Genomic DNA, 144,179 nt, shown 5'->3' with positions numbered 1-144,179 from the left:
GCAACATATGACACTGAATTGTACCCTAGGCGAGAAAAGAAATGACATCGTTGAGACAGTTGGCAAAGTAAATGGAGTCTGTGGGTGAAATGACAGTGTATGAAAGTGACTTGGATGACTACATGATGGTTTTGTAGGAGAATGTTCTCACTTTGGAGAAATACACACTGAAATCATTAAGGGTGGTAGAGCAGGATGTCTGCATCTTGTTCTCAAGTGGTTCAGAAAGACTATATATTAATTATGTATATATAATGTGAATAATCAAACTACATATAAGGAGACAGAGAAGGCAAGAGAAAAAGCCTACACATGTGAAATATTAATAAGAATTGGGGAATATGGGAGAAAGGGATAGAGGGTTTCTCCATACTGTTCTTAACACTTCTGCGAGTTGCAAGTTAATTTAAAAGAAATTATTTAAAAATAAAATAGGATCTAGGCAGGGTTTGAGATGACCGTGAAAGGGATTGGAGTAGGGAGATAGGGATGACAATAAAATGAGAAGTGAAAAAGAGTAACAAGGCAATTTATAATCTTTTCCTCTTGTCCCTTTAAAATAAATGGATTGGGCCCTGGCTGGTGTGGCTCAGTGGATTGAGTACTGGACTGAGAACCAAAGGACTGTGAGCTCGATTCCTGGTCAAGGCACATGCCTCAGTTGCAGGCCACAGTCCCCAGGTGGGAGCACATGAGAAGCAACCACACACTGATGTTTCTCTCCCTCGCTTTGTCTCTCCCTTCCCCTCTCTCTAAAAATAAATAAGTAAAATCTTTTTTAAAAAATAAAATAAATGGATTGGAGAATATCTGAAATAATATTACGACTGGTTCTCTCACATGCCAAATCTGCCTGTATGTATTAATATTGTGCAGCAAGAGAGAGAGAGAGAACTCATGGACACAGACAACAGTGTGGTGACTGCTGGGGGAGGGGGAAGGTAGAGGAGGGCACAGTGGGGATAAACGATGAAGGAAGGAGACTTGACTTGGAGTGGTAAACTCACACACCATACGGTACACAGATGATGTGTCGTGGAATTACACACCTGAAATCCGTATAATTTTGTTAACCAGAGTCATCACAATAAATTCAATAAAAAGGGAAAAGAACATTGTGCAGCAAACAAGCAAGGGCTTTGCTGTCAGATGGACCTGGTTGCGGTTGCTGCCACTGCACTTAGAGCTCTGAGCTCTTGGGCCCATTATCTAGCTTCCGAGCCTCAACTCTCTCATCTGTAAAATGGAGATGACCACAGTATCTCACAGGTTGCTACGAAGATCGGGGGAGATCATTTAAACACAACGTGTAGATCACTCAGGAGCAGACCAGGTGGGGTCAGTTGTTGAAGCACAGTTCCCACCAAGAACTCACTACTATTTTGGGTTTACATTGCACAGCAGGGAGTTTTCATGGTGAAAGCTTAACCTTCCCTACCGATTTTGTCACTTAACAGTTTGTGATCAAAGAAAATAAAGCACCCCCAAAACTTTTGCAAATTAAGAATTGGGATTGTTATACACAGAGAAAGGTATAAAAGGGACCTCAGGTGCATTTATGATTACAATACCCAATGAGACACCCACTGTTTAAACAAGTTCGTAACTTACTGGATGTTATTTATTATTCACCCTGGGCTTGTCGAATATGCACAGCAAAATTACCTCCATCCATTTCTGACACAAGCACTCATCAGTGACAGTCTCGCTATTGCACCCTGAAATTTATGACATTGAAAATAAAATGTCTGTTTCTGACATTTGCTGGCCTTCTTAGAGGGTTTTGGTATTGACCAATATTGACTTCTCAACTTCAAGACCCTCAAATCCCATTGTTATCACACACACAAGGTAGGCAGTGGGTGGGGAGGCAGAATCCTATGCAGGGGAGGATGAGGGGAAAAGGGGAAAACTGGGAAACTTGCCTTGAAGGAATGTTTTTATAGCAAGCACACCTTTGAGACAACTTTAATTAAAAAAAGCAGTGTTTCTTTAGAATTTCACACAGAATTGAAAATAAACAATTGTAATGTTAGAGATTAGTATGAAGCCTTAGTAGGGGCTGATGGAGACAATGGCAATGACAAATCCACATTTTGGCTCAGCCACTGTCCTCAGCGCAGTACCTGGCACAGCGCAGACTCACGCCAGCCTACCCCCTTCTTGCCAGCTGAATGTTGGGGTCTTCTAGACTCTCCATCAATGACAAGGCAGAGTCAACCACTGTGCCTTCACTGTGCTATTAGGTGCTACTCCGTTGATCCTGAGACTCTTACACCAAAAGCAGGAGAAAAGGCAAACACAAGTGAGAAATAAAGGAGATTATAACCCAAAGAAAGCATATAACTGGCCACAGCTGCGTAGTCCTGGGTGCACAGAGGTGCGGGAGTGATTGCAGGGATGGGGCCAGTGGGGATTGGTGTAGAAGAAGTCTGGGGTAGAGGAAAGGTCAGCCGACCCGGCGATCATTGTTGCGTGCTGCTAATCGAAAACAAAAGGAAAGGTAAATGTTATTTCAGATCCTCTTGCCAAAATAGATGATTGAAGTGGTCATGAGAAACCCTCTCAGTTTGTTTTAACTGATGACACCTCTCCAAGGAGTCTAAATAGTTGAGCCACCCCCAGGTTCCCAGGTTTAGCCCTTCATTCTTTCCAGGGACTGCGAATAGCCTCAACTTGCCTGTCTCTTGAAAGATCTTTCCACCCAGGATGGAAGCAGAAAAAGCAGGCTTTTGGAGGTTCTGGCAAGATGACCAGGTGGCGGGGCCACCGCTGATGGCTACTCTGAGTGCATGTGTCTGGTGCGCGGATGCAGGACCTGCTGCTCTGTGGGAATCACCAGCCTTTGGGGTCCAGCCTCTCGCAAGCCATAGTTGGCCCTCAGAGGGCCCTTGAGTCCATGGAGAGAGTTCTTGAAAGAATAAAAATATTTGAAGCTCAGAATATTTTCTCCTATCCACATTAGCCATCCTGTGAATTGGAAACACTTAACTGGTTATTAATCATGAGGAACAGGTTTTGTGGGCAAACACCGTGCAAACACCCAACTGCCATTAACTTGTACCGCAGATGTTGATGGGTAAAAAACACCGGGTTCTGAATACCAGGAATGAGTTTTTCCCAGATTGGAGGATGATGAGGTAAAAGATCTAAGCAATGCAGGCTATCTCTCTCTTTTCTTCCTTCCTTGGATTTCTCTCTGTCTTGAGTAAAGTTCGGATTCTAGAGACCAAACCTGGTTGTAAACAGTCTTTAAAACCTTTGCACTGCTTTGCTGCAGAATTTATGATCTGTTTACATTTGAGGCAAGGAGCAGGCAAGAGGGGTAACCCTGAAGCCGTTGGTAGATGACTCAAAAGGAAAAAGGGGACACGGGACACATGAATAAAAATACCTCTTTGTTCTGTCCATGATTTGTGTGCACAGAATCCTCCCAAAGAGAGGTCACACCTTAAAGAAACTGGGCGAACCAGCCCTGCCTAACTATTAGAATAAGCTGCTGAGATCGTCAGAGAAATTTCAAGAAATCCACAAATTTCAGGATTTGGAAAATGCACTTGAGAATGTCTGAGGCAGTTGCCTCAATGGTGGCTCAGAGTGTTGCTGGGAATGCAAGGACAATGACAGCATGACATGGGATCTTCCCTGAAGGAAACTGAGGTGCAGCTGGGTCCAGGCCACAGTGACCCCGGAACTGTGCTGTCACACAGTGGACACCAGGATGGGGACCTTCCAAACAGGAACTGGGTCATGAACGGTCCTTCTGGTGAGGACTTACTTTGGCAAGTCAGAGGCTGGGCAGAGTGGCTCAGTCAGTAGGAATCCAGTAATTCAAGAATTTCTCGAGAAAAATCGCAGAAGATTTAAAGTTCTCCCTCAGAGTTATAGAACTATTTGTTGTCTCGGTTAACAGGAGTTTTATTGTCATATAAATCATGGAATAAAGGGTAGGAATTTAAAAACCTGGGTCCTAGTAAGAGCTAAAACCTACTGCCTGCTCATACCTACTGGGTGTGTGCCCCCAGCAGGGTACACATCTGGCCCTGAGTTCCTCACAGGAATTCAGGACTAGTACTTGCCACCCAGAGGTACAATAAGGATAAGCTACCACGTGCTCTGCAAAGTTCATCCCATAAAATGTAAAATATTTTATTACTAATAATGGCCATAATGGCTATGATAAATACTTTTGAAGTAAATTCCCAGGCCCTACTCTAGAGTGAATGGGTATTAGAAAGAGAAACCTTCCCCTCCTCTCAATAGGCCCCCAGCTGAGGCACCCAGGGGGACAGCCGCAGCTTCCACCCGCAGCGCCCCCAGCAGAGTCCCTAACTCCAGGTGCCCGTCAGACAGCTTTCTTCAGAAGGAGTGTGCAGGCCACGCCGTGGGTGGGCTTTGCCGTGTTAGTGGAAGAAAATCAATGGGATGAGATCAGGAAAACTGACTCCCACTCGTGGCTTGCTCACTTATTATCTCGGAAATCTGAGGAGTTTTTCTATCCCTTTGGATCTCCAAGTTTTAGGTCTGATGTAAACCAAAGGTTTCCTAAGTCTGTTCTGGTACTAAATTCTCTATGATTTTATCAGGTATGAATCATATCTTCTATGATTCTCTATCAGGTAACAACTGGATAAATTCAAAAATAACAAATAGTTGACATCAGGGTGGTGTTTTATTATAAGCCACATTTTAAGTCACAAAGGGGATTAAACTGAGATCTATTGTGAATTAACATCAAGCAAGACTTAACTTGGGTTTTGTTGAAAGACTTTTTTAGTTATTCTACAACTCATATCTGCCCCGGGCTTGGCAGCCATTCTAGGAGGCTGTTGCCGTTTGAAAGACAAGATTAAAAATTTTTAATCATTGATTTAAGGAATTTAAGTAATACTGTTTGGCTTTTATCAGGCATCTTAAATATGTAAGAGAGAATGCGTCAATATTTGGATTAACAAAAGAAAGACACAGGAACACCCATGCCCTGTTGCTCATTCAGATGCTCCCCATTTCTGAAAACAGGCATTTTTTTTGTTTTTTGTTTTTTGGTTTTTTTGCTGGCCTAAAGCTGCCCTGATGTCAGGAGGGAAAAAACAGTGCAGGAAATGATTTAAATTCATGTTCTATGTTCTATTCTCTTTAAGGCTTCTTTGAATCTGCTAATATATGTGACATAAAATAAACTGAATTAGATCATATTTGGAGGGAACTTGTTCCTTACAGTTTCAGCTTGATGAAATTCCAAAACATAAAGGAGATACGTAGGTGAGAAACCATAAGCACTAAAGCTATATAATAACAGCACTCATTTTTGATCTTCGATCTACTGCAGGCCAAACTTCCGAGAGTTGAAATTTCCAAGCAAACCTGAGGAGGAAGAAATGACTTCTGAAATGTTTTCAGTCTACCAGACTCAGGATGCATTAGCCTAATTTCTGCAAAGCTCCATCATTTATCCGAGAAAGTATTTGTGCATTTGTGCTTAATAAACTGTGCTAGGCTGTGCAAGGCGCCTGCTGGGTGAGAGGGACTGGCCGGTCCGTGAGGCTGACTTCCTCTCAGAGTGTTGTGAATGAAATTTGTTAGGAAAGTAAGTGAATTCTCCTGCTCTTGGCTCAGATTCTCTGACATGATGGGGGAAAATAGGTAAAACGAGGGCAAACCAGATCTGACTCCTGCAAGAATAAGAGGAATCAGCCTTTTAGGGCAAGCAGGAAAAGAATGCTAACAATGGAAAACTCATACTTTCTTGCCCCCCAAAACATTCCTGTGTCTTTCTTTTAGTGAAACCTGTTACCCAGAATGAACTGAGGGGTTTTATCTGCCTTGGGCACTTCTAGAAAAGTGTATGGATCTTAGGAGATGTTCAATTTTTTTTTTGAGTATTGACAGAATGAACTTAACACATAAACCATGGCTATTAAAAAAGTAAGATTTCATCTCAGTCTCGGACCATGATTTAGTAACACAAAACCCCAAGCTCACCCACATCATAGATTTATCAGATGTTATGGCTTCAGTTCCCTTATCTTACAGATGAGGCATCCGAGGCCCAAGCTCACTATAGAGACTGCAGCATGAGCACTGGACTGTGAGTCTGGAAACAGATTCCAGGCCTCCCGTCTCCACTGTTTATCTGGAAGGTCACCTGTAAATCCCTCCAGCCATGCAGCAAGAAGTAAGGACTCTGGGAACTGCCATCAGAAGCCACTGGGTTAGCCTACGAGATATCAGAGCCCATCTCCGCTAGTAGAAGGGACCCCTCTGCTGGGCATCCCCCCACCCACTACCTGTTCCTTTGAGAAGAGGAACCAAGAGGCTGAGGTCTGGGGAGGGCAGACAGTGCCTCAGACTCTGTAGGCCTCTCTGCAGTAGAAGCCAGTCAGGAAGAAGTGACCCCAAAAAGTGACAGAAAGACAAATTGGAGAGTAAAAGCATAACTGCAGGATATTCCTAACCCCAACACTAAAGTGAAAGGATTATCAAATAATATTAACTTGACACAGCATTTTGGAGAAGGGCTCACAGAGTTTCATAGGAGGAAGAGTTTCCATTGCACTTGCCCACAAAAACTTTAAAAGTCTTCGTTAGATATTTCTCTGCAACCTTCTCATCTGCTGCTCCCCCTCCCCCTCACAAGCATTTATGTTTCTGCCCCTCCTCCAGGGAATGCCTGGTCCTGCTGACTCCTGTCTTGTTGAATTTTTTTCCTCTTCCAGCTCCACAACTTCAGATTACTTTTGCTTCCACTCTATAGAGCTGGTCAACTCTAACTACCTTGTAATCCAAACCTGATATATTTCTAAAGAGGGCAACACAAGAAGCTGTCCTAATAACACTCACCATCGTTAGAAGGCAGCTGTTATTGTAGAACAGCCAAATGGTCCTTAGCCCAGCATCCACTGGACCCCTTTTCAACTAAACCCATACCCTCATCCTGACATCTACCCTCCTCCATTCAGCCCTGTGCTTTGGTGGATGCTGACCTTTATCCCAGCTCCAGTGGCGAACGCCTTTGCCAAAGGATGGGTAGAGGACTAATCAGGGACAAAGAAAAATGATGGCAGACTTTCGGAGAGTTTCTGGGAACGGAATTTCCTTGCTTTTCTGAGAGAGCTACAGGATGCCAGCTCTTAATCCAGACTGCTAACTGCTATCAGCTGCTGCCGTGCTGCAGCCCGAGGTGAAGCAGCCATGGGCTTGGCAGAGGGAAATGACTGGAAGCATCTGTGTCTTAGACAATGTTTTTGAGCCACTGGACCTCTAGCCTAAACCAGCCCTACCTCTGATAACTAATTACTTGACCAACTACTTGTTTATGCCAGTTTCAACAGACATTTTTGTTCCTCGCAGTCAAAAGCATTCTGAGATAGGACTCATTGTTTCCTATGTGTTGATCTTAATGCTCAACTAGACCACCAATTCTTGGAGGACAGAGATGTAGATTTCTTTTGTACTCCCCACTGCCCTTGGGACAGCACAGCATGGGGCAAGAGGCCCAGCTTTCGACAGTGGGCTGGTTTGTTGGTATAAGGTCCTTGAAATAAGGGTCCTTGGTGTTTGTACATCACCCTGAAGTATCAGTTTGAGCTCAGACACCCATCAATAAACAATTATTAGATATTTAAAATAGTGGCTTTGGATATTCTAGAATTTTAACCATTTGGGAGTCATGAGTATACATTACATCAACATTCTCTGTCTTATTCTCTACGTTCCTAAGAATCAAAATCCACACAGGCGGGATCTGGCCAACCCAAGTTTTTAATAAATGTATTGTTGAATTTGGAAACATGGATTTTAATGAACATATTAATGCACTTTCTAGAAATAACACTTTCAAGGTAAATTCAGCTGAAAATTCTCCAAAGTCTAAGACAGAAATAAAAACTAGCTTAATCAAGCAACCAGTCAGTGAGGGGCACTTGCTGCCCCACAAGATGTAGACTGTACTGTTTCAGGAAGCACACAGTAAACAAAACATTCAGAAGCACCCGGAGGCTGTGACAGAACTGCAGCACACAGCAGCAACGTGCACCAACTCCAGCCAGACTCAGCGGTGTACGTCTTTAGCAGATACATTCCACCTGCACAGAAACCCTGCTCAGAAGCCACACACGTCCTCCCGAGCCTTCAGTAAGATTCTGCATGTACAAAATGACCTAGAGTTTGTGCTGCATTTAGGGAAAGGAAAATGTTAGGATTTCTTACAAGGCATTAAAATTCTCCTGTATTAACCCACGCCAGTGTCTTGGGAATTTATGTAAAAGCTTCTGCATATTTCAGCAATCAACATGCAAATGTCTATTCCCAGCTCTGTGTGCTCGCTAAAGCTTCATCCTGTACCCAGAATCCCCTACCGCTCATCTGGAACTTCCATGCTGTCACTGCAAAGCCCCTAAAGCCCCCATTTGCAGCCACCCTATTTGAAAATAAACTTCACAGTATTTCCCATCACTCACCCCACAGACTGCATTTACCATAATGGAATGCCTAATTTAACATAGGTATTTGTTAACATTTTCAGAGTGTTTATATCTACATTGTACCACTGATCATGAGTTTCTAAATGGTGAGGATCTTGTCAGATTCACTCAAACTGAACAACAGGGAAAAGACATAAAGCAAGCGAGCCTTTCCTTGTGCCTTCTGCTTCATTCTGGCATGCTGCTTCTCTAACATCAGCACCATAGAACACTCCCAGCCTCTGGTCATCTGCTTTCTCTCCCTCCTTCCCCATTTCAAAATGGATCTGTCCTTTGCCCCAGCACCTCAAATTTCTGCTCTCTGCTAAATTTTCAAACAAGCTACATTATAATAAGCATGTGTTTCTATGTTATTCCATCCAGTTGGCATGAAAGCAGGATAAACAATGGGAATTTGAGGAAACAAGACGAGGAGATATTTTGACTCTAGTGGCCTGCAGAGTTCCATGAGGTGAGCATCTATTTCCATTGGTAAGTGTTAAAGCCAGCCTCAGAAAACGCCTGCCATGGAACCCTACAAAAAGCAGAGCTTAACTAGCTGGTGTTAGTAACAGGGCAATAACAGTAAGAGTCACTTTTCTATAAGTACTTCTTTTACTGTTTACAAAGCACTTTCACATATATTATCTTATTTTGATCACAATCATTCACACACATGCATGGAAACAAACCCTTAGAATCCAAGTGGCTCTTTAAGTGCACCAATCAGCATGCTTTCATACAGGACAACAAAGCCATTTGTTATTTTTTAAGGCAATTATTAGAAATCCAGGGAAACTACTATTTTGTTTGCAAGTTCACTCTTCTACTTCCTCTAGAAAGAAACAACCTGAAGCTATTCTCATCTTATTTTCTATTATTATTTTGCTGTGTATTATTTTCTATTATATGATCATCTCCACACCTTGGGAGGGAAGGAGAAGCTATTTCTTCCTGCTAAGAAACCTGATAGCAAGGCAAGCAACATGTCAGGAAGTAGTGTTCTTCCGCAGAGGAAATGCTTATGACTCTTTGACCCTCACAGACTACATAAAGGGAAATATCCTTCCTCATCCCCTCCCCCATGACTCCATTACCCCATTTAGGGTGGGATGAGAGAAGTGACTTCAGAGAGAGGGTAGAAGCTGGGGACCCAGGAAATGGGATTGATTTCACCAGGCATTGCCAGCATGTTAGACCCAACCCAAGAGATCAGTTTCCAGCCAGGACCTCTGCACCTTCACACAAACACAAACATCATAGGGGTGTGCCTGCCGAACCTCCAGGTGGTAGTGCAATTCCTGCCTTCTCCCCAAACACGTCCATTCACAACTCCCTGGATTGCAATTGGGAGTAGGAGGCAGAGAGTGGAAAGGCAGGTCAATCAGATACTTAAAGATGAAACATCCCAGGTGTGAGGCCAGAGGCCAGGTGGCTCTGCATGAAAGAAAGGTGGCAGTTTTTGTTTATCTACAAAATGCAGGAGGGAAGGACTTGCATACTCAAGATACCTGTTTTTCTATTCTTTTCATCCAAACTAAAAGTCCAACTTCTCAAATCATGGGAGAGAGATGGGATTTCACAATACCTCATGGATACAATTTCTAGTTACTGCTCACCAAAATTTTACAGATCTTCACAAAATATCCCAGGAGATAAAGAAGCTAGATAGACCGGTTAGGTTTTATAGGAGGAGGAGTAAAGGGAATTCAAGAGTATTGCACAGTTCACTTTTCAGTGTTCCCAAAATTTTGCTCCACAGAATACATGAGGTACTACAGTCAGACTAAATGGGGCAATGCTGAATATGTTTCTCTTTTCCCCATGAGGGGTGAGGGGACATATTCATTTTGAATGAATGGATGAATGAATGAATGAAAAGATGGGTAAAGTCAAGTCTCCATATCAAAAGACAAGAGATAACAAGTGTTGGTGATGATGTACAGACAAGGAACACTTGCACACTGCTGGTGGGAATGTGAATTGGTACCAGTACAGAAAACAATATGGAGGTTCCTCAAAAAATTAAAAATAGTCCTGGCTGAGTGGCTCAGTTGACTGGAGGAGCATTGACCCAGCGTACCAAAGGGTTGCAGGTCTGATCTCCAGTCAGAGCACATATGGGAGACAACAGATCTCTCTCTCTCTCTCTCTCTTCCCCCCTCTCTGCTCCAAAATCAATAAACATATCATGAGGTGATGATATAAAAAAGAAATTAAAAATAGAACTACGATCCAACAATTCTACATGTGGGTATTTGTCTGCAGGGAATGAAGTCACTATCTCAAGGAGATGTGGGCATCCCTGTGTTCACTGCAGCATGTTGTACAATAGCTATGTCATGAAGACATCTCAAGTGTCCTTCGACAGGGAGTGGGGGAAATGGGTGAAGGTGGTCAAATGGTACAAACTTCCAGTTATAAGATGGATAAATCCTAGTGATGTAATGTGCAGCATGTTGACTAGAGTTAACAATATTGTACTGAACACTTGAAAGTTGCTAAGAGAGTAAATTTTAAAAGTTCTCAAGACAAAAAAAAAAATTAAGTGTATGAGATGATGGCTGTGTAGATTAACATTGATGTGGTAATTGTTTGCAATATATATGTATATCAAGTCACTACATTGGACGCCTTAAATTTTACACAATGTTATATGTAAGTTATATCGCAATAAAGCTAGCCCCTGCATGGTTGCACGTAGGTGTGCTCACCTGGAACCCTTAGGTTGCAAATAGTAGCAAGTGAAGCAGCCACCTTGGAGACAGCTGATGCTCTTTGATGTTTAATAGTCTGTCAACCTAAGATCTCTCACATATATTTAAAAGCTTGTGTCTGTTTGGCACCTGCAAACTAAACAGGCCCAGAAGAGTTAAGTTACTAATTCAGCATTAGGCATAACACACATTTGCCTAAAAAGCTACACATTAGAAACTTGTTACAATAAACCTTCCCCAGGGAAGAATGGGATTCTTTTAAGTAGAATTACAGGGACGACTACAATTTCTAGCACATACTCAATATATGTTTGTTGAACAAACATAGGAAAATAAATGAATTTCAAACTCTCTCCACTGAATTTGCAGACACATGTGGCAGGCTTCAGGTCAGTTACTTTTCCAGCTAGCCCCTTGCTTATGAGATTCATAGAATCACCAACATGAAGAAATAATCTCAGAGAGATAAGGATATAGACTTCCCACTTCTGTTAAAGTCTGTCTGGTTCCACACTTTATGACCTTCAGAAATTGACATTCTAAACCTCTAACCTTGTTCATTTTAAGAAATGCAGTAAAATCATGAAGTTAAGTTTCACGTTAATCTCTAAGTCCTAGAAGACCAGAATCATGAACCTCTAATCATGCTACATAGGACTTCTGAATGGTTCTCTCTGCCACTGATTGGCTGACATCTCAAACAAATGATATCTACAAAATGGATCTGAACCCAGGCCTTTATCTCCCAGGTTCAAAGAACTGATTGAGCAAAAGAAGCCAGTGAAGCAAACGAAAACGAATTGAAGAGATGACAGGACAAAAATGTTTGAGGCCCAGCCTCTCAGTTGCTCACAGAACAGTCCAACCATGGTTTGGCTCTGCTCTGCATGGCCCAGTCACCTGCTGGCTCCTGAGTGGTGCCAGCCCAAGAGAGAGCCAGACATGGAGCTGGGACTCCCTGCAAACACTACACGTGCACCACCCACTCTTCCCTGGTCTGCTCCCCACTTTAAAACATGTGTTCTGCACAATAGGGCGGATGTACTTAATGCCACACATCTATCTGTACCCTTAAAAATGGTTAAAATCTAGGTCGTGGGTTCGATTCCCAGTCAGCAGAGCCTGTGCGGGAGGCAATCGATCCATATTTCTCTCTCACATCCATCTCTCCCTTTCTCTCCCCCTCTGCCTCTCCCTTCCTCTCTCTAAAACTAATGAACATATCTTTGGGAGAGGATTTTTTAATGGTTAAGATAGTAAATTTTATGTTAGGTGTATTTTGCCACAATTTTTTAAATGTAAAAAGAAATGTGTTCACTGCCAGTTGAAGACCAAACCTCACATCTATCCTATATTAGAGACAAGTTAGCCTTTATAATAATAATAATAATAATAATAGCTAACATACATTGAACCCTCGTTAGGGCTCTCATTTAAACACAGTCACTCCATGTGGTAGAAGTTAATATTATCACTATTTCAAAATTAAGGAAACTGAGGCACAAGAGGTGAAGTCACTCACCTAAAGTCACACAGTAGTAATAGTATATAAGTAATAAATATACCAAGAGACTCTAAAGACATAGATAAGCAATATATGTGATTTAATTAAAATGCTATTTAAATAGTATGTTTATCTGTTAGAAATTGACAAAAATATTCATTCCTGGTCAGGCACCAAATGTGTATGAAGGACAGCCTAAATCTACTGGACATTCGAGTCGGCGTTATCACAGCCGCTTTGCAGCATTTCTGGGGCAGTTAGAACAGCCTAGAGATGACTGAGAAGCACCAACTCTTCTTCAACCCACGGGTCAGAACATTTCTGTTAAGTGCCTCACGTGCTTCGCGTGGTGTCTCATACAAGGTCGCTGGTGGCCGACTGGGCTCCCCTTCTCTCCCACCTTCCAGTTCTCTTCCCTAAAAATACCCGAGGCTGCCTGTTCAGAGCCACGTGTACTGACTATTTTACCGATACATAGTCCAATGATTCCCCTGGAATTTTAACAACATAGGAGTTTTAACAATGAGACAGACAGGAAGCCTGTAAGAAGAGACAATGAGAGCGAATCATAGAATACTCATGAAAACAAACAAAAAGAGGGTGAGTTTACACCAGAAACTGCCACCATTTCCCTTGTCAGACAAACAGCATGACACCAGACAATATGTGATGCTCAGTTTCTATTCCGACTCAACAACTTACAGCCGGAATCCACTGCCCTCGTTGGCCCCAGTGTCCACTTCTGTGAAACGGAAGCAGAGCCACAGCTACTTCACACATTGTTATGAGAGTAGGGAAAATCAAAGCAGTTGTTGAGTTATAGAAGAAAATGTGAGTAGTCATAGGTATCTCTCCTATGCAATTTGCATAAAAATATTAGCAAGTTAATAAACATCAACACATTTCAAAAACAAAAACAGATTCTGTATTAGAAAGAACCCATTTGTAGAAATAACCTATTTATCTAAGTTGTTTTAAAACTGATGTGAAAGATCCTTAGCAGGGAGGACTGTGATTTGTATCCTACTTGATGTAATTTCTATTTAACTAATAAAAAGATCTCACTTAAAATTTTCAAGGGAGGTAAGGTATATTTCATCAATATCTTAGGGTAAAGTTAAATAAATAAATAAATACTCTTTGTTGGCATCCACAGAGAGTGGATGATCTTACCTGCTTGACCCAACGAGAGGGTTTTATACTTGAGAAATCCTCCTAAAGTTTTACCCTCCATTGGGAAACTTCAAATATTGAACTGGAGAAATTGTCAGGAAGTCCCAGTCCCATCACCCAGTGCCATGGAAGCCCAGAGGGGTCTGGGTGTGATTCCCTTGTCTCTAGCCTTGAATTCAACTTGGCAGGGCTCCAAATGCTCCACAAGGTGTTGTTCAAGTGGACAGCACCCCATTCCAGCACCTACTCAAATGCCAATATCCCCCAGCAGCAGGAGCCCCAGACCCCTTCCTGGAAACAGGGGTAACCACCCTCTTCTTGGGAAGGCTCTCCCCTTGGTGGTCTCCCCAGAAAGGCCCACTCCCTCCCAGCACAGGTTCCACCTCCCCACAACCTCCACGTACACCTTCCAATTATTAACACCTTACAACACAACCCTCCACGTGTGCCAAGTGCCAGCAGCACTCTCTGTTCTCCACAGCGCATGTAAAGGCAGGGCCCTTGCCTTGTGGGCTAGTGATGTAAAGAGGACAAGAAACAATATTTACATAAGACATCAGATCCAGAGGCTAAGATGCAAACACATGTTGTTCCCTCCCCTCTCCATCCGCTGGAGGGCAGATCAGCTTCAAAAGGGGCCAGGACTGAAAAGGTGGGTCATTCCAGTGAGACCCTTCCAGGGATGGGGGGGTAGGTGTTCTGGAGAAGTCCAGGGAGCAGATGTGGACTAAGGAAAGACAGTGAGAGAGAGACTGGGAGGAAATGCAGGCAGAGCTTAAGTAGGAACCCAGGAGGGATATTTTAAAGGGTCTGAGAAAGCACTTCAAAGAGCAGAACGGTGGCAGATGGCTTGAAAGCACCAAGCGTCCCCCTCCAACCCCATAGAAGCAGAAGAGTGGTACCACCTTCCCAGATCTCTTTTCGGTCATCATTGCTGGTATTTCTTTAAGAAAACAATTTCAAAGATGACAAAGTATCTGCATGCCAAAATGTGCCTGGCCACCCCAATAATAAACAATCTGAAAACCACCAAATGCCCACCAAAAGGATTGGTTAGTATATTGATGGTGTTAATGTGATAAATATTGTGCAAACACTGAAAATGATCATTATGGAGACGATGTATACATTGGAGAAGCATATATGGTATAATATCAGAAGGGGAAAAAGTACACTCGATGGCTGTGTTGCAATGATCTTACCACAATGCCAAATAAATGTGCATGTGGACAAAGTTCAGAAAAATATATAAATATTTGCAGCAAATATAAAAATACTGTAATCGCATTAGGAAGGTAGCATTAAGAGTTTTTATTTTTTCCCTAAGTATTTTAGCATCCTTTTGACATCCATCCTTTCAGTTTAAAAAGTCTTGATGGCCATGGTGATTTCATTAACAGAGACATTCTTCCAGTGTTAATCCAAGCATCTCAGAAGGGAAAAGGGTGGAAGGATGGGGGTAGTTCTCCCCACACCCACCTATAACCTCCACTACTTTAACACAGTAGTGGTAGCAGTAGCAGGGTGCTAATTGGTAATTTCTCACATTTGCTAATGAATAAGCCACCTCCGGATACCTGGGGGAGGTATTGAACGCAGATCACGTGGGCCCTGCCCCTTCCCCTCAAAGTGAGTTACTGGCTTGAAACTGAGGTTGTGAAAACCCAAGATGCTAAACAGCCACTTGGACCATTTGCCTCAAATTCTGATAACCTGTCTTGTCAGCAACTTCCAGGACTCCCTGAGAGTATTGTGGTTTTACCCAATTTCCAGTTCACTGTTCAGATGAAACCTGAGTGGACACTCCCAAGCCAAGCCTAACTGCTTCTCTTGGCCTTGTTTTACCCAGCATTCTGTTTCTTAAAAGTTGGCACCATGGAAAAAAATAAGAAAGTCTATTTAAATGCTTGACCACAAGAGCACAGCCAAACGAGAAAAAAAAAAGTCCTCTTAAAGAATCACTTTGCCATAGTATTCTTCACCCTGATCTTAAATCTCCTGTGAAAGTTCTAACTTTAGGAAATCTCACAAATGCAAACATATATACACAGGGTTAACTCTCATCCTTAAAGGCCAACAAGTAAAGCATCACCTATGTTGCTGAACTAGTTAGTCTTCAAGCAGCCCAAGCCAGAAACTTTGGGATGCACAGGGACAGTCCTGGGAACCATAGCCCACATCACCTATGCCACCCCCCAGAAGTAGCCGAGCAAGTCACTTCACTCACTGAATTTCTGTTTCTCCACTATCCAGAGGATGAGGAACACCCACCCAGGCTCCCTAATACCATCATTCACCCATCCATTTATCAGACACTGTCAGGAAAATCAAATGAGGTACAGGAATAAAAAGTTTTAAAATGCTTTATACATACATTAGTACTATCATTAAACAAACTAAAAGAAAAACCAAGCAAACCACATTAGATGGTACCTTTCAGGCACGCCAACTGCCCCCAGGGGCCTGGAATGTATATTAACCCGGGTCCATGGCAGCTTGGTGCTAGCAGAGCCCTTTATAGAGCCACCACGGGACACAAGCACCTATTGAACCAAGGAGAAAACACAGCTCAGAAAACCAGAGAGAAGCAAAACCCAGTGCCCGGCACTTCTGGGCAGGCAGGAGCCTAGAGCCAGGGCCTTCAGGTTCTCATTACCGGGTAGCACTGCCTGAAAGGGCCCAGCAGGTTCCTGCCCCCTTCCACCAACTCCAAGCCTCAGGCTGCTCACTGTCAGCCATTCGGGGCCCTGAGTCACCCACACGTCAACGCCCTGGGTTTCCCTTGGATCCTCTCCCAAAGGTGCTGCCAAATGATGAGATCATGGCACTTGACAAAACCCTCTCTTTCAAAAGCACCTTCTATCCAAATGGATAAAAAAGGAATTGAACAGGCTTTATCTTACTGGCTGTGCCATCTTTGGCAAAGCCCCTGGCTCACATACTCAATTATTGCTGTTGTTTTAATACATATTTTTAGAGCTGTTTTAGGGTCACAGCAAAAGTGAATGGAAAGTGCAGAAAGTTCCCATATGCCCTTATCCCCACACACACACACACGCATAGCCTCTCCTACTACGGCCACTCCCACCAGAATGGTACATTTGTTACAACTGATGAACCTCCTCATCACCGAAAGTCCATAGTCTACATTGGGGCTCGCCGTTGGGATTGTGTGCTCTATCACATATTTAGTTTTCAAGGAAGGAAACAGGCAAGAGGATTTCAGAAATGCACACACCAATCACTAATCAAGGGCTGCACTCTTCACAACCCGAATGTCTCTCTCTTTCATCCTTAGTGCCAGGCTTTTCTTCAACCATCAAGCCAGGGAACAGTTGATGTGTATCGACACGTGGTACAAGGTTTTTGTTTTATTTTTTTTTGTTTTAAGTCATTTAAACCAGAGCTTCTCAAATTTTCAAATGAGTTATGTATTTCCTGAGAATCAGGTTATATCCAGATTTTTCTGGGTTGGGTCTGAGATGGGCCCCGATCTGATCCAAGAAACTCTTACATGATGCCCATGCTGCTGCCCATTTGAGAAAAGGAGTTCTGCCCTTTGAGTGCCAGCCTGCGAACCGGAAGGTCATGGGTTTGATTCCTGGTCAGGGCACATGCCTGGGTTGTGGGCCAGGTCCCCAGTTGGGGGCATGCTAGAGGCAACTGACTGATGTATCACACATCAGATGTTTCTCTCCCTCTCTTCCTCCCTCCTCCTCCCCCTTCTCCTCCTTCCCCTCTCTCTGAAAAATAAATGAATGAAATAGAAGAAGAAGGAGGAGGAGGAGGGGGAAAAGGGAAAGAGGAAGAAGAGGAAAAGAAGAAGGGGAAGGAGGAGAAGGGGAAGAAGAAGGGGGAGGAGGAGGAAAGGAGGAGAAGAAGGAGGAGGAGGAGGAGGAAGAAGAAGAAGAAGAAGAAGAAGAAGAAGAAGAAGAAGAAGAAGAAGAGGAGGAAGAGGAAGAAGAGGAGGAAGAAGAAGAAATAATAGTAGTTCTGGCTTCCAGGTGTGTTTGCAGGGGTGGAAGCTTTCAAGTTATGCAGATTTGGATTCCAATCATAGTTTTGCTCCTTACTGGCTTTTTAATCAATTAAGCCCAACTTCTCCTGGCTCCCAGAAAAGGTAACTGCCAATGATTGGATCTATAAGATAGGATGATCCAAACTTCCCTTTCAGAATTCAGTGAGATCATGAATGCAAAGTTCAACTCAGAGCTGGCACTCAATGAACTGAATGGTAACTATCATTATTGTTCTTTTTGCTACTGTTGTCCTTATCGTTATACAGGTATAACAGCTTTTTCTCATAAAAGCGAAAATCCTCTTTGGATGTCTTCTGGTTAGTGAAAACAGGTGTACTAATGTAGGACTTTGGTAAAAGCAAAGTGGCAGATTGTGAACTTTCGGAACGCAGGGATACTCTTTGCTTCACATCATTTCAGTTCATGAAGCTTTCAGGGAACAGGAGAAACCTGTATCTGATTTTGACCTGTTTCTCCTTTACCCATCTCTGTATAAAAAGCATATTAACTACTTTTAGACAAAAGCCAGACATTTTTATAAATGTTAAATACATTGCAAAATGTTTTCTCCCACTCTAGATTTTGCTAACAATTAAGAAACAGGGTTCCCTCTCTGCCCTCGATCTTCTCCCTCAAGGCTCTGATCTGTACCCCTGCCCTTCCCCCTTTGGCCTCAGATGTATTCATTTGAAGTATATAATGTTTAATTTAGACAGAACTTGGAGAGGTCTCGACCAAACTGCCTTATTTTTTAAAGAAAATTAAGGTCCAGAAAGATTAAGGGATTTACCCAAAGTGACAGTTACCTTTTCTGGGAACCAGGAGAGGTTGAGCTTAATTGATTAAAAAGCAGGCCTTTACCCTGAGGCCGCCCTACTGCCTTAGCGGCCTACATCAACCAAAACCTAACCTTGCAACTGCCTCAAGGTTAAGAAATTGAAACCTAAGGATAGCCAAACATAAGCAGCCAACTCACCTTTCCCAAATAAGGAAACTTGAAGCTGTAGCCAATCAAATACTTACTTTGCTTCTGCATCTTCTCTGTAAAAGTCTTGCCCTGGGCTCCTGTGGTTGGAGCGCTTCTAACTATTTATTTCCAGTTTGGTGTTGCCTGATTCAAATCAGTTTTTGCTCAAATAAATTCTTAAAAATTTTAACGTGCCTCAGTTTTTTTGTAACACACCACTTTCTTTAAATGGGCTTTGTACACAATAAAAGACAACTCTCATGTATGGGGAACAGTGGGAGGAGAGTGATACATGGCAGCACACTCCAAAATTACAAGCAAATATAAAGACAATCCTCTAGATCTGTTGGTTCCCAGAATATGAGATTTCACAGGCCAAAGGAAGGGGGGAAGAAATTGTAATTGGAGATGCAATCAGCTCTTATTTTTAAAGGAAAAAAAAACTGTTTTCTGTAGTTACTATCAAGTATCACCATTATAAATGAAAAAAAAATTAATACCAAAAATATCAAATAAACATGATCCCAGAATAAAGAACATTCTCATAATTTTAGGCCCTGGCTGGTGTAGCTCAGTGGATTGAGTGTGGGCCTGCGAACCAGAGTATTGCAGTTTGATTCCCAGTCAGGGCACATGTCTGGGTTGCAGGCCAATTCCCAGCAGGGGACTCATGAGAGGCAACCATACATTGATATTTCTCTCCTTCTCTCCTTCCCTTCCTCTCTAAAAATAAATAAATAAAATCTTTTAAAAAAAAGAACATTGTCATAATTTTAACCTTATAAAAAACTCAACTATATCCTTTTTTTTCTCTCATCATATTGCAAACCAGCAATCAGAATTGACCACTGGTTCTTGATCTACTTTGAGTCACAAGTGCCTTTGAAAATCTGATAAAGGTAATGACCCTTTCCCTAGAAAACTGCACATGCCTGCATACGTACAAAATTTCACAAATAAATCCAAACATACTCAGGCCCCAGATCAAGATTACCTGCTCCCGGATGACAATTTAGCCTCCACCTGACTCACTAGTGACTTTACCCTTTGACCCTCATTAATGGCTCTGACTTCCTCTACAAACTGTAGGAGATTCAGGACAAAGTCTCACACTCAGGCAATGAGGCCCTCAGGTCTCTCCTGCAAAGTGGCATGAACTTTTATGAGAGAAATAAGGAGTTTCTTCTCCTTTTGCCTAGACCCTGCCCATCAGTGACACTGCCAAATCCAAAAAGATTTCTCCAACAGCCTTAAGCCCAGAAGATCACCTGGGTCCAGGACCAAAAAGCTCCACCTGGTGGTGTAAGGTCATGGGAACTCTGAGAAATAGACTGAGAGAGCAAGAGCCACTTTGAAACAAAGCCAGTGAACACAGGTCCATCTGGGTCTCACATCCAGATTGTTCTCAGAGCCTTATGAAGGAGGTAGCAAAAGGTAGGACAGCTGACAGCTGGTCCAGGTTCAGCCCAGTGGGCAAAGGTGTAGGAATGAGGTGGAGAGCACCTAAAAATCATAGAAAGTGTCTGGGGACACCCAGAATATATGTTGGCAGGCACACACACAGCATGATGCACGGGGTTGTGGGGGCAGCATCATCACAGTCTGCTTTTCATTGATGAGCAATGATGACATGGTCCCTGGCAGGTAGGCACTCAGTATTACTCAGAATGGCTTCTCAGCTGTGTTTCTCTTAAGATAATGAAACCTACCTGCACCATCCATCCACCTAGTTTGTAGTTCCCGAGGTTGCCCATGCAGAACACGCAAACCCATTCTACGACACTATAGCCCTCTGGAAAAGGGCAGAAAGGAAGATGTATTTTCTGCAGGCCTCAGAGACTGTGTTTCAAAGAGGCAAACTGTACTTACAGCCTGCCCTTTTCACAGCCTCCCTGAAAGGTCTGAAAATACAGGGCACCTTATTTGTGCTGCAGAGGGAAGCATTTGCTGCCTACTTGAGTCTGTAAGGATTCCTGGCTTTAATATCTGCAGGATTTAGGAAGAATCCAGTAACTAAATGGATGTTATTCACAGAAATAGGTCTCCCTGTATGAATTATTAACTCTTTTCTTTTTTTCCAGACAAAAGTTGGGGGAAATTCTTAATGGTGGAGGGGTGGGGGATGGAGGAGAGGCTAATGAGGTGGCTTTGGGAAGGCAGGGAGCCCTTTAAAGAATGAAAAACAAATTCTTATCTGGAGAATGCCAAAAGAGGTGATAATTTGACATATTTAAATGTAAATGCATGGTGGATTCAGACATTTGGCTGTGGATTAAGTAGCCACAGGTAACTGAAAACTGCCCCACAGCCCCACAAGGGGTTCAAAGATACTGGTAATGCTCTGTTCCTTAAATTGGGTGGTGGATGTCTGGGTATTTGCATTATCATTATTCATTAAACTGAGTACAGGTGATATATATGGTCTTTTGTTTATAGATTTCATTAAAGTAAAAATAGTTAATTTAAAAAGTCTCCTCTATTTCTATTGCCTGTTCTCGCTGCAGTTTGCAGAATCAGCTCATTATTAGGTCAGAGTTGTGAGTATACCTTTTCTTGCCTCTGTCTCTTTACGTCTGTTGCTCTGTCCTCCTTTCCTTTGTTTGACTTCCTGTTTCCTGACCTTGCTGGAATGTGAGCAGTAAACCTTCAAGAAGAGAATGTGGGAACTGGACTCCCTTCCACTTTGGAAAAGAAGAGCAAATTGGCCCTGGGTTAAAACCAGCCCTGTCTGAAAACATCTCCGTGTATTCCATGTGAAAGTGGAGTTGAAACAAGTGGCTGTGCTGACCTGGCTGGTTTGCAGTAACCAACCCAAGAAGATAGGAGTTGAAGGGCCCAGGTGACAGCAAGTCCCAACTGCAGCTATTTAGGGAGTTTCAATTAAAATCACATTTAGAATGTAGTAAAGTGACCCCAGTCACAATTAAAGGAAAGAATAATTTAAAACCTATCTTCTTTGAAGAGCAGAACAGTTGAAAGAAACTGGTTTGTGGTAATTAACAGCAATTTAGGTCTTGAATGAAACCAGGTGGAGAGAGAGGGTGAGTACATCCTGGTCCAGCACAAAAGATGCTGTAAAAAGAGTAGTCATATCCTGGTGCTCAGCCCTCCCCAACCCCATCCCCAGTGGAGGGCAGTGCGGGTGTGGGGTGCCCCTCCCTGCTCCCCGTAGCACCTACCTTCCGGGATGTTTTCTGCGGCTGGGCAAGAACTTTTCTCCGGCAACCCACAGAGGCCTGTTTTTATTTGTTATTTAGAACATTATTTACCATTATTTCTATCACTGATGGTATCCTAAGTCTTCTGATATAATGTATTTTAATTATTATTTTTTTAATATACAAGCCTTTTGAGGCCTTGGAGAGATAGTAACAGGAATTAAAACACAGGATTAACTAATTCAAAGCTGTTGACTTCAACCCTGAGATGCCCATCTCTACTCTGACTCCTCCCAAAATTGTTCTCAACTTACAGTTCTATTTTTAATTCCTTTCATTGGTCCTTGAGAAAAAATATTTCCTGTAATGATTCATCACTTCTTCCTTGAATGGAAGAAATGCCAATTCCTAGAGTACAGACTGTCTTAAAAGTAAAACGAAGTACTACATGGCCTAAGCATCGCATTTCATATGTGACAACCTCAGAAGATGGCCCTATCTTAATGTTTTTCTACTTTGTTAGTGGCAGATAGATTCCTTGATTATCTCTGAAAGTAAGCCCCTTGCCTCAAACTTACTAGTGGTCCTGCAAGACTCCAGAATTTCAGGAACAAACCAAGTGGGAGGAGGGGGGAGACACTCATTTTTATTTCAGGTTTACGCTGTCTCTTGGCAGTTCACATACAGCATTTTATTTAATTTCACAGTTCTGTGAGAAGTCCCACCACTTCCATTTTACAGATGAATAAACTGAGGCTCAGGGAAGTTAAATATTATGACCAAGTTTGCACAGCTGGTAAGTGGAAAAGCCAGGATTTAAGTCAAGATGTATTATTCCAAAGCCTCAGTTCTTTCCCATATTCTCTATGCTCCTGAAGTTCCCTAAACTTCAAGAAGGCTGATGCACAGAGTGAGTCTACCTATCATCATCCTGGAGCTTGTGCTGAACATGTCTTTATAATGAGATGAACTTTTAAAAAATATCTTTTTTAATCAAAAGCACCTATTGAGCACTCACTAGATAAATGACATCATCACATCACAGTGACAAAAAGGCATCACTTTTCTGCTCAACAAGCATGTGATATCAATTCTTAATGCTGTCTGAAAACATGGAGCCATTTCCAAAAAAGCTAAGCAATCACAAGCTGTAAATTACTAACAAGTCTCTGCAAATCACATACCAAAACAAGAGAAACAGAGAAACCCAAGCGTGAGAAGAGAACTTAAAGCGCATCAAGTCTAAACGTCACCCTGTCTAGACAAAGTTAACTGACACCCAGAGTAGCCCAGTGGCATGGCCAGGATCACACAACTAGAGTGTGGTGACCCAAGCCCAGGGCTGAGCAGAAGTGAGCGGTTCCTGTACTTCAAGTTAGCACCCTTCTGCAAAACTCCCTCCACTGCCACCACCACCCCTGCCATTAGAACCCTAAGAGTCAACAAGAAATAACCAACAACAGAACACTGGTATTGAGTGCGTTCCAACAGATCCCTTTCACTGAGGCCCAATTGCTAAGGATCAATGGCCAGTCTAATGCAATGTGATGCTTAGTTATATGTCAAATTGGCTAGGCAATGTCACCCAGTGTTTTTGGTCAAATACTAGTCCAGATGTTGCTTCGAAGGTATTTTTTTTGATGTGCTTGACATTTAAACTGTAGACTGAGTAAGGCAGATTTACCTCCGTAATGTATGTGGACCTCATCCAATCAGTGGAAGGCCTCAAGAGCAAAGACTGAAGTTTCCCAAAGAAAAAACTCCTCCTTGAGAATGTAACATGGAAATGATGCCTGAGTTTGCAGATTACTGCCCTGCAGAATTCAGACTTAAGACTCCAACATCAACTCTTAACCTGAGTCACCAGTTTGCCTGCCAGCACTATGGATTTCAGACTTGCCAGCCACCATAGTAATCATGAACCAATTCCTTAAAATAAGTATCTCTCTGCAGATAGATAGGTAGATAAAGATGACAACACACGGAGATATACATATATATACATATACACATACATATACATGGTTCTGTTTCTCTGGAGATCTCTAACAGATGGAGCATGAATGAATGACATTGTTCTAGGCTTCGCATGTAAACTAGAAAGCAACTAAATTAGTGAGTGCCTATCTTGTGAAGGCACTGTGCTAGCACCCTGCCAAGGGTTACAAATGCTGCTCCACCCCTCACACAGCTGAAGTTGAGTAAGGTTTCAAGGCTGATGACAGGGTTATGAGGTGGTAATGTTGCTCTCCTTTGTGAACACCAAACACTGAAGCCCGGAGAGGTTAAGTAACTTAGTCAAGCCACAGAACTGGTGTGCGCAGCCAGGATTCAAACCCACATCTGCATGATTTCAAAGTCCACAGTCTTTCCACTTCACCATACCCCTGATTTATCCACAACATCATGCATGTCAAAAAGGGAGGTTTCAGGGAAAATGGAGTGAACCACAACGTCATATGATTCAAAAAGGTCAAGAAAAGAAGGTTAAACTGAGAGCAGCTCCCTCCACTGCCCCGGCCCAAGATATAACCACCACTCTAAGGCTTCCTGTGGTCAGTCCTAAAATAAAGGACTATCTTGTCCCTTTGTAAAAAAGAGGAGGCAACTTCAGGAATTTCTCCTGGAAGGCCCCAACTAGAAATTCTGACACTAAATCTAGTGGTATCAGAGTCCGAAATGTTTGTTGTAAACTCAACAAAATGCAAATGGAAAAACAGAATAAACAAAAAGAAAGTCCTGGGGAAACTACAAAGAATAGTAAGAGTGTAAGAAAGAGTAAATGGGATAATAAGAGTTATAAAAATGTTAAAAAATTATCTCATTTATGCCAATGTGCTCCACATAGATCAGTTGGTATTTGGCATGGCTGTATAAATGATAGGTTATACACAACAGGTGCTCCCAGTGATTTTTCATGAACAAAGCACCCCATGTTATCAAAATAAAGGGTGCTCTGAATTAAGTATAGTGGGTTTATAAAGTTCATTCCGTTGGAGTCACCACTGTCTCAGCCAGCCCAGCTACTGGTCATTGCCCAGTTGATTGGAGCCAGAGATCTTCCCTCTGCCAGATTCAACAAGAGGGGAGCATGAAGAATGCAGTCTCTCATTTACAAGCTGTGAAGCCTGCAAAAACTTTGCAGAGTATATCTGTCCATTTGGTGATAACTGATCTCCAGGGGCTCAGAAAGGGAAGCTGTTTGGGTTAGCAAGTGTAGGTGTTTGTCCTGATTTCCTGCTCTCACAATGCTTTCATTTATTCCAGCTAATGCAGCCTGATGATTCACTGGAGACCAATAGTCATTTGTGCTACTCCCTGGAGGTAGTAACTCCAAGCTGGTGTGTGGGGACATATGCAATCTTTGAAAAACCATATTGGTGCAAGTCTCAGTAGCTTGTTAATTCCTAAACTGATTAATGAAGCAATGTTCAGAGTAGTAAGAAGTTACCAGTCTCTGCCAAAGGTCAAGCTTTTGCTCACAGTTTGGTTCTCAAGTTTCATGCAGTGACCTCTCAGCCTAGCCCAGAGCCAAGGTCACTGAGCCAGCAGTCTGGAAACCCAGGTTCCATACTAAGCAGCAAGACTTACTCTCTAAGACTCAGTTTCCTCAGCTAGACCTCAGCAAGTTCCCTTCCATCTCTAAAGTTATATGAATCCATGATTTAAGTGAGCAAGTGCATTAGGGGCTATGTGTTTTCCTAATCAGACAACACCAAGAGCAGGGTTTCCCACCAATATCCAAACAAGCAGAAGTGCAGATAGAAACTGCATGCTCCCCCAGAAAATGCAAGAGAATTGGCTGGGGAAAAAGACATGAAAATTCAGAGTGATTCTGGGAAACAAACTTAATACATGCTCTTAGCATAAATGACCAATCAGAAGAGATATACTAACATCAAAAAGTGTGAAATACCTAGGAATAAACTTAACGAGAAACATGCATAAGACCTACAGGAAGGAAAGTTTAAAATGCTAATGAGGAACAGAAAAATAAACAGATGAAAAGACATGCTTCATCTTGGACAGGAACACTTAAGGAGTAGAGGCATTAATTCTACGTAAGTTAATTTAAAATTTTAATATTATTCCAATAAAAATGTCAACACGGTTTTTAAAAAATCGAACAAGCTGATTCTAATGTTTGTATAGAAAAATAAATAAGTGAAAATAATGATCAAGTTCTTATTTTTTTAAACATTAATGAAAAGAAGCTAAACCTCTAAATATATTGCAAAGCATAACAGCCAAAGCAATTTGGTATCAAAGCATGAATAAACAGATCACTGGTATAGAACAGAAAAATCCAGAAATAGACCCAAATATATATAAAAAAATTTATATTAAGTATATATCCACATCAGAATTTATACAAGAATGCATATATGAGAATTGACATATCTTTTAAATTCCCATTTGAGTCAGTGAGAGGTAAATGAATTATTCAGGAAATGATACTGGGACACGTAGGCTGCCATTTAGAAAGACGGAAGGTTAAATATATATTCTACATTTTATAACAACCAAAAACAAAAATTCCAGATGGAAACAAAATGTAAACCTCCAAAGCAAAAACCATAAAAATACTAGAGGAAAACATGGGATTTTAAAGAACAATCTTAACAGTGGAGAAGGCTTTTCTAAATATTATACAAAACTTCCAAAGCCATAAAAGAAAAGGTAGATAAATTGAATTACCTTTAAAAAAATCATCATGATTGTTTTTTGTATAAACAAAGTCAAATAAAAAATCAGGAATAAATATCATTAAAGTATATTTCAGATGCAAGCTAATTTCCTTCATATGCAAAGAATTTCTTAAATCGGTGAAACCAAGAACTCCATAGGAAAAATAGGTAAAGAATATGAACAGAATTGGGCAAAGAGTTCACATAAATGGAACTACACACAGCTCTTAATCATAGGAAAAGACGTTCAACCTTCGTCACAATAAGATGCAAAACAAAGCTCAGAGATGCTAAATGACAAAGATCTGGGTGTTTGATAACAGACATTTGACTAAGGGAACATTGCCTGCGAGAGTGCAAATTGGAACAACCTCCGTAAAAACAACTTGGCAATATCTACCAAAATTGAAAGTAGAAATACTCCTTGCTTGACTCAGTAATGCCACATCTGAAAACTCACCCCATAGGTACATTTGCATACGAGTTAAAAGACACAGATATGGGATAATAATTGCAGTATCACTTAAATAGAAAAAGATTGGAAACAAATATATCCTTCAACAGGACACCAATTAATTAATAAATACTAAGTGAAAAAAGCAAAATGCAAAGCCATGTGTAGTATGCTACCACATATGTAAAAAACATCAAATATATACACTTGTATATGTTTATGTGTCCATTGACAGTCAATGTGTATAATCAATACAAGAAATAAGTTACATCTAGGTGAGAAACTGAGTGGCTGGGGAACAGGGGTGGAAAGGACAATTGTTTTTCACTGTATTCCAACTTATAACTTTTCTAGTGTTGTAGTATTCCAGAAATTTTAACTAATGCAAAGGCCAAACAACCCACAGAGTTTCCAGCCCTGCACAGGGCCTGCGGGATCAGATTCTCTGGGGAAGGAGTCGGGGGCTATGCAACAGGCGCTGTGTGGGATTCTTGTGCACCTAGAAGTTTGAGAACTCCTGACACAGAGCATCGTTAGTAACGCAAACTTATCAAAATAGTAATAGCAACAATGATGTAAACAGTAATGAACACTTATTTAAAAAGAAAAAGCCTAAGACACTACTGCCAAAATCTTGCACAAGTGTTCCTGAAAACAATTCTTTGGCACAACCACAATGTTATTGAAAGATATTACCCGATAATGAAGTATTCCTTGTTCTCTCCGATGTTCAGTCTTAATCAATATTAATAATTTCACCAGCTTTTTAAACTTGCAAAATGCTTTTGAGCTAAGAGCATAATGAGCCTTACTTGGAGTTACAGGTAAATGAAGTGACTTGCCCAAAGACAGCATGACACCTCCAAACTCAATACTTTCCAGCTAACAACTACATGCTAGCTTATGTTTTCTGAAGAAATCTGTAATTCAAAGAATCGTATACTTTTATGAGGTTTCTCAATCTGATGTGATTTGTGTTGCAAATCACAACTGCGTGTTTCTAAGATGCTAGGGGAGACGGAAAGGACATAACCTCAAGCCTCAGACAGTTCTGCTTCTCGCTCTGTGTTTTTCAACTTCTTCCCCTGTAAATTAAGAAGACAATATGGTGGAGTGGTTAAGAGCCTGTGCTTTGGAACCAGACTGTCCCTGTGTAATCTTGGACAAGTTACTAAACCTCTCTGTGCATCTGTAGAAATATCTGTAAAATGGGCTGGCAACACCTCATTCACTTGGTATGAGGATTACATAAATCAATGTATGTGCAGCACTTTGTACAGAAACTAACACGTGGTAAGTAAAAATATTTGCTATTACTATTTCAGACCAGTCTTGGAGCACTAAAGGAACAAAATCCACAAAAATAAGGGTAAACGCTAAGGAGGGGGTGGACAGACAGGGAGGAAAACTCTGTAATGGGTAAAGAGAAGACACAGAAGGCAAACGGCAATGAAAAGCTGGTTGTTTCCAAGAAATAAAAAACCAACTACAAGATATTGAAGCAATGGGCCAAGCAAAGCAAAGCTGTTTTTTCCTTGTTCTGCGGACTGTTTAACTGCCAGACATTTCCATTTTCCGGTCTGGGTCCGTATCACTGTTTAAGTTTTCTACCAGGGGTTTGGTGTTAGGGGGCAGCAGCACCTCCTACCAAGTCCCTCTGTTCATTAATATGACCAGAGTCGCACCCTCTGCAGCCTTTGCCAACAGGAGAGCTTGGCCGACAGTAGATCAAAACCTGAGGAGGTGAGGGAACAAGGAGAAAGCTAGGAGATTCCAATCCTACCAGCTCCCCTAGTCATGGTATGGCCTGCAGAAGCCCCTCAGACTCGGGGGACTCAGACCAGACCACAGACCCACCATCTCCTCATTACCTGTAATCAGCACATGGGCCTATGGGCAGCAAACACAGATGCAAGGGACCATCAGACTGTGCCTCGTGGATTCTCCTTTGTGTGCTTGCTGCAGAGACTGAGGTCCAGAGAGGAAATGACTTGATCAAAAGCTAAGGGATATCTAGACAATTATCTCACCACAGGGAACCACTGATGACTGAAATGTAAGCCCTTCTACTAATTAAACATTATTTCATTTTTAATTGCTGTATTTTAGCCATTTTTAAAATATTCACCTTTTAAAAAATCTCTTTAAAATAGTGGTATCAACGGCGAAACGGTCACATCCCTGTGACAGCTGCTGAGCAGGAAGAACAGTAAGCACCGGCAGTCCTCCTGTGCAGATCTGGGAGATGCCACACTGGAGGTTTGACACCCACCTGCAACAGACTAACTCTTTTAGAAGCTACTTGGAAACTATCAACCAGAATTCACCCAAAGTTCCTATGTACTTACTCAGGCTTCCAGCCTAATAATGTCTTATTGAAACGACTGTAGGCACCATAAGATCCCTCTCCTCTGCACATCCTACCAGGGCTGGCACCCTGTCCCTCCCTCCAAACACCTTAGGAGATGGGCCTGCTTTAGCTGCAGCTAATGTTTCAGCCACATAGAATCCAACTCAAGGCCTCCAGTGGCCAGAGCTTCACAGAATTTTTTATCTGTAAACCCTGTTTTCAAAGATTAGATCTATCAAATTTATTAGTAGTTCTCATTTAAAATTCCTCAACTCATATCTGACTGCCCTTTAGAGCTTCCGAACAACAGGAGACTGCCAAGTTGACTTGCTATTTCAACCCAGAAACAAAACCCATTTTAATTAGCGAGAACTGTCTTATTCTGAATATTTGGTCCCCACTCTCCACTCTCAGCCTCTCCCCACCCATACATACCCCTCTAGTATTTTGCTTCTCAGAGTCACAGGGACCTGTCGACCCCGTGGACAGTGCCAGGGCATAGAGAGAACTTCACACACCAAAACCACCACACTGCCCCAAAATGAAAGCATGTGGGATCTGGCATATAACCGCTGAAGACTTGTATTGCCCTTCCAGCAGTTGACCTATCTATAATCTGAAATTACATCAATTTTCCAAGGACTGGGGAAAACATTTCCCATGAGCAAGAAGTTAATTTATTTGCAGGGGGAAATGAATAGCTCCCTTTGCTTTCCTGACCCTCCCATCAGCACCAGGAAGCAACACAAAGTGACCCTGAAGAGAAACCCCAGACAGAGCCTTCGGTTATGTAAGATGACCTAAAATCAGCGGAGAGCGAGAGAGGAGATAAATTCTGCAGCCCACAGTAATGCGTCTGCCAACTACTGAAGCTGGGGGGAACCTTCCATGTAAATGTACTCCACAGTGAGAAGTGACTCGTTTCTGCGCATCATATTCTGGGGGAGGGGGTGCCGAGATTACACGTTTGGAAGAAATGGTCAAACTTTCACTGTATACAATCACAGGTGAGAAAGTTCCCATTGACAAAGCCTAGATCAGTGGAGTTTGCTGTGTTAGGACAGGCTACAAGCCCTCTCCTTCTGCCCTTAGTCATTTATTTCACAAAAGCTGGAGTTCTTTTTCCCCTTTATGTTCTAAAGAAAGAGGAGCTTTAGCAACCTAATGGCACTTTAGGATTGGAACTAGCAACATCTGAGACCATCCCCAGAAAAAAAAAAAGATCATTTGGAAGCTCCAATAAGAAAAATTCATTTCCCAATCAAAGCACATTAACTCTAACAACTGCCAACCCACCAGAAAGCACTCAAAGTAATGAAAACCGTAAGAGGAAGGAGGGGCAAAAATGAGGGGATAATTTTCTTTTGCTGTCAGACCAGCCCTGTTCTATTAAACAATCAGCTGAACTCCCACTGTTATCTCTCAAGCATCCTCCCCATCCATCTCTGCCACCGCCTGGGCTGGGGGGATCCCCCATATCACTCTCCCCAGCATTGTTGAAGAAGTGCAGGTGAGCCAAGACACATCAGATTCTCAGACCGCAAACCTCTGATTCTGCACAGGGACTAAGACATTCCAAAAACCCATGTGGTAGGAGTTCCTGACACTCTTCTCCAATCAAGTTCACACTCACTGCTTACTATGTGCCAGGTCCTGTGCTAAGCACTTTATATGTACTCTTTCCTATGAGTTGTGAGCTCTGTGTTACTGGCATCATTTTACAGGTGAGGAACATGATTTGGATAACTTGCCCAAGGTCACAAGGCTCATGCAGTGCAGTGCAGGACGTGAAGCCTAGTGATCTGGCTGCAGACCCAGCACTCCTAACCACTGTTATAGCCCACCTTATGGTTACTTTCAGGGCGCGTGGGGGCTCAGTGGCTTCCCCAGACACACACATACCCTAGCCCTGAGTCTGACTTCTAACACCACCCCACCACAAAGGAACACCACAGAATGGCTGTAATCATGGAAAGAAGTCAAAAATGCCCCACACTTTGGAGCCAAAATGAAATTACACCATTGTGTTGTGGAACAGCTTCTTGATTTCCTGAAATCCGCCCAACAGTGAAGAAAAAGCAGAGACTGTTCAGACCATTTCATAGCTTCTGGTGAGTGAAAAAACTTCAACCTCAGAGAAGCTTTCAGACTTAGTGGCACTTTGCAAAATGAAAGTTCCAGAAATGAGACCGTTTCTAGACTATAAAGTATATTTCATTCAGAGGGAAGAAATTCTGGGCTTTTTCAAGGTTTCTAAGGGCTGATCCTAAAGAGAATGCTTACAATCTCAGATAATAAGGTATAATACGGGGTCCCTTTCACTTATAAAAATTGTCCCCAATGCAAATTGAAAGTGACAACTAACTCCATGTGCCAACTTCAAATAAACCATGTTATAAAACAGCTCCAAAAAGATAATTCATTGAAAGGAAGACTGTAAGGCAATTTGCAAACCTCACATGCGCTTGTTTTATATGAAAATCTATAGCCACATACATTATCAAAATGAAACTAAAAGGGAAGGAAATTCACTGTACAGAAGACAAAACAATACCCTTTTTATTTTTAAAACTGGTGAAATAGGTTTCCATATGACATCCCATTTTTAAAAATTTATGTAAACCAACCTGCCTGTGGGTCAATCACACTATAGAGACTTCATCTCGGTGTGTACAGATGCCTATAGAGTATTTACAAATGGTGTCTGTTAGGTAGTAAAGTTTTGTTGCAAATTTTCCAGCATGTATTCCACAGTAAAATAAAGGGGGGAGGGGTATTGGTGTTCTTGTATAAGAATTCTTAACAAATGAGTAGAGGTGATTTTCCTGAGAGAAGATTTGTTCTTGAAATACTTTTCTTTAACAATTGGAAATACAGAAATGGGATGTAGTTGTAAAAGAAGCATAAGAATGTCTAAGTTAACATTTTTCTTTTAAATTATTTAAGTACCATTAAGTTAAAATGTTTACATTCATTATAAAAAATGTTGTTAAATCTTATGCAAATGATTTAACACTGATTGCTGCAACGCAAATTGCACTTTAAAAAAAATTATTGTATACATGGAAGAAAAATATCGTTTGCTACCCTGTTTACAAATTCCAACTGACTGCAGATCAGTCACACAATATGAACTTTGAGAAACGTCAGTCACAGTGTATGTTACAGTTATAATGCAGTCCTGCAAACTGAGTGATACTTTTGACAATGACCTCATGAACCGACTCAGCCTCCAGAGATGTGTACCAAATGGCCTCAAATGGTCTTCTTCGTGAACACATGTAAAATCTGGGTGTGGAAAGGCATTAAAAAATTCTGGAATAACCAAAACCCATCAGAAGAAGCACATGATTTGGGGCAACACACATTAAAACCTTTTTTAAAAATCTCAAAATTCCTTAGCAGACAAGGCCCCAGTCCTGGTCCAGGTTCCTGGAAGTGGCCCAGCGGATGCCCTGGCAGACCCACAGGTAGGCTGGCTGGAAGTGGCCTGTGCTGTGGGGCTGCACTGGCCTTCCCGGGAAGCGCTCCGTCTTCTCCCTGGCTCTTCACTGACAGGGGCTGGCTGGTAAGGCAGAGCGAGCCACTTGGGAAATGCATCTCTTTCAAATAAAGGCACGGAAATCACACATCAGAGGAATGTTCTGTCAGCATACTCGCCCCGGTTTGCACAGTGTGGCATAATCGCTGCAGGTCCCGAGGGCCCTCCCACTCCAGGCAGCGGGCTCAGGCCAGGGCGAGCGCACACCATGAATCCTGTCTCACCGAGGAGGACGTGACTTCAGCTGGTGAGGCCAGGCTGACACCTATGTACAGCCCATCTTGACCTGAGTACTTGAGCTCGCTGTTCTCAGGGTTCGTGCTTTCTCCCGCTCCAGACATCACTGGGGCACCCGCCTGGCAGAAGATGGGGACAGAGAGGAGGAGACAGAGAAGGGGAGAGAGTTATCGATAAATCTGTCAGGCATCAGCTCCTGCTAGGTAAACACGCAGGGACAAATGAGATGGGCAGTGCAGCCTGAGCAAGGGCTGTTCACTGTGCTCCACAGGGCCATCGACCTAACCCTCGAGATTTCAGCTCTCAGACACATTCTCCTGTTATCTGGAGAACTCATGGCAGTAACCACACAGCAACATGTGCAGCTGGACAAAAGTAGAAAAGGAACTGGAAGAAGCCTATTTGTAAAAAGTGCCAAACCCTGAGATCTCTGACAGTGAAACAAGCCACACCACATAGGTAAACAGACCCTAATGATGCCCACACAATCTAATCATTTCAAGAGAAAATGCAGAGCATTGCGTATATACACTCACACACATGGCAGAGCCACAAGGCTTAGCAGTTATGTCAAAGTCTAAGAGAGAAAGCTACACAGCTTAGCAAAGACTGATAAATGAAATTTTCGAGCACTGACTTCATGGAAATTTAACCCATGCATACACAGGTTTAAATATCTACCTCACTTACCTTAATTCTTTCCAAGAAGAATGGGCTATGTTTGAAGCAGATCACATTATAATGAAAATGCTAACATCCTGTATCTGTCGTGATTGTGGCAATTATTTCTCAAAGCAAAAGGTTACCTTTGTATTGTTTCATTCCTTCCTTCCATCCAAATGAGAAAGGCCATATAGAAAAAACATCATTTATTTGACATAATTTCGTAGGATCAAGCCACAATAACTAATCATGTTTAGACTATGGTTTGAGAAAGCAGTTGCATTTGGCTCTTTTAAAAATCTAGCCATAGTCACATATGTTTAAACCCTGCCTTGTGCCTTCTTGAAGCTCAGAAGCCCGTCATTTCCTCTGTGCTTTCAGGGTTCTACCCCATATATTACTGGATACTTGGTTTTTGACACAGGTAGAATATTTTGTACTTCTCAAAGCATACCTTTCTTTTACACACATAATCCCATTAAATCCTTAAAACATGTTTCTGGCTGAATTGATGTTACATTCGCTTCAGAGAAAACACAGGGCACCAGACACAGGCTGAATTGAAAGTAAGGTGCACCAAGCTTCCCTAGCTCCAGAAGCCTGGAAGACAGTGTAGTCCTACTCTTTGCTGGATAAAACCTGGTTTTCTCTCTAATCCTCAAAATAACCACACAAATTAGTCAAAGAATGTGTATGAATGACCCATGGACATGGACAACAGAGTGGGGATTGATGGTGGAGTTAGGGGGGCTAGGCGGAGAAGGGCAAAGAGGGAAAAAATTGAGACAACTGTAATAAAATAAACAATAAAAAAGTTACAAGTTAACCACATGATGCTAGGAGGTGGGGCTTCTGGAGGTCTGACCATGTGACTTCCTGTTTTTTTTACCCCAGTGTTCTACCAGCTGGACAGACCAAATCTAGCCCCTTTACAGGTATCCAATCCTTCCTTTTCCTAGGAAGAATCCAGCAATGATAGTACCCCACTCCCAAACTTCTTTTTAAGTAACACAAACTAAAAGGCTTAAACTGAGGGCACTGGGTACATAAAAAGCAAATTTCAAAGGGTCATTGATGTGCCTAAAATTTTAAATAGATTCTTGCGAAAATTTTGAAATAGCTGAAATAATCCTGTCAAACACACTAAAGCTATGAATTTGGTTACGCATATGAATATGGTGACAGCTCTGACCAGTGTGGCTCAGCTGGTTGGGGGTCATCCCACAAAGCAAAAGGTCACTGGTTCAAGGTCAGGGCACATGACTGGGTTGCACATTTGATCCCAGGTGGGGCACATATAAGAGGCAACCGACTGATATTTCTCTCTTGCACTGATATTTCTCTCCCTCTCTCCCACCCTTCCCATCTCTCTAAAAATAAATATTTTCAAAAATATACAGTGATTAGCTTTAGCTCTTAAATCCAAAATCCCCACACGAGCAAAGCCAACGTGGATCCAGATTTTTAACCCCAAAGAAATAAACAAAAGGATGACATTGAATTACAAAAGGACCCCTCATTTTACAGTCTTCATTAGCTATTATACAGCTAGTGGAAAGAGTGAGTTCTTTTATAAATGATTTATGCCACACTCAACTTTGCATTGATCTATTTATTTCCCCCAAAGCACATCTGCATTTATCTGACTAAATCTGACTTTATCATAGCAAGTACTATTCTCTGAAATGAAGAGGGTGCCTCCATTGGCGCAGGAAGCAGCCCACCTGGCCACAAGTGCTAAGGACAAGAGTGGGCTTTCAAGTAGTGTCCTGGTTCTGCCACCCACAAGTGTGGTCACCTCCCCAAGTCTCCTTCTCCATAACTGGTTCTGTCTTACCTGCCTCAGGTATGGCAGTGACAATTAACTGAGATGTTCATAGAAGCATCAGCATGACACCTTGCCATGTGGAACATTCCACAAAAAGAAGATATTGTTATTGGTGAGGAATGGGTGTTCAGAATGGGAGGCGTGCAGGACATGAGAAACCTGTTCCTGGGGAAACCAGCCAAGACAGAGAGCTAAGTGGAGAAGTCAAAAGAAACAGTGTGGGAGAGGTAAACTAGAAGGCCTGGCCTGGCACTTTCTGTGCCTCAGTTTCCTCACTATAAAATGGAAAGAAACAGAAACATCTTTGTGTAAGGTTGTCATAAGAATTAAACTTGTTCATATATGTAAAGCTCTTACGACAGTGTGTGGTGATGGTAAAGACTACATAAGTATAAGCTACTATCAGTAGCTTGTTATTACTGTTGAGGATAGAGTGTAGGAACCTACCTTAATCTCCCAATTCTGTTCTTCACCAGGTGAGTTACCACCATCACTGGGTGGGAGCAGTGGGAATTCAGAGCTAAGTGAACCCCACCTCAACAATGACCTTATCCTAATTGTTAGAGACAGCTCTTTGCAAGCAAAACAAAAAAGACAAAAAAAAAAAACAAGGTGTTTCCACAGCCCTTCAAAAGGCTCACTGGCCCTTTTTTAAATAAGCCTCATTAAAGAAATCTTAATATCTTCATTATTATTCTTATACCTGAGCAATAATTCCAAAAGCTACCAGTTGAAATATCTGTCTTCAGACAAAAATGTTAAGCTATACAGCAGGCCAAGAGCCCTATTGTCAATGGGCAGGGCAAACCACAAATTACATAAATTAGTGATGAGCTCCTTAAAAAAAAAATCAGCTGTAAGGGGTTAACATACAAAATTTATAAAGAATTTATACAACTCACCACCAAAAACAAAGAAACAAATTTAAAAATGGGCAAAGGACCTGAATAGACATTTCTCCAAAGAGGATATACAGATAACCAATAGACATGACAATATAGTCAACATCACTAAACATCAAGAAATATAAATTAAAACCACAATGAGATATCACCTCACATGCTGGTGAGAGTGTGGGAAAAAAGGAACACCCGTGCACTGTTGGTGGGAATGCAGATGGGTACAGCCACTGTGGAAACAGTGTGGAGTTTCCTCAAAAAAATAAAAAATGGAACAGCCTTACAACCCAGTGATTCCACTTCTGGGAAATGTCTGAAGAAACCCAAAACACTAATTTGAAAGAATATATGCACCCCTATGTTCACTGCAGTGTTATTTACAATCACCAAGATATGGAAGCAACCCAAGTGCCCATCAGTAGATGAGTGGATAAAAAAGCTGTGGTTCATTTACATAGCAATACTACACAGCTGTAAAAAAGAAGGAATCTTACCTTTTGCAACATTATGGATAGACCTGGAGAGTATCATGCTAAGTGAAATAAACCAGTCAGAGAAAGACAAGTACCATATGATTTCACTCATCTGGAATCTAATGAACAAAATAAGCCAACAAATAATATGTATATATGTGTATATATATGTGAATATATGTGTGTGTGTGTGTGTGTGTGTGTGTGTGTATAATCAGCTGATTTGAAATCAAAAGCAACATCTGAGTCTCTGAGAAAAACTAGCCCAAGTACTTGTGCTTAAAGCTTGAAAACCATATTCGAACATGAAGTATGATAATGTAAAACTTTTATGTATCCCAATCATACGTAGCTCAGTAAAAAATAAATTATGATTTTTATGTAATGATATATAGTAAGAGCTGATAAAATCGTGATAAGCCCAGATCAGCTCATCCGTGGCCAGCAAACCTAAATTCTGATACACACCTTAGAAGGCAGTTAGCAGAGACATCCAGAATTTTACACCCTACTTAGCTCTGTAATTTCACTTCTGAAAATGCATTTATAAGGAAAGAATTTTAAGGAAGGGAAAGGCTCTGCACAGGAAGACATCCATTGCAGGTTTACTTATAATAGTGGAAACCATAGAAATAATCTAATGTCTAATAATGAGAATGATTTGGAAAAGCAAAGTACATCCGCTCAATAAACTGTTATGCAATTATTAAAAATAATATCATGCAGCAAAGTGGAAAAACTCCTGTAATGCAATGTTAGCTGAAAAACAGCAGGATATAAAATTTCTGTCATAATTACAACTTATCCATGAACACACAAGAGTATTTTGAGGGAACCCAGGAGGGCATTTAAGAGGGGACCATTTGAGAGAGCCCCACCTATTAGCCATTTATGTTTTTCTTTGAATATTTTAATTAAATGGTATAAGTACTTTGGGGGAAGAATGGAGGACACTGGCACCAGAAACATGAGGCACAAGCACTTGAGGAATGAGCCAGCCTGGAAGGAGTCATAAAGTAGCATGAAATATGGGGAAGAATCGGAGTGGAGGCACTGCCAGAGAGAAGGGTGGGTCGGGAGGTGCCTCATGTGCCCCAGGAGTCCCCTCTGTATCGCCTGGCACAGGCTGGACCTCTGCCATCCATGCCCATGCGAATCACAGAAGCTGAAGCACCAAACGCACTAGGTGGGTTCACCAGTGGAACCTGAGCTCTTGAAACTGGTACTCTTCGTGCAGAAGACTACAGTTGGCACAACTCTCCTTAAGAAACCTGGCTTGTCATGTCATTATTCGTCTAAGTGCCTTTTCCTCATTGGCAATAATCAAGACCTACCTAATGAGAATCAGTACAATTTGGGGGAGAAAATCAGAGAAAACTTACTGTGACCCTGGACCCAGTACGCACACACACACAAATACAAGTAGAAATTTCAACTGGTCACTGTGTCTTCCCACATTTGGTTAAACCCCTGAAGGACTTTAGTTCAGATCACAGATATCTCAACATAGCAAAAGCAGACACCTCACCAGCCCACTCCACCAAATGTTTCTGAACAACAGCACAGAAGAGCACTTGGGAAAGCCTGTAGCTGAATCATCCTTCCTCCTTTCGGGGAGCTCGGACAGGCGGAGGTCCTCACTCTTTCTCTGATCAAAGTGCAGTGAGGGTGGAGCAGAAATCTGTTCTGTGTTTCCATTCACAGCTTATCTGCCCTCCACCCTCCCACAGACAACTGAAAATGGAGGCACTTCCTGTTGAAAAAAACATGTTATCAGCACCAGTCCCAGCCTGGGCTTAGCACTGAGCGCAGGCCAAGTGAGGTGGGAGACGACTGATGGCCCAGCAGCTGGGCTGGAAAACTCCCTCCTATAGGAATAAGTGACTTCAGGGGCAACCCGGCTGCTGCCGACAAGGACGTGGAAAATATCCACTAGCCTGTGAAGTAGGCACAGATCAGGTTTAAATCACCAGATTTTTTGCCTGTAAGAATAAATCTTTGTTGGTTTTCAGACAGATACCCCAAAAGTCAAGGGTTTCTGACTTGATAAACTCGGGTAGTTAATGCCCAGCAGTGCCTGGCTCACCAACATTACCAGTTCTTTCTTTGCCTTTATGGCACATATCCCATAATAGGCAGACAGAGTGACAGCCTCCGGCGGAGATGCCCAGGGAGGCAGCTCTGGAAAGGCAACAACATCTGAGTAAAGAAACCCTTCAAGGACATAGCCTATCTGGGAGAACAACAGCGTAAGTTCTCTGGCTTGGGAATTATAAACATGCATTTCATTTTTTAGAAAGAAAAGCAATAAGCAGTCAACAGGGATGTGCTGGGTCCTCCGTGCTGTAATCTCTCTTAACGCAGCCCCGATCTGAAGAGAGAAAACACTGCACCACAGGCAGGTTGCGGGGGAGCGTGTGATCATAAGACTTTGATGATGGTCACCACTGCCTCCTGAGCTTGCACTCAGACCGTCAGCTTCCATGGCCTCTGATCTGTCCTTCCTACACATCTGAGTAACTGTGGTTACAGCTTTTTCTTGTGTGAGGGGAAGCCAGCCATCCCTCATTGCCAAAGCTCTCTTCTCTGCTTTTATAACCTCTGGGTTAGACTCTCACAGTGCTTTACAGCAGCCTTCCTCAAAAGAAAAAGTAAAAACTACATGTAAGTTCCAACAAAGAAACACTTTCAGATAAATCTAAACTTCCACCCTAAAAACAATGCTCATTTCAGTTTGAATAGAGGTAACCGAAACAGACAAAAAGTGAATTCAAAAATTTCAACACAGGAAGATTCACAAAGTGTTCTGTCCCCATTGGGAGATGTAAAAATTGTCAATCACAACAAAACCCTCTAATTCTCCCACAGTGGCTCAAATCAAGCAAAACAACATGAGCACCTTCCCTCCCGAGAAGAGAGTCACCGTCACTTCCACTGACGACCTGACTCAGTTTTCAGCAGAATGGTAATGTTTTCGTAATCTAACAAAGTCCTTACTGGAGAGCTTTGCTGGCTGCCCCCGTGACCCCTCTCGCTCCTTCTGGGCCTGAGTAAACTAGGTTTTATCCGTACTCTAGGATGCTGCAAGGACAGAAGGAAAAGTCTACACTTACAATGTCCTCTGGACAGAGGAGCAAATGGTTTTTGCACATCTGTACACACTAAAAGAGAAAGCCATGTTGTCGTGAAGAAAGGCATGGCCCAAAATTTATAAGTATATTGGGGTTGTCAGTAAAATACTAATGTAGAAATATAAATTGCAAGGGGGAGGGAGGGTTCGTTCTACAACTTCAAGTCTTTAGCATACTGAAAAAAGTTTTTCTTCTGAAATGAATCAAAACAAAACAGATGACTCTATTCTAGTCTTCAAATTAGCTGGTAAAGAACCCTGAGGCAAAATTTAAAACCTGGTGAATTATGATCTTTTATAACAAAACTGGCTTTTCAGGAGATTGGATGAGTGTCTTTATCTCACCATCTCAATTAGAGAAAGCATATCATAGTCCAAGATCCAAGCAGCATTTACAAGAAAGCAGTATAAATATACTAAGTATCATGAGGAATGAAAAATTGTTGCTATCAAAAATAAAAGCAATATTTAAAATATGGTTACTTTGCTAACACAATAGCTCTCCACCTCTGAATTCCCCTATTAGGAAAGTGAGGATTTATTTCTGATGTCTTGGGATGAAAAACATTGCCAGGCCAATAAAGTACATCTCTATTAATTTCCAAGATTAAATTTAAATAGCGCTATTCTTCTTGAGCTTCAAAGAGGTCCATAGGCATCTCCCACTTAGGCTATACAATACTCCTAAGAACCAGATGGTAGGAATTACTTTTCCTCCGTCAGTAGAGGAAAACAGAGGCTTTACAAAACCTTGGCATCTTACTAGAGTCACACAGTGCCTGGCTGCCCAAAACTGTTTCCTTCCAGCTGCTAATCCGTGAACCCCCAGAATAAACTCCATACCACATTCAGGCTTCAACATCAATCAAGCAACTAAACTTAATAAGAACTTTAAGTTAAAAGTACTTATGCTTAGTAAGATAAAAATGATGCTAGAGGGCGTGCCCAACTCTGGGGAAACCACACCAAGCTACCAACAAACAAAAGAGACACAGCACTAAATAAATATGCACTTAACCATGGGCAGACACGGACTTGGAATCGTTTACTCACATGACTCCAACAGGACCTCGAAATCAATACCTGTTGTTTCTTTGTTCAAATCCTTCTTAGAACCTGAGGTCAATAAAATAATCTCTTGGTGCCCGGTCTCACAAACTCCAACTGCTGGGCCTAGTATGCTAAGTAGCAGCATTATGAGTTATAACATAGGCTAGCTACCACCTGTCTTTGGAGATGCTTTTTTAAATCATTAAAATTTCAGAGAAAATTAACAGGTAGGTCTAAAAATGAACAGAGCTAACACAGTGTATTTAATTCGTATTCATCAGATTTTCATATTGCTAGTAACTCTTTTGGCAGGCACCCATGAAATGCGTAATAAATTACTTTTGTTCCAGGAAAGGAATTCATTTTCTTCAAAGATTCATTTAGCAACAGCATTTCAAAGCATTCTAAGCCAAATTTCTTAAATTTGGCCATGTTTTTCCCATAACATTATTTCAAGCTTTGTGACAATTTTGTATATTCTAACAGAGGCACGGAGATAAAAACTGCAAAGCAACTGTCATCCACAAAGAAACCTGTTCTGAGGCCACAGGAGAAGGCGAATGACATTCTGCCTGCACTTACACTTTACCTCCTAGTCTAATGTTTTCAGACTGTGATAATGAGTCCCTTATTAAATAACTCAGTCCTGGGATAAATTAGGTGAACACATACACTGTAAACTATTTAAGGCACAATACAGTTTTACTGTTTCCTAATATACATAACAAAGCCATCGGATATTAAATGTAGTAGCATGTATTTCTAGCTACTTTTTATCATCCTCCCTGTGACATGCGCACACGCACATGAAAAGAAAACAGGAAAGTCCACAAAAGGCCTTGAGATCAAAAGGAAAGTATGCAAACTCCACATACTTCAAGGTTCCCTGCCAGGGTGACGTGTGACTCTCCCAGTGAAGGCCAATGTGCTCAGACAGGAACGTGAGTTATCAGAAGGGGCTGTGAGAGAAGGAAGGGAGCCTGGCACGTAGGGAGCATGGAGATAAAATGCCAACAAAATATTTATGTTCATGCTTGTAGCAAGTGGGATATTAATAACTATGATGATTGGTCAACTCCTGGGAGTGGTAACAGCCCTGGACTGGGAGCAGGAGACGTCGGTTCCAGTCCCGGCTTCACCGTGGGCTTGTTTTGTGACCTTAAGGAGTCGCTCTGGGCCCTGGTTTATAAATGAGGCAATAATAAGGCCTAACCGCAACTCTCTCTCAGACCCTTGTGGGAGATTAATGACTCTGTAACTTTTTCTATTCATTTAGAAGAGAGTGTCTTGGACTATAAACCCCTGGAGATAAAATTGACACTTGCCTATTTAAAAAAATGCATTTACAATGATTTTGTAGAAATTAACTGAAAGCAATCTGAACATTCTGAAAAGTTCCAATTAACTTAGCGTTCACTGTATATGAATTTAAGTCACAGCATTCAAAGAATTTTAATACTTAATATTTTATGAGAATCTTTCTAATCGCATTACAAACAGTAAATTTTACTATTTTTTCTGGTACCCAAATAGTATATTTGTACTATATATGGTACCCAAATGTCTTATACTATAATACATTTCATTAATAAGTATAATAATAAAAAGAAAAGCTGTACAGTGTGCCTTTTATGTTTGGCCATGAGTAAATCGCTTCTCTGGCACTATTTTTCCAACTGCTTCAGTGGGACAATATTTAATGCTGAAAATTACTAATTGAATTAGTCAGATTTAATTAAGAAAATATAATTCCTTCTCTTTAAACATTTCAGTATCCAGTATACTACATACCATGCATTAATCTAGCCACACCACGGTGATAACAACCGGGGTCCAAATCCAAGCCCTTAATACATAACCTTGGGCCCGTTACTTACCTTCTGAGTCTCACTCCTGACAACAGAAAATGATAATTAAAGAACCTTCATAGTAGAGTTAATAATTAGGAATAGAAGAGGAAATGTCCATAAAACACCTGGAACATAAAAAACTATTGATAGAAGCTAGTTTCCTGCCTTCCTATGTCCACTATCTTATAAATGAGAAAGTGTGAGAAAGGGAGAAAACTTCTCAAAAGCAAGAGGGCAACTGATAAAATGCAAGACTAATCCACCAATGTCTGGTTTTCAAGGACTCTAGAGGCTCTTGTGGAAGAGTTAAGTTAGGGGCTCAGCAGGAATTGTTTTGTCTCTGTTCTAGCAGCCTCTGGAATCGGACCCTCTCTTCACAGCCAAGTTCCTCTAAGTGAAAGCAACTCACACTGTATAAACCACCTTTCAGCTGTTCAATGATTATAGGAACAGTTAATAATAATAGGAACTATTATTTTGTGGCCAACCATAATGCCACAGTAAATTTAATTACCTGGAAAAAAAGACAATGCAGTATAAATTTGCCAATAAAGAAGTAAGCTACAGGACTAATAAGTGTTGCTTTCCAATTTTTTACCACAGGATGCAAATATTTAAAAATCTATATAAAGAATTTTAAATATTAGCCTGCAAAGCACCTAACTTCCCTTCAGAAAGACATCCAGACATCATAACAAGCATCAGTTCCTCAACCACTCTCTGTAGGCTACAAGCACTTATGGGTGTGCATTAACTCTCTCAAACTACTTCCAGCACAAGACTTAGCACCACGCAGCTCAAGAGAAGTATGTCTTTTGCCCTGGCTGATGTGGCTCAGTGGACTGAGTGGACCCCGTAAACCAAAGGGTCACTGGTTTGATTCCCAGTCAGGGTAAATGCCTGGGTTTCGGGCCAGGTCCCCAGTAGGGGGCATGTGAGAGGCAACCACCCACGGACGTTTCTCTCCCTCTCTCCCTCCCTTCCCCTCTCTCCAAAAAAATAATTTTTTTAAAAAAAGAAAAAGTACATTTTCTGACAAGGTCTTTGAATAACATTATTATCAAGGGGTGACTACAATAAGAAAACAGGTCTAGCTAGGAACATAGCATCTCAGAAGAATAAATGAGACAGGAATGAAGAAATCTATTTAGCAAGGAGAAACTGACCAGAATAGGTAACGTCCACACAGAGGCATGGAGTCAGAGGGGGAGGAACATGAGATGAGGTCCTTGTCTCAGATTAAGGTCATCTGCTCTCTTGTGTCAATGTATCACCAACAACAAACCACAAGGTGAAGAAACTTTTTCCTATCACTAACACACCAAGCCTAATATGTTTCCCTTCATGTCACGTGCCTGCCACCCTAACCCATCTTGCCCTGAGGAGCCCTGGGGACGGACAAACTAAACATTATAAGTTGCAAGGTCAGGGCATGTCACCAGCTCTGAGGAAGACTTTTTTTTTCCTTACTATTTGTGAGGGGGAACCCTGCTTGTAAAATGTATGAGTATGAGCACGCTAGCATTTGTTTACAATTATCACAATACTCCCAGCTAAGAATGTTTTCATTGTTGGGCGCTAGCACACAGAAACGCATCTGTGACTGCAGTGGAGGTTACAGAAAGTCCACCATTTAGAAATGAATGTGGTTTGAGCCCTTCTTCAGCAGGACTCTACCTTCCACCTATTTTACCAGCCTAATCTGCCTTTGGCTTCTTACACCCTGCACTGCAGACACATTTAACCCCTAAAACCGTCCCTGAAGTACCACAGACATCCACGCTCCTCTTCTTACTGAACACCTTCATCCCACTGTGTCCCCCACAAAAATCCAACCCATTAACTCGAATTTCCTCTACTCTATGGAGCCATCTCCAGCTCTGCATTCAGAATTCACCACTCCCTGCTTTAGCTTCCTACCCTAATTTGTCCCTTACAGCACTTCCAAATCTAACCACCAGTCAGATCTGCCTATACCTGCCCCCACGACTACCACCACCTCATGAAAAACCTGAAGCCAGGAAAGCTGTTTTACTCACTTCTAAACAGGGCCTCCCATAGTGCAATGCTTTATAAATGGAACAACAACTGTAAAGCAAGGCCTAGTCATACACAGGGTGGGGCAAAAGGTGTACAGTTGTTCTTATGGAAAATAATATAATAACTAATAAGCTGTGTCTCACATATTCACAGCTGTAAACCTATTTTTGCCCCATCCTGTATGTTTAGCGATTTCTTATTCTCAGACATTTTCTTACTGTATTTTCCATCCCCAATTTAATCTTTCCCATCCCAAAGGAAATTAAGAAATACCTTAAAGACTACATAGGGGAAACTTATCTTTAAGTCCAAAAGTCACAAAAAAATGATCAACTACCAAAAAATTAAGTTTAACATTATTTCTTAACAAAGATTCCAAAGCAACCAGATATGGACTTTTTAAATCCTGGGCTGTACAGCAACGGGTCTTCCTGATTTCACACGCAAAACAAACTACCCTCTCTCTACCTCTGCCACACATCCCCCACACACACAGCCTACAACACTGATCCAGTGACCATCAGAAGAAATGTCTTTTTTCTTCCCGGGCAGAGGTCTAGTTAAAACACAAAATGGCAACAAGTATGGAACATAAAGCTAAGACATGCAAAAAAAAAAAAGTCAAAGAAAGGAGGCTTCAGAGCAGTGCAAAAATTATTTTTGTGGCACTTGTCCTGGAGGAATGCCAAATGTTGTACACGAAGAATCCTGCCCACCCCTTCACCCTGCTCAGGAAGGAGCCCTGGAGGCCCCTTCGCAGCGGCAGAAGATTCTGCCAGCACACTCGGCCCCTGCCAGGCTGGCTCAGGAGCCGGGCCGCACCCGAAATCAGTGCCACCACCTGAGCATGCCCACAAGCAAGGCAGTGCAGGAACAACAGGACTGAAAAGAAGGCTGGTGGGAATGCCTACTGGTGATCTTCCAGAGTTGATTTCTCAAGGTGAATGAAAATAAACAGCAAGTTTGGTTAAGACTTCTGCAGTGGTCTGACATCCTTGCAAGTCCAAGATATTAATATTCAAATATTCAAAAATAATATAAAGATACTACGGAAAGGTAGAGCAGTTCCGCTGCCTTTTACACCTCTCAGTGGAAGAACATGTGGCCCCAGTTCCTATCTTCCACTGGATGCGTAAGACCGCCTTTTTGTTTTGTAGCTCAGTTGTCCCTGTCAAGCTAGGGTAACTCTAATTTCCCCCAAAGGGGCCACTGGAGGTCAGCGGGATGTACCCATCATCATAGGAGGCTTATTATACACCAAGCCAGTGGAGGTGCCACGTACTACGTACCAGATACAGCACCCGGATAGTATGTGGATATAACATTTTCCTCACCTACAGGCCTTCACCGAAACCCTGTAAGTGGTCAGCACAAACAGCCAACTGCCCTCCAACATCATAAACCATGACTAAAAAGGGAAAATGACATCTTTGTCAACATCATCCCCCTTCACAAGTGCTTCTGCCCCTCAGCTCACTGATAACTAACTCCCCCAGCACGCTCTTCACGGCTCCTTGGCTGCCGGTGGCCGTGCACACCCAGAAAGCTCTGAAAGGTGCCAAGGAACCAAAAAACACATACCGCACTCCTCCGCATGGTGACCTGGGGAGACACCTAGAATCTACAATTATTCTTAGAGGGGCAGAGTTTCCAAAGGCAGCCAGCAGACTGGCTTCTGCCAAGCAGGCACGGCAGGTGGGGGCTGACAGGCACATCCAGGATGGGTAAACCAACAGGAGAAAACCCACACCCCAGGCGCCAGCTGAGCGCCCGCGGAGCAGGCCACAGGTGGGTCTCTGGGTGAGGGGAGGAGGGTGTGCTGTCCACCCCACAAACGCCCACGCACCAGAAAACTGTCAGGGGGCGTTTCTGTGGCTGTCTGCAGCTCTCACGGCCGGTTCCTCGGTTCCTCAGAGGCTGCAAAGGCCACAGGGAGGATGGGAGCTTAGAGCAAAAGACCTCGAGTAGAACTGTTCACAGATCTCCTAATCTCTAAAATCCTGTTGCTTTGCCTGCTGGCCATAGGGAGGGAATGGAGCATTCTGACTCGCAGGTGAGAGATGCTGGGACACCAAAGCCTAACTCCTGAGGTTCCTCTTCCAGAAAGGCCAGCACCAGACCCATCCCAGCCTTTTCACTGTTCCTTCTCTGGGAGGGCAACTGACTGGACTTGCAAATTGCCAGCTTTGACCTTTTACATCACAGAACCACAAGAACAGAGTGGACCCCACCTGCTAGGGTTGTGAGTCCCCAAAGCCCATCGCTGGGCCAATATCTACTTCTCTGCCCTCTATCATTCAAATCTGCCTTTTGCTATGCTTTAAACTGGACTGTTTCACTAACAAAAGTGACTTAGAGCTGACTGCAGTCATTTCTGTTAAAGAAGGTAGATACTGAGGCTGAAAATCTGGCTGTTCCCTCAAAGCTTTGGAAAAGCAGAACTTAGTTAGGCCTCATTACCTGGATTTAGGGCATAATAAAAATTATTTTTAAATAATTTTGACCTTTTCATTTCCCCACAAGGACCTGTTCCATTTACCACTTTAGATCCTTAAAATTATATGTAACCCTCCTGTAAAAACATCATACACCAGAGTCCAGCTTCATAAAGGCTAGACACATTCTTTAACCCGTCTGTAACAAACAAAAACAAAAGGCTTTTTCCCTTGTGATACTCTGATCAAAATTCTTATTTCATTAAAGGAAAATCTCAGAAAAATCTGGGTCAGAGGACAAAGGAAATAAATATAATTTTAAGCACAGTTTAAAGCAATTTTAATGGTTTAATTTTCCCTTGGTTAGGTCTGTGAAAATATGGCGGAAGAAAAGAAGCCAGCTCTGTGGTTCCCAAGCCCTGACTAGAAGACTCCTCAAGGGCAGGGTTTCAATGTCACCTGGGGGCACTTGTTCAGAAGCACAAATTTCCAAGCCCCACGCCCAGATCTCTGACTTAGAAAATCCAGGGTGGGGCCCAGGAATGTGTAGTATTTCTAAGTACCTCAAATAAAACAAAGCCAAATGTAGAAAACAATTACTAAGTAAATAGGGATGTTTAAGGCTGGCGTTTCATCCTAAACTATTCTCAGTATCTGGGACATTCTGCCCAGGCCCCACCCTGGACTTCAAGGAGACCGAGGGTGAAACCTGGCCATTTTAAAATATCACCCAGATAAATTTAGGAAATACTAGGGTGGAAGAGTGCTCTTCACTTAAGAAAAACTAAATTCCAATCACAACTTTACAGAAACTAACTTTGTGGGTGATCTTCATAAAGACCTTCACTCAAACAAAATTGCTGACAGGTTTGTAGCAAGGCTGAATGAAAGAAGCCTGGGGACAATTAAGGTGCATTTGAAGAAGGCAAGGCCTCCTTGCAAGAGGACAATTGGGCAAAGAAAGATCAGTGATACAGCACCTGACACATTATGATGAGCTGTGTTTTGAGTAGATGATAAGGAGGGAAGGAAGGAAAGAAGGAAGGGTAAGGGAATGATGGAAGGGAAGGGAAAATCAAAAGCATGAGTTGATAGAATAAACAAAAGCAATTTAAATGTCATGGGCTTTGAGGTGTAGGAAACCACTGAACTGATAGTTTTTTTGATCTACATTAGAAATACATACATATATTAGGTATATAATACCAGGGTTATATATTTACACATATATTTATTTTTATATATAAACTATACATATTTCCAGGTATGTGTGCATATATACACACATACAAATATACATACATACACATACCTGGAAATAAAACAATTTAAAGCACTTCAACCAAAAACTTCTAGTTTTTACTTGGGTTAATTTAACCATAAAAACATGATATAGCTCTTAATTAAGAAGTTTGTAAAGTACTTAAGTTACTACTTTGTCCACATTTAAATGTAATTTCCTCTAAAAACTATTCTTAGGTATCAGCTAACTAAACTGAACTGTTGGTTTAGTTATTGTGCTATCCGATAAGGTGAAATTTAAGATAATAAACTAGACAGCTACCCAGTAGTTTAGACTCTACACTGTTTTAACACTTACCCCTGAGGCTGTTGGTTGTGTTGTAGGGGAAGTATTTTTGCTGCAATCATCTGAATTGGAAGAGGTGGAAGATGGAGTCATAGGAACAGAATTATTGCTACTACCTGTAACAGTCAAAATTAACCTCATAAATATACATATACTCTACTGTTAAGGTGGGCAAATACTTTACAATCAAACAGCATTTTATTATATTTACCAGAGCAAGCCTTTGACTTATTTATGTTCTTAGGTTTTCGTTTCCTGGTTTGAATTCCCTCTTTTTTCATAGCAAGCGGTCGAGGCACCTAAAAAAAAATTTCACATAGGCCATATGGTTAATAAATATGTTGAAGAAAACCCAAACTTTAGCTAAAGAACCAACATCAGTACTGAAAGCCCTCATTTAAAAGAACTTGGCGTAAATCTCAATCCAAATTTTATGTACACTCAGTAGATTCCAACTGCACAAATACTACACTTACCCCATCAAATGCAGATTCCTTCAGAGCAAATGAGAGGATTTGCCAGGGAGATATTATTCCTTCAATTAGTGCTTATCATTTTATACAACTTCAATTATAGAGAAAAACCACTGAATGAATACTTTTATTTCAAAGAGCTCATGTGCTCTCTTCTTCCAATTATACGTATACAAGGTTATTTTCCTTTTTAAGATGGATGTTTATAATATTTTGTGCTATCCTTAAAGTGAAATATGGACTCTTTCTAACAATAATTATCAAATACAGGGTGTGGCAAAAGTAGGTTTACAATTGTATATGAAACAGCTTATTCTTATATTATTTATTAATTATTCTATTATTTTTCAGACAACTGTAAACCTACTTTTTCCTCACTCTGTATATTACTCCTTTGTAAAAGTATATTTTAAAAAATATACTGCATTAAAAAATTAAGACATAAAATAGTTATTGTGCCCTCCTAGTTCTTCCCATGCTTTTTTCCCTTTCTGCAAGCTTTTTAAAAGGGTTACTACAATTTTAACAATTCTAAAACATACATTCTTCACATTTTAATATTTCTAATATTGTCTTAGTGTGTGTGTGTACAGTTTAACTGGCAGCATTTTTGTTTCTTACTGCCATCTAAGACAATAGTCTGATATAATATCATCCTAAATTCAATAGCATGCATATTAAAAAATCAGATTTTTAAATTTTCATCCTCTGCTCCTTTGCTGACTTTTTTTAACTGAAATCATGTACACAGCACACGGAACACATATGCACTAGGAGCAGAATATGTGGCGCACCCCATGGAGCTTCATGTAGAGTCCGCAGGCATTGCACACAGGTTCACCCTCAGCGTTTCTGCGCCACAAAGTGGTCGTTGTGGTGTGACAGTTGGCACAAGACAGTCCAAGCCGCCGGGAGGAAGGCTAGAAGGCAGCACAAGAAAGTACGTGCACAGTTATTAGTGATTTTTATGTATATGCTACATATACAAGTACATCATGTCCCAGTCATCAACAAGCATGTACCTGGTTATTATAAATAAGAGGTTCACTGAGAAAAAATTTGAAGTGTAATTAGATTGACCTACCAGGCCAAAGAAACTTAAGTTTGACATTGTGTGCTTGATCCCAAACACACATTTGATTTGCTCAAGCATACTAATGTAGATTATAGGGTAACCAGGAACCAGTCACAATGCTGGCCAGTAACTGCACTCACTATTGTCAGGGGTCAGAGACGTAAGGTGACTGAAATGCTACCCCAACTGCCTGCCAACAAGTAAAGTGGCTCTGGGCAAGTCTGTTTCACCTGAAAACTCACGTTAATCAGGTCTATCTCTCACGTGCAGAGGATCAAACCGGAAACTTCTGAAGAACCTATATATTAACAGAAACTGACTTGGGAAAACGTATAAAATGTTCATAGAGAGATATATTTTTAATATACTCCATAGTTACCATGATCAAATGCTGCCTGAATTTTTATATTACTCATTTTTGTAAAGGATAAGCAAATTTTCTGCCATTATTTTAATGCTGGCATTGTCTTATATATTTTATTTACCCTGCCACTAAAATAATGAACTTTTTTTCACACAAAGGGTTAAATGATATTATCAGAAAGTCAACCCTGTTACAGTCATTGATTTCCATGTTCCCTTATGCCTGTCACATCCCTAAAGGGAATTTATTTCCCCTAAATTATGAGAAAATGATAGAGATCGAGATTTTAACCTAGTATCAGCTTCCTCCCTAGAATGTAAAAAATCTAAATTTGTTTATAAATTGCCTAGACAGGCAACTACAAAAATGGTGCCACGATTCCTCTTTTAAAAGCTATCGGAAAAATCCAGGGACCAAAACAGGTTGAAAGTTACTGAATTTGGGAAGTTAGCCACACTAATTTAAGAGAACAAGTTGTAAAGAACACACAATGAAAACCAAAATTGAGCATGTATTAAAAATTCACAGATTAAAGGACAGATGTCCACATATTTTGGTGGCAATTTTAAAAGGTACTATTGAATTTGTCACTTACGATTCACATCCTGTCGTATTACTTTAGCTTTACTCTTTACAGACAAATCATAAAAACAACGGGACACTGGTAAACTCCTAGAACTACAACATTTTAAGAAGCCGGTGCTAAGAAAAAAAATCAACTTGACTTTTGGTAGTAATGGATATGCTTCAATGACAGGAAAACTATTTGGGAACTGCTTTGCTAAAATGATGAAAACATAAAACCTTACTCATCAGGGTTTCTTTTTCTTCTTCCTTTCTGGTTAAAAAATAATAATTTCCTAGGAGAACACTCCTTTCTCTTTATAAATGTAAAATCAGAAAACAGGGGACAGGAAGGTTCATTTTATAAACAGGCCATTTATGACAGTTTCCAGTGGAATTTGGAGCCAGTGTGAAGCAAAGTTGTTATCAGAATTTGCCATTATATCAAAGAACTTTATGACTGTCAACTGCAGATCATAAGTAAAGCCAGTCCTCATAAACATGTGAAATGAAGGTGAGTGGGTTGTAAAAGCTCCTTGTAACGAGTGATCTCAGTTATATTCATCACTGACAAGGAATTCAAGTTAACCATAAATCTCTTATTTTGCAATGTGATTGGTTCTGTACTGCTGGCTAAACAAACTTGGGTTCAACATTCTACTTCTGATAACTAAGGCAGGTCCATCAAAACCATAAATAAGAAGCCCACAAGGAGAACTAATTGATAGACACACCCTTCAATTGGTATGATTTATAACCCATTTACCAAGCATATTGGCTGACCTTGGTTACTGCCAAGACAGCTGCCACACAGAAGGGAAACTAATTGATTCAGAGATGTTAAAAACTGTTTTTCTGATAAGTTATTTTTACTTGTAAAAGCCCACAACAAATGGCACTATCTAAATATGGATGCTACTAGATTAAATTTTTAATGCAACTGGAACCGAAATGGCTACTGTTCTACCAATTTTTTTACTCAATCTCAAGAAAAATGTTACTTCCGAGCTCAGCTAGTTCTCCGTTCAATGCACCTTTCCAAAATAACAATAATAACCATAATAATCAGTTTCATTGTTAATACACAGCCTAATACATGAAAACAAAGAACTTCTTTGGAACATTTTCCAGCCACTTTTTAAAATATCATGCTTGTAAGAAAAATGAAAACCATAGGGAGTCAGTCAGGCAGGCACTCAAGTTAGGGATGGCCTTTGAAGAAAAAAAATAGGGTGTGGGAGGCTGTAACAACTTTAAGGCACATACACTCATTAAATTAACCTTGGCCGTTTTATTTTAAATGCATTAAAAACAAAACAACCATAAAACTAATTGCTTCTCCTTAAGGTGTCAGACTTACATTGTGATGCAATTTCACGCTAATCTGTTTAACACAAAACAACACGTGCAGCATTTATTCCTGCTAATTAGAGTATAACAAATAAATTACCTGGACACTTAAGATGTCTGGCGTCTAACTGTAAAATATTTTACTTTAAAAGGTATTAGAGTGTGTGTACTTGTCTATACAAATGTTAGCCTTACCATGGGACTCGTGAAAGCTTTATTTTCTCTAAGTACCCTCTCCTTTAAAAACGAGAATAATAAGATAATAAGAGATTGATCCCTGAAAAAAAAAATCAGAATCCCCACACTTTAAAACACAGTAAAATGTGTTCATATTGACGAAAACCCTCAACTTGTGAAGAACACACAGACTGCATTTTTTTCTCAAGTTCTATGTAGTTCTGAACAGCCAGATTTCAAAATAACGAAAGTTGGAGTAAATAAATTTTCACCAGACTCAAGGGCAATCCAAAAGATGGATGGAATTTGCGGCTACAACCTGTTTCACTCCAAGAAGAGGTAGAAGGGACCCAGCGGTGTTACAGAAAGTGTTACAGAATCAAAGAAACCTGCGAGGAGGCTGTAGCGAGAATGGGAGTGTGGGGATGTTGTCCTGTTCTACTGGGAGGTGGAGCAGGGTGCTGTGAACGAGCATCGTTTTTCAAGGCCAAACTCCAAACCAGAGCAGAGTGCACAGTGAAAAAAAAAAATCTCTCCTTCACCTAACCGAGGTCGGTATACTCAGTCTTTCCCTCCGGGGGCTACCAACACTACAAATTTCTTGTGTTTCCTACCAGAATTATTTCAGTGCATTTACAAATACATAAAGAGATATGTAAATATAGATTTTTGTACTTAAAAAAACGTGGTAGTACCCTACACTTTTCCTTTTTTTGCTCTTTCATATAAAAGTCATTCTCTATCTTAAGTATGGGGGAAAGGCTGTTTTCCTTCCACAGAGGTTGATTTCAGGATAACCTCCAATCCGGCACCAACAGATCCGGAATCTTCGTTCCTGCGCTCCAGTCGGGCGGGCGGCTCCCGGCAGCGTGACACCTGTCCCCGCCTGGGCGCCCCAGGCAGACTGGGCCGGGCCAGCCCGCAGGGAAGGAGGGCGGCGGTCTCACTCACCACGCGCTTCTGGGGCTTGATAAGGGGCCGGCTGAGGCCGTTCATCTTGCTGTACAGGCCGCAGGCGTTGCACAAGTAGTGGCCAGTGCCGTCCCGCCGCCAGAGCGGCGTCTGGATGGAGCCGCAGTTCACACACTCGCGGCTCTCGGGCAGGTCCTCCAGCAGGTCTGCAGTGAGAAAGGGGACCAAGGCCGGGTGAGGCCGCGCCCGCCCCTCCCCGGGACCCCAGCACTCCACCTTCCTAGTGCAGCCGACTTGCTGCCTGCGCCCTTCCCCACTGACCTCTCTGCTCAGTGGCCACGCCGGGAGCCGGCTGGTGAGGTCCCTATTGATCGCTGACCATTCTCTGCACCCTGGGGCGCGCCCAGTAAAAACCCAGTCAAGTAGAAGTCAGTGCTGGAAGCTGAGCCCAGGTCATTTGCCTTCTACCAACAAGGACCTCGGGGTTGAGATGAACTGTGGGGAGATCGATTTGGGTTCCCTGACCCCTCTTTTCCGGCTGTTCACAGGCTTTTTAAAACTGAAATCCATCATTATTACAGTATGCCACTCGCCAAGCCCGAGCAAACCACAGCGCGTGAACGCTACTCACTGACCCCTGCTCTCGCCCGCCAAGGACCCCAGGACACCGGGAGGCTGCCTCGGTTCCTTTCCCTTCTTTTTCTTTTAAAAAGTATTTACTATATATCCGCCACCCTTCCTATCCCCCCCTCTAAAAAAGACACGTGAAATTACAAATCCTGTTCTCGAGCATTTATAACCAATTAATTAGAACGTGCCTCGGATCTCCTCAGGGAGGCAATGCACTAATATTAACAAGCAGAGATAAACATTGAGTTTTATTTTCATGTCACAACAGCCAAACACTAAAATATTCTGATTGCAATATTCTGCTTCTGGGTCTAATTGTTCCTATCTGCAAAATTTCTACAAACAGTTCATATTTTATTGATCCAGAAAATTACTAAGACTACCCCAATGCTAAATACAACTGTTTCCTATTCTCCTACACTAAAATTTCAACTTATGCAATCTTTCTAAAAATTGTGTTTGTGTCATTTCTACTTGGTTAGTTTTTAGAGTCCACAACTAATCAAAACCTGTTGCTTAAAAACAATCTTAAGAATAAGTGGTTGTAAAATGTATTCCTTACCCTAAATTAGTTAAATATGAATAAATAAATATTATCTAATGAGATATGTACTTATTAATTAAGTACTTTAAAATAGATTTTTAAAAACTAAATATTTCCTGTTTGGGTTATTAATATTATAAAGGATTTAAGTGTCCCAACTGTCTTCCTTTAAGAATTTATGAATCAATTTTTAAAGTAAACATAACACTTTTTAATTTGAAGATTGTGTACTATTGAGCCTTTCTATTCCTTTTCATTCCTGCACACTTAACTGTTTGTTGTAAAGATATTTAAATGTGTCTTTGGTATAAATACTCTTTAATTTCATTTACTATTTACCCTACAAAACAAGTCTCCTTCCTCAAGAAATAAGTTTAAAAGAAACTAGCATCCTACATAATTTGAGTTCAAAGTTGTCATGGGGATACTGCAACTTACAACATCACAAAGATTTATTCTTCTCCGCCCTAAAAGCCACTATTGACTACGGTAATCAGTAAAATGCTCAGGACTTCAAGGACACTGAAGTTAAACAAGATATTTGTCTTTGTTGTTGACTTTAAAATGTTACCTATCAGAGCCTCTCTCAATAGAGGAGTGGGGCATTCCCTGGAGAAACCAGACCTGGGCCTGGTCCCCTTCTCCCCGCTCCCAGAAGAGAACAATAAGAAGAAAACAGTGTGAACTCTCCAGGTATCTATTCAGTCACCTGAAAACTTAAAGTCCGCTGTGGATAAATAAAATTTAGGAAGTTGGTTTCTTTTTAGTTAAATAAAATCTATAGCTACCATTCCCTCCCTACCTTTCCCCACCCCCTCACTCAGCACCTACAATTCTGTAACTAATTAAAACAAGAAAATTGTTCTTAAACTAAAATGATAAAATCTAACAGTGCTGGAAGCCCCTTCCTTCCTCAGTTTCCCCCTACTCATCATCATCTCTCTCCTAACATGGCTGCTCCGAGTGCCCCTAGGGAATGACAGACTCAGGAGAGAAGGGCTCTGCCAGCAAGGGTCTCCCCAAAACCCAAAGAATAGAACAGAGTTAGTGGGAGCTTAAGAGAGGGCTGGGCTCATGGACTGAAGGGCTGTGAGGACATTGAGCTCCCTCAGGACTCCCCAGCTACCAACTACCAGCAGAAGGGAGAGGTGTATGGAGCTAGTTCCCAGAAGCCTCCGCACTGGGCAGGTTGAGAACGCTGGACACAGCTTTTAGTCCTGCTGCTTGCCCAAATCAATTAAAGAGTGCCTCCAGAAATGGTTTGTTTAAAAGAATAACAATAATGAAGTGGAGAAGCAGGGACTCTAGCTAGGAAGCTGCAAGGGAGAGAGGCTTCAGGGGTCCAGGTCTCTCTGGCAAAAGAACACCTGTGAGGACGAGCAAAGTTAAGAGTTACTCGCCTCCCCTAGCCCCAGATGGATTTGTTCTCAATAGTTTCCTGCCTTCCTGCCTCCATGCAAAAAACCCAGGTGATCCCAAACCCCTTCCCATTTTTGGTTGTTTGGGTTTTTTTCAAATATACTCTGGGTCTACGGAAGATTTTTCTGATTTTGCAGTGTCCTATCCAGAGAGTGAAATCCTTGGTGAAAGGACCGGCTGAGTTTGAAATGAAAAGAAACAGAACTTGCCCGCAGTTGCACCCTGCCTCTAAAAGGATTTTCCACACAGGACCAAGTACTTTATGTCTTTGGGCCTACTTCTCTTTCTCTCTCCTGTGAAATGCTGGAAGACTAGGGGAAAGGAACTTGCAGATCACGCTAAGGTGTGTCAGGGAACAGGCAGAGCCAGCCACGCCTTGCTCCAACTTAAGCTGCCCCCGGCCCAACTCACAAACCCTTTCAGCTTCCCTGCTAGACTCCAGACTGACAAAGGCCTCGCATCCCTAACACCCACCCCCTTCCCATCCTTTGAAGATCCCACATCTCACTTCCCTCTGCCCCTGGTAGCCAGGCATGCGTCCCTATGCAGCAGGAAGGGTGACAGTGCTCTGTTCTCCAGTCTCTATTCAAAAGTTTAGCAAATCCGCAGGGCCCGTCACCCCCTCATTGTGAAAATGGTCTCCAGAGCCAGCTTTGCAAGGGAAAGAAGAGGAAATTTGGAGACCAAGATCTTAAGGGCGGTTGGAGAAAGAGAGAAAGAGCGTGTTGCCCTCTCCACCGTTACCAATGCTTTTCAGATCAGATCCTTCACTTTCAGGCCACTCGAGTTTCCAGCACGTCTTCCGAACACAAGGTTGGCAAAGCCTCGCATATCCTAACTAATCAGGGCCCCTGAAGGACTTCTTGTCCCAAAATGGAAGGCTGAGGCTCTCAGCCCTGTGGCGTAAAAGCACCAGGTGAAGTAATTTAGGCCAATGCTCCTCCTTCATCATTGCCACCCCTGTGACTCCCACAGATCCCCTCAAACAACAGCTAAAGAAGAAAAAGTTTTGTCTTAGGAGTCTGCCAGCTGATGAAACAGATTAAATATAAAGTAAGTGAGACCTGTGAAAGCACCAGAATGCTGTGGCTAAGAAGCCAAAGGGCCTCTGTCAGGCCACACAACACAATCCGCACCCTCCCCTGCATCTGTGAACAAAACACTTCAAAATGGGCTGTTTCCAGGTATTCTGAGAATTTGTGTTTTCCCAGTTCACCCATAAGTTGTCCTGGTCACTGGAATGATAGTACCAGTGGAACTGGAAACTGAAGAACTGGTGGGCTGAATTCTAGAGGAAGGATAGGTGTGAGGGGCCCAGGCGCCTCAACCAGCTGATGTCAGACCAAAGGGCCTCCCACCAGCCTTCCAGTCCAGGTGTCCTCTGGCTTCTTCTTCCCCTCTCACTGAGGGGGAGGGGGGGATGCCAACTTTTCCACTGTGCAGTCTTTTTAAATACTCTCCCTCAGGAAAATACACTCAACTCCTCACCTTTAGAGAGGTGGGTTGAGCAAGGCTGTGTGCATATTTGAGGACAGAATGAATTAAGCGCCCAACACTCTCCTAAACTTAACCCCCCCAAAGGAATCTCACTCTTCCACTCATGCAAAACTAGAGTCTTCCACAGGGTTCAGGTCCCATCGGTTCCTTCCGAGCTCATTCCTTCCTACCGCCCACCCCATTCACTACTCATCAGGTCCTTTCAGCTTCTCCTAGGCGCTGAGGTATATATGCGCATTCAGTCTCTTCCCTGGAAAGGAACAGACAGCCCGGAAAAATAGAAGCGCCACATCAATGCTGCCAGACTCTGGGTCGTCCAGAAAGAGGTCGGCAAATGCTGCCTTGGGCCAGACCGACCTCTGGGCACCCCGACAAAAAAGCCCAGAAAACGGGGCCCAGGTCAAGTAGCTGCTCCACGCCCGTTTTCGCTCCAAGGCCATGGGTCCCACCCCTACGCGGCGGCTGGGTCCTTACCGGTGCTGGGGCCCCGCGGCATCGGGAGCGGGGCTCCGGCGCGGCTCTGCAGGCTGTGCAGCACCGGGGTCTCGAAGGGGCCTGCGGGCCAGGCCGGTGTCAGCGGCGCACCCACGTACGGCGAGTAGGGACTCGGGTGGTGGTGGTGATGGTGGTGGTACGTTCCGTTTAGCTGCCGCGCGGCCGACAGCGAGCTGTACTGGTGCTCTCGGCCGCCCATGGTCGCCAGGCCGCCGCCGCCGCCGCTCACACCGCCCGCGCCCCCGCCGCCGGCCGCGGCGTAGCCCCCCGGGTCCCGAGCCGCGCCGTTGGCCATGGGCGGGCTGGACGAGTAGGGGAAGCGCGCCGAGACGTGCGCCGCGGCCGAGCCCGCGCTGCCGGGCCCAGCGGCCCCTCCGCCCGCCGCGCCGCCGCCGCTGCCGTACGGGGGGCTGTCGGCCGAGGCCTGGGGCCAGCCCGGGTGTGCGCCCGCGCCTCCAGCGTGGTTGGCCGGCCCGCTGCCCGCCCCCTGCAGGTACGGCAGGCCCGGCAGCATGGAGCCCACGCGGGTGGTGGGCACGTAGACTGGGGAGCTGGCCGCTGCCGCTGCGGCGGCCGCGGCGGCCGCCGAGTGCACGAAGCCGCCTGGAGCGCCGTCGTAAGCGGCCGGGCCCTGGCTGGAGAGGGCAGCGAGGGTCTGGTACATCTCCTCGGGCTGCTCGGGTGCGAAGGGACTCAGCTTGGCGCCGCGGCTGGACCACAGCAGTTTGCTGGCGGTTGCGGCCTGATCAAGGTCAGTGAAGAGCAGTAGGTCCTCCCAGCTGGACAGGGCGCTCCCGGGGCCAGCGACCCCGGGCGCCGAAGGTCCGTGCGGAGCCCCGAAGGGATGCGAGGCGTAGGGGCTGAGCAGCAGCGAGCGGGCCGGAGGTCCCGCCGCCGCCTCCGTGTCGAGCTGCGGCGTCCTGCAGTTGCCGGCGCTGCCGGGGCCGCGCTCCGCACCCCGAGAGCAGCAGGAGGAGGAAGAGGAGGATCTGGGGGAAGGAGGCGTGGAGGACTCCCGCGCTGGAAAAGCTCCGGAGTCGCTCGCGTCCTCACCCGCGGCCTCGAAGCGCTTGGAGAGGCACCAGCCGTCTTCAGTCAAGGCCATCCACAGTCCGGCGCTGCCGCAAACTGATTTCTAGCTCCTGAGGCGAGGAAACGAGGACGGGAGGAGAAATAAAAAGGGGTTACCAGGAGCGCAGGCCCTACGACATCGCACTTGCACTCCCTTCCCTAGCTGATGAGGTTCCTCAAAGATCCCGTTTCCGCCCTGGGAGTGAGAGTTGGAGGATAAGAGGGGCCGTGACGTGCGCAGCAGCCACCGGATCCTCCGAAGACAGGGTTTCACCGCCCTCCCACGCCCCCAGCTCTCTGGTACCCTCGCCCTCCCCACTCTCTCCCTTCGCAGCATCCTTCATCCGCGTGCGCGCCTGATCCCAGGCGGTGACCGCAAGGCTGGCCGAGGTTTCCCTTCCTCCTCAAAGCGGCTCCCTCCGGGCCGTTCACACACAAAAGAACTTTTTAACTAGCATTTCGTGTCGGCGCTGCCTTATTCTCCCTCCTCGCAGGTGTCCCTCACCCAGTATTACGGTCGCCCCCGTGGAAATCGTTAGCTCAAGGAAGACAACCTGTCCCGAAAACGAAACCGCCGCGTTCTCTCACACGGGCTGTCCCAGAGCTTCCCGGACTGAGCTAACGAGACGGAACGCAAGCCCCAGAGAGAAAAAAAACCACAAACTCAGCCCTGGGAAGGTGGGGCCTGGGGCGGGGACGGCAGTCTCGGACCTTCCGGGCACCGGCAGCGAGGGGCGCCCGCAGAGCCCAGATTCACGCCCCACCCGCGTTCCCGCGGCGGCGCCGCACACCTTGATCGCGGCTCGAGTTGCAGCTGCCAGCGCGTGCGCTCTCGCCGGCCGGGCCACCCCGGCCCACCCCGCGACCATCCCCAGCAGTGGAAAGGCCGGGCCGTTCCGGAGTCCGACGTACGGGGTGGAGCGGAGAGCAGAGGAAAGGAGGGGGGACGTGAGACCGCCCCGGAGCCGAAGCCACCCCAAAGGAGAGAGCAGGAAGAATGACAAGGAGACTCGGAGGGTTTTAAGGACCGAGGAAAATGCAGACCTCCTCGGGGCTGCCTGTCCACATCGCTCGGGCCCATTGGACATAACCACACTAAAATGAATGCTCACACAGACCCGGGCTGCAGAGCGAGGAAGAAGTCTTTGCCCGCTGGACTGCGACTCCCGCCCCTTTCTTTGCGCCCAGATAACTAGGAGATAAGCCTGCGCGCAGATAAGCTCTTCGGGGAGAGGAAAAGACACCAGAAGTTGGCACGCGGGTGTCCCGAGAACCTGGGAGCCGCTACAGCCTGACAGGAGTGGAGAAGCGAAACACCCCCGGAGCCCACTGCGGCCCGGAGCGCAGAACCAGGGGACCCGCGACGGGCAGGGGTGGAGGGAAGGAAAGAGCGGAGCACGAGCGAGAAAGGAAGCAGCCGAACCTCGGGTGGGCGCCGCGCATGGAGAACCGCAGCGGTGAAGGGTGCTCCCGAGCGCGGAGAGAGGCCGAGGGCGCCGGCAGGCGAGCGCGAGTCCCGGGGCTGCGCCGCGCCGCTGGTGAATAAAAAGGAGAGAGGAGGCGCCTCTTACTGCTCTGCCGGAAAACTGCAGCCTGCGCTCCTGATTGGACTCGCCGAGCCCTAAACAAACAGCGCTCGCCGAAGGGTGCCAGGCTGTAGGTCTGAACCGCGCTCGGCGAGCAACTGGGTGCTGGAGGTGAAGAGGAGGAGGAAGAAGAGGAGGAGGGAGCGAGGGGAGGAGAAAATAAAGGGTGGGGAGGGGACGGCGGGCTGCAGGGGGAGGGAGCGCGCGGCCAGGGCAGACAATGAGCGCTGCGCTGCCTGCGGGTGTGAGCCCAGCGGTCCCGGGAGTGCGGACTGGTGCATCCAGGGGGCGCCGACCGCCAGGACGCCGGGGGAGGGGCGGAGGTGGCCCAACGCCAGACTTGCCAGGCGACCCACATGCAACCTTCGGCGAAGCACTTTCCTCCGCCACTAGTTACACACGCACTCACGGAGGGTGGGGGAGGTTGGCACCAGAGAAATTGGCTCTGCACAGCCCGGCGCTGCCACCACTTTGGGAGGGACGCGCCAGCTGCTGGGTCAACGCTCCCCCAGAATGAGGGGGGAAATGTTTTGCTCTGCCGGCCTTCCCTGCTCCTCCCTCCACATTAAATCTTTTTTTTTTTTTCCCTCCGAGTTTGTGTGTGATCGACCTTAAACTTTTCCCGACCTCTGCTCAAAACCCTGGAGCTCAGAGGGTCTTGGTGGCCATCGAAGTTAAGGCTTCCATGATATGGGAACGAAGGAACTCGAGCGCTCAGCTCCCTCTCTGTGCCCTTCTTTATAGAAACAACTGAATTTCTGGGAATGGCACGTTGGTGCTCTTAACTAACCTATGGGTCTTGTAATTAGAGGTCGTGGTGCACCTACACTAGGAAATGCCGTGCTAAGTTAGTCCGTAGCATACACAGGCTGCTGCAAGGGCTTCTGTGCCGGCAGCGCCCGCACATGCTCTCGGAGTTTGGGTGTCTCCTCTGCTCCGAGCTCTCTCTGGAGAACGTCAGGTAAGTCTCAGATAAGTCGCTGGAAAGAGGGGGGTCACCTGCCCTGAACCCAGCGTGACATACCGCTTCCCACCCACCCCCGCATACACACCCCTTCTCCCTCCAAATGGTTATCACAACTGTGTACAAACTGATACGGTCCTTAGCCGGCAAAGGGACTGGAAATAAACGTCGCGGGGTTATCAGCGCCGATCTGTCATCAGCGAGTCGCGCGGCCACGGGTTCGTCCGCCGCAGGAGCCCTGATACCAGGTCTCGCTCCCTTTTGCTCACAAGAAGGATTTCTTCCGACAGCCATGACCCCAGAAGGCTCGAGAGAACTCTAACCAGGGCAGGAGGAGTTGTGTGGGAATGGATTTTTACACTTTTTTTTTTCAGGTAAATCGAAGTAAATGATTTTCTAAAGGTCAGTCTCCCTGAAAGTGTTCAGGCTGTTTTTGTTTGTTTGTTTTTGTGTTTTTCAGTTGGGGGGAAGGAGAGGAACCTAAGCATGGTTAAACCAGGGTAGGCAGGAGAATCGTAAAATATGGTTTCGAAAGATTGTGAGACCTGGTCTCTCAATATAACTGTGGGCTGTGAACCTGTGTGTGGGGGGCGGGGAGGGGGGCAGAGAGAAGTGGCCAGGGCCTGGCAGTGCGATGGATGCAGGAGAAGAATCGAGAGAGTTCGCGACGCGTTCTTTTTATTTCATTCTTCGTTGCAAATTGCTGCTAAACACTTCTGAATTTTAAATTGCTACTTAGACGGTCCATAAACCGTTGTCATGTAATTTAGTTACTTTTACTACATTCCTCTTAGCCTCCCCAAATCACTGTGGCAGCTCGCGGTTTCAGCGGTGGCCACGTTTCGGAAGGACCGAAGGGAGGAAACTCTGGAACAGACACTTGGAGGCAGGAGCAGGATCCGGGGGCTTTCGATGTGGACCTGAGTTCATCCATCTAATGAGACTACCAGGAAAGACAGCCCTACGTCCGCCGAGCGCGTAACTCGGGCCAGGGCTTCCAATGTCTTTCTTCTGGTTTTTACGTGAGTTCCAACCGAATTTTTCAATAGACTGACCTTTGCAGGGACTCCTTTGTGAGCGGTTACTGAAATGGTATGGACAGTGGATTTCCTTTGAGTCCAGCTGTTTTTAAATGTTTCTCAGGTTTGCTTTTAAAATGAAAGTGGTGTTTTTTTTCTTTAATTCCAATTTTGGCGAGTTGATTTTCTAATGAAGACCGGTTTACAAATACTTTGGCCAAGTAGAGTCCCGGCTCTGAGGGGCCTCCAAGCCTGAGCCCCGAGGAAACCAAGCCCTGAGCAAATCTAAGGCCCACTGTGTTTATTTTTTATTTGCAAGAATACCGGGGTGCCCATGAGAATTTCCCTGGACAACAGGTCACCCCCAGGGACCTGCTTTTCCCGCAGCTCCACGGCAGCAGTGAGGGTGAGCTGCTCGGGCACCATTGGCACATAGGTTGAGCGTCAGGACAGACACGGAGGGAAAGTCTCCAGCGCGAGGGTTCTAAGGGCCCGGGAAGGGACTCGGCATTTTATCCTCCAGATTCCCAACCTCTTTGTAACACTGCCTAAAACAAAGAGCGGGAGAGGGAAAGTCATTGCTCCTTTGCTAGGTCACAAATTGTTTTGGGTTTTTAAGATTGGTTTTCCAACCAAAGGAGGGAATGGGTAGTGAAACGCTTCCCTTGTCAGTTAATTTAGAAATAAAACAAACCCATTTGACCCGAGGAGTTGATTCCGACCGAAAGTCAGGTTGCCTGACCCTTCCAGTTTGCAGTTTTCCCAACGCATCGACTTTGGCCCTGGGGACAACAGCCCGGCAGAGCAGCACATTTCCAACGCCAGCCTCCACTGGCCCTGAGCCCTTTGAGTTTTCTCTGAGCACCGCTGCGGGTCTCAGAAGGTGGGGAGAATAAGGGGCGCAGAAAAAAGTGGGCCCCAAATTAGAAATCCGAGAGTTGCAGAAGGCCCCCATAGTGTTCCAGATAGACAGGCAGGCTCTGCGAAATTGTTCTGTTTTATTCGTGGCTTCTTTCCTTCATTTTTTCTCCACTTTCCTTCCCTTCCTTTTTTCCTTTCGCCTGTCTCTTCTTCTAGGGTTTGCTCATCTGAAACGGAATCGTTTCTCTCTGGACTATTTAGACCCCAGGGGTGGCCCCTGCGAAGTGAGCCGTCCCTCCCCAGCAGCCCTCCCCACCTTCGGGGAGAGGCTGGCTCCTGGGCGCAGGCAGGGGCTCAGCCTGTCCCCGGGACTGATTTATTTGGGCCGCGCCACACTACTCATCGCGATTCGAATTCGGCCAGAAAACAGCAGCCAATGGGGCAGGGGGCGGGGGCTGTGCTGCCAAACCAGAGAGGGTGTTGGGGGACTCAGTCCCGCGCGCTGCTGGCGGAGGAGCGGCGAGACCCCAGAGCCGCGTCACCACCCGCCTTGACCCCCGCAAACTCACGCTCACCGTGCGGTCATTTCCCAACCTCCTAGCTGCTCAGGGGACGTTTCAGAAAGAAAAGGAACACAACGTCTGACTTAAACCATATCTTTAAATTGAGAGTGTTTTTAACCCAGATTTATGGTGTCTTCCCACTGATATCATATTAATTCCAGCTCCGGAGATGCTTTTGCCGAAGGACGCGGGGTCACCTCCGCGCCCCCAGCCCCGCCGGCTTCTGCGTCCACTTGCCGGGTCTGGGCAGCGTGTCCCCCGCCCCCAGCGTCTGTCGGTCCAACAGGGGCGGTCGCCCGGAGTCTTGACGGTGGTTTCTTAGGAGGAGGAGGAGGGTGTTTTAATTTTTAATTCTCAAAACCCCCAGAATACTCTTTGGAAATGTCAGGTGGTGGCGGCGGCGAGTACGGTGCGGCCTAGAGGTCGCCCCTACCCCTCGGCGGCGGCGGGTCGCTGTGGGCGCGGAGCAGGCAGCGCCACGCTCGGGCACCGGGCACCGGGCACCGGAATCCAGCTCCCCGAGCGCCACGGCCGCCGCACCCCACAGCCCCGAGCGCGCCCCGCAGCCCGGGCAGCGCCTGCCCCGCCGCCCGCCGGCCGCCAGCGCGGCGCGGAGGTGGGCTCGGGGCGGCGGCGCGAAAGGTCACCGCGGTGGCATTCCTCTCCGCGAGCTGTTTACGTGACTTAATGTGCTTCAAACTCGGAGGGTAAGTCAGGGCCGCGATAAGGGGCGGCCGGGGGAGGGTCGCGGTAAAAGCCCCACGCCGGGCGCCTTCCCGCCCTCCGCTCGTCCATTAACCTTTCTACTTTCTTCTCCCCTCTCTCTTTTAAAGCTTGTTATCTGGGCCACCCAATGACCGACGAAAGATTTCTCCCTCACTGCTTCTCCCAAGGCCGCTTTAAACCAAATAAATTTAGCTATTAAGGGCCAAGATGCCTGACAAAAGATCGAAAGGTGTCTTTCCGTGATCGCCTGAAGCAGCGAAGGAGGAGCGGGTGGCCCTGGGGTCCCGATAAAGGCATTGCACCGCGGCGCCGTCGGCCCTCCCCGCGGCCTGGGCGCGCGCCCCACGCCCCGAGGTCGCACCTCGGCGCCCGGCCGCGGCGCGCAAGCTGGACGCGGAGGTTCCCGGTCGCCGACCGAGCCAGACGGCCAGACCCTGGGTTCCAGGACCCAGGCAGCTCCGGGCAGGAAGGAGCTGGGCTCCCAAAACAGTCCCCAGAACTTTGCAGGAAAATTAAACCTAGCTCGGCTGGGACTAAATTACCATCCCATTTTAATTATTGTCTGATGCTGAATAATCCTGCAAAGCCAAACCACCTCTACCCCCACCCCCACTCTCACCCCCACCCCGCACTCCCTGTGGCTTTGAGGGGCGCTGGTAGTTCTCATCCGCGGCTGTGAGGAGCAGACCTTCTTTTGAACCCGTTGAATATGGTGGCTGGAACCTGGAAGCTGGATTCGACCCAAGATAATAGGAGGGTGTGGACTCGCAGACTAACAGCGTGCAGGTGGGAGGCAGAGGTCCAATCGTTCAGTCATCCTCAGGTTGGGTTCGGTTATGAAGTATGGTATTTATTATCATTATTAATTACTACTGGCATCACTACATAAAGCCTAGGGCTGCCAGCTGGGCCCGGGCCCTGCCCCTGAGGTGATCCCTTCCCTTTCACCAAAGGTGAACAGAGGAATATTCAGTTTCCTGATCCAGGACGGGAAAATGGGTTTGGGGAGTGTGATGCTTTTTTGGAGTTTTCCCCTAGGCCCGAATAAGCCTTTTCTACCGCTTTGAGTTAGGCAGGAATAAAAGCTGGACTGGCATATGGAACTCTCGTGGCCTCCCTGCAGTGGGGCTTCTCACATCTTCTGCCTTCCCCTATCTGTTCTTCTCTGTCAAAGTTGGAGACCGTGCTCTGAATTCCAAAAGTCAATCCAGTATCTTTAGCTTCTGTCTGTCACCTCATGCCAGGCCTCAGAGGTTAAAGATGCCTCTCTTTTCTCCTCTCCTCATCCAAATAAGGTGAACTCCAAAACTGAATCCTTTCTCCTCACCCAGCTCCTGCAGAGGGAAAAAATCAGATCATCAGAGAGTAAGGGATCATTTCCGCACCCAAGAAGGTGAAAGAGATGCAGAAAGTTCCAAAGACCAAAACCCTGGGCTTTCCTTGGACTTTACTTGCATCCTTAAGTGTGTGGGCAATGCCAGTTCTAGGATCAGGGTCCAGATGCCACTGCCCCAGAGCTGTCTTAGATCAGAGGTCTTTCCGACTGGGTTTTTTCCCCTGTAGGAAGGGTTGTAAAGGGGCAGCAGAAAAAGATAGCCTTTTGGAGATTCGCTAAATAACTAAATGTTCCTCCTTGATCAATTTTTTTAAAGTATCCAAGGAAAAAAATTATTGCACTTGCCACCAAGAAATATGACCTTTCCATTCAGCTATGTTGCAAATATGCAGAGAATTAGGACCAAAGGGTTGTCTACCCACATGCAGTCCTCCAGTGTCCTGTACTTACCCAGCACTACTGAGTACCACGGCACAAAGAAGAACTAGAAAAGCTGGCCTCTAGTTTTGAAGTGTTTACAGTCTACAAGGTTGGCACTTCTGTAGAGCTGGTCAGGCAAAGAACCACAGGGACCTTTCAAGACAAGGGGAGATGACAGCCTTTTTTCTTCTCTGGTGAAATACCTAGGCTCCGATTTTCCTCTAGGCTTCATGATTAATTTGAAAAGAAGGGAGCTGCTCTAGCTCACATAACAAGGACTTTCTGGAAGCCCAAATCCTGGGCCAGCCTAGTTGGGTTTGGATCCTATCGCAACCACTTACTAGCTGTGTGACCAGGACAAATTGTCTAACCTCTCTGTGCCTCAGTTTCCTCGTCTGTAAAATGAGGATGATATGTAAAGTGCTAATACCGGTAGTACCTGGCACATAGTAAGCACTGTATATGTGTGAACTGTTATTACCAAAATCTATGTTGTAATAGATTCGCATATACTACACCAAATTTTAATTTCTTGTGTGACCTAACTGTCCTCTGAACCTAATTACTTCTCAGGAAAGAACTTCTCCGAGACTGCCATTCACCAGAGATCTCAAGCTTTTCCCATGCACCAGCAGCGAGGACTTTATTTATTGCATTGTGGTAGGAAACAGGAGGAGGGAGTTGAGACTAAGAAGTCCTTTACTTACTTTTGATTCCTTTGAAGAGGAAGCATTCCTTGTTCCCCTTGCAAATGCCGCCAACAGACCAGTATCTTCTATAGGACAAAGATAGTAATCTTAAGGCTTGTCCTCTGCTCCAGGAAAAGAATCCCAGTCTCTTAGCAGCACCCTCTCCCTGGAACTCCTTTCTGGCAGTAGATAGCAGTGAATTAGCAGATGGGGCCCCGAAGGAGGGCAGCTGTGAGGACTGGCACTGGATATCAGAAAAAAAGAACTAATTAAATTGACCCGGTCAGCTAATTACACTTCTTTAATGCTTTTTTTTTTTTTTTGCCTTTCAGTTTGTTATTGCAATATATTAGGAGACTTATTCTACTTTAATTACATTTTTGTTGTTGAACAAAAATATATCTGAGGAGCTATGGAACACACTATTTTTTGCCCACTTTTCCTGAAAAATGGAACCCATTAATGACAGAGGAAAATCTAGGCCATTCTAGACATTTTCCACCCAATTTTTTTTCTTACAGTGTCCTGTTTTCTCAAACAAGATCTAAACCTCAATCAGGAAAACTTTTTAAAAAAATCCATGGGACATAACAAAGAATACCGTTCTCTAGATAAAATGACAGGGAAAGAGATTTGTTTCTCAAAAGGCAAAGTCTGGAGAGAACATAAAAGCCTCCCCCTCCCTGCAGGTTTTCAGCAGGGTTTGTGCCCAGAGCCTGTTTTTCTCTGGTCTCTGACAGTCCTGATCTTCTCTACATCTGATTTACTGAGTGCTGTCATTTCTTTGCTCTTTACTTTCACAATCACACATTTAAACCTGATAAAGTTCAAGACCCTGAATACTTGCAGTTTCCCCAGATTTACAGTCCTCCTGCCCCCCATCCCAGCCAGTGGTCTGGGGCTGATTGAATCCTCATGGACTAAAGCCTCAGAGGATCAGCAGAGAGCCAGCTGGTCCAGGAGGGTCGTATCCATGGGGAACTGGCTCTTTTAGCCAAAGCAACCTTGGTAGCTTCCTTCTCCTAGAAAGTGAATGGCAATGACATCCTCTTGCTTTAAATCCAACTTCCAGTTTGTAACCTACCTATGGACAGGTACAAGAACTGTAACTTGCAAAGTTTAGAACTGGTGAGAATTGAATGCAAAAGCATGGTAGCTGGCATGAGTGCCTGGTTTTCCCGGATCTACTAAACAGCCTTGCGATGGAGGGCAAGCCACTTAACCTCTCAGGGCCTCCATTTCCCCATCTGTAAAATGGTAAAAATATTACTTTCTATGGACATTAATCACAGACTGCTGACTTGTGTGTGGCTCTGTCAGGGCCTCAGGAAAACCACTCAGATATGTCTTATCTGGCTCATTGTACTCTGTCAGGTTGAATAGCAATCTGCACCAATGGGCTAACTGAAAGGAATGATGGAACTCCAAAGGCTGAACAGTCAGCTTAGGCTCAAGTTTTCAAACTTGAAAACCTCTGATAGAAGATGCTATCTTAACAATCTATTCTTTACCTATAAATACATAATAAGTCAACTAAATCATAAAACACCAATAAAAAGCAATCACTGACAATGAATGCCCTTATTTCAAATATGGTTACTACCTGGGGACTTCATATATACTACATAAGTAATTATTTTATGTGCTATGATATTTTTATTTATCTTGAACTACCAAGAATTTTCTGAGTAAGGTAAATATTTTAGGTAGCAGAGGTTTAAATAGGTCTTTTAAAAAATAGTCATGTTCCAAGTCTATTAAATTTTTTAAAAGGTGTGCTTTTATTTTCCCCTTTAAAATTCATATTCTAAAGAAAGCTAAATTGTCATAATACCTAAGGGGAATAACTAAGGGGAAAATTGTAGTTATCTGTTCTGTTAGGGAGGGAAGAAAGCAGAAAGATGCCTACCTTCTTCAGAAGGCATTTAAAAAAAAATCTATCCAGTCAGGAGATACCCACTACAATATATTCCATGGTGTTGCTTTTTCCTGACCGTTGCCATATTCAATTCTAATAGAGGTGAATAAAAATAGAAACTTGACTTAATGGATATCAAATAACTTTATTTAGCTACTCCTGGGCCAGATTACTGCTCTGTTTATAATACATAAGTTGAAGACATGCAATTATCTAACAAAAACCACTTTTAAAGACTGACTACCACAAAGCCAGTGGCCAGCAGACTCTAGCCAAAAACCACAGTGTGGAATCACAATTAAAGCCATTAACCTTTGCATTTCAAGATCTCAGCATATTTTGGGCAGAAGTGAAAAAGGCTAAGTGAATGGGGAAAAGCCTACCAAGGTCTGAGCTGGTGGACCCACAGTAGGATCTCTCTATACCTCAACACTGCAGTGAGATCAAGCTCATGGGGGTCAAGGTTCAAATCCCAGCTCTGCAGCTTGCTCTTTCTCTGGCTGTGTGTCCTTATGCAAATTCCTTAATATCTCTACCTGTCATTTCCTCATCTGTAAAAAGGAACTGATAGTAATGGTAGACACCTCAAAGAATAGTTATAAAAACTAAGCAAGTTAATATTTACAAAGTATTTAGAAGAATGCCTAGCTCAAAACACAAGCTATCTGAACTGTTTGATAAATAATTTAAAAACATGAACTTCTACTTAGGTCTACAGCTTAAGGGGAAGAGAGATAAGAGGGAACAAACAATATACCACAGCCTCAAAAAAGTTAGATAGGAAGCAATCAAAGGCATTAAAAAATGATACAAGCAAAAGACCTTTGAGGATATAAGACATTTCCTATTGGGAACTATTTAACGACATAAATGCACCCTTTCCGAATATAGCACCTTCCAATGTGCTGTCTTCATAATGACAAATGTGCCAATAATTTGATCTGTGAGTGGAGTTGTGGGCTTTCACCCACCATATCGTGTTTACACAGAGTTAAAAGTGGAGGTTGCAGAGGCAGTAAAACACTTCCAGGGCACAAATATTTTAAAGTCTAATAAATATAAAAGGTTCTTCTGGACAGAATTGGCACACCTTCTCCCTTGAGGAAGCACAATACTTGTGCTAGTACTTGGCCTGGGGTTGCAACACTCATTCTGTCCTCATGAGCACCCCAAGTTGCATCCACAGTCTCAACTGTGTGACTCTAATGATGATGAAACCTATCACATAATTAGTGAAGGCTGTCATATGTATCTCTATCACACGATGGCCTTAATGGCCTTCTTCTTTCTCCACCCATCACACCACACTCACACAATTACGGCTGTCCTCTTTCTGCTCATGTAGCACTGTTGTCATTGTGACATGTGGTAAATCACAGATGGCTCATCTTTACTGTGTCCCTGTGATCTCATTCATCTTTGGGTCCCCATTGATACATACCATGTCTAGCACATAGCATACACCAAATGCTTGTTGAGTGTGATAATATTAAAAATTTTAAGATACAATGCTCCCAGCCTGAAGCATGAATTCCATCAATAGAAGCATGAATTCCATCAATATCATACCGTTCTACACTAAAGACAATGATCTCTGTATATGACTTTTTAAAATCAAAGTTCTTCTACATTCTCCTCAATAGGATACTCAACCAGATTTTTAAATATATTTTATTGATTATGCTATTACAGTTGTCTCAGTGTTTTCCCTTTTGCCTCCACCATCTGGTACCCCCCACTTCCTCCAGCAATGCCCCCCTTCATTCACATCCATGGGTCATGCAGATAATTTCTTTGGCTTCTCCATTTCCTATACTGTTATGAACATCCCCCTGTCTATTCTATACCTACCAAGTTATACTTCTTAATCCCTGCACCTTTTCCCTCATTCTCCCCCTTGCCCCTCCTGATAACCCTCCAAATGATCTCCATATGTATGATTCTGTTCCTGTTCTGCTTCTTTGCTTAGTTGGTTTCTTTAGATTGAGTTGTTGATAGTTGTGAATTTGTTGCCTTTTTAATGTTCATAGTTTTGATCTTCTTTTTCGCAAATAAGTCCCTTTAACATTTCGTATAACAATGGCTTGCTGATGATGAACTCCTTTAGCTTTACTTTGTCTGAGAAGTACTTTATCTCTTTCCATTCTAAATGATAGCTTTGCTGGATAGAGTAACCTAGGCTACAGGTCTTTGCTTTTCATTGCTTTGAATACTTCTTGCCAGTATTCAAATATACTCCTAGCCTGCAAAGTTTCTTTTGAGAAATCAGCTGACAGTCTTTTGGAAACTCCTTTGTAGGTAACTATCTGCTTCCCTCTTGCTGCTTTTAAGATTTTAAGATTTAACCTTTGGCATTTTAATTACGATGTGTCTTTGTTTGGTCCTTTTTGGGGCCATCTTGTTTGGGACTGTCTGTGCTTCCTGGACTTGTATATTTATTTCCTTCATCAAATTAGGGAAGTTTTCTTTTGTTATTTTTTCAAATGTGTTTTCAATTTCTTGCTCTCTGTATTACCCTTCTGGCACACCTATGATTCGAACAATGGTACTGTGATGTCCCAGAGGCTTCTCAGCCTATCCTCATGTTTTTGGATTCTTTTTTCTTCTTGCTGGTCTGATTGAATGCTTTTTCCTTCCTTATGTTTCAGATCATTGATTTGATTCTCAGCTTCATCCCCTCAACTGTTGGTTCCTATAAATTTTTCTTTATTTCATTTACTGTAAACTTCATTTTTGCCTGAATCTTTTTTATGCTGTTGAAGTACCCAATGAGTTCCTTGAACATCCTAATCAACAGTATTTTGAACTCCACATCTGATATATTGCTTATCCCCATTTTGTTTAGTTCTTTTTTTCTGGAGTTTTCTTCTGTTCCTTCACTTGGACCACATTTCTTTGTCTCCTCATTTTGGCAGTCTCCCTGTGTTTGTTTCTGTGTATTCGGCAGAGCAGATTTCACTCCCTGTCTTAGTAGCATGGCCTATGGGGAAAGTGCACCACTTGGCCTATGTGGAAAAGTGCACCACTAAGTTAGATGGGGCAGAAACTTAGGTAATTGTGAGGGTGGGGCAACCAGAGTTGCTAGTCTGTTGCTCTGTGTGGGGGAGGGCACAGAGAGTGAATAATACTGTTGCCTGGCCTCTGGGTTTTTATTCAGGGAAAGTTGTCTCTTAGCATTCACCCTGATGCCAGTCACTTCAATTTCTCCCGATATGCCACTGGTGTCCTTTCAGCTGTTGCCCTGGTGCTGAATCACGGTGAGTCTCTGTAAGTCCTAAGTCCATTGAGGAACCTTTAAGAAGAGACACCTGAGAATCCCACAGTTTCTTCTGCCACCCCACCCCCCACTGTTTTTTACAGCCAGAAGTTACAGGGACTTACCTTCCTGGTGCTGGAACCCTGGGCTTGGTGGTCTGGTGTGGGGCTAGAGTCCCTTGCTCCCAAGGTATCCCTCCAGATTTTATCCACCAAACATGGGCATGGGACCACCCATTCCACATCTCTGTGCCTCTTCGTGCCTCTCCATACCTCTCTGCGTCTCTGCCCCTCCTACCCATCTGTCTGGATGAATATGGCTTCTTTAATTCCTTGTTGTCAGACTTCCATACAGCTTTATTTTCTGACAATTCTGGTTTACATTTGTTTTGTAGTCTAGTTGTAATTTTTGCTGTGGTTGTGCAAGGAGGCAAGTCATGTTTACCTGTGCTTCCATCTTGTCAGCCAGAAGGTTTAAACATCAGCTTTGGGGGGGGGGATTCTACAGGGTCTGGCACAAATAACACCTCCTTTTATCACAAAAATTTTTATTACAAAATCATAAGCATCTAATTCTGGATATAACAATATCACACTCAAACATACCATATGACATTTTAGGTGAAATGTTCGAATTAAAACTATAAAATTATTATACCCATATTATTACCCTACCAGCCATGCTCAAACAAGCCTTACTTTTGGCAGACTCTGTATATTGAACAGAGCTGGTAATGAAATGATATCTTTATAAGGGATTTTGTAATCAATAATCCTAATACCAAAAAAAGAAAAAATACTGGCTGTAGCTTGTGGTCCTGGTATCCTTAGTCCTTACAGGAGATATTCTGAGGCTGTTGTTGCAGCAGGCGTTGTTCCTTTAATTCCGAGACTCTGTCTCACTTTTTATGGGCTTTATATTTCACTGTGTTCCACTATCTCCAACTTCAAAATGCTTTCTCCATTTTCTCTCCTAATTCTGCCACTTAAGAATATTATATGTATTCAGAATTCTATATTAGACAATATTTTTAACATACTAAAATAGCCCTTTAAAAGAATCGCTAAAAGTACAAATCAGCAAGAATTTATTAAATATCAACATCATCTCCAGCACCATGAACATGAATAACAGGGGTAACTTCCATTTTCAGTGCTGGATGCATGAACCTCTTTTGTTTTCATCATTCCAACATTAAGGAACACATTTCACTCTTGAGACAACTGCCTTTGCCATTAATTATGGCAAAAGAATAGATTTATCGCTGTCACCTACCAAAAATAAAATAGGATAGGTCATACCAAATGGGGAAAGAGCATCACTTCTGAAGGAGTCATTCAAATAAAATGTCAGATTTCTTTCATTTTTACTGAACTCAATTTAAGAATACTATCACACTGAGGATACTATCATTTCCATTGAGTTGTTCAGAATAGTCCAAATTTATTTTCATTGGTGGGGACATGCCTCATATGAAATTGGTGTCCTATCTGAAGATAACTAGCCATCCTTCATGCCATGGATCCACCCTCCCTGGAAGCCCTCAAATATAAGAGAAACAGGGCAAGAACTGATAAGAAAATTAAGTTTAAACACTCTAACACAACACCATACAAGAATACTGTAGATAAAGTTTCTGCCCTACAGAATCCTTTTCTAATGGATAGCAACCATAAAATATCCTACCTAATTAAATGCACCCCAAACAGATTCATAGCGAAGTCCCAGGCCCATATCAGTTCAACCGTACTTCTGTTCCACAACACCAAGAGCAGATGCTTGTGTTATATTTTCTCTTGATTGCTTCATCTCTCACACTGATACAGAGACTTTGGGCCACAGATGAGGAAAAGGTGAAATAACTGTCTATCACTTCCTTCCTCCATGTACCAACTCAGGCTCACAGAAAAGTCATTATTTCTAGATATAACCCTAAGTAAATCCTTCAGGGAAGACAAGCAACACCCAAACAGCTGTTCTTTTACTTACAAAGCAACTTCCTGGCCGTATCACAAGTGTCCTGGGGAGACTTCTTTGTAGGTGACCATGCAATGAGGAAAAACAGGGCAGAGAATGGAAGTGACATGTAAGGAATATCTCTTTCAATTGGTACCCTTTGAGGCTCAATAATAAGAAATGAGATCTACTGACCTCTTTTGAATCAATATATGTAGGGAAAGCCCAAGGCAACAAATCATCTTTGGTCCCTTGTTCCCATACCAAATGATGTGTAACCAACAGGCACTCTTATCAGGCTACCCCACACTCAGTCCTTCCTTTCTTTCCTCTCCCAGCAACCCACCCCAAACAGGTGGCCACAGGGCTGATCTAAACTAGTGTGCTGCTGGGAGTTAATAACCAGCCTTTCAGGGTAACATATTATTGTTTCACTGGGGACTTTGTGTAGTACGGTTTCTTAAAGGAGTGGCTGGTGGAATTTCAGACTCCTTAGCAATCTAGTGAGAGAGATTTGGCAAGAGGGAATAGGGGGAGTCTTTAAGGAATATTTAATTCCTCCCAAGTAGATTACCTGCCACACCTATAGGTAAGGTAGGTTTTGACTAATCATGATTCTAAGCATGGATCTTTTTTTCAAGGCACTCTTTGTGCTGATTTGGGTTTTTTAAAAATATATTTTATTGATTATGCTATTACAGTTGTCCCATTTTATTCTCCCCTTTATTCCCCTCCACCCTGCAACCCCCTCCTACCAGCATTCCCCAACCCTAGTTCATGCCCTTGGGTCATACCTATAAGTTCTTTGGCTTCTCCATTTCCCATACCATTCTTAACCTAACCCTCTCTATTTTGTACCTACCACTTACGCTTCTTATTCCCTGTACCTTGTCCCCCATTCTCACCCCTCCCTACTGATAATCCTCCATGTGATTTCCATTTCTGTGATTCTGATTCTGTTTTAGCTATTTCCTTAGTTTGTTTTTCTTTTAGTTTTTTTTTTTTTAGGTTCAGTTGTGATAATTGGGAGTTTGTTCTCATTTTACTGTTCATAGTTTTGATCATCTTTTTCTTAGATAAGTCCCTTTAACATTTCATATACTAAGGGCTTGGTGATAATGAACTCCTTTAACTTGACCTTATCTGGGAAGCACTTCATCTGCTCTTCCATTCAAAATGAAAGCTTTGCTAGATAGAGCAATCTTGGATGTAGGTCCTTTTTTTTCATGACTTTGAAAACTCCTTTCCAGCTCCTTCTTACTTGCAAGATTTCTTTTGAGAAATCAGCTGCTAGTCTCATGGGAACTCTTTTATTAGTAACTGTCTCCTTTTCTCTTGCTGCTTCTAAGATTCTCTCCTCTTTAATCTTGGGTAATGTGATTATAATGTACCTTGTTGTGTGCTTCCTTGGGTCCAACTTCTTTGGGACTCTGAGCTTCCTGAAAATCTATTTCCTTCACCAGATTGGGGAAATTTTCCATTATTATGTTTTCAACCAAGTTTTTAATTTCTTGCTCTTCCTCTTCTCCTTCTGGCACCTCTATGATTTGGATGTTGGAATGTTTAAAGTCATCCTGGAGGTTCCTAAGCTTCTCCTTGTTTTTTTGAATTCTTATTTCATTATGTTTTGGTTGAATGTTTATTTCTTCCTTTTGCTCCAAACCATTGATTTGAGTCCTAGTCTCCTTCCTGTCACTGTTGGTTCCCTGTACACTTTCCTTTATTTCATTTTGCATAACCTTTACTTCTTCCTTTATTTTGCAACCATACTCAACCATTTCTGTGAGCCTCCTGATTACCAGTGTTTTGAACTGTGCATCTGATAGGTTGGCTAGCTCTTCATCACTTAGCTCTCTTTTTGGAGATTTGACCTGTTCTCTCATTTGGGCCATATTATTTTGTCTTGGTGCAGCTGTTACATAGTAAGGGGCAGAGCCTTAGGTATTCACCAGAGGTGGGGCAACCCACATTGTCACATTGTGGCACTGTCTATTGGGGAGGGGTCAGAGAGGGAACAGTGCCACTTGCTGAGCTCTTGGCTGGCTTTCAGTCACTTTCACCACTACCCACAAGCAAATTGGGCCTTCTGGTGCTGATTCCCTGGTGGGTGGGTTTATGTGCATTCTAGGACCCTATGGGTTTCTCCAACAAACTCTCCTGTGAGGCTGGGAGTTTCTCAGGTTTTCTCAGTCAGAAGTTTTGAGGCTTTATTTCCCTGCACTGGATCCCTGGGTTGTGTGGTCTGTCTCACTCTCCAGTTGTTCCTCACAGTTTATCTGCACACAAATGTGGGACCCCCCAGGTTCACCTGTCTTACCCACCCTGGTCCTCTAGCCACCACCTTGCCATGAGTCCTCTCCTCCCTGGCTGCCCATCTCCACCTCTCCTGCTGGTCTGGGTAAATATTTCTTCTTTAACTCCTTGGTTGTTGGACTTCTATACAGTTTGATTGTCTGGCAGTTCTGCTTATTTTTGTTTTTAAATTTGTTGTTGTCCTTCTTTTGGTTGTGCGAGGAGGCAAAGTGTGTCTACTTATGCCTCCATCTTGACTGGAAGTAGTTGATCATTTGTTTTTCAATCTGTAACTTAGGTGTTGAACCAAAAATATTATGAACCATTACATCTTTGCATTGAAACCATCTAAAAATGGCAAATATCTCTACTCTTATAAAAAGTCTCTGCACTAACCCAGGTGTGGAGGAGAAGGAAATTACTATTTGCTTTTGCTTAGAAATATGAACCCATGTGGATCTCTCAGGTGTCCATAAAACTGACAAATCAAAAAATGAGTTTGCTATAGGAAATAAGGTATTCTCTGTATAAATATTTAACAGCAAGATGTGAGCACCATGCTAGAATTTCTAAAATGGCTACAATGATGAAAAATTCTCAACTGCTATGAAAACAAACAAGATACAGCTTGCTGAACAGGAAATGAACAATCTTCTAATGTAATATTATTCAAGAATGCTGTGCTATTACTGGGATTCATTTGTACCTACTTAAAATGAACCAGTAACATAGAATTATAGAATGTTAAAGTTAGAAGATGCCTTAAACTTTGTCTAATTAATATTATACCCCCATGAGATAAATTATTTGTTTGGAAGTTAGAGCAGCTTTTCTTAGAGAAATAAGTGATAAATAATGGGTAGATTCCAAAATACAGCCTTTCCTCTCTTTGTTATAGAGTATTGTATACTTAACCTGTTTTGTTTTTAAGTACCATTCACTATGAGTGTGTAATATTTAATCTATAGTCTAGATTAATGTGACTCATTGACTACACATAACAAGTCAGAAGGAAGACACAGACCCTAGAGATGAGGCCTATGATGCCTCAAAATAAGACCCCCAACTTTCTGTAAAGGTTGCTTTGTTTTTGGTTCTAAGACACAGAAGCTCTTCTCTCACTGAACTGAACAATGAAGACATTCATGTGTACGTGTAACTAGAAGTTCACAGTCATTTGAACCCATGATCTCCTGCTTATTTTTCTGTCACTCCTTTGCATGAGTTTCTTCCATTTAACTTCATCTTTAGGTAATTTTTCTCAGTTGGCAAAAGGGCCATGGTGATTACTCTATAACCTGGCATCCAGAAGAAGAAGGAGAAAACCCGTCACAAAATTCCAAGAAGGAGTCCTGAGATTGACCTTGGTTAGACGCTGTAAATCACATGCCCATGCCTGAACCAAATGACCTCAGCCTGGGATTGGAATGGGCTGATTGGGTTAAGCCAACCAAGAGTTATGGTTGAGATAGTCTCCCTTCAACGTACATGGGTGATGATGTAAACTGAAGTGAAAATATGGGTCTACTGAGAGGGGGAAAGGGAGAAATGGATAAATAACCAACAGTCTCCTCTAAATCATCTCTTCCCATTGATCCCAGCCCCAGCCACTGACACAGTAAAACTAAGGAAGCTAGAATAGCCTGGCCAGGCACACAAGTGTGGGGATCAGAAGAAGAAAATGAAAATGTTCCACTTCTGTTTTCTCCATTCTAGAGTACACTAAAGTGTCTTCTAGGTGTCCCAGACTATAGATCTCTAGTCTCTGTCCAAATCCCAGCTACTTAGACCTTTACCCCATTTTAGGACTTTCAGATCTACTACCACCACTAGAAAGGAAAATATCAATAGAGAAAATACATCTTTGCTTCATTTAGAAGTAGCTACACATCTTACTTCTTCCTCTCCATCTCATTTCCATGTCAATGGGAAGCATAAGAGCCCTAGAAATACAGTTTATTCCTTACCCCCTGACAATAGGGCTTTGGCACCACTGTCTTCCCAGTATGCTTTGGGATGAAACTATGGTGGCTTCTAACCCACTTTTGATGGTCTGTTTTTAATCACACACTAAGAACTGCAAGGTTAACCATGAGCCTATCTAAAGAAATGTACAAAGAAAATGGGAGCAATGCTTCTTTCCCAACTACCCTCATATTAATAAAAGTACATTTATGGAACTCTACAGAATATCTTTTTTTATTAATGGTTCATCCATGAGCCATGAAGCTGTAAAATATAATAAATAGGCTTATGATTGGAAAATAAGCTGGAATTGGATTCATGACAATCAATGAAAATGCAAAAGTAAAATAAAGAAAGGGTCAATTACTCAGGCTTTTCATCACAACTGTCCCACATAAGGATTAATTTCAATCTCACTCCCACTATGCTCCAAATATCTTTCTTTCTAAAATGGTTCCACTGAATGACTGGCTCGAAGCCCAGGGCTCTATCTCTAGAGCTTTCCACAGACTTCCAAGTAGTGCAGCCTTTGCGTGACTGGAAATCTGGAAATAAACTGTCCTATTAAGGGTTAAATTTAAGAGAGTTAAGCTAGTCTGTTGCAATAATAATAATAATACTTTAGAAGTTCATAATGGCTCACAGTCATTTGGAACACTGGATTAATAAAGAGATATGTACACGCTGCATTTAGGAGCTGATGGATACGCGCAGTAGGTGCTGAGCAAAGCTTTCTGTCTGACAACTGGTCTACCAGTCTCTGAGGTGGACTATGCACCAGCAGAAAAAATAAGCACAAGAATGGAATTTTTTTAGTGGTAATGGCAAATAATTTGGGGAAGTTTTGGCCTTCACTGTATATTATTTTTGAAAACGATGTTTTTGTTTCAGATTGAAACAAATGTTACATATTCCTTAGAGGTAAATGTTATTTTTTTTAAAAAGTGCTCTCTCCTTTGACTAATTCCTCTCCTCAATATTTCCCCCTTTTAATTAGCACGATTTTATCTTTCGTAAAGAGAAAATAGTTTTTAATTTGAGGCCATGAATAAAGTGACAACAATCAGCATAATGATAGTAGTTGTTTTGTGTGACTAATCACTCAATTTAGGGATCATTTCTCCTTCACTTTATCTCACAAATTTTTTTTGAAAGGTTAACATTTTCTCCTCAATTTAGGTTGAGGTTTCCAGGCATGTTTTTCAAATTAGCCATTCCCCTGTGGTTTACTCTACTCTTCATAGGGGCCCAGAGTTAGGTCTGGTGGAAAAGGTTAGTTCACTCTCATACTGGAGGCCGTTTAAAAGGAAAGGACTTGCTTCAAGACCCTTATTTCTTAACTGTCAGTATTTAAAATATCTGAGGCATGGGGTCTTAAATGGATATAATCCTTTTGGAAAGTAACTTGATAATCAGCTGTAATAGAGAGTTTAATGTATAACATTACAACATCATCTCCAATAGTGGCGAACTGTAAAGAATTTATATGACCCACAACAAGGAAATGGTTAGATACGGCACATCTACACGATGGATCATTTTATTGTCATTAAAAACATGTTTTTGAAAAATATTTCATAAATCGGAAAATGTTCATCATGTGGCATAATCATCTCTATGGCTGGTAAGATAAAGAGAGCTTCATTTTCTCTTTCATATGTGTGCATTTGTTTATTTTACAAATTTCTATAATGAGCATGTATTGTTTTTTGAAATAAGAAAAAAATTCCAGGAATTCAGGAAGACCTAGGCTGGGTCTCACCCTGGGTGTAAATTCTGGCTGTCAGTGGGTCAGCACATCAGTCAGCAGATATTTATCCAGTGCCTACTTTGTGCCAGGTATGGCAACAAACATAGGGGACACAAATGTTACAAATGAAACGAAACAACAACCAAGAGGAGTGCCTATGCTGAGGCACTCAGAGTTCACAGTGGGTCTTGATTCTGTATATAAGTGTGGATGTTTGCTATCCTAATAGTGGAATATATCTATTGGTACCTTAAGGAAAAGAAGTTAAATGACAGATATATTGATTAACTTTTTAAAATTCAAGATACCCCTCACCAGGAAGTTCATCTAATCTAAAATTTCTTTCTCCGATGTGCTATTTTTAGGAGAAAAAGCTAGGTAACAAAAAACCAAGGTAACATAAGAAATTATTTTCTTTAAAAAATCAGCTCACCTCTTTTCTTTTTTTCATGGTACTATGTAATGAGAGTTGCTCTTCACCCTAATGGGAAATACTGTGCGATTTTAAAGAAGTAATTGCTTCTACTTTATTTTATGTATTCATTGAGGAGGGGGAACTTTGCTATATATAGTAATGTTCAGTTAACCAGCCATTCTTAACCATTCTGTTAAATGGAAAATTCCATATTTGAAATTTAAGAATGTCATCAAGAATTCAGGTAAAAAAGGAAAAAGCAAATTATGACTTCAAGAAGCTGCTGTTTAACTACTCAGCAGCTGGGCTTAAGCTGCACAGGCAGAGCAAGAGGGATTCCTGCCGGTGGGCATGTTGCTTCCCCCCAACATGGACGGGAGTGCTCTGCCTGAGAAAGACGGCTTCTGCAGTATGGAGAGTGACTCAAAACAGGGATCCTGGCAGCTGACCCTTCAGCGTTCTCTCCAGAGCCACCAGCGCCAGACTCTCCTCATGTAGCTCTAGACTGCTCTGCCCTCCCTCTGCCAGAGATCAGAAAGAGAGGGAGAAATCAGAAAGCACAACCCTGGTCTTTCACATTCCAAGAGGCCTCCCTCCATCCTTCCTCATAACTCTCCTATGGCTGTGACTTCATTATTTGTCTGCCTCTAGATAATTCCCAGTCTCTCCCCTTTCTCTGAGGGTTCCTCATTAATAAATGTTTTCTTATTGCAGTTGTTTAAATGAAATAACTTTCTTAAAAAAAAAGAAGCTACTGTTTTAATAGCTATCACTGTTGTTTGCAAATAATTGATTGGATTATAATGGGTGAAAAGTACATAATAATTAGTTAAAAGGATAGTGCTATTGATAATGATTTTGTTCAAAGCAACATCTTTTCATGAAGAAATATTGTATTATCCATACGCAAATAGAAATAATATAATTTTTAGAGTAATCCTAGATAGGAACTGAAAACCTGCAGACACTAGAAACCAGTCCCAGTCAGGCCACTGTCTGACCTGGGGCAGTGTACCGACATTCCTGGGTTTCATTTTTCTCATCTATAGAATGAACATTAAGTTTTTAAGGGTAAATGACATATTAAAAACTTCCTCTATTCCTCAGCAGCATGAGTTGTAATTAGCTGAGGAATACTCAGAAAACCAAGAGCCAGTGCAGATATGTGAACATGCTCCCTCATCTCTAAGCCATTGTCAGGGCACCTCCACCTTTGGTGGTCTCCATCGCTCTGATATCAAGAACAACACACAATAGGTGGTAGATAAACATTCTCTTCTTTTGCTTTAAGTAAGGATGATCATGAGCAGTATAGGTCAAGGAAATCTATAAAGTGTGTCCAAGGTAAATTACAACTAATAACCATAGGAACAATAATGGAAATAGAAAACGATCCTCTGGAAAACAGCACAGCAATAACTGGTTCAGGAAAGAATCATCAACAAAATTATCAGTGAAAGTATAAGAAACAAGATTTTTATATGGTCTCAAGCACATCCCTAGAATACTAAGAAAAATGTAGTAGACCCTGGCTGGTGTAGCTCAGTGGATTGAGCGCGGGCCTGTGAACCAAAGGATCGCGGTTTGATTCCCAGTCAGGGTGCATGCCTGGATTCCGGGCCAGTTCCCAGCAGGGGACGGATGCACGAAAGGCAACCATACATTGATATTTCTCTCCCTCTCTCCTTCCCTTCCCCTCTAAAGATAAATAAATAAAATCTTTAAAAAAAAAGAAAAATGTGGTAGTGTGGTCCCATCTTACCCATGGTCTCAGTTTCCTCCATCCTAACTACCTGCAGTCCAAAAATTTCACATGGAAAATTCCAGAAATAAGCAATTCCTAACTTTCCTATTGTGCCACTATTTTCAGTAACACCATGAACTCTTGAACCATCCCCTTCTGTCTCACCCCAGAAGTTACTCATTCCTTTGTCCAGTGTCTCCATGCTGTGCACACTAAGTGCCCGTTAGCCATTTGGTAGCCATCCTGGTGATCAGATCAACTGTTGCAGCATTGCAGTGCTGTGTTCAAGTAACCTTTATTTTACTCAGTAACGGCCCCCAAGAGTAAGGGTAGTGATGCTGGCAATAGGGATATGCCAAAGAGAAGCTGTACTTTTGTTAAGTGAAAAGGTAAACGTTCTCAATTTCAGAAAGAAAAGCAATGGTGTGCTGAGGTTCCTAAGATCTGTAGTAAGAACAAATCTTCTATCCAGAAAATGATTTAATTTATAAATTGAACTTCATAATAGTATGTATGTATAGGAAAAAACGTAGTATATATAGGGCTCAGTACTGTCTGTAGTTTCAGGCATCCACTGAGGGGTCTTGGAACATAGACCCTGTGGATAAGGGGCAACCCCATCTTGACCAGGTGATTCGAGTTAGCATTACTCGTAATGGGACAGATCTGTATTATGTGTCTTCTGTTACAGATGCTCTGAGAAGGACCCAACATCACAATGGTGGTACAACAAGCCCAATGAAGAAATACAAGACAATCCAAATTTAGTCATTCTGTGAAATAATTGGCCAGTACTTATCAACAGTGTCATGGTTGTGAAATAAAAAGATTGAGGAACTGTTCTAGATTAAAGGAGACACAACAGCTAATTCAACCTCAGTGGATCTGGAACCAGACAAAGGACAGAATGGAACAATTGATGACATCTGAATTAAGTTAATAAGAGCACTGTATCAAGGCTAATTCCCCAGTTTTGATCATTGTATTGTAGTTAGGTAAAATACCAACTTTGAGGGAATCTGGGTGAAAGGTATATAGGAATTTTTTGTATTAATTTTGCATTTTTCTTTCTTTCTTCCTTTTTTGGTACATCTGAAAAAAGCTGTCCAAGATAGGCAGCTAGATAGAAATTGCTTAAAATTATTTTTTGTTAAAGTGATGCTCAGAGGAAATAAATAGAAATCTGACAATATCACAGGTCAAGGTGTCTAAAAAGACCTCTCATAAGAGGAATTAGAGATGAAGATAATTTGAGAAGTGATTTTCACTTCCCTTTGCCAAACATGGATTCAGAGAATCTCAGCATTGGAAGAAAACTTAAAGTGAACATTGATAAGGAAAAACACAGCCACAACCTTAACTTCCAACAACAGGGAAATCACTCACTCCCAGGGCTTATGCAACCATTAAAGGTAATCCTTATGAGAAATCATGTAGTAAAATGAGAACATGCTTGTACTATAATTTTATTTTAAAATCAAAATGCAAATTACATAATATATGTATTTTTCTAAATCCAAATACCTAAAACACACATACTTGAAGAAAGACAAAGGAAAGGCATGGTGAATTTGGTTAAGATGGTGGGATTGTGGGGAGATTTTTTTCTTTTCCTGTTTTCCACGTCTCCTATGGTATTTTAAATTTCAACTGTTTTTATTTAAAAAAATAATAAAACTTATTGCCCTGACCAGGTAGCTCAGTTGGTTAGAGCATCACCAGGTATGCCAAGGTCGTTGGTTTAATTCCCAGTCAGGGCACATACAAGAATCAACCAATCAATGAATGCATAAATCAATGGAACAACAAATCTCTCTCTCTCTCTCTCTCTCAAAAATCAAATAAAAAATTTTAAAACTCCCATTTTGAGCCACAATTTAGCCGCCTATGTGATAAATGCCAGGCCTATTCCCATACAACTGCCTCGCTTATTATACCCCCTCAGTTCCAGGTTCTGAGGATTTTCACATACATTTCAACCTGACACAGCTGCTCAGACACTTCCCATAGAAACAACCAGCCTTACTGGGCTCTTGCTACTGTACATGTGATATAAGATATTTTACGTTTGGGAGTTGAGTCCTGGCACAGCCCCTAAGTGCAACTTTAACTTCACTGAGTTTTCCCAAAATTCACTAGGAATTGTCTCATTTCCTTTTTCATTTTCGTTCCTCTCATGAGGCTAAAGCTTCATTCCACTCCTTAGCAGTTACTCTAACATGCTGCTTGGTACTTGCCAGTAGCCCCTCCTCTTCTTGGAGTTGAACACTATTCCCATGGCACTAAGGCTCTCTTAACAAGGCATCACAGACTGGGTGGCTTAAGCATCAGAAAGGTTCAGCATCAGACAGTTCTCATACTTTCGGAGATTAGAAGTTTAAAACCAAGCAGTTGGCAGAGTTGGTTCCTCCTGAAGTCTGTAAGGAAAGAATCTCTTCCAGGCCTTTTCCTTGGCTTGTAGATGGCCATCTTCTCCTTGGGTCTCAGTATTATCTTCCCTCTATGCCTGTCTCTGTATCCAAATTTCCCTCATCTTACAAGAGCCCACTCTAATCCAATATGCCCTCATTTAAAATTGATTTACATCTGCAAAGCCCTTATTTCCAAATAAGGACACTTTCTGAGGTACTAGGGTATGATTTGCACATGTGAATTTGAGCAAGAAGACAATTCAAACCATAGCATCCACATCCCCAGGTACTGATAGAGTGTGGATCCAAATAAGATTAGACCACCTGAAAGCATCAACACGCCTCTGGCCTGACACTTTCTTGAGACTCCCAATGTTGAAGTTTTGATCAGACCCCTTTGGGAAGACTCCTGATCCTTGGCTACAGGGGGGTTACTAACCTGGCTGGAGAGTTGTCCCCACAAGTGAGAGACAAGTGTATCTGCCCATCATAAAGAATCTGTTACCTTACCATGTGAATGCCAACATTACATTTGTCAGTTTTTCAAAAAATTGTGTATGGTACTTTTTGATAGTCTTAACTGTTATATATTTTTAATTTTTTTAATATTTTAATATATTCTATTGATTATGCCATTACAGTTGTCCCCTTCCCCCCTTCATTCCTCTCCACCCTGCATACCCCCTCCCATTCACATTCCCCCCTTTAGTTCATGTCCATGTGTCACAAGTTCTTTAGCTTCTACATTTCTTACACTGCTCTTGCCCTCCCGCTATTTTTTCTCCACCATCTATGCTATTTATTCTCTGTACCTTCTCCCCCACCCCCACTCCCCTGTTGCTAACCCTCCATGTAATCCTCATTTCTGTGGCTCCACTCCTGTTTTAGGTGTCCACTTAGTCTGCTTTTGTTTTAGGTATGGTTGTTAATAATTGTGAGTTTGCTGTCCTTTCACTGTTCATATTTTTACCTTCTTTTTCTTAGATAAGTCCCTTTAATATTTCATATAACAAGGGCTTGGTGATGATGAACTCCTTTAACTTGACCTTATTTGAGAAGCACTTTATCTGCCCTTCCATTCTAAATGAATGCTTTGCTGGATAGATCAATCTTGGATGTAGGTCCTTGCCTTTCATGACTTGGAATACTTCTTTCCAACCCTTCTTACCTGTAAGGTCTCTTTTGAGAAATCAGCTGACAGTCTGATGGGAACTCCTTTGTAGGTTACTGTCCCCTTATCTCTTGCTGCTTCTAGAATTCTCTCCATTTTAATCTTGAGTAATGCAATTGAGATGTGCCTTGGTGTGTTCTTCCTTGGGTTCACCTTCTTTGGGACCCTCAGAGCTTCCTGGATTTCCTGGAAGTCTCTTTCCTTTGCCAGATTGAGGAAGTTCTCCTTTATTATTTGTTCAAATAAGTTTTCCACTTGTTGCTGTTTCTCTTCCCCTTCTGGTACCCCTATAATTCAGATGTTGCAATGTTTAAAGATGTCCTGGATGTTCCTAAGCCTCTCCTCATTTTTTTAATTCTTGTTTCTTCATCCTTTTCTGTTTGGTTGTTTTTTTTCTTCCTTCTGGTCCTCTCCATTGATTTGAGTCCCGGTTTTCTTTCCATCACTATTGGTTCCCTGTGCATTTTGCTTCATTTCACTTAGTGTAGCCTTCATTTTTTTATCTAATTTGTGACCAAAATCAACCAGTTCTGTGAGCATCCTAATCAACAGTGCTTTGAATTGTGCATCTGATAGGTTGGCTATCTCTTGGTCACTTAAAATTACTGGTTCTGGGGCTTTGACTTGTTCTTTTGTTTGAGGCATAATTTTTTGGACAGGTCTCGCCGGTTATGTATGAGGGGTGGAGCCTTAGGTGTTCACCAGGGTGGGGCAATCCACGTTGCTGGGTTGTGACACTCTATGTGGGGGTGGGATTAGAGAGGGAATAATAGTACTTGTTCTGCTCTCTCTCAGATTTAAGTCCCCTCTGAGGCTTTCCGCAAGCCAATTGGGCCCTTCTGGTGCTGGTTCCTGGGTATGTGGGCTTGTGTATGTTCTAGGACCCTGTGGGTCTCATCAACAAACTCTCCTGTGAGGCTGGGAGTTTCTCTCAGTGCCTCAACCCCCACAAGTGTTTTCAATCGATGCTTTTAGGCTTTATTTCCCATCACTGGGACCCTGGGTTGCTCAGTCTGTCTCACTGCTCATTTTTGCCTAATTTATCTGTGCATGAATGTGTGACCACGGTCAGCCAACCACCTTGCATGCTCTGCTCATTTCCTCTCCATGCCCAGGGTCTGCTAGCCCCACTTGTGCTCCCAGGTCTGACAGCCACCTCCTTTTTCTGCTGCGATCCCTCTCAGCTGGCCACTGATTCTGCTCCTCTTACTGGCCTTGTTGAATGGTTGTCAGACTTCCGTACAGTTTAATTTTCTGTCTGTTCTGGTTGTGTTTTTGTTTCTAAATATTTGTTATCCTTAATTTTGGTTGTGCAAGGAGGCACAGTGTTCCCATCTATGCCTTCATCTTGGCCAGAAGTCCTGTAATTTTTTAAAGATTTTATTTATCTTTAGAGAGAGGGAAAGGTAGAAAGAAAGAGAGGGAGAAAAACACTGATGTATGAGACGTACATCAATTTGTTGCCCCTCATATCCTCCCAACTGGGGACTTGGATCAAGACCTAGGCATTTGCTATGGATGGAAATTGAACCAGCCACCTTTCAGTTTGCTGGCCAATGCTCAATCCACTGAGCCACACTAGCCAGGGCCTCTTAAATATTTTAAAATAGTTATAAAGTCATTAAAATTCTGCTGTTACCCACTTATACAAAAAAGTTTTTTTCTTGATGAAGATTATTGAGAATTTCAAGACATCATTTTCTTAAGAGTCTTGGCCAGGAACTACATGTAGCTATTTCAAGCATAAAAATGAATATTAAAATGTTATGTTCATGAAATCAAGGTCAGATTTCCTATTATGAATTTTGAAAGAATTTTATTTGAATGTTTTATATAAATTTGATATTTAATATTTGCCCTATACCTTCTGGGAAAATGGTACATAGCAATTGTCTGATCCTCTCTTCCTAAACATCCATCTTTATGTTCCTCAAAGGCCTTTCATTTCATTCCCCTACAACACACACCAATCTTCTTCCCTACCTCATAGGTATATTTCTTTTGAATGGGGCATGGATTCAATTTCATTATTGCATGTCAGTCTCAAGTCCTATCAGCAAGATTTCAATGAGATCATCATGTTTACACCTGGTGTTATAATCCCAAGTTTACTTTGCTTGTTACCCATGCTCTGTATGTTTGTACACAGACATCTAAAGCTCCAAGTATTGTTTCTGGCCACCTTCCCAACTGTTTTCTCATGTGAATCACTAGGCACCTCCTACTACTTTATTTGTCCTCTGTCACGCTTATTACTCTTCCAAGTAACTAGATTCAAGGTTTACCTGCGTGCTTTCCTCCGTTGCCTTACTAATTCTCTTTTTAAGCTCCGTGGGTAAATTATTATTTATTTGGTAAACTCCTAAGTTAATTATTTCTCAATTTTGTGAAATGCTCTCCATCTGAAATCAAAACCCCATTATTTTCATAACATAATTACCCAGAATAAATATTCATAACTCTAAATTCAATAAAACAAAACTCTCTTTATCACCTGTCACTCATGTCTTACTTAGACCTTCTCACCTTCAAACTTACAAATATCAATAATAAATACAAAAGAGTAACCAACTGGGCTCCCAAGTCCTAAACTTTATAATCTCTTAAAAACACTTCCTGCCCTGGCTGGTGTAACTCAGTGGGTTGAGCACGGGCCTTGGAATCAAAGGATCACAGTTCAATTCCCAGTCAGGGCACATGCCTGGGTTGTAGGCCAGTTTCCAGCAGGGGACACACAAGAGGCAACCATACATTAGTATTTCTCTCCCTTTCTCCTTCCCTTCCCCTCTAAAGATAAATAAATAAAATCTTTTTAAAAACCACCTCCTTTTATTTCTGATTATTTTAAATCATTCATTTCCGCAAGAGACAGAAAGAACATTTTTCAAAGTTCTAGGTATTATCTTCAAGCAACCAGTCTCTTCCACTCAGCTCAGCCAGTGCATTGTCCTGTCATTTCTTCCTCCCTTGGATCTGCCTTAGCTCAATCTCTTTGGCATTGTCTTCATTGAAGCCCTCATTATATCCTGCTTGAAATATCAGAATAGTCTCTTTTATAGTTTAGTCCTCACACTGTCATCAGAATTACTGCCTGATGCTTCTCAAAAACTGTCAGTAACCTCATTACTATACAGTGAAATTCATTACCTTTGACAGACTCTTCTGGCCTCATTCTATATTTTGTGCCAATCCTACCCAAAGTGAGCAACTTGCAATTTCTTGAATATATCATGCACTTACATGCTTTGGGGCCTTTTCTCATTCTCTAGTTACCTAACTATGATCCCATCTCTCCAAGCTCATGCAGAGAACACCTCTCTGATTCTCTTCCTTCCCCACACTATGCCAAAGTTAATCTCTTCTTTGGTTTCTATTTGAGCTCACCCACTATGTTACATCTGTCTTACTGGCAGACAAAGACTCCATCGTAATATTTTCTCTATCTTCCCTAGCACCTGACTCAGAACCCGGCACATAAATGCTTGAATTGTTAAATTTTCAAGAATTTGTGAGCTAGTTGATCTTATACTGGTTGCATGAAATTAGCAATGGTGGAAGTATTTATAGCACACAAATTGACAACACTTTAATAGAAACTCTTTCAAAAGAAGGAATAGCTGCTTCTTAAGCATTTACCAGCCCACCACTGATCATGTAAGTGACATGTGAATCCAGTCAAAATCAACTATCCTTTTGCCCTGGCCTGGGTGGCTCAGCTCAGTCAGTTAGAGCATTTTCCACCCTAACCCCCACCCCACACACACGCTGCAGGTTTGATACCTAGTCAGGGCACATATGTAGGTTGGGGCACATATGGGAGGCAACCAATTGATGTTTTTCTCTCACATCGATCTATATCTCTCTGTGTTTCTCCCTTTCTCTCTCTTCTCAAATCAATTTAAAAAAATATCCTAGGGTGAAGTTAAAAAAAAATCAACTGTCCTTTTAATACCTTTCATACCCAGTTCCAGGCTCCTCCCCAGAACTAATACCTTTCATACCCAGTTCCAGGCTCCTCCCCAGTTTGGGGTGTATCTTCCAGACCCCTTTCACATGTCTTAGATGTTATAGTATTTGTTGAGGTTAGCCTGCTAATTCATTGCCTCTTGTCCATGAAACCTTCTCAGACTGCCCCTGCTGTCACTATTGTGAATTTCCTCCAACCTCCCTCAGCACCAGCTACATCATTTCTAACTTTTATATACTTATGACGTTAAGATTTTAAGTTGTTTGGAGAAAGGTCATATTTTAAATGTCTGTATTTTCTACAGAACAGGCTCTCATTGAGATCAATAAGTTCTGGGGACCTTACATACAGCATGGCAACTGTAGTTAATGATACTGTATTATGTATGCAAAATTGAAAGTTGCCAAGAGAGTAGATCTTAAATGTTCTCACCACACCTCCCCCCAAAATGGTAGTTATGTGAGGTGATAGTATTAACTAACCCTCTTGTGGGAATAATTTCCCAATATATACATGTATCAAATCATCACGCTGTACACCTTAGGATTATACACTGATATATGTCAATTACAACTCTATAAATCTGGAGAAAATAAAATAAAAAGAACAGACTCTGAAAATATCAGCTTTTTAATTCTTTGATCCAAAACATACTAGGAATCAGTGCTATCTGAATTTACCATTAGATATGAAGGTGTGCAAATAATAATAGGACTGGGGGTTTTCTTTTGTTATTTTATTTCCTTTTATTATTATTATTTTTTGTATAAATGACACCTTCAATTTTCTCAGTGTACTGAAGCACCCTGGTCTGGGAATAAAAGACAAGGGAACAAGGCTGTGTTTTCATCTGTGACCATGTCGGCAGGTAGGTAAGACAGGTAAGACTCCATCTCTTCCTACTCCACTCTGCCAGCCTGGAGCTGCACAGTGTAGGAGAAGCTCTATGCTCTCAGAAAGCAGATTCTCATGTTCAACAGCCTTTCCTATGGTTGTGCAGCTGCCACCTGACCAGTAAATACACTGGTATAGACACTGTGCTAAGCTTGAGGGTGTAGACCTGAGGATGTAAACCTACATTTCAGATACAGAGAAGAGGTTGTATTTAAGTCCAATGCAACTGAATTTCCTTAGGATTCCCAGAAGCAGAAAGAGTGGGAGTTCTTTCAGCAATCTCTCTCCATGCTCTGCCACAGCTCTCCTAAAGTGAGGACACCATGCCAACCTATCTGAAAGACACCAAGAAAAAAGTCGTAGTACATTTAAACAAATTAAGCAAGCTAAAACAGCCCTTCCACAATAAAATTATAAAATTTAGATATCTAAGCAAGGTGATAGAGGTCACAACTTTTAGCCCTTATGAATTATTTTCTTAGGTGTTAAATGAAAAGGTTAAAGCAAACATATAATAGAGATGCTGGAAGAACTTAGTTATCTTGTTTGTCATGTGAGAAAGGCAGTTAAGTCTTCCCTAGAGATGAGGGATTATAGATATGGCTACGTTGTGCTATCAGTCACTTCAAAGCCATATAGAAAAACCAGGAGATGCTGGTCTGCTTAGAAGAAATGGTTCCTGCATCCTTTTAAAAGTCTTCTTGACATTTCAAGTGTCTTCCAAATAAGTAAAGAGGGTCCATTCCCTTTCATTCAAATCTTAGCTGTAACAACTTAGGGTAATTATACTACAAGGCTCACTTCTGATGGGTTCTAGGAAATGGAAATCAGGTTATTGCTAGAGGTCAAAGGGCCCCGATATGTGCATTCCCAATGCCAGGTCTGACACATCAGCAGAAAAATTCTGAGAAACTCAATCACCCTTGGGCCATCAATGCACATTTCGAGCAGGATCCCTCAGAGTCACTAGCCCTGGCAAAACATTCTATTTTTCTTTGTAAAGGAACATAGACAATTCCCTCACCAATTTTGAAAAGCATTTTTGGCTTAAAACTTTTGGGTTGGTCAGCTTCAGTGTCTTCCAGAGCTGGAATAGGCTGGGCTTTGATCTTCTCAGAATAATTTACTTTATCACTGATTTGCATCTTCCCAAATCTACCAGGCCTTGTCAAATTCCCATGCTTTCATCCATGCTGCTCCCTATGCTCAAAATTCACTTCCTTCGAATATAGCATTATCATGCCATGTTATAGTTTTTTATTTGTTTGTTTTATGGTCTCCCCTTTCCAATAACCATGAGCAGCTTGAGCTGCAGAAGCAGGACACACTCATTTCTGTTCACCCAAAGACCATCACGGTATCTAGCACATAATGTGTGCCTAATAAATGTCAACTGAAAGAATTGGTGAGTCTAGATGGAGGATATCATGTTCATTTTTTTCAACTTTTATATAGGCTCGAAGTTTTTCAAGAAAAAAAAACATTGAAAAAGATGAAAAGAGGTTGCTAAATTTCAGAATAGCAGTACTTAGGATGTCGAGTCTGATAAACTTAGTCCTTCTGCAAGATCGGCAGTCCTATCAGGATCTAAAAGCCCTTTGAAGTGTTTAAAGGTGGCTCTATTTATATGTAAGTGTATATTAGAGGAAGCAGGAGGAATAGGCAGGAGCCGCCAGGTAGGGACGTAACTACAGGAGTAAAATATCCAAGTTTCCGTCAGGGGAGGGGGTATTCTTGAGCCTCAGGTCTGCCCAAGGAAGCCATGAATAAGGACATTGTAAGTGGAGTGAAAATCTGAGATGCAGAACTCCACCCACTCCACACCCTAAGAGCAATAGCGCTATATCCTGCTCACAGGTGCAGCACCTCCCATCCCTGAAAAGTGGCCTCCAGGGATATCAGCACCTCACCTGGCTCCACAGGTCCAGATGCCTCCACCACAGTGATCATTTTCTCAAGTTCAGATCCTTCTGCTGTGCCTTCTGCTCTAAAGAGTGAAGACTTTTATCTCCCTCCTTACCCACAGCCTTTACCTGGTCATCCCCCAACACACCCCTGAATCTCCACTCTGAAGACAGGGCGCACTTTGATTGTTCTTCATTTGAGAAATTAAAAATTCATAGTACCTCTTTGTACACATTTTAGAAATCTTTAGCCCTAGGATTCAATTCCTCTTCACTTTTGTTTAATGTCAAATGTCCCAGTAACCTGGCTTCAACCACACCTCTAAGCCTTCTTAATGTAGTTCCATCCTCCAAATACAGCTTATCTTTAGTTCATGTCAATAGTAGCCCCAGAAAACCCTTAAGGAATCAGAAGAATTACCTTGAGAACTCTTACCTAATGAAATGATTAGCTATCAACTGTTGAGCTGTAATAGCCTGACACTCTGCTAAGCACGAATAATAATAATAATAGTATTAAATATTTGTCAAGCTCTTACTAGGTGCCAAGGATTGTGGTAAGTGCTATCTTAATTTTCTTATTAAATCCTAACATAGAGGCAAACTTCTCATTAAGATGGCAGTGCAGGCAGACATGGCTTCCCTCTTTGCACAACCACATCAAAATTACAATTGAAATATAGAATAACCATCACTCAAAACCATTGGAAACCTAGTTGAATGGAAGTCTGACAACTACAGAATTAAAGAATCTATCCAGACTGATAGCAGGGGTACAGCTGCAGAACAGGCTGTTCCCACATCCACGTGTGGTGGATAAAAATTTGGCAGTGATATCTCAAGAGCAAGGAGTCCCAGCCCCATACCAGGCCCCCCAGCCCAGGGTTCCAGTGCCAGGAAAATAAGTCCCCATAACTTTTAATTGCAAAAGCCAGTGAGGATTAAGTCAGTGGAAGAAACTTTTGAAGCCCCAAAGAGTTCCTCTTAAAGAACCCACACACAGACTCACCTACTAAGTCTCACTTCCATTGAGCTCCAGCACTGGGGTGGCAGCTTGAAAGGCACCAGCAGTACACAGGGAGAAACTGAAGTATCTGGCATCAAGCCAAGCAGAGATCATTGTCCCTTTTCTAAACTCACCCCCCACAGAGCTGGCAAGCTGGTGTCATATCTGAGACTCCATCAACCTCCCCAACACTGTTTGACCCACCATAGAGTTCCCCAGAGACTCCACTCCACCCAACTTATGGCCCACCCACTCAAGCTACTTTTCCATACATATGGCTGGCCTTGGTTCATGCTTCACAACTTCCTAAATCTTACTGAACAAGCAACAGCTGGCTTCAGTGAGCCCAGGCCTGGTACTAGCAGCAGCCAGCCTAGATTCACAGCTTGGCTTCACCTGGAAACTTCTAAACACAGAACAAGTAGTAGCCATCACAGATTGCTTTATAGCTCAGACAGGGTGGCCCGGGCAAATTACAGGTGGGGCTGACCTTGGCCTGCATCACTCAGGAAACCCCAGGGCCTCTGTACCCAGTAGACAGCTACAGATCACATCAGAGCACCACCACACTGCCCCTGTACAGCTTATCCTCCATGGTTGGAAGAGATTGGTGGTCAGTGGTCAAAGCCAGTCCTTGAAGCTGACTGGCCTGAGTAAAACCTTCCCAGACATCTTGCCAACAGCAACCAAGGATCACCTACAAGAGGAGAGTGTACTCAGCCCACATGAAGGGTGTACCTCAATCGAGTACTAAGCTTGGGTGATAGGGGAAGCTGTACCACTGGACCCTACAGGACACCTAATACATTAAACCACACTACCAAGACATGGAGTCAAATCAGCTCTACCTAAAACATAGAAACATACAAGAAGGCTGCCCAAATAAGGAGACAAAGAAATACGGCCCAAATGAAAGAACAGATCGAAACAGAAAGACCTAAGCGAAATGGAGATAAGTAATCTATCAGGTGCAGAGTTCAAAACACTGGTTATAAGAATGCTCAAGAAACTTAGTGAGGACCTCAACCGTGTAAAGAAGATCCAGTCAGAAATGAAGGATACACTAATGAAATGAACAATTACAGGGAAACAACAGTAGAGTGGATGAAGCCAAGGACCAAATCAATGATTTGGAACATAAGGAAGCAAAAACAACCAATCAGAACAAGAAGAAAAAAGAATTAAAAATAAAGAGAATAGAATAAGCAGCCCCTGGGACAACTTCAAGAGTCCCAAATTCACATCATAGAGGTGCCAGAAGAAGGGGGAAAAGAGCAAGAAATTGAAAATCTAATTGAAAAAAATAGTCAGAGAAAACTTTTTTACTTTGGTGAAGAAAACATGCAAGTCCATGAAGCACAGAGAATCCCAAACAAGAAGGATGCAAAGAGGCCCACTTCAAGACATGTCATAATTAAAATGCCAAAGGTTTAAGATAAAGAGAGACTCTAAATGCAGCAGAGAAAATATGTTAGTTACCTACAGGGAAGTTCCCATAAGACTATCAGCCGATTTGTCAATAGAAACTTTGCAGACTAAAAGGGATTGGCAAGAAATATTCAAAGTCATGAAAAGCAGAAACCTACAGCCAAGATTGTTCTATCCAGTAAAGCTATCATTTAGAATGGGAGGGAAGATAAAGTGCTTCCCGGATAAGGTCAAGTTAAAGGAATTCTTAATCACCAAACCATTATTATAGGAAATGCTGAAGGGACTTATTTAAGAAAAAGGAGAAAATCAAAACTATGAACAATAAAATGGCAACAATACTCATCTACCACAATTGAATCTAAAAAACAAACTAAGCAAACAAGAATAACAGACAGAATTATGGATGCAGAGATCCATTCGATCTTTGCCAGCTGGGAGGGGGGTGTGGCAGAATGGGTGATTAGGTGAGGGAATTGAGAAGTACAAATAGACAGTTACAGAATAGCCATGGGGATGTAAAAATGCAGTATAGGAAATACAGTAGGTAAAGCACTTATATGCATGACCCAGGGACATGAACAATGGTGGGGGCATTGCCTGAGGGACTGAGGTGCACTGGATAGAGAGGGGCAAGGGGGAAATATCAGGGCAACAGCAATCACATAATCAATAATATGTAACTTTGAAAAATCCTAACATAGATCTTTCCTGGTAAGTGTTATCTCCACCTATGCTGAAGAAAACTGAGATGCCAAGAAGTTAATAAGTGATAGAACCATAATTTAAAGCTGGTCTCTGTTTCCAAAACCTGTGTTTTTAATAAATTATGCTAAAGTGTCTGTTCCTAAGTGATTTAATTTGAAGTGGAATGAATAATATGAGTTCTAAAATAGTGTTCAAAAGTAGGCAAAGTGTAGACCCCCTAAAAGGGTGGCATTTTTATTTTGTTTTTATTGCTGTCAAATACAGTTGTCTCCATTTTCCCCCCACCACTCTCCCCCACCGCACCCACCCCTACCTCCCATCCTCAATCCTAACCCCTTTGGCTTCATCCATGGCCCCTTTATAGATGTTCCTTAATGACCCTTCCTCTTCTCTCCGCCATTACTCCCCTCCCCCCCCCCGTTACTGTCAGTTTGTTCCTTATTTCTTTTTTTTTTTAACATTCCCCTCAAATGCCTTTTCAATTGTAGTTTAATTTTTTAACATCTTTTAGATTTTATTTCATTTTAATTGTTGTTCAAGTACAGTTTCCTGCCTTTTACCCCCAACCCTCCCCACCTCCCTCCCATTTCCACCCCTACCCCTTGTTTTTGTCCATGTGTCCTTTATACTTTTTTCTGCAAACCCTTCTTTTTTCCCCCTGAAATTCCCTCCCCTCTCCCTTCTGGTCACTGTCAGCCTGTTCTCTACTTCAGTGTATTTGATTATATTTTACTTGCTTGTTTGTTTTGTTTAGATTCCTGTTAAAGGTGAGATCATGTGATATTTGTCTTTCACCACCTGGCTTATTTCACTTAGCATAATGCTTTTCAGTTCCATCCATGCTGTTGCAAGGGGTAGGAGCTCCTTCTTTCTCTCTGCTGCATAGAATTCCATTGTACAAATGTATCCTAGTTTTTTGATCCATTCATTTACTGATGAGCACCTAGGTTACTTCCAGCACTTGGCTATTGTAAATTTTGCTGCTATAAACATTGGGGTGCATATGTTCTTTTGAGTTGGTGTTTCAGAGTTCTTAGAGTATAATCCCAGCAGTGGAATTGTTGGGTCAAAAGGCAGTTCCAGAAGGAAATTTCATGCTGTTTTCCACAGTGGCTGCAGCAGTCTGCATTCCCACCAATAGTGTATTAGGGTTCCCTTGAAAAACCCCACTTTTATTCCTTTTTTAAAAAAAATAGTAATACTGTCCTAAAGGCATGAGGCCAGTGGTGCTGGCCCCTAAAACCTCCAGGATTATCAATGATGCAAGCAAGAGCTAGGGGTAACTCCAGCAGCTGTTCCCTTAAGGCTATGGAAAGCTAAGACATAAGGATGCTTGGAAGGTGTCAATAATGGGTTGAAAACAAGCTCATTCAGTCTTCCCTAAGCTCTGACATTTTTTTCTATGTCTTCAGTTAAGTCATTTTATTTTTCTGTTATCTCTTAAAGTATAAAATGGCCTTCATTATACTTGTGTTATACATTTTTGTTAATCATTTGGAGGATTAAAGTGCAGTGATAAATATAAAGTATTTTAAGACTAAAAATAATTGTATAGATATTTAGGTATGTATGTAGACATTAATATAAAAATCAGAGGCTATATTAATACAAAACCTAAATGCATGTTCCTGGTACATGACTAATCCCCCAAATAGACACCAGCAGTGAATCTGTTTGGTTTGGGGAATGTAGGGGTTTGTTTCCCTTACTGTGCCTTCCCATATATAGTTCTTCTCAATTTATTTATGTCCATTCTAAAGTCAAACTGAGAGACTTCCGCCAAGATGGAGGCATAGGTGGAAGCACTGTGCCTTCTCACACAACTAAGTTTAAAAACAACAAAGTTTTAGCAACAAAACGCAGCCAAATCACAGAAAATTGAACTACACGGAAGTCTGACAACAACGAACCCTTCAGTCAAACCAGTAAGAGGGGCAGAGCCAGCAGCAGAGCAGGGTCCGGCAGGAAAGATCCACCAGACCAACCTGGGCATGCGACCCAGGTGTGCCAGCAGCCATGGGTGGATCCCAGGTGTGGAGAAGCAGGCAGACCCACGGAGGGCTGATCACAGTCACACATCTGCACGCAGATAAACTGGTGAAGGAGGTAGCAGTGAGATGGACCGTGAAGGCCCCAGTGGCAGGAAGCAGCAGAGGGAACCACCATTGTCCCTCTCTGACCCACCCCCACATACAGCATCACAAATCTGAGACCTGGGTGGCCCCGCCCTGGTGAACAACTAAGGCTCTGCTCCTCATATGTAACAGGCACAAATAGATCAAAACATGGTTCAAGAACAACTCAGAGCCCCAGAGCTCATAAATCTAAGCGACGAAGAAATAGTAAAACTTTCAGATGCACAGTTCAAAACACTGGTGATCAGGATGCTCGCAGAAATGGTTGATTTTAGTCACAAATTAGAGAAACATATGAAGGCTAAACTAATTGAAATGAAGGGAATTGCACAGGAAACCAATAGTGATGAAGAGGAAACTAGGACTCAAATCAAGGGAGTGAACCAGAAGGAAGAAAATAATGGCCAAACAGGAAAATATGAAGAAACAAGAATTCAAAAAAATGAGGAGAGGCTTATGAACCTTCAGGACATCTTTAAACGTTCCAACATTTGAATTATAGGGGTACCAGAAGAGGAAGAGGAATAGCCATGAGTGGAAAACTTATTTGAACAAATAATAAAGGAGAACTTCCCCAGTCTGGCAAAGGAAATAGACTTCCAGGAAATCCAGGAAGCTCAGAGAGTCCCAAAGAAGTTGGACCCAAGAAGGAACACACCAAGGCACATCAGAATTACATTAGCCAAGATTAAAATGAAGGAGAGGATCCTAGAAGCAGCAAGAGATAAGGGGACAGTCACCTACAAAGTAGTTCCCATCAGACTATCAGCAGATTTCCCAAAAGAGACCTTATAGGCAAGAAGGGGCTGGAAAGAAGTATTCCAAGTCATGAAAGCCAAAGACCTACATCCAACATTGATCTATCCAGCAAAGCATTCATTTAGAATGGAAGGACAGATAAAGTGCTTTTCAGATAAGATCAAATTCAAGAAGTTCATCATCACCAAGCCCTTATTATATGAAATGTTAAAGGAACTTACCTAAGAAAAAGAAGATAAAAAAGATGAACAGTGAAAGGACAGCAAACTTGCAGTTATTAAGAACCACATCTAAAACAAAAGCAAACTAAGAGGACAGCTAGATCAGGAGCAGAAACATAGAAGTGAAGACCACATGGAGGGTTAGCAACAGGGGAGTAGGAGAAGGAGAAGGGGGGAGAAGGTACAGAAAATAAGTAGCATGGATGGTAGGTAGAAAATAGATAGGGGAAGGGCAAGAATAGGAGGGGAAATATAGTATCTAAAGAATTTGAGACATGTGGTCATAAAGTAAAGGGGGTAATGGTGGGGGAGGGGTGTGCAGGGTGGAGGGTAATGAAGGGGGAAATAGAACAACTGTAATGGCATAATTAATAAGATGTATTTTAAAAATAAAATAAATTAAATTAAATTTTTAAAAGTCAAACTGAAAATATATTTCTTAAGTACTTACAAAATGACAAGCACTGTTCTAGAAATAAAAAGATGAATAAGATAGAATTTTTGTTCTCAGAATACAGACTGGAGGCAGGCATGTAAAATGTCTATGACTAATTACAAAATTATATAAATGATTTTAAAACACATATGCTGAAACTTATGAATTGAGAGGGTATAGCATTCAAGTCAACTTCTCTCCCTCCTGAAGGAAGGAGGAAGCTGCCATTGCTCAGAATACTTGGGGGAATTTTAACTTGAGAATTGTACGAGGATGTTTAAGGTTTCCTTTGTGAATATTTTCAATGACTGTAAGTATTCACTCTTTATGATAAGTCAATTTAGAGCACTTTCTTAAAGAACCTGGAACATCCTGCTATATCATAAGACAAAAAAAGCTATCAAGGAACATTAGGGTCATGTCAACATAACAGAAGAACCAACTGGGAGGGGTTCCTACTGGTCAAAAATACAACTATTGCTGCATCCAAAGGATAACTACCTGGGATTGAAACACATCAGACATGGTTGTCTTTCAATCATAATGATACTATAAAACAAAACTCGTTGTTTACATGTGAAAAATAGCAGGGAACCAACTCATTATTTTTGAAAATGTTTAGAAAAAGCATTTAATATGCCTTTCCAATACAAACTGTATCTGAGGATAACTAAAAAGAGTTGAGGGAGAATATTGTCTTTATTGAGGTATTCCAACTAACAAATGAAGAAAAAGTAGAACTCATCGCCATTTTGCAAGCCCTAATGACTTCATTAGCCAGGCAATGACCGTCAGCGGTAGAAACCTGGTAAAAAGAGACAACTAGACATTATGTATCTCTTAAGGGAAGCATGCACTGGTACCTATGATGTAATTGTGATTACTGCAATTATATAATAGAAAACAATAGTATAGTTTTTATTTAATTTTAATTTGATTCACATTTAAAGTCACATTTTATATAAAAGAAGATGGTAATTTTGAAATGTTGCCTTTTTCCCACTTATTTTAGGGGAAAAACTGTTTAACTTCACAAACATCTTGAAAACAGTGTCTTTTCCTTTTTAAATGGTATTTTGAAAAGTGGACCATCCGTGACACGTACATACAGAAGAGGGTTTGCTGGTCGATACATTTTCTCTACATGAGCATAGACATGTACACACCACCAAGAACAAGAAGGCAAACATTTCCTGCACCCCCAAACCCCTTGGGTCCCCTCTCAGACTACCCCACAAAAAGTAACCATTACCTATACTTGTATCACTGTAAATAAATTTTGCCTACTTTTGAAGTATACAAATGGAATCATACAATATATTCTTGTGTCTGTTAAGCTGCTTAATTTATGTTTGTGAGATTCATACATTTTGCTGCACTTAGCAGTAATTCTTTCTGACTGCCATATAGTATTTCCCTTATAAACATAGTATTTTAATCTATTCTTTGTTTTTTTTTAAAGATTTTATTTATTTATTTTTAGAGAAAAGGGAAGGGAGGGAAGAAGAAAGGGAGAGAAACTTCAATGTGTTGTTCCCTCTCACGTGCCTCCAACTGGGGGCCTGGCTTGCAACCCAGGCATGTGCTCCGACTGAAAATTGAACTAGTGACCTTTTGGTTCTGAGAATGGCACTCAGTCCATTAAGCCACACCAGCAAAGGCTAATCTATTCTATTTTGATGGATATTTTATTGTGTTTAGTTCTTGGCTATTACAAATTGTTGCTACTTTGAACATTCTTATTAGGTTAGTCAAAAAGTCTGATTGTTTTTTCCATAAAATAGAAGACACATTCCTCATTTTCACCAATAACTACTGATTTAGATATTTTGAATATATTGGCTACCTCTCGCTATTGCCTTGTAGTGGGTGGAGGCCAGGGGTGCTGCCAAACACCTTCCAGTGCATGAGACAGCCCCAAAGAAAGTATTATTAGGCCAAAATGTCAACAGTACCAAGAAACTTTGCAAACTGCTTTTGACACCAGTCATAGAACCTTTTCCATACACTACACAAATTTTTTTTGCAATTCGGTTGCCTTTTTACCTTTCTCGAAATACTAAAGCATAATACTCTGAAATATTGTGAATTTTCTTCCATCTTCAGTATTAAAATGGTTGCACAAAAATTAACCAACTTTGATAAGTTTATTTTAATGCATGCTGATATGGCAGCTGTCACTATACAATCTAACAAAATTATTTTGAATGAAGTTAAAGACAACTGAGCACTACTAGAGCCATTGTATGGAAAAAAACAAAGAGATTTTTGTCCAACCCAACATATGTACCTTTTGTTGCACAAATGTACACATTTCTGTTAGGTGTAAACCTAACAAGATAAAAGTTAGTGATTGTATAGTGTATGGGTGTTCTCTTTTTTTTGTAGTCTCGTGATTTTATTTCTTCAGGAACTTGAGAAATGTCTGTTCATTTTTAGTAAATTCTGATGAAAAGTTTTCCAAAAAGTTGTGCCAATTTACACTCTAATGAGAAGTATATGAGCATTCCAGTTGTTCTACATTCTTACCAACACCTTATAGTTTAAGTCGCTTTAATTTTTGTCTTTCTGGACATGTTTAGCAGTGTGTTATTGTGGTTTTAATTTGCACTTCCCTTATGATTAATGAGGTTGGACACTTTTTGATCTGTTTCTTGGCCATTTGAATACGTTTCTTAGCAATTGCCTGTCTTTCTAGTAGGTTGCCTTTTTCTTATTAATTTGTAGAAACTTTGTTGTAATCTGAATATGAATCCTTGGTCAGATACTCTTATTGCAAACATCTTCTTTCAAGAATGTCCATGTCTTTGCTCTTCACTCTGTATTATGTCTTTGTTGAGTTTTCTTTTTTTTTTATTTTTTAAATTGATTTTTAGGGAGAGAGAAGAAGGGAGAATGAAAAAGAAACATCTATTTGTTGTTCCATTTATCTATGCATTCATTGGTTGCATCTTGTATGTGCCCTGACTGGAGATTGAACCTGCAACCTTGGCATGTCAGCACAATGCTCTAACCAATGGAGCTACCCAGCTAGAGCCTCAATGCTGAGTTTTTAAAACAGTTGTTATGTGGCAAAAAAACATAAGTAAACCTCGAGATACCATTTTTGATGTTTTGATTGCTGGAAATATATGTGACATTTTTCTTCTTATTTTCACTTCTTAATACTTTCATTATAAAATAACAAAATTTATATATTAAAGTAATTATATTAGAGTCTAATGATGAAATCATTAAATGCTAATGATGATGGTAAAATAGAAGGGAAAAAATCCAGGAAACAAGTTAAATTTTATCATTTTTAATGAAAAGTTTCTATTCTTTTTCTAACTATTTACTTATTTATTTTTATTGAATTTATTGGGGTGGTACTTCTTAATAAAATTATACAAGTTTCCAGTGTATAATTCTAGAATGTATCATCTATATATTCTATTGCATGTTCACCACCCAAAGTCAAGTCTCCTTCCATCACCCTTTATGCCCTCTTTACCTTCTTCTACCTGCCCTACCTCCCTTTCTGTCTGGTGATCACCATATGTTGCCTGTATCCATGCACTGTTTTTTTCTCAATCCCTTTACTGTTTTTATCCAGCTCCCTAACCCCCGCCCCTCTGGCAGCTGTCAGTCTATTCTCTGTATCTATTCTTTTTAGAAAACAAAAATTTAAATAGAGTATCCCTATGATTCCACTGGAAAGTCCTGGGAAGACCAGACTGTGAATGGAAGAGTTCTGGAGACAGAGTGATGCCTGTCCAAGGGGCATCGTGTGCTCCTTAGCTTTCTCCATTTTCCCAAAAAGACAGGCACGCCCTGGGCTGTCATTCACTGACATGCATGACAGCCAGGTGTTTCCACAAGCCCATGAGCTGGTTTCCTTCTTGGGGCCAGAAGGACCTAAAGCAAGTGGCCTCTAGAGGGGTGGGAGAGTGGTGAAGAGCCCTCTGATCAAGCCTGAAACACCTTTTCAGAAATGGGATGAATTTCCAACTTATTTTTGTGTGCCAGAGCTTTCAGTTGAACGTGGGGCCATGAGTCTAATAAAAGAATTTTATTAGACTATATGCAATATCTACTTTCAGTTTGCCTTCCTGAAATGAGTGAGGAGATCCACTTACTGAGGAGGAAACCATTGGAAATGGAAAGTACTCGGAGGTATGGTGAACCATGCTGTTAAATTAGGATTGATGTAATTTTAATAATATTAATCCCACTTATTTGTGATTGGACACAAGGCACAGCTCCCTTCCTTTGCCATTCCTAAAGAGTATTTTTGTTTTTTTTCTTTTGAATAAAGTTGTTTTATGTAGACACAATTATTATATTTTCCCACATTGCTTTGTAACTATGGAAACAGATTCTTGACCTGAAAATATATTTTTTCACCATGACACAAAGGGTTTTAGAAACTGCTACTGACTTTCAAGAAATACAGTAATTCCTTTTTGTTTTCTTTTACCTCCTAAATACTTAAAGAGGCTCACGGATTTCTTATTTAACATTGCCTAGTCATCTAAATCTAGAGAGTTTCCAACTGCAAGATAGGGAACAATAAACAACTTTGTCTGGAGGATACATGGAGATTGTTAGGTCTACCCTCCTTGTGTCTATGGTCACAATAATATATTTCTTAAAATTTCAGTGTTTAAAAGGTAAAAATACAGTTAAATTTTATTCCCCAAATATGTCAATTCCTCTTGGAAATTATTCATTTTGTACCTGGAAAGAGTTTGAGAAAGACTCAGGGCACTGGGCAGCTCAGAGGGGCCAGGGTCTCACACATTCCCTAGCACATCTTCAGATCCTCCCTTGCACAGTTAACAGGACCAACACTCTACCTGCAGGGCTGCACAGGTGTTTCAGGGCTACACAACCTCTGCCTGCCCCTGGATCTTGCCTTAGATCCCTCCCCCTAGCCTAAGGGGTGCTGGCCACACTTCCCTCTCATGTTCCCAGGCCAAGGAGCTGCTCCCCGACTCCTTTCCTCTGGTCTCCCCTCCAGCCTGACCAAGCCCTTCCTTCCTACCTAAATATTCACAAAGCACCAGCACAGGCTTTGGAAGCTGGGAAGTCACATGACCATTGTGCCTTTGCAGATCTTTTATATTCCTTACTAACGTCCACTCTAGAGATTGGTTTTGTTTTGAGTTAGTTTTGCTTTTTACAATATTTCTGTAACTATGACAAGATCAAGGCTGGTCAGTGATCTGGCTCAGCCAGCCCTTAGAGGACAAGGAGTGAAACTGTCTTCTGTGTGACTTGAACTAAGATTTTCCTAAATGTCCTATACTTTTGAAGTAACATGAATGCAGGCAGCAATTAAGCTAAGCAATTTGTCTCTCAGCTTTTCCTTTACAACATTACAACCATGACATCTGTCAAACTACAATTACTCAGAGGGATGACAACAAATATGTTTTGAAGTGAAAAATAAATAAAAACACCAAGTCCCAAAGCCCATCTGAAAGAGGATTTTCTCATATATTCCATCTGGGCTCTGCCTTTCCAGGCACTCCCCTCAAATTAGGCTGCCCAGAAAACCAGAGGCGTAAGGATTTAAATTCCCCTGTCTTCTTTTATGCTTGATCTTAGCCAAAAGGTCAAGAAGCAATCCACTCTTTTCTTTTATGGACCAACCATAAAAGAAGCAAGCTGCAATATCAACAACAAAAAGTAATTGCTTCAGCCTCTAATTCTTTTAAGACCAAATTTTCCCTCCATTTCTTTTTTCTTGTATCTTTTTTTAAAAGATTTTATTTATTTATTTTTAGGGAGAAGGGTAGGGAGGGAGAAAGAGAGGGAAACATCAATGCATGGTTGCCTCTCACGAGCCCCCTACTGGGGACCTGGCCTGCAACCCAGGCATGTGCCCTGACTGGGAATCAAACCAGCGGCCCTTTGGTTCGCAGCCCGGCACTCAATCCACTGAGCCACACCAGACAGTTTTGTTTTTTTTTCTTGTATCTTACTCCACAGAAACGCAGTCAGACACACTGGAAGACCAGCCATCCAAAAGAATAAGTTGGTCCCCAGCTCTCCCTCCTGAGTCTCCAGTCATCCATTTTTGGAGATCCCTTCTCAACTAAGATGCTGTAATCTTCATCACCTACAGAAATTTGCCCCTCTTTTCTGAATACTTTAAGTTCTCTTTTTTCTTTGTTGCTAAGGGAAAGACGATATTCAAGCAACTTTGTTTCTGTCACTAAAACTCCTTTCACAAGAGAAAAGGGGCTTCTTCCCACTGAAGTGACTGGAAGCAGGTGTGTGGGGTAGGAAGAGTGAGTTAGAAATGCTAGCACCATGGACCATGCAGGAAGAATCTCCGGCTGAGGGAAGGGCTGCCCCTGACTCATCAGAGCATGCCACGTTGGCTCACGTGTCATCAGGAGTGCAAGGTACCAAGTTCTGCTTCCTCACACCTTCATCTTCTTGCACCATTAGTGGTGGCAGGTGGGGTGGGGGTAGCTGAGTTACATTTTCATTAGGGTCAATTCCAGTAAAATTAATTAAGGACAAGCCAGGCACTGAAGGTTCGTTTCAGAAAGAAATAGTCTATTGAATGACATTTTTCTACTTTGAGTTCACTAAAGAAACTAAAATCTCTTCAGTTCACTAAAGAAATTAAAGAAACTCCAGATGATTTGAACAGGCAGCCTAATTTGAGAACCACTGGTCTACACCTACCAGATAGGAATCAGTCATTTATTAATGAGGCTATTTAGGATACTTGATGAAAATATGCTTTGAGTGTATTCAAATAGGCAATCTCTGGAATTCACTCTTAATCTCAAGCCAGTGTGTTAGAGAAGCAGCTGTCCCTGGCAGGGTGCTGGGCAACAAACTCCTTCCTTCCCACAAATATGTCCATACAGGTGAACTTTGCTACAAGTGAATTCCAGGCCAAAGGGGAGAAAAGATGTTTCCAAAGAACAACACTAACCCAGATGGGTGTGAAGGAGCACAGGGCATTTGCTTCCTGCCCCAGAGTCTCCTACAGCAGGGTGCTGATTATTGTGGTTTGGTTCTGTGTAAGTGGGTTGTGGGGCTTCTACAGAGGCCATATTGGTTGGAACACCATCATTTTCCCCTTATTGGGCTGCCTCATGGGTAGTGATTCATGCAGAAAGAGAAATCTCCAGATTTCACTTCTATTTTCTTTGACTCTCCAAGTCATATATATTTTGCCCTCAGAGCTTAATGACAAAAGTCCAGCTACCTCTGAGATCTTCTTTGGACCTCAAAGAAGACAGGTACTGCTTACCTATCTCTTCAGAAGAATGAATCACCACATGCCACAAAGCCTCTAGATGCTTCTCTGGTGGAAGCAGGTCCCCCAACTTTAGGCTGGATGCCAAGAACATTCTGGGTGGGTGACCCAGGGGTGATGCCAGTCACCCCCAAGCACTAGGCCACTTCCAGTGTGTCCATAGCAGGTAGGAAACTGTAGAAAGCAGGTGTATATTTTCAATGGTTTCTATTTTCTCACTATTGGGTTCACCAGCTATCTTTTTGTTGTTTAGATATATTAATGGTTTTCTCTTATCCACTCATATAAATCAAGGAAACCCAAATGTTCCAGATTACTCTAGATAAAATAAGTGTGGCAGCAATTTATACAAAGTAAGCCATGGCATAGTGTAGGACACAGTCCCCACGGAGCAGCCGTGCACCACAGGCGCATGGGGAAATTCCCAATGTACTGATAAAGAAGCCGCCTCAACACGTATAATGCTAAACACCGGGTTAACATTACCCTGGGGACCTTTCAGCCCTCGTCGGAAATAGAAACCATTGATAATATAGACCTGAGGACAAGTCAACTTGATTTATAATGTCGATCCCAGACACGTATTTAGAAGTATAACAAGGGGGTCAATCATATTCATTTATTAAAAATACATCAAAACACTACTTTTGTAAAAATCTATTTTAACATGACCACGTTATATATTAAAACTGACAACTAATCTATGGCTGAGGTTCACATGGACACTTTAAATGCAAGTTGTATAGCCACAGTATTATATTATTTCTTTTTTCTACCTGGGCCATGCCTATCTCAACTAATGTCTGCTACATAATTTGGGATATCTACAATATGGCTCAGTTAAAATTTATGGAGGACCTACATAGGCAGTACTTTAGTGTCTTGCAAATGGTTTCAGAAGTATTCGATTTATCCCTAGTTGAGGACATTGAGGGCCCAAGAAACATTCCTGTGTCCCCATGTCCCCAAACGCACTTCATGTCACCCATGGGCTTGTGTTCTCCAGGTAGCAGGTGATAGAAAGGAGCACAGCCTGAGAGCTGGGCTGGCTTGAATTCAAATTCAATGCCACAACGTACCATCTTCGTGCAAATTACTTAACCCCCTCCACCAGCCTTGGACCCCTCATCTGTAAAACAGAGATGTGAAAGTCTACATTTCAAGGTTGTTATGAGGCTTAAAAAAGATCATTTAGAGTGCTGGATATGTAATAAGCACTAATAGGAAGTGCTAAAAAAAAACAAAAAACATGAGCTTCTTACCTTCTTCCTCGAGTTTATTTTTCTATCCTCTTATCTTTGGGATCTTCTACCCATTGGGTTTTTTTTAAAACCTCATAAATACCTTTTAGATGTGCTAAGGTAATAAAAATAACAAAATAGGGAAACAGCTTCAGCTTATTATGGACTGCGCTATTAGAAAAAGTGACTTGAAAAATGGTTGGGTTTTCCCACACGAAGCAATGGCCACCCATATCCATGGAGCAGTATAACACTCAGTGTTCATCCCTGCTCTGTAGGATCTGCATGATCTTACTGCTCCCGTCGTCTTTGACGTGTGGCTTCCACACAGGAGGGAGGAGAATAGCAGCTCTGGACTCAGAAGGGGGTTTCTGCTGCCTAGTTGCCCCCAATGAGAAGTTTTCAAGTACTGATGGCAAGTGCTGACCATAGAGGCAATGGATGACGGTAACTGCCCTCCTCCATTATTGCTCCCTATTGCAGCTCCTTCAAACCATGACAAACAAAACACCCTTTCCACCTTCCCTGATCAAGGTCCCACTGGTCTTCATCACGTGAGGATTCTTTGGGGGATATCCCCCAATATTTGGGGGATAACAGGAGAGAGAGTAGCTGGTTTCAATTTGGGGACAGTTTGGTGGCTGGGCCTGCGCCATTGCATTACCTCCCCCATAGTGCAGGTAGACACCTTGAGTTCGTAAAGGTAAATCCCAACTGAAAAAGGAAAGGGGAGCAAGCCAGGCTCACAGAAAGGCTCACTGCCAGTGAAAGTTTAGATGAGAAGGCATCCCAAGTTGGGGCAGGTGGGTGCTAATCAAAAGAACCACCATAATAACCAGCTACTGAGGTAGGTGGTGAAACTAAGATAAATCAATCTATAGTACTTAGACAAAAATTTTTGTCTTTGTTTTTTAAATATTTTTATTGCATTCTATTACAGTTGTCCCATTTTCCTCCTTTGCCCTCTTCTACCCAGCCTACCCCGACTCACACAGTCAATGATTAATAATAACTTAGAAAGTACCATATCTCTAACTTCTTCAAAATGTTTAATATAAAAATATCTCCCCCAAATATAAGTTATCTGGGTAAAAATTTTTTCTTTTTTTGTTTAAGATTTTATTTATTTTATTTTTTAGAGAGGGAGAGAAAGGGAGAGAAACATCAGTGTGTGTTTGCCTCTCGCGCACTCCCTGCTGGGGTCCTGGCCCACAACCCAGGCATGTGCCCTAGGCTGGGAATTGAACCGGTGACCATTTGATTCACAGGCTGGGGCTCAACCATTGAGCCACACCAGCCAGGGCTGGGTAAAAACATTTTCACTTCACAACCCTGGTTTGACATTTTATTTTGTCTTCTTGTGCCATATTTCCATACATATGGAACACTGCAGTTTTTTAATTAAAAACTCATTTATCGCCCATGGGCTTATGATTTTAATGCCTGTTATTTTAAATAATCAAAATTAAACTAACAATTACTAAGGCTTTGCTCCTGAGCAAATATGGCAAGAGAGATCAGATGCATTATCTAATGCAATAGTAGATATTTCCCTTATTCAGTCCGTTGGACTTATTTTTCCAGGTAAAAAATATTTGAATTTAGCCCTGGCTGGTGTAGCTCAGTGGATTGAGCACGGGCCTGCGAACCAGACAATCGTGGTTCGATTCCCAGTCAGGGCACATGCCAGGGTTGCAGGCAGGTTCCCTGCAGGCCAGTTCCCAGCAGGGGACGCATGAAAGGCAACCATACATTGATGTTTCTCTCCCTCTCTCCTTCCCTTCCCCTCTAAAGATAAATAAATAAAATCTTTAAAAAATATATTTGAATTTACACACATATTCATGTCTGTCATTTAAATATACCTAGATGTTGAAAAGCTTACGAAATGCCATCCAAAAGTGGGCATCACTGTTGATGCAAAAGACGCTGAGGCATGAAAAAAAGTAATCTAGAGAAAGACTAGGTAATTCTGAAGGGTTATTCTAGAGGTTGGTGAACAGATAAGCAGCAGCAAAAGCCATCACACAGATGGTTTCCTGTTCCCCAGGCTTGCTCAGTCCACTTCATCCTCCTAACTTGTTACTGGCACCCCTTCTAACAGGATTGTAACACCCTTTTACAGGTAACGTTCAGTGCTGACAGGGTGCAGGAAGTTAACAAGATGGCCCCAAGTCCTTTCAGCCTCCTTCACAGAGCTCTGTGCAGACCACAGTTTGTTGGAGTTCTCCAAACAGTCTTGTTCATGCTCCTGAATGTGCTGGCTGACCTGGAGCCAAGACCAGTGGTAGAATGAATATACCTGATGCCATCTATGAAGAAAATCTTGTACTTCTCACTTTATAGAAGATACCGAAGCTCAAAGAGCTCAGGTAACTTGCAAAGGCCACGGGACTTGTTAGTAGAAAAGCCAGGATTCCAACTTCTGGAATCCTGCCTTCGGACTTCTGTCCGACACCAACATCCATGCCTCTCTCCTACCCCGTCCCCGACCCACCCCAAACCAGCTCCCTCCACCCAGTCTGCAAATGAAGCTCAGGCTCTTTTTCTATTGCTTCTTTGAACTAACTCTGACCTGATCAGAGGCCTGATGTGACCGCACGCTCACACTTTTCCCATGTCCTTCCTTTGGGTGATTCTCAGTGGTAATGGTGGTAGTTGGTGAAAGGCAAAGTGAGTTGAGAAAGATGAAGTTACTAGGCAGAGCCAAAGCAACTTTACCAACACCCTAGGGACTTTCTCTCCATTTTAGGAGAAAGCGAAACACTTCCAGACATAGGCAAATGTATAAAAGAGCAGGCCAGCAATCTCTGTGACTCACCATTTCCATTGGAACCACACCTGGGGCAACATCCACCCCAGGGGCCAGTCACCCCAGAGGCCTTCTTCACTGTGCGAAGATGTTATCAGGCCTGTACCAAATCCACCTACCACCGTCATCAAGTGGGCAAGCTCCTAACACAGGGCAGGGGACAGAATTCCAAGGTTCTGGAAGCTCCACTGACGCAGAACCAATACCTTGCATATTCAAAAGAAGCCTCTAGAAATGTATGATGGCCTATCCAGGGGGCCATCCCATGGCCCCCATCACACATGGGGAAGGTGGGGTTTGGGGGTGGGGGCCACAAGGGAGGGGAATGAGCCCACCCATGGGACCTTGGGAAAGTCATATCCCCAGGGAGTGCCTGCCCTCATTCACACGATGGGCTCCCTCACAGGCCGCTGCAAGAAGATGCAAATGAGTAAGAACCCATTACTTGAAATTTGAAGGAACATTAAAAGCCTGGCATGGAAAGCCTGGAGGAGCCAACCCTGCCAGGGAGTAAGGAGCTTGTCTGCGCAGGGGCCCCTCCCAGCAGCACCATCTGTCGGTGAGCTCACTTGGTTAAGGACATTTTATATGAGATCAGTCAGGTATTTTTTTTTTTTTAAAGAAAAATGAATAAAGCTGTCCAAGGACATTTCCCATGCAGGGTCAGTCTCGTGAGACAGCCACAGGGAAGGAGCCCTGGACCCTCCCTGGGACCAAGCCAAGAGCTGCACAAGCTGCTGACACAGGCCTCTCTGGCCCAGCACTTCGTCTGGGCAGGAACTGGACTAACCAGTGCAAGGGAACTTTTTGGGCTCAATGAAAGTTTCTGGATTATCTTTCCCATGGACCCTCCATATTCTGCTCATCCCCTTTTAAATATGTATATAACTACATATGCACAATATACACACTGCACGCATAGTCTGTGTCTGAAGCTTTCATTCATTTCGCACCCCTGGGTTGGGCGGGGATGGTTGAGTACTGCGAGGTGCTCCATTTACAGTGGTGCTGGGATGGCCAGCGCTGTAGAGAGAAGGCCAGGAACCTGTCCTGAGAGATGCACGCAGATAAACAGTATTTCCACTAACAACGAGTTAACAATTACCGTACTGTGGGTCAAAACATTCCACAAAGTGAACTTTCTTTGAGATATTTTGCCCCTGTGAAGAAGGGTTTCCCTCACAGCATAGCATAATTTCCTCATAGCATAGTTTCTCTTAATTTTATCCAAAGAAGAAATAAGCACTGAAATGAAAGAAGTTTAATTTTGCAAATATTCAGGGGTAATAATACTAAAGACAATCATCACTTATGCATATTTTCATTAGGAGAACTTTTAACATGGATGTAACTTGTGTCTAGCATGCTCAGAGCCTCCTCAGCACCTGCTCCTGCTCCAAGGCCACCAAAGTGATTGTCAGAAAACAACAGAGTAACTCCCCCTGCACACAACTCTCAAGGTCTCCCCATTGCCTACAGTAAAGAAAGAAAAAGAAAAAAGGCCAAGCTCTCTGGCATGACACATATGCTACGTAGTCCACTCCAGCCTGAGTCTCACCTCCTCGTTCCAGTGTAACTGAAGTAAGTTCTGTTCTTTCCTTCTTAACCTTGAACACGCTGTTCTGTATTCCTAGGACTGCCTTTCTCCTTTATCTGTCCTCTGAACTTTCACCCTTCAGGAGTCTGTTCAAATATCCCTTGTTTTCTGATAATTTCTCACTTCCCAATTATGTTAATTATTCTCCCTCACATGTCTCTATTTTATAACTTAGTGTATGTCCCTCATGATGCAGTTAATGATTTGCTTGCCTGTCTCGGCCACTACGTTGCAATCTTAATAAACAGGAGCATGGTGTTTGCTGCCATTAGAACCTAACACAAAATATTGCAGGTATTGTCTATGCATTATTGTGCTGCAAAATGGGGGAAAAACCTGTCAGGATTTTCATGAAAATTTAAATTATATGAGTAAGAGGTCTAGTAGCCTAGAATGTAATACCTACCATTAAAAATATTAGTATTATACGTTTGTTAGATGAATGCTTGAATCTCACTTTATCAAATTATACTCACATTGGCAGGCAAAAAGTTCAATTGTTAACATTAGTACTAAGCTGACCTGGTAAGAGAAGGTAGTTTGGAAGCAGAGCCTGGGAATGAGTTCTGGAATGTTCTGGTCTCAATTCTGACTCACTTCACCCCTCTAAGATTCAGCTTCCTGGGCTCTACAAATTAGCCTTGAGCGTTAGTCACCAGGCTACCCCACAGGGCAAGCAGGTCCAGGAGAGCCAGTTGATAACATTCCTGGAGTTCTCTCAGTAGCATCGAGAACTTACTGTGAGACAAGGGCAGCGGTGAACACAAAAAGAAATCAGCGTTTTTCTGGCTCTCAAAGAACCTATCATTTCATGTGGGCAGTTAGACACATGCATGAGGGACAGTAACACAAGCTACATTTGGTGAATGCTATATAAATTAAGCAGAATACTTCACAAGGGAGGGAAAAAGGAACTTTATTTGAGGATAGGAGGTAGGGGCTCAGGTATATTCTGGGCCCAGCTGGGCCCTGTGTGGCATATGGGTTATTTCATTTAGTCCTTATAGCATGGTGAGGTAAGTGGTATTAGCCAATCCTAGAGATGAGCACACAACACAGAGAGACTGAACAACTTGCCTAAATCCCACTGATGGTACTCAAGGCTTCCACTGTGGGCTTTTCCAGTGCTGATATCAGTGCTATGATTGATACCAACCTCATCCCCAAGCAGATTGGGGCACCTCATAGATGTAGTTGGACCACAGTTGGATGGACTGAGTGTCCTAGGTAGAAGGGACATGTGAACAAAGATTCAGAAGGTAAAATTTAAAGAAAGAGATAGTGTGTGTGTGTGTGTGAGAGAGAGAGAGAGAGAGAGAGAGAGAGAGTGACTAGGGGGAGGGGGAGTTGGAAATCATGCATAGAAAAGGCTGGTAGAATAGTAGACTAGGGCCAAATCAGGAAGAGCTTTGAGTTTCAGTCCTAAGACAATTTTTTAAATAATGACAATGTGATAATGACACACTAATAATAATAATACTTTGTGGTCATTGGAGTGCTTTTACTATTGACAACTTAAAGGTACTTTAAATCTATGATGTCCAATTCCTGCTGCTACTTACCCCATTTTATGGATTGGGAAACAGACAATAAGCATTTTAGTAACTTCTGCAAAGTAATGGGACTAGATCCCTGGCAATCTAAAACACTCTATACAAAACTTAGTAACATATGGACCCTGAGCCTCAGTGTTCTCATCTGTAAAATGGAGACGATGACATCTCAGAGTTGTCTTGAAGAGCTTTTCTAACTTTATAAATAGCACAGAGTAGGATGTACAGATAGGGAGATGAACAAATATTTCCTGTAAGCCTGGAAATGTCATTCGAGCCCCCTGGAATAGGGTTCTAATGTTCAGAGAGATTTATCTGGAAGACATAAATCTGCAATTCGATGAGGCTGTGTGGTGGGTGCCCAGGAGAGGAAACCACCACCTTTGCACATCTGAACCACTAACAATGACTCTTGTTGCTGAATGTGCTACTTTGCTCTTACTAGTAAAATCTTGTCAAACAGGAAACAGGTTTTTAAGGCAACAGGGTCCCTGTGAGTTCAAACTTCTGTTTTCAAATGTTCTTACAAGATGCACAATTGGCACAGACTTACAGGAAATATTTAATTGGAACCGGAAGCTGCTGGCTCCACTGGCCTTGTTTTATGCTGTCTGCAGCCTCCTGCTGCAATGACTTTGGTGTGTAAGCACCGCACACTCATTTTTATATTTGCCAGTGAGGGGTGAAACCAAAACATACTCCAAGGGTGCTTCGGAGGCACATGTGCAGTCTCCACAGGGTTAGGAAAAGAAAGGGGAAGAAGAATCATGTGAGAACTACTCTTAGAAAAGAGAAGGGCTTGAGACTGAACTCTGAGTGACATATTTATGAGCTCGGTATCGGTTGCTTGTGCTGATAAGCGTTGGTCATTCAAGAAAGGAAAAGTCACCTTTGTGTATATGAAATATACAAGATTCATAGTCTGAAAAGACTGAACAGGAAAGCATTAGGTAAATAGAGGATATCCCTTAAAGTATAATGTGAAAATTAAATTACTTCAAGGAGGAAGAAGGGAGGTGTTTCTTTCTGAGTCAAATGTTGAGAAAACTAATGAGTCGTTAATTTGAAATCAAGGTTAACTGAGTTTCACCCTTCACGATCCAATTCTGAGAATGCAGGGAAAAGAAATTCCCCTTTCTAAGAAAGGCCTTTCAGGCCCTCTTTTTGTGCATGCCCTGCCGGCCTCAGGGACACAGGACAGGTTTCAGAGTCAGCTGGCTGGAGTTTGGTCTCAGATCTGCCTCTCACTGGCTCAATGAGATTGGATGAATTACCTGATTCTCCAAATCTCCATTTCTCTTTTTGCAAACTCTGGATAGTAATAACACTTGTCTCCTTAGACTGTGTGAGGATTAGATGACAAACTGTACTTTAGTTGCCTGCCTAGCATTCTGTAAAGGTGAACTATCAATACCTTTATACCATAAACTAGTGGTCTTCCCAGAGTTTTTCAATCTTGGGACACCTCAGAGATGTGTAATTATTCCAACTAAGTGTCAAGAAACTCCCCCAATGCTCTCAAAGAAATACATTTAATTTTAAAATCCCTGTCACAGTCTAAAGCACTCTGGTAGTGAGGATGGGGGCGGGGGTAGAAGAAGATTTCCTGGAAATTGTAGCGTGACTGTTTCTTAGTCCCCAAACTGCCTTGATCCACAGAAATGATTTCCTTCCTTCCCCTACCCCACGCTTTGGTTTTAAGGGTATTCATCTTTGGGTTTTTAATGGTTTTCTATTAGGCCTTCCAAAGTAGATAAAGATCCTTCTGCCCACTCTAGCTACCCCTAAACCTTTTCCCATACTGTATTCCTCACTTCCTCTAGGAACCTACAAGATTCTGGTCTGATAACTGTATCTCCACTAGCAATCAGGCTTTGCATATCTCAGAACCCACCCTCCCCTTCAGAATATCCACCTCTATAAACCATTAACTGACCAGTCCCCATTCAGGCACCATGTAGGTTTCTGCGGTCAGGATGGTTTGTGACAAACGTCCTTCCCTTAGGCTGGGTCAGACAAGATATTCTCAAGAAGAAAAAAGACAGGAAGAGGGTCTTATCTCTGTAGAAGTTTCTATCACACAGGATAACCTCCTGCGGATTTGCATTCACCTTGTGTACTCCTGGAAGCTCCCTTTCAGTGTCTCCTGCTTCTCAATGAACTGATGGCAGGGAGTGAAAGTTCTTCACAGCAGCCCATTTTCTGGATCTGTAATGAATTGCCTTGTCCTTCCTCATGCCTCTCTGTGATCTATTCCACAGTAAAATGCATTCTAGTTTAAGTCTCTGCCTCTTAGCTCCTCTCATGGAACTCACCCAAAATGAAAACCTCAGAGGCATCCTAATACCTCCCTTTATCTTATATCCCACAGTCCATTAGCAAACCCTAATTTGCCTTCATTTATTTTCAGACCCATTCCATTACTGCCCAGGTTCACCATCATCTCTTACTGGTTTACTGCACAAATCTCCTAACTGGGCTCCCCACTTCTACCCTGCCCCTCCTGACACAGCAGCCAGAGGGATGTTACTAAACTGCAGTCCCAGCATGCCACTTCTCTGCTCAAAACCCTCCAGTGGCTCCCCATCTTGTGCTGAGGAAAAGATGACGTTCCCATGTGGCCTAAAAGGCCCTACCCTACTCAGCCTCTTTGTGCCCCTCTCATCTCATGTACTGTTTCCTGTCCCCCCTTGCTCAGTACATCTGCAGCCACCTAGTCTCCTTTCGGTTCTTCAAACACGCTTAGCATGGCCCCACCTCAGGGCCTTTGCACGTTCCTCTGCCTAGATGGTTCTTACTCCAGATAGCTGGATGATTCACTCCCTCACCTCCTTTAGGTCTTTCTTGAAATCTTACCTGACTGCTTTATTTAAAATTACAACCCCTCCTCTCATATCCTATGTATTCACTTCTTGATTTATTTTTGTTCATATCATATGTCACCATTAACTAATATAGATTTGATCATTTATTTTGTTGCTTTTATAGCTCATCTTACTGGATCTCACTAGAATGCAGGTTCTGTATCTCCAGTGCCTGGAAGAATGTCTGGCCCCCAGTAAATGCTCTGGTCATATTTGAGCTCAATAAATGAATAAATAAGATGAATGCCTGTCATTCAATGCCCTGGTCCTGTGTGCAATTACATAGTCAGTCATTCTAGTAAGATGGGAATCAGTCAGAACTGATGTTGAATTGTACTGTCTCCTATTCAGAAGGTGTATGATCTTGAGCAAGACATCTAACCTCAAAACTTTGGATTCCTATCAGTAAAGTGGGGATAATAACAGCCCCCACCCCATGGGCTTGTGTGGCTAACCAACTTGTAGAAAGTGCCCTCTGCAGCTCTTCCATAAGTGCTAGATATGCTTGCTGTTATTATTCTCCTCAGATGTCCCAAACACCTAAAGTAAAACTCTTTAGTAAGAAAAAGAATATGGAATCCTTTCCTCAACTAATTACCAAATAAAACAAATAGCTATAACTGTTGGGCAGCAACCTGTTGGATTTCTCATTAGAAATTGCTGCATTCTCATTATTACCAGGCACCCCATCAATAACTTCTTCAGAGAAGCAAAAAAGAGGCCAGGAAGGAATTTAAAATACATTTTCCAACCACTGTAGATGACAAAATAGACTCCCTGCATTAATCAAGTGTTTTCTTCTTCCAGTGGGGTAATCTCAAGTACATGAAAAGAAAACACAGAGCTATGCTCCATTAAATTTATGAAAGGATGTTGTTTATTTTTATCGCATTTGTTAGACTTGAAAGACATCCTTTAGTTCTCAAGTCAACATCAGCATGCATGTTTATTTCTGAGCTGCTGAGTGCTTTAAAAAATAATAAAAGGCTGGTCCTCTCACCTCTTGCAGGCTAGTCACATGCCGGAGGGTGAGGGTTTTGAGTGGTTAGGGTGGCGGTGCACTGTACTGATATGCTGGGGGGTTGAAAAAGCTTTTCCTGGTGGTTTAAGGCAACATAAAATTCTGCAAATTTCAGAAAATGGGAGTAGGAAATAGTTCTACTGTTGGGAGAAGCAACCAACTCTGTTAGGCTGTCTGGAGCCTTATTTAGACTTCTCCTGAGTGGTAAGAACACTATCCAAAATTCAGGGAAATTTGGTGTTCTGCTGCTGGGTACGCTAGCAGCGGCCAAGAAATACCTCTCCAGCACTGCTATCTCCCCTTCTGGAGAAGTCTAACCAATGCAGAGACCACGGCTGGGGCATGAAGGGGCTCGTGAACACATCCCTTTCCATCACCGAGATTCCATCTGGCGGGGCTTACACACTCACACCCCATATCTGAGCTGAAAAGGGGATCAGGCAGTTGGGAGGCAGTGAAGATTCCTCCATCTTACATCCTTCACTAACCTCTTCACAGCAAAAGTATTAAAATTACTTTAACTCCAAATAAAAGTAAAACTGGAATCTGATATTTTTACTTTGTTCGGTTTTTTTTTTTTGGAAGGCAATCTGGTAGGATTTGTAATGAGAGAGGCTCAAGGGTAGATGCCCTAGAAGGTTTCAAAATATTCTCCAAATCCTAAGCAACAGATGCAGGCGACTCAAGTTCTGAGGGCTGAGGGGAGCAGCCCTATGTACTTGGGGATTTCTGTGTCTTGCTGCTCAAAGAAGTTCTGCTGTTAGCTGGGTAATTCTGCTCCCTTCCCCTACACCACCACCATTTCTAGTAAATGTCCTTCCAAAAAGATTTAGTCTAGGACCAGACAGTATCCCCCCTGCTTCTATCCCTGCTGGTATCAAATCTCCCCATCCTATTGCTCATCTCAGAATCCACCTTTCTGAACAGTCACGCCATAGATGCTTGTGATTGGGTCCCCCAGAAAAGCCACTGCTCCCAACACAGTATTGCTCACTGAGTCCTCCCGAAGATGCCCAGTCTGTTCTCAGAAAGGGTCCCCCTGTTGTGGCAGAAGGACCAACTTTCTAGTCTGAAACTTGATGGCCACCCAGCCTTCAGAGTTAAGCCATAACAAGGTGACCACCAGTGTCTGGAAAAGATAGTCTTAGTCACTTACTTTCTAAGAAAAAGCCAGGTCTTTGCATTTCACTTGAAAGAAAAGGTCACCCTGAAGAAAGCAGCACACTGAAAAAGAGACGTTCCTCACTCATGCCTGGGAAGGCTCTCATCCTGAGTGAGACACTTCATGATTAAAACAACTTTTAAGACTAATAAAAAGAGGCTTGAAACTTCCTGGCTATGCTAAGAATGCAATGACTTGGGAACTATGTCAGGTCAGGTTTCTGCTGTTCCCTTTTGTTTGCGAATGCTCCTGGGGTCCATGTCATTTTAGGGATGAGCCCCATGTGCTGCAAAGCACAGTAGACTCATCCACACGCTGGTGGTTCTGCCCTGGGAAGGTCGCTTCATAAGCCCTCGCCTCAGTGTCCTCGGCTATAAAATGGAGACCTGGGGATTGTGACCTTTCCAACCCCATCTCACGTCTAAGTTTTGTGATTCTGCAAAAGCAGTTATTTACCCCTTTATGCTTTCCGTCCTAGAAAGAAGTCATGAGGTCATTTAATTGTACTCTTGTCCCCTTTTTTTTTCAACTACCAAGCTCTTTCCCAGAAACTAAACATGAGGAGTAGCTGTGAGTCAGAAGAGTTAGAAGCAAAAGAACAAAGGATACCCTCCTCCAGAGAGGAAATACTGAAAGGATTATCCTTTTTCAAAGGTGCAATAATGAAATATCTTCCTTCCCCTGGACAGACAATTTTATCAGGGATCACTGAAAGGGGGACAAGATGCCATTGTCTTCATTTAATTAGCATAATACCTCCCCTCCTCCAAATGGTCCTTCAGATACTGCTAAATACTTTCTACAATATTTGAACATGAAATCCCTTTCAGCTTGGCACCTTTCATCTCATTTCTTCCCTGAGCTGATAGGTGCAGGATCTCAGGGTTCTGGGAAACTCTCTGGCCCTGTTATCTTTAACCCTCACCTCCACAGAGCATGGACATTAGACTGGTCAGCAAGGGTTCTGTTCCTATGAAAGTTGCAGAATTCCAAAACTAGAGTCCTGTCTGGATCTTTGCTGAGACTTCAGAGCTGGAGTACAGTGGGGGAAGGGGAGATCCACAGGAGGGGAATTCTGCATGAAAAGCCTGACCCTTTTGTCCCCCAGCATGGAAGAAAGGAAAGAGTTGAGCAGTCAACAAAGAGTTCTGCTGGCCAGAGCTTGCATGGCCTGATTGATCTTCCTCTGCAGTCCTCTTCCTAATGCTCTTGCCAGACACTGGCCAGCTGTCTGCTCAAACAACAAAGTCAGGTTGGCTCTACCAGGGCAGGGCTGAGTGTGTGGCCACTGTTTTTACCACTACCACCCCCCCCCCCATTAAGAGAATGTGGAAGCAAGCTTTCAGGCATCATGGCTACCTGCCTCCTCCTCTGCAAGCCTTATTTCCAGAGAAACTGGAAAACAGAGAAACTCCAAAGAGGATCAAGCGGTATGTTGGAAGGTGTAATCTTACCAGGAGAACAATGGGAAGTCCAAATATCAAGCGGACAGATAGCAGAAGACACTTGTATACAGAGCAACACTTTGTTCTCATACCAATTCGGAACTTTCTCGATAACTGAAGCCTTGACTAATGTACCTCCTGCCCCATCCGCCCCACAATTGTGCATAAGAAAACTCTTAGATCTCAGGTTAGAACTTCAACCCAATGACAAGTTAATAAATTCCTAAAGTTCAAATAAAACTTACTCATGAGGTCACCATTCATTCCCACCATAATACCTCTTCCCCACCCATCCCACCCATCCCACCCATCCCATTCTGGAAAAAAAAAAAAAAAAAACTAAACAGGATTGAAATACCTATTCTTTTTTAAAATCAGGACTTTTCTGCTCAAGAGCTTCTCTAACCCAACTCGTCATGACTGCACTTGGGTATGTGTGTTTCAACAGCCCCACTCCTGGTATGCCGTGAAACCAACAAGAAGACCAGGTCTCAGAATCAGACTGTAAACCCGGCATGAATTATCGCAAACAGACAGCAGGCTCAAATGTCAAGGAACAAAAGGTTCAGAAGTATTTTCTTCTTGTGATGTTTGGTTTTTTTGGAAGTCTGGAAAACTCAAAAAGACTTAGTCATAAATACCTATAGAAGCAGGGGGGATTCCTAATATTGTTTCCACTTTTTCAATTAAAGAGTTGTTTTTTACTAAAAACAACTTCACTTTAGTTCTTTTTAAATAACTAAACTTCATATAAGATATCTAAGGATACTTCTGTATAAAAAATATTTTTAAAAATTTTTAAAGATTTTATTTACTTTTAGAGGGGAAGGGAGGGAGGAACAGAGGGAAAGAAACATCAATGTGTGGTTAGCTCTTGCATGCCCCCTGACTGGGGACCTGGCCTGCAATCCAGGCATGTGCCTGATTGGGAATCGAACTGGCAACCCATTGGTTCATGGGCAGGTTCTCAGTCCATTGAGCCACACCAGCCAGGGCCAAAAAAAAGTTTGTTTTAATATTAAACTAATTCAAGAAAAGGAGCCTGTTTTCCCCATTTGGCTGGAAGAATACGATGAACCTTCATCTTAAAAGTTTAATTCTGGAACATAAGATTACATCATAAGCTGCTCAGAATAAAACCAGTAGCACCTACCTATGTATCAACCTGCTGTAATGCAAGAATTTTGATCTGAAGGCCCTTTTTCAAAAGCTCTAATGAGTGAAAGAAAGGTTGCTTAGAGTCGTGCCTGTCAAAGCTCTCAGGCTTCTGATTGGAAATGAGTCCTTCCCTCTGAAGCCTTCTCCAGTCATCGTGAGCAGCTCAGGGGGTAGAGTGATAGTCACCTCACTATATAAAGACCCTGCGGCTAAGGGTGTCTCAAGCTTCAAATGGACCCCACCTTCCACCACAGTGAGATGTAGCCCCCATTCGTGTCCCAACACACAGACATCCACGGAGCCGCTGGTCGTCATTAGCTGCTCTGAGAAGGGATGTGGGGTTCCAATGGCGATAGGTCTTAGTTGCAAAATATGGGTTTGGCTTTCTAGTTATAAGAGAAATAAGCCCTAGGGATATAGCATGTGGCACAGATGCTATAGTTAACACTACTGTATTGTATATTTGAAGGTTGCTAAGAGCAGAGATCTTTAAAGTTCTCATCACAAGGGGAAAAAATGGAAACTATGGTGGTGATGGATGTTAACTAAACTTATTGTGATAGTTATTCTGCAATGAATACATATATAAAATCATTATGTGGTACACCCAAGGCAAATACAATGTTACATGTCAATTATGTCTTGATTAAAAATATATGTACGTATATGGGCTTGGAGCTTCACTTCACTTCATAAGAATCATGTTGCCCATCGAGCCTTTCCCTGCCAGCAAACCAAGGTTGGAGAAGAGCGTGGGAGTGCGGGGATGTGTTAATATCCCCCCTCAACCTGACCCCACTGAGAAGAGTGTTCATATCCATCCCAGACATAGCTTCAAGATGAAGAAGAAAAGGGAGGGTTGGTGCCCTGGTTCTAAGTTTTGAGTAAACCAACCTGATTTTCTTCTCTAATACTTTTTACATTTAATGTCTTACAACTGGTTCTGTTCGGTCCTTCCTGTCCGTAGACCATGAATGAACCTATCAGTAAACTTCTGCTCTGCCCAGAGGGTCAGGCAATGACCCTTCTGACTAAGGGGTTGGGCTTTTCTCTGGCAGCAGGCCTGCTACGTGAGAAGAAAAAGAGAGGACAGAAGGGCAGAAGTGACAGGTTTATCTTCCAAACCATGAGACAGAGTTTATAGGTCTTTCTGTATTTCAATGCATTATTGAAATTCCATTTCATAACCCTGCTCATAAAGAAGATGCTAAATATTAAAAAAAAAAAAACAAAACCACACATACAGCTTTTGGATCTGAGAGCAGAATCCTATTGTAGAACAGAAACTGTAACATTACCTGAAAATAAAACAGCAAACAATGATGAATTTCCCATGGCCACATAACTGCTGGTTCCCACTTGGTACCATGCTGTCCCCTCCCAGAATGGCCTAGAACAGTCTGCTACTGCTGCTGAGCAAAGGGACAACTCACCACTTCCAGGCAACTGGTTATCTGTTATCTCCCAGACATGGGGATGCCCTTGATTATTTTCCAAAGTTCTGGCTCATTCGGATATATGTATTTTTATATTGCCACTTGCTTTTCTATCCCCCAAAACATGTTTCATATATATAAAGTAGTATTACCTACAAATTTCATTTTTAAAACAAGATTTTAAACAGCAGATTTTTGTTTTCTTTTCCTGTGACCCAGGACACTTTTCCACAATGAGGGCTGTACTCTGCTTTTACTTTTTTTACAAGCTGTGGCCTTTTTGCTGCCCTCCGTGCCATAGTCACAACTCGGTTCTCCTTTGGCTTTTTCTTATACCAAAAGTGGATTAGTTCCCCTTCTATAAACATCAAGACCACTGACCTCTTTTGTCATGCTGTTAATGCTCTTATTTCCTCAAACTACCTTTTAGGTTTTTGTTGCTTTTCAAATACCTCTTCAATCACAGAAAATTGACTCACTAATTCTAGACACACTGTTCCTGGTATTTATGTGTTGTTTACCAAAAAAAAAAAAAATGGAACTGGGAGCGGGTTGTGAGAGAAGTTTTAATACCTGAGCATAGATGAGGGTTGGGAGTTTTAGTGTCTTGTTACCAAAAATGTGTTCTCAAGAGAGTTAACAATAAATCGTCAAACACTTTTGATGTTACTCTCAGTTAACAAGTTCCATAATTAACTATTTGTATCAGGAGACTTCATACCCAACCTTTGTTACTTTAACTGCAGTTTGGTTATTTAGATGTGCAATGGATCTGGCCTATAGGCCAGAGCAGCGATTTTCAACCAGTGAGCCACAAGAACTTTTAAAACACGCAGTACCTTCCTTTTAAGTCAGGGGCACTGACCCCTTTCCCCTTAGAATAAATTTTAAAAAAATGACAACAGCCAACACAATAATAGCAATCTGGCATGAGTGAATGAAAATTATACATTTTGTTTGTCAGATTGGCAAAAAATAGAATACATTTTTGGTATGCTGCAGAATTTTAGTAATTAGTTTAGGTGTGCCATGAGATGAAAAAGGCTGAAAATCATTGAGCGGAGTCGACTACCCTCCCCCCACCTCAATTTGCTGTGTCACTGTGGGTAACTCATTTAGCTTCCTGAGTCTCGATCTCTTTATGCAAAGTGAACTCTTTCTGACTACCCATAACTCAGGACCATTGCAAAAGCAATAAAAGAGTGCTTGCAAAGCTGCTTAGAAGAAAGCAATGGGAACCGTTAACTTACTCATTCAATCAGTGTTTCCTGTGGACTGAAGATACTCCTCAGACACCTAACCTGGCACAGGGATGAGGAGATGGGGGTGGAGAGGGGTGGAGCCTTAGACTGACTTGCTGTCATCAAATGGGCCTCCATCAGGTTTGAGAAATGCATGGGGACAGTTACAGGAGAGGAGACAGGTGACCATCTCAAGTGGCCCCAGCTATGAAGTAGGAGTTCTGTGTGTGAGCAATCATTTTGCTTTTAAACCTTCTGAAATGTCCCTATAAATGTACTTCTCATTGTCAAATGATCATCAAATAAAAAATCATCATGATCCATTTTAGATGGGGGGAGTTTGGGCACCGTGGCCTGAAAGATGATCATTGTGATCTGTTGTGGGTCCAGCCACCTTTGTAAGTCAATTGAATATATAACAATGCGTGTGGAATCACCCATCAGTTCTTTTTACAGGTATCATATGATATGAAATGTCAAAATACTTGCTTCAGAGAAGCGTTTCACTGTGAGAAAACACTATTGTGATAGAAACTCAGGGAAAAACTATTTCATACCATGCGATGCTTCACTTTGCTGTAATAAATGATGGAAAATATTGTTTTAATTATTTTTTAAAAATTAAAAAACAATAAACTCTTTAATCAGATCAACTAGTAAATTCAAAAGTAAATTTAACCCATTAAGAAGTCTTCCATGTGTTAGGTTATTAGTTATATGCATACATAGAGCCTTTAAGATATAGCTACACAGAACTTAAGTGAAACATGGACACTAGAGTTTTTCACCGGGAAACACAGCTCTCTGCCCCCACGACAGGTTTCTCCTGGCTGATGCAAAAGGATATGCAACACCTCTTACCTGCCACATTCGGCATTGAATGTAGCTAGGGGTCACTTCAGTTAGGTCAGGTCAGGAGGCCCCTGGTCCCTAAGACCAAGACAAGATAAGAAGGGCTTTAAAAACATCTTAACACGTATTCTGATTTTGTGTATCTATATGTCTTCATCCCCCAATAGACTATCTCCTTAAAGGTAGATACTTCATTCATTCATTCATTCATTCATTCATTCATTTATATTTACCTTTAGTTTCAAGCTCTGCCCCAGGCATTTGGTAGAAACTGTTGAACTGAACTGAGGTCCAAGTTCTGGGAAGTACAGGGTCTGCGCAGGTCTCCACATGTCCCTGGAGGAGCAGGAGGAAGCCTTGGTGTTCTCTACCTTGGAGGTGAGATTCGTCTTCCCATCTCCATTCCGTAACTGATGTTGTAAGGGAGGTGCTTTCAGTCACCTACAGAAACTTAACTCCAGGTGATTGTACATCCCTTCCTTCAACACCCCAGATTTTCTAATCACAAGCATTAGGATGAGCTACGGGGAAAAGTCTCCTGGTTCTGTGTGGCCCGTCTCCCTCACTCTCCATGATAGATGGTGGGACCTAAAGTTCTTCCTCCTCTTTTGCTCTGGAGTAAGGCCCAAGGGGACAGCAAGAAGCCCCGTAACCTAAAGTCCCATTGCTTAGAAGGATCCCATACTTCGCTCAACTTTCTGCTGTCACTGTCTTGAAATTCTTTTTTAAAAAATATGTTTTTAATTTATTTTTAGAGAGAGGGTAAAGGAGAGAGAAAGAGAGAGAGAAATATCAATATGCCAGAGAAACATCATTCAGTTGCCTCTTGCATGCCCCCAACTGGGGACCTAGCCCAAAACCTAGACATGTGCCCTGACTGGGAATTGAACCAGCAACCTTTCAGTTCACGGGCCAGAGATCAATCTACTGAACCATGCCAGCCAGGGCTGTGTTGAAATTCTTAATTTTTGAATAAGAAACCCTGCATTTTCATTTTGGACTGAGTACTGTGAATTATGTAGCCAGCCCTGTTTCCTGGGCACAGATATTAAAATGAGAAAATGGAAGGACAAAATTAAAGTGTGCTTATCAAACAATATCTTCAAAAAGAAAAGAGGCCCAGGTTAACTTTCACCATTGGCCAGCTTGTAAACAGTAAATACTTGTCAACGCATATCGTCTTTCCTTCTTGGAGGACCATGGTGAGCACAGAGAACACAGTCTTTGCAGCTAATAACACTTTGTGAATTTGACTCAAGTTTTTTGGCAGTACACATAAAGAAATTAAAAATTTTTAAGTGGTGGTAGGGTAGTAGGATTAAGGGAAAAAGTATTTTACCTTAAATTTTAAAAATGTAGCCTTAATTTCAGAAGAAACAGACATTGCAGTGGAAAAATCATAGGCTTCAAGGAGAACATGAATGGGAGGTAACAGAAAGTGTACTGTGGAGTTAACCTGAGCTGATGGACACTTCCTGTCATATTATATCCTCACAACTCCAAAAGGAAAAGATGGTTATAGAGATGAAGATCCAGGAAAACCCGGCTAGTTATATCTTTGATGATTATCAAAGGAGTCTTGAAGTGTAACAAGGAAAAGTTATTTGAAACTTCTGAAGGGACCTTGTAAGACATGTGTCTGTGCATATTTTTCCAGGTTAAATTTCTAAGCTACAGAAAAGAAAACACCACAGCCTTCAATATGAAGTAAAGGGAGATGGGAATTGTTGGGGGTCTCAATGTAGAAATTCTTTTTAGTCAGCCCATCCTTTACACCTGTCCCCACGGAGCACCTATCATCAAAATGATCATAGGATCTTTCATCACCTTCTACAATGACTTTTGCAGTATTCACTCATCTTTTTTTAAAAGTTTTTTTTCATTATTTTAATTAATTCGACTCTACAAAATGAGGAAAATAGTACATGCTCATTTGAGACAATTTTAACAAGAGAGGAAATGTTGACAAAGTAAGCCAACTTGACCCCTTCATTTCTGCCTGTGGCAGATGGTGTTGGCTCTTTGCCCAATGTCCAGTCCCTTTTAAGGTTTTCTGATTACCCACTGATTTTATTTAGTTATGTATTGCTCCTTTTTTAAGAGAAATTATTTTTATTGTTACTTTACTTCAGTTGCCTCAATTTCTTTTTTTAAAGTTTTTAAAATTTTTTTACTTTAAAATACAGTTTTAGACTTATAAAAACATTGCAAAAGTCATACAGCGAGTTCCCATATACTTTTCATCCAGGTCCCTTAGTGTTAACATTTTTGGTCACAGGGGTTCACTGAGGGAAGGGGGGCCAGGAGCAGAGTTTAGCCTCAGCTCTTGGCAGGAGAAATATTTATGCAAATTATTTAGAATTCCTCTACAGGAAAGCTTTGCCTCTTCTCCCCTCATTTATTTATATCAATATGGACTCATAGATATTTACATTATGCTTTGGGTTATCACACTGTACTACATTATTTTGTTGCTCAAATTTTTCCAGCATTGGCCATTGGGAGCTCTTTCAGATTTCTCTTGTGTCCCTTTGACATGCCCCAACCTTTTGTTTTGTTTTCTTTTGTTTTAGTACTTTCTTACTTTCCAGCACTACAAGATGCTTCAGGCTTACCCTGTATTTCCCTGCCCAGACTTAGCATCAGCCTTTTCTCCAAGGAGCTCTTGCTCCTTTTTCTGGAGAACAGTATTAGAAACCAAGCTCTGCATGCTGGGTTCACCTGTCATTTTGTTCCTGTTCTGAACAACCTACTGTCAATAACTTCTCTGCTTAAAAAATCTCTGTAGTTCTGATCATCTGCAGAACAAAGCCCAGACTCCATGGCTCTATATCAAGTCTCTCTCTCAATTAGCTCCCAATCCAGCCCCCCCCCCCCCGGACTTACCTCAGCCAGATAGCTTATATTCACAGGGACTTAAACTCCCCTTACCCTCTCCCACCTCCCCAAGTTGGCTTTTTCAATTCCTGCCACTTGGTCCCTCCTTTTTCTACAATCTCGTAATGCCAAAATCTTCCCTCCCTGCCCCATACACACACACACACACACACACACACACACACACACACACACACACATGCTTACTATTGTTTCTCTTTCTCCCTGGCCTTCGGAGTCTCCCTTACCAGAAATGAGTTCTTCCTTTAAAATCAGAGATACCAGCTTTACATGTGAAAAGCATGAGCAATCTACAAAATATTTTAATATCTCTGGTTTCATTTAATTCTCTGACAACCTATTTTGCAAGTGAAAAATTAAAGCCCAAGATGATAAAGTAACTTTTCCAAAGTGACAGCTAATAAGAGGCCAAGCAAGATTAGAACTCAAATCTTCTGATTCGATATCTGATGCACTTATTGTCAGTTCATTACACATTGCATTATCTTTATTTTGGACATCTTTGATCTCTCTTAATCGCAAGCTTCATAAGGATTGGGCCTATATGCCACATTATTTTTTATGACTCCCAGCACTTAGAATCATGTTTGTATATAGTAGCAACTTGATCATTACTGACTAATTAAGGAATAAATGAAATCTCTCTAAAAATTTAAAGGGCATATCGATTTACTTTTCCACAGGAATGTTATGAACCTGATTTCTTTGTCACCTGCATAATTACTATCACCAACATTGCATTATCTGGTTTTTACTTTGCTTTTTCTTTGCCAATTTTACAGGCAAAAACAAAGTTGTGTTATTGTCTTAATTTGTGTGTCTTGATTACAGATGACTTTGAACACCTTTTGTATATTTACTGGTAGTAGAAAATCCTACTTCATGTCCCTTTCCATTTTTCCATTAAGGCAATAGTGATTTTCATAATGATATATGAGAGTTCTTGTGCTTCTTACATTATGAACATTTGTTATTTTGGGGGGGGGGGAACTTTGTCTTCTTTATAAAAGGTTGACACCTCTTAATTATATTTATATATTTAGATGTACTAAGTTCTAAATTTATGGGAAGAATGTTGGTCACAGTATAATTATAAGAGAAAAACTGAAAACAGTATAAATATCTAATAATAAGGTGTAACCAAACAAAATGCAATGCATCCATTTGACCAGAATGTTATTCACTGATTTCTTTAATGTTTTTTTAAGTTTCAAAAAGAAAGTTTTTTAATAAAAGTAAAATACTCATGTACTTTTTTTACCAAGAATTAGATGGAAAATTATATAACTATACAAATACACACACACACACAGAGTATGGCCCCAATTTAAAATATATATTCAATTTAATAAAAAGTATTAGCAATGGTTATTTGGGGGTTATGTAATCATAGGCAGTTTGTATTTGTATTTAAGTATTTCTCTTTCCAAACTTTCTACAATAAAAATATATTTACAAATAAGGAGAAAATGTGTTGCTGTTAAACGCCATCAGAAAGTGTGTGTTTGAGGGAAGGGTAGGGTTATTAGGAAATGTCTGTAACTCCCATTTTCCAAAGAGAGAACTGAGGCCCAGGGCAGCAAAACATCTTTCCCTAGGTGAACACAAGTGTGAACTTTGTAATCCTATATTTTCAGAGCGTTGCTTGGCAACCCATGCCTTCCTCCCAACCTCTCAATAAATATATTCTCACACATCATACACAGGACACATCTAGATAAGAAAGCAACCAGTGTCTGTAGAACTGAATAAAAAAAAAATGCAATCAAATAAGAGATGTAGAATACACTGCAGATTCCTAGAATCTACAGTGTCCTCATACCCAAAATGTCACCACAACCCAGTATTTACCATAAGAAGCCAAATAATTGTACCTCTTAATTATCAAGGCATGCAAAAGTCACATTTCTCAGTGACCCTCTAGGGGAATTCATAACCTGCTAATCCCAGCCGGAGCATTCTTGGAAATGCCACCTGCCTAAGCCAGCCATTCTGAGAACAGAGGCACAGATCCCAGCCGTTGGTGACGGAGCTCCAGAAGTTATTTAGGGATGAGTGTTTCTGTGAGAATATCAGTGCCTGGTGAGCAGTCCCCATGGGCATGTGGCTCTGTCTGCACTCAGCACAAGCTTGGCAGAATCTCATACCACTCTCTGTCCAGGACTCAGGCTTTCTCCCCTCCTCCTACAGCTTTCTGGTTTTCAGAGAAGGAGGAAGTGCCAAAGCAGGCGTCTGGAAACTGGGAGCCAGAGAACCTTCTCATTCCCCCCTGCTCTAAATCCTAAGACTGCCGAGAGAGTAGCTGACCCCTGCGCGCTGTGTGCTCCCAGGATCTGAGTCCACTGGCTTCTGTCTAATCAGCGATGGCCAATGGGAGATTCTGGTGAGAGATGGGGAGCAAGAAGAGCATTTCTCTCCCCACTTCTCTGCCAGTAGAGAATGCATCTCCTTCAGCTCTAGCTCCTGCCAGCTGATCCCAGCCCCCACACTCAAGTAATGCCAACTCCTTTTATCTCTCCAGCCTGAGGTGGTCGTGGCTTCCTGCTGTAGCTAACCACTTAGCTGCCTCACTGTCCCCTGTTTGGCTCCTCAGCCATTCCTTCACCTAAATAAACAATTTCTGCCATTGAAGTCCCTCTGTGGAAATACGCTATTGGGTCCCATCTTGGTTTACTGGATACTTACCTTGGCAGGAATAGGAGATACCTTCTCAGTGGCCTTCTGTCTTTTTTCAGTTCAAACACCCAAAGTGGGAAGACGTTGGTCTGGACTGAAAGAAACCACTTTGTGGACGAGGAGGCCTTCCAGTGAAAACCAGCTGCTCAGCTGGTCACAGCTTTCTCATGATTGGAGCATTGAAAACCAGCATAAGGTGGCCAGCACTGCTGTCATGCAGAAATCACCTCACACACACGGAGACCTTTTATAACCTACCTGCAAGAAACGGGTCAGAGGGGTGGCTGAAAATGTTTTCTAAATTCTGTCAAGATTTTCCTTCCAAGAAGTCTAGGAAACCCTGGAAAAATCAGTTCTGTGGCTGACAGTTTGGAGACGTTCACCTGAAACCAGCACCCCACACTGCCACCCTGAAGAATTTCCCCTTGGGGAATCACCTTTGGCACCTTCCCAAGGAGTGGGTCAGGGGGTGTTCGGCAGAGGTTCAGCGTGACCTCATGGAGGAGGGAGGAAGGCAGAGGAGTCAGGAAAGCATTCATAACGGCCAAGTGCACTCGAGAGCCTCTGAAGAGGAGAGCCAGGGACGGCTTCCTCTGCCTCTGGCATCTGTAGCCCTAAGAACTGGACTCGAGGGAGGCGGTGGCCCCTCGATGTCAGCCATGCTGGCTCTGGGCGGTGCGCCGGGGAGACAAGAGGAGGCCTATGCTGTGCCGGCGGATCCCGGACCAGGAGGAACAGCAAGTGCAGGATCAAATGAGTTTCACCTCCTCTAAAGTGCTCTGCCGACTGAAGATGTTTGAAGCCAAGGCCCAGAGAGCACATTTGTCAAGCTCTCAAAAAATAGAAACCAAGATCAAAGCAGAAGCACTTTCCAAATATAAACATTTGTCACCTACATTCACTTTTGATGTGCCCCATTTTGAATACATTTCTCCTTTATAAGAAGGACAGCTTAATCTTTCCGTACACACACTTGGGTCCTTCAAACGGAGCCCAGGGACAATTTGGGGTGGGTGGCGGGAGGTGAGAAAGGAAGTCCCAGCCAGGCAAAATAAAAAAGAGGAGAAAAATCCCTCCAGAAAAGCAAAACAAGATGGAAAAAAGGAAACCAATATTTATGAAGCCTCTGGCATTTTATATATCACCTCTTATCTTCTGCAGGCTAACTCTGGAAATAGGGAATTGTTACTCCCATTTTGGAAAGAGTTTAATTCACAGATCCAAATTAGCTCAAGCTTGTAAGAGTAGAGTCACAGTGTCTTCCTAGCTGACCCCGAAGTCCTTGTTGTCACCTGTAACAGGTGGTCAGCTAAAGGAAGGCAAGTGACCTCAGGTGGGCAGAATGTCTGCTGGACACCCAGTGCCCACTGTTATCTAGGTATCTGGATGCCTAGATACCTGTGTTTTAGACCCAGAAAGCTCCTCGATGATCCTCGAATCCAGCTCTTACCCAAGACCTGCAGCCAGTCCCGGAAGGACAACACTTTAGTTCTACTTTTAAAACCTCCCAGCTCTGCCACATGTTTCTATCAACTGGAGCGAAGGATCTACATCTACAGAATAAGCACACCCCTGCCATACCGGTGACATGATATTTCCCCATTGGGAACACACCCTCCTCCCTGCCCATCTGAACCTGATTTACTCTTGAAGGCCCAGCTCAAGTACCAGTCTTCTCCACAAAGCCTTTCAGACCATTTAGCACCCACAGACCACCCACGCTCACTTTGAAATCTGCTCTATTATATTTGTTCCCTAACGATTTTCATAGATTAGGCCTTAGGATAGGTAAACACCTTCAGGCAAGTGGCACAAAGAGAACAAAATTCAGCAGGAGAGGCAGGCTCTTCTCTGCTCAGAACCGGGCTATGCGGTTGGAAGCCACTGGGAGCTGGTGTTAAACAAAATGAGCAAATGAGAGTAGAGCATGGGTGGTGAGGGGTCTGGCTTTCCTCAGGGTTCAGCGGAGTCACTGCCAGTGATAGGCAAAGGAAAAGGAGAAACTAACTTTATCATAAACCAAGAACCCTGAGAGCCTCATTTTGCTAAAAGAATTCGGCTCTAGAAGAAGGAATTCTGGGCAGAGGTTGGGAGGAAGTTTCTTCCAATCTAGCTATCTGGCCAGGCACTGGTTCTGGTTGCAGCCTTTTGCAAATGAGAAACAGTTTGCTTTCCTTGAATAGGGAATCAGCTTGCAGATTCACTTAAAGACCAATCCAGAAAGATTTACACTCTCCTCGTTGATATGTCCCTCTGGATGAAATTGTGAGATTCATAATTATAATAAGAGATCGGGTTTAATTTAGGAAATCTGGTAATCATTGAGCGTGGTTAATCATCTTTAAAGCAAACACACTTACAGTCTCTGAGATAAAGTCCATTCCCCTGTGATGAGGTCGTTTCATGGAATGCTACTAGTCCCGGGCAGGGTTTCAAAGCCGTTAAGTTTCCCTAGGTGAGATAGAGCTGCTGGGGTTTATGGGAATGTTGGCACCCAGGTGACACGTTGGATAATCTTTAACAGAGGAAGTCTGTCTGGTGCCTGCTCTTTGTTCCAACTCCACTTTCCTATTTGAGAACCCTTGTGATACTCTTGCTATTCACAGCAGCATTTTGGACAGTCACGAGCATGATCTGGCTTTGGATGCTGAGCAAATAAAGCACCCCCCACCTATGTCTCCCTCCCCGAGAGACAGCAAGGCAAGGGCAGAGTTTGCTCTCCACCCAGTAATATTTGGCAGATGCAGTGGGGTACATTTCCTAAAACATACTCCGTACCATTTCCTTATTTGTTTAGGTAAAACAGAATATATCTGGGGCTCAGAACACAATTTGTAAGTCTGCCTGCTTGTGTCACACTTCTCTGGAAAGGGGCGGTTTCTCCAGGACATAAACTCTCATCTGGACAATTTCTTGAAGATTGTTAACAGGGAATGATGGAGAAGACAAGTCCGTGTCTTCGGGACCAACAGAGGGCCTTGGGAAAGAGCGTCTGAGTGATTTGATTTGAAAGCCTTGAGTCTTTTGCTCCTCTTCAGGGAGCAATTCTTTGAGATATACAGAGAGTATACACATGAACGGGTGGTTAAAACGAGAACGACTAGACCAGCCATTACTTGTCTCCCACGTTTCACCTAACACCAGCTGAATTTCATGAATGGCGAAAACAGTATCTGAGATGAAACTGAGGCCACTGACTTTCTCCCAGTGCTCTTCTGGTGAAGATGAGGGTCTAGTCCTTATCATGATGCCACAGGTGAGCACGGCCTGATTGAGTTTCTCTAGTCTATTTGTCATATTAGTTAACTGGAAGGTCTTTTGAGAGCAACAAATGCACTTCCAGCACTACTCTGGCACCCCTGTTGTATGGCCTCACTGACTGCTTACTTAACAAATGATTGAAATGAGAGGCGTGGCGTGTGTTTTTTTTTCTCTCGAGGATTCGAGTGGCCATTTAGCATCACATTGGCGAAAAACAGCTATTAAAGGACCACTCTGGGTTGAACACGGGGATTCAGAGATAAATGAGACACAGTTACTGTCATCCAAGAGCTGGGAGCAGGCAGACTGGGAAGCAGTTATAGAAAAATTGCTACAGGAAGTCCTGGCGGGGAGTGGGGAAGATGGCCGGGCCTCTCTCCCTGGAGGGAGAACACAGCCCAACTCACTACTGGGTTCTTGGGCCTGTGGGAGTGGGGGGCTCCAGAGGAGACCCCCGCACACATATCCCATACAGACAGCATAAACAGAGACTGAGGCCTGCCGCTGGTGCCAGTGGACAGAGCCACATGCTGTCGGCAGCCACAGAGCCAAGTGGAACAGGAGAGGTCTGACCGTCTCACTGGGTTGTGTGTCTGAGCCAGCCGACCTGTGCCTAGTGCAGGATGGGGGGAGGGGAGGAACCCACTGCCTTCAGAGCCCCTGCCGCACCCCTCCCACGACTCTCACCACTTGCTCACCTATGGGGGTGAGACTTTGGGGGACTAGGGGGCAGGAACAGAACCTTGAAGGAGCAATGATCAGCAATAGAGTGAGAGCCAGCTCAGCCCACTATACCTGGAACTCAATGCCTGGGGGGTGGGTGGAAGGGCCAATAACAACTTGCCCCTCACAACAAGTGACTTGGCTATCAAAGAATAGGGGTGATTATGGAGATAACTTAAGGATTTCATTCCTAAGGGGGTTTCATTAGACCACCAGTTTGGTAGAAAAATAAGTGTATTCCTTATGTATCATGACAGAGGAGATGCATACCGTGATACACAGAGGTGACAGATATTGAAATTTTATGAGATGAGGCTTTGTGTTCCTCAGATTGTACACCTGCCGCTCTCATACCCTTGTGCTTGAGATGAAAGATTGAACTGGGCGATCTCCGAGGGCTCACATTTTATGTATTAGCTTCTCTGCCCTAACAAATCGTTTCCCCAAAGTGCTCTATCAGCAAAGCCCAACACAAGCTTTTCTTTCAATCGCTATTTGTCTTCATCACTAAAGGCCTTTCTCAAAGGCAAAGAAAAGTTAGAGGAAAGAAAATGAAAGAAAAAAGGAAAAAAGACCCAATAATCTCCTCACCCAGATATTTATTCATCATGGCGCTTTATGTAGAGAGCGATTTTCCTGTTATATTTAGATTATAATCAAACTATAAAAGAACTGTTATCTCCCTGTTCCTGCTTCTTACTTTAAACTCCAAGACCTTCGGCCTCTTATATTAGAGAAGCTGTAAATACTACAAGAGAATGTTTACATTTAAAAAATCCATTTTCCTTGATCATTTGTAGAAGGAGGAAAAAAATCTTTGTACTAACACACCAATTCATCTTGACTTTGTAAAAACTGTTTCCAACAGAAACTACGTTTTGCGCAAAGTCACCTGACAGGCTGCCCTTCCATTCATCAGCATTTCGTTTCTTCCAGGGGCTATTCCACTGGGCAATCTTTCACTTCTCCTGGCTTGGTAGCACTCTCCAAGACAGGAAGGAGAAAGGCAGAACCTGCCCTTGGCGACTTGGGACAGATCTTGTGAAGGATATGAGGCTCAGAATTTAGTTGTGTTCTTAATATGTCATTAGTGTCAGTGTGGGATTTATTTCTAGCCTTTTAGAAAAATGGGTTTGGTAGTCGTTTCTGAGAATTAGAAAAATCCCAAGCTGGTGATCAAGAAGCCAAATAGCAGCTCTCCCTTGGTCACTGGGAAAGCAAACATGTTGCCAGAGAAGCCTCAACGGCCAGCAAAAGGCCAACTGAAAGACACACAAAAGAAATCCAAGTGAGATGTTTGGCAGGAGCGGCCAAGTGGATTTCAGCCACCACAGCAACAGATTTGCGAAGGCCTGTACCTACCCCACACTTGTGCAAACACCTATAACAGGGGACCCCAGAGATGCAGAGCAGAGAGTTCACTTATACATATTTGCACAGAGCACCCAACCCTCAGGAAACAGCCACATGCGAATCACATACAGTGGGTGGACCCAGTGACAGCAGGAGGGCACTGGGGTCATAAGTCAGTTTCCAAACTACTCAGGTCCTCGCTGCCAAGGAAGCAACTGAAGAAAGTGCTTCTTACCCATTACAAACCCAGCTGGAAGAATTCGGTGGCACCATGTGACAAGCCATAGTTGGAGACTTCACTTCATTCTCAAGTCACTGCCCAACTTTCATAGATGTCATGACTTACAGATCATTGTTAGGTCAAAATAGATACCTTTATCCACATCCAGAAGGAAATTTGTGCCCGGGTCACATTACCAAGAGTATTGTTAACAAGACCCAATTTAGTCAACCACGATATTGCATGTAACCCTATGAAAAGGCTTTTACTTTGAGTGGAGGGCAGAGGGGAGAAAGCAAAAAAGGCAAGAGTCAGAGCCACGGCTCTCAAAAAGATAAAACAAAAATAATTATAATGTAGCATGAGCCTGGTTGGTGTGGCTCAGTGGATTGAGAGCCAGCAGATGAACCAAAGGGTCACCAGCTCAATTCCCAGTCAGGGCACACACCTGGGATGTGAGCCAGGTCCCCAGTAGGGGGCACACGAGGGGCAACCACACGTTGATGTTTCTCTCCCTCTCTCCTTTTCTTCCTCTCTCTCTAAAAGTAAATAAATAAAATGTTTTTTACAAAATATATAGCATGAGACCATGGATAAATGAACCTGGAACATACTTGGTGCTCCGTAAATATTTACAGAATGATGAGTGATTAAATGGTAAGAAAGCAAGTATTTTAGAAGCACAGAAGAGACAGGAATTGCTTCTGGCTGGGGCCACCCAGAGGCTGACATTTAAATTTGACTTGAATAGTGGGTAGGGTTTTCTCAGTGATAACGTGAAATCCATTCCAGGTCGGGGAAGAAAGTGAGGAAAGAGTAAGGACTAAAGAATGTGTGCATTCATGGGGGAGTGGCTAGTGTTTTGTTGGGATGAATATTCAAAAAGGACCAGTGGAAACTGTTCAGGATTATAACAAGCAGCTTTGAGTTTGTAAAAGAAGCTTCAGATACCAGATCAGTTGAGACTTGGTGGGACTTCCTTTTTTTTTAGGGTGAAGGCTTTGTGGTTCATTTATTGATCAATTGGTTTGCAAAACAGTGTTCAGTTCAGTGCTTTGATATCTTCCTATACGTTGGCATGGACTGTTCCAAGTGCATTCCAAGGCCCTCACAACAATCCTATAATTAATGTTTGAGCCAAACTGGGCTTACTGCAGTCACTGTGGCCCACGTCATGAAGGGTGGTTATCAGGGCAAAATAGAAAAAGGCACCGTTTCTTGGCTCAGCATGGATGAGGAAAGGGAGAACTAACTCCCTCACAACTCGTGAAAGTCCCAAAGCAGCTGAGGTTTCCATTGCATTCAATCTAATTAATAGTTGCTAAAAGCCCAAAATGTCCTGGGCATTCCGATCTATGCTATGAAGGGTCCTCCAGAAGCTAATGGCCTAGCAGGGGAAATCCATCACGAATAACCATAATGGGCTATCATGAGATGCTCCAAACAGAATGTCTTCTTCCCAGGTCACATAAGAGGACCATTTGGGTGTGGGTTCCTTGAACACGAAGCTAGGAAGTAAGTAACATCTCTTAGGTGAGAGCTTAGGTCGGGCAGAGAGGACTTTCTATCAGGAAGGCCTGCAAGACCTAGGGTGGTGGTTCCCAGCACTGGTGCACATTAGACTCTCCTGGGAAGCTTTAAACATTATGGGGCTCAAGCCCATCCCAAAAATTCTTATTCAAATAATGTTGGGAAAGTCCTGAACATCTGTATTCTTAAAAGCTTGGTGATTCTAATGCATAGACTGGGTCAATAACTCCTTCTTGGAGCAGGATTGTGCAGGGGCTTTGGGTGAGGAGTTAGCTGCATGATTGAAGTTGAGCATAGCAGGTGAGCAGGGAGGGGCAGGACCTGCAGAGTTGAATACACCTAGGTATTAGCAGGCCTTGGTGTTCCTTATCCAACCCCACAGTTTTAAAAGCATATCTCTTCTCTGTTGCCTAGAACAGAAAGAAAAAAAAAAGGAGAAGCTGTTTTATACATCTCAAACCTAGAGAGAGTCCTATGTTGGTAACTGCATGACATATTGTACCACTTTTTCCCAGTAACCCTCCAATAAGCACTCATGGGTAGTGAGTAGAGAAAGAATGCAGAAGGGTGTTTTATTTTGTCTTAGCAAAAGAAGAAACAACAGGCGGTAGAGAACTAAAGAGATAAGCTTCCTACAAAGTTCTCTTTCCTCTCTCACTCCCCCGCCCACACACACCACCAAATAATGCATAACAAAGCATGAGTACTCTCTTTCGAGTGGCTGTTCCTCAACATTCCAGAGGAATCCATGTGTTTATCTGGTATAAGGGGAGCAGGACCAATCATTCAAATTATATGAGGCTTACTTTATGAGCAACAGGCTCTACAGATCAGGTTAAGTTTTCACTCAGCAAAATTTACTAAATGTGTGTGCCAGGCACAGTGTCTCAGGGGTTTGAGAACACAGTGTGGAGCAAATCTTGGCCCTGCCCTCAAAGGCCTTGCCACCCTGGAGACAGACATGTAGACAAACACTGAGCTTGGAGTATCACAGATTTTACTAGGGCACAGAGGAGACACACCCCAGCCAGGCCAGGAGACAAAATAGCTGGACAAATGGATGGGCTGGGTAGTGAACAGAGAGGACGACCAATTACAGGAACTAGAAGCACTTAAATGCAACAGAACTTAGAATTCCAAGGATGAGCTTATTTTTAAAAATGAGACTGTGGAAAGAAGCAGAGTGAAGCCTAAACTTTGTCTTGGGCAATGGGAGATCAGCAAAGGTGTTTAAGCAGGGTAATGACATGATCAAGGATTGTGTTTCAAAAAATAATTCTGTGGTTTGGAGGGTGGGTGGAGAACGGGAAAGAGGAAAAGCAGAAGCCAGCCAGGGAGGAAAGAGCTGGCAGCATCCACTCATTTGACTGACAAGTGTGGATCAAGTTCTTACAGGTACTTCAAAGGGGATGGAGGATGCTTAAGACCAATGGGAACTACTTTTAGTGGCCTATATTTTGGAGGGACTTATCAAAAATATTCAATAAATTATTATACAAATAATTAATTACAATTATTATACATGCTAGGGAGGAAAGGTACAGCATGCTGAGAATAACATATAACCAGGGGGACCCTCTCTGGTGTGGGTCCTACTTCTGGTTAGCAAGGCTTCCTGGGGGAAGTGGTATTTAAACTAAGACTGGAAGTTGCTTGGCAAAGGTACGGGAGTGGGGCGCAGATGGAAGCAGAAGGGACCAAGGGTGAAGGGCAGTGGGGGGAATGTTGTAGCACAAGAGAGGACATGTGCAAAAGGCCTGGGGAGAAGGGACCCAGAGCATGGGGGCAAGTGGGCAAGATGAGACTTGAAAGATAGTCGAGAGCCTGATAGTAGAACCTCAAAGTCATTTTGAGTGGAGACTGTGGTCTTTATCCCAGGAGCAGAGGGTAGGTCTGATGGAATACAGAATGACAAGCCCAGGTCTAAAGGCTGCTCTGGTTGTTGGGTTAAAAGAAATCGGTGGGTTTGGGACGTACTAAGAAACTAGAAGTAATCAGAATAGGGTCTAGGAGAAACGCCAGGAAACAACATATAAGGGGCCATTGAGGAAGAGAAGACAGACAATGAAGCAGCAGCTAGAGAGGCAAGGAAAAAAAATTCCCACAGTAAAGTGTGAGACCTAGAAGCTAAGGGAAGAATGTTCACTGTGAAGTCAAGGCATGACAGGGACAGAAAAGTAGCCCACTGATTTTTGCCCCAAGCGATCCATAGGTGACCTTGGCCGGAGAAGTTCTAAGTAAGTGGTGGGTCCAAACCAGATTCAAGCAGTGTGAGGTGGATAAAGGAGTGAGGAAGCAGAGACTTGAGTATAATCAGCTCTAGCCTGAAGCAAGTCAGTTAAAGGGATAGGGAGATAGAGTGATCATTCCTGCTCCAGCTCCTGCTCTTTGTGAGGGTCAAATGGGACAAGGTGAGTGAAAGTGCAGACTGCTCCATAGTGGAGTGGTGTCCGCCGCCACACTGCGAATAGCCCCTTCCGGCTGGCCAAACAGGGCTTTGTGCTTCAGGTCCACCAGCTCCTTTATTCTTCACCACAGCTGTATGAGGCTCAGAAAGACACTTGTCCTCGTGTTATCAAGAGTCCCAGGTCTGTCAACCTGCAAGGTATGTGCTCTTTCCATTACACCACACTGCCTCTTGGTGCTGTGGAGGCATCTTCAAGCAGATGCCTGAAAACCCCTGAATTCCCATGCAGTTGTGGCTACAGTGACCAGACTCGCTTAGGTAGTGAGATTAGGCTGTGCACTGTGATGTGCATGAAATTTGGATTCAGCCAGACCTACTTTTATCACTTATTATCTGCAAACTTTAATTTTTGTGTCAGGGGTGGAAGGAAGGCAATGAGAATTTTTGTTAAATCTATAGTTTTTATGGAGAAAATTTAATCACAGGCGTAGGTGGGGGAATGTTTGTGAAGCGTGTTGCCCATTGCTGACACAATAAGCCCTCAGCAAGTGGTAGTGATTAACATTTATATTGTTACACCACTTCCTCCTCAACACACGCATGTGCACATAAACCCAGACCCAGCGTTCTCTCCAACAGCATAACTGACAAGAACAAAGTGCTGCTGTAGGTCCCGCCACACATTAAACATGAACTGTTTGACTCGGACCCTCACTGGCCACCTCATGAGTCATTTCTGGGAAGTCCCCCGACCAAAAGAGTCTCCTTCACCATCACCTTCCCCATTAGTGGGCTATGACTTTAATTCTTAGAAAACCTTCCCCATCTTCCAGCATCCCCTATTTAAATGCAATGAAGGCAGGACAGTGACCTCTGACAGACAGGAAGCAGGCAGGTGGCAAAGAAAAATCCACATGTCACTGCTAATCATGTTAGAGTTTTAAGGACATGTAACCTAACCCTACACTACCCTCATTACACAGGGGTAATTCAGTACTCAAGCCACTCCAAAAACATCACGTAAAAGTGACAATTCCCTCTTTTCTCAGGAATGAACATAGTCCTTCATTTGGTGTATATTCTTCCAGACTTTGTTTATACACACAAAAAATTACACACAGATATTGGACAATGATACTGTCCCAATTTTTCTCCAACTCACTTCCTCAGCCAATACCATGGACCTATGTTATGTTGGAAACACACACCTACTTCCATCTTATTAATAGTTGTTAAGTCATTTTCTGTGGTGAAAATTTACCTGGGTCTTTTACCCATCAGCTCCAATATACTGTTCTCAAGAACCACATTTCCATGAGATAGAATACTCGAAGTAGAATTCTTTGGTCAAACTGGTTTTCAAAAGCTGTTAGTTCAGACAAGAATACTCTCTGAAAATGCTTTTTCACCCTTCGCAGGTCTGGAGCATGACTCTGCGCCAGCACCTTCTCCATGATACCTAAGCACAGTGGTGATCAAGCACAGTCTTTCTAGGAAAACAGCAGAGCCAACCAAAAATAGTTAAATATGGTTGAAAACATTCTGTTTAAGAAGGTGCACAATACATATTGGAAAGATTTCTGTTAAAATGACTGAACACACGATTACTCAGCACCTGTATTTTGCAACCTCTGTGAGGTACTGAGGCTAGAAAGAAAGATTAAGACACTCTGCCTGCCCTCACTTGTACAGTCTGAAAGAAAAGGCAGATGTGGTCCCAGTAGAACACTCACGTGGGGGCTGCAGCCAGAAATGACTTGAAAAAATCTGGTGTGCGAATGATGCGGGATAAGTTGAGGGAGAGAGGGGAAGTTTCCAGATCCTTAAGGACTCTGAGTGTCATATAAGGGTTTTGATGTTTTCCCCAAATCTACAAGAAACTATTAAAACCTTTTCTGGCCCTAGACAAATAGCTCAATTGGTTAGAGCATTGGCCCAATGTGCCAAGGTTGCAGGTTCGATCCCTGGTCAGGGCACATACAGAAGTCAATCAATGAATACATAAATAAGTAGAAAAACAAGTCAGTATTCTTCCTCTCTCTAAAATCAATAAATTTCAATTTAATTAAAAAAAAAACCTTTTCAGCTGGGGAATGGCAAGCAAATTTTCATTTTAGGAAATCCACTCTGGCTAAGGGATGGAGAATAGACTGAGGGAGGTCTGACTAGACTTGAGGAAGTGAAGTAAGATGTCACGTGTCATGCTTATAGGGACCTGGAAAGGGGCCCACCAGCCAAACTGGATAGCTTTCATGGCAGAAAAGTGGTGTGGATTTTGTGTCTTAATGGACAGAGAGGTGGGGGTGCAGGGTAAAGGGGAGAAATGGGAGAGACAGTTTCTTAAAAGGGTACATTTTAGGTCACTAGGGACTATGCAGATTTTAATGTAGCACATTGCCCTTGATGAAGCCTAATCAATGAGGAGTTGGAATGAATCCCCAGTCTGCTGAAAGCAAATCCTGTAAGAATGTGATGGAGAGAACATCCCAGGGCGGCCCCAGGGTGATGATAGTCCCTGAAAGAAAGTGGAAGGAGATGCAAATCTGACGGTGCTATTTGCCCATGGGGGTGGCCTTGGGTCTTCTCTGACCCAGGGTCCTACCACGTGATCTAGCTGATGACTTCCCTTTACTCAATTTGTAATACCTTTAGTATGACAAAGGGCCTGAAATTCTAAAAGCCTTTCTGGCGGGGAAATAAAAACCACAGCAGAACTGCTGAAGTTTTTCAACTTCATTGACCATTGCTACTTTAAAGTGATTTTGGAGAAAGATGTGTTTGAGCCCCACAGATCTCACTGTCACATATATTTTGGATGAGCTCTTGTATGCTCAGTTTTCCAGGGACCCAACTCTAAGAAATACTGCCTTGGACTCACCACAAGGAGACAATGGACTTCTCAACATATCTCATGCCTGAAGTTTTCCCTGTGCCCCAAACCTAGTAAGAAACTTGTTTTCTGAAGTCCAGGAATGAGCTCACCCTCCAGGGGTGTAATTCAGTATCACATCAACGAAGAAGGATCATAGGACACCCTCAAGCACTGGCCAAGCACTCCCAACATACTCCAGAGACTAACAGAGGCCAGCATTGTAGTTCCCATCCCCCAGAAGAGTCAATAGGAGCCAGTCAGTGTAAACAGATCCTCCTCTGCTCGGATGAAGC

At 42.6% G+C, this 144,179-nt stretch overlaps 1 protein-coding gene and 3 long non-coding RNA genes across 9 annotated transcripts; 2 read left to right on the top strand and 2 right to left on the bottom strand.

Moving 5' to 3' along the window:
• Positions 1–32,019: 32,019 nt before the first annotated feature.
• GATA6 (GATA binding protein 6) lies at positions 32,020–61,595 on the bottom strand. 4 transcript variants are annotated; one of them, XM_053664203.1, is made up of 7 exons: positions 61,369–61,595; positions 58,706–59,868; positions 54,181–54,347; positions 50,494–50,619; positions 49,438–49,525; positions 49,239–49,342; positions 32,020–33,389 (listed from the first exon to the last, which is right to left on the bottom strand). In XM_053664203.1, exons 2-7 carry the CDS (start codon positions 59,829–59,831, stop codon positions 33,219–33,221), a joined length of 1,782 nt encoding a protein of 593 aa, XP_053520178.1. In that variant the 5' UTR covers positions 59,832–59,868; positions 61,369–61,595; the 3' UTR covers positions 32,020–33,218. The 4 variants fall into 4 exon arrangements, with proteins under 4 accessions (XP_053520178.1, XP_036989972.1, XP_053520177.1 ...); XM_037134077.2 differs by having other exon boundaries at positions 61,221–61,594; XM_053664202.1 differs by lacking the exon at positions 61,369–61,595 and adding an exon at positions 60,589–61,203.
• An 835-nt stretch (positions 61,596–62,430) lies between these two features.
• On the top strand, positions 62,431–65,738 carry LOC128627238 (uncharacterized). Its single transcript, XR_008391393.1, has 3 exons — positions 62,431–62,749; positions 63,142–65,497; positions 65,624–65,738. It is a non-coding gene; the product is annotated as an uncharacterized LOC128627238 (long non-coding RNA).
• A 438-nt stretch (positions 65,739–66,176) lies between these two features.
• Positions 66,177–133,957, bottom strand: LOC128627239 (uncharacterized). Of its 3 annotated transcripts, none has more exons than XR_008391394.1 (6): positions 133,881–133,957; positions 131,530–131,778; positions 126,180–126,282; positions 125,956–126,024; positions 67,980–68,205; positions 66,177–66,850 (listed from the first exon to the last, which is right to left on the bottom strand). It is a non-coding gene; the product is annotated as an uncharacterized LOC128627239 (long non-coding RNA). The 3 variants fall into 3 exon arrangements; XR_008391396.1 differs by lacking the exon at positions 133,881–133,957 and adding an exon at positions 75,125–75,167 and having other exon boundaries at positions 131,530–131,889; XR_008391395.1 differs by lacking the exon at positions 133,881–133,957 and having other exon boundaries at positions 126,180–126,356; positions 131,530–131,889.
• On the top strand, positions 110,942–113,182 carry LOC128627240 (uncharacterized). Its single transcript, XR_008391397.1, has 3 exons — positions 110,942–111,177; positions 112,024–112,176; positions 112,980–113,182. It is a non-coding gene; the product is annotated as an uncharacterized LOC128627240 (long non-coding RNA).
• Positions 133,958–144,179: the final 10,222 nt, after the last annotated feature.

The sequence above is a fragment of the Artibeus jamaicensis genome, unplaced genomic scaffold (assembly GCF_021234435.1).
Source record: "Artibeus jamaicensis isolate MK-2021 breed Jamaican fruit bat unplaced genomic scaffold, CSHL_Jam_final contig_354, whole genome shotgun sequence".
Classification (NCBI taxonomy): domain Eukaryota; kingdom Metazoa; phylum Chordata; class Mammalia; order Chiroptera; family Phyllostomidae; genus Artibeus; species Artibeus jamaicensis.
Note: the sequence above shows the minus strand (reverse complement) of the source record. Positions and strands in the feature narration are given on the sequence as shown.

What these genes read in the sequence shown, in the direction of transcription:
- GATA6 (XM_053664203.1), bottom strand. Translation starts at nt 59,831, where the DNA reads ATGGCCTTGACTGAAGACGGCTGGTGCCTCTCCAAGCGCTTCGAGGCC. An exon ending in GCCGCGGGGCCCCAGCACCG is followed by an intron (nt 54,348 to 58,705) that starts GTAAGGACCCAG and finishes TTCTCACTGCAG; the next exon opens with ACCTGCTGGAGGACCTGCCC. An exon ending in TAAGTCAAAGGCTTGCTCTG is followed by an intron (nt 49,343 to 49,437) that starts GTAAATATAATA and finishes TGACTGTTACAG; the next exon opens with GTAGTAGCAATAATTCTGTT.